This window comes from Bidens hawaiensis, unplaced genomic scaffold (genome assembly GCF_021521415.1).
Source record: "Bidens hawaiensis isolate Kalapana, Puna unplaced genomic scaffold, B.hawaiensis_p1.1 tig00041133_1, whole genome shotgun sequence".
Lineage (NCBI taxonomy): Eukaryota > Viridiplantae > Streptophyta > Magnoliopsida > Asterales > Asteraceae > Bidens > Bidens hawaiensis.
In genome coordinates, this window is record NW_027497270.1 from 50325 (window position 1) to 182368 (window position 132044).

Below are 132044 nucleotides of genomic sequence, written 5' to 3' on the forward strand. Positions count from 1 at the left end.
TCGGCAGTACAGATTTTATATGCTTTGGTCGATTTTCGTATTTCGTTACCCCTGAAAAAATTGAACGTTACCCGTGTTTGTTTAAAGTCCAACAACATTAAAATCCGAAACTAATTAAAGCCCAACCAAATTTAAGCACAAACTAAACAAAACAAAACCATTTGTTTGTTTTTTCTTTATCCTTAAACATTTGTTTTAGGTCAGATATCAACATTCAATAAACAAAGTTTCATTCAGTCATGGCTTCCATCCCACACTGCCCAACCCCCTACATGCTGCAATCGAGTAACCAACGCTCGGTGCTCCTTTAGTCCCTCACTCCCTCGTCAACGATTTTAATTCTACTTGTTCAATTTATGTATTCTTCTACTTAAAATTGTAATTGTTTATTTGTTTATATAAATTGTTAATTTCGAATTGTTTATGGGCAAATTAAATGAATTTTTTAACAATGAACTTCTTTTAATTTTTGTTGTCTTTAGGATTTGATCCCAAGACCTCTCCTCTAAACCCATGTGTTTTAAAGGTTTTGCATTTGGCAATAGAGCACCACCCCATTGGTAGCAATTAAATGATTGATTATGGTTTGTTGGACGTTCGGATAATATAAATTGAAAATTTTAATTGATTAGGGATTTAGGGTTTATATGTAAATTGAAATTTATTATAGATTTATGGTTTAAATTTTATCCCTTCTAAATTTAGGGAACTTGGAAGATGAAACAACAAAGTCTTATTAGCAATCTTTTTAAACGAAAAAAAAAAGAAAATGATGTACGAAATATCGTAAAAAAAATTCGGTTATTGTATGAAATACGGTAAAAAAATTTCGTTTACATTGTATAAAATACGGTAATTTTTTTTAACGTTACCCCTGAGATTATGGTCTAAATCCGCCACTGCCACTAGTTTATCAAAATTAATCAAACCGACCATTTATATATTTCTATATTTTTATTTTTCCGTTCTATTATTTTGATATTTTTCATGTTTTACTTCTATACCTCAATTTCACATATTTTAAGAAATAAAATTTTAGTTCCAAGAAACACTATTAAGTTTAAATTACAAAATTAGCCCTTAAAGTAGATAAAACATGGCATCAAACGCGTAAATAATAATACACCATGTGGGTCCCACTTTCCATTCCCTTTTGGGGCCCACACTGACACCTTTGTCAACTTAACAATTAACCCATTCGTTCAAACTAATCAAGTGTTCAGCTTAATCCCCTATACCCAACCCCACCTCTGTTCCACTCACCGACTCCTTCATAATATCTTTGTTTTTTCATATTATTATATTTATTATTCTTTATTCTCTATTATTTAATATTAATTTTTTTTAAACTGACTTTTTTATGTGTTAGCCCACTGAACCCCTTAATTTGGAGAGCACTGTTGCCAATTTCGGTCAAACTTTGTTGTCTAAACTGGGCCCACGTTAGCTTCAGTGACGAAGTTTGGGCGAGGGTTCGTCTGGGGTCGGATTCAAAATGTATTAAAAAATTCATAAACACGCGGGGGGGGGGGGGGGGGGGCTCAAATATTACGTCGAAAACGGGTAAATTTACACTACGTATAAAATTTTTTGGACGAAAACAGATATATTTACACCACTGTGGAAAAAGAAAACAGGGGGGGGGGTAACTAAACTTCGCCCCTGGTTAGCTTCAGAGTTTGGCTTGGACGTTCTCCCGGAAAACCATATCGCGGGCCAATGTTGTTGAGACCGGACCAGCCGGTCCAGTTCTATGTACTTCGCTTGTTTACCAGAGAACCGGCCGGTCTGAACTGGTTCAACCAGAAAACCGTTTGACGTGAAAAAATATTTAGAAAAAAATCTTTTTTTCAACCCTGATCATTGTTTTTTTAACTAAATTTGTTCTGCGGGTTCGACCTTGGTTGCCCGTCTGATTCGCTGTCCGAGCCGGTTATGAAAACATGCTGTCGGCAGAACTCTCCGACGTAATACACGGTGAGAATAAAACTTGGGTGAGCTCAGGATTCAAACTAAAAATCTCTTAAGACCTAGCTCAAATAATTCATTATCAATATTTATTTCGGGTGAGAATCGAAATTGTATCTCCTTATCCATTATTATTATTATTATTATTATTATTATTATTATTATTTAATAATAATTCCAGATTTACATCTCCATCCAACAACATATTACATACTTTCAATATTATTATTTGTGGGTCGCTCAATCTGCGCTAATCCGATCTACTTTTTCGCAACACAGTTTCAATTTAACCTAAAACAGAGTAAACAGAGTCAATTCGTGCAAATCCATCATCAGAAGCTTCATCTTTATTTGTTAAAGATTGGTTCTTTTTGCCACCTGACGCGATTGGTATGATTATTATTATTACCAAATTTGTTCACTTGTTTTGGGTTTAGTCTATGCACACCAGGTGTTTGTGATTTTTTTTTTCAAATTTTGTGTTGAAATTTTTTTTTTTAAGGTATGTTTTTAGTGGGTTAGTGCTAATCTTGATTAATATAATGTTTATGAAGTTTTAAGTCCTGGGATCTTGCTAGGGTCTATGTTTACAGAACTGTCTAAATCATGTAGATCATGGTAACAATGTGAAAGCTTTAGTTAATGAAATATTGAAATTTGTTTAAAATCATCTTTTTATTTTAGTTTTTATTTTTTATTATTTTTAAGTTCTTTTTTGTTCTAATCTGTATTTACACTTTGGATTTAGTGGGATGGTGCTAATCTTGATTAATATAATGTTTATAAAGTTTTAAGTCTTTGAATCTTGCTAGGCTTTATGTTTGCAGAACTGTGTAGATCATTCAGATCATGGTAACAATGTGAAAGCTTTAGGTATTCAAACCATATGGCATGAATTATCAAGGGAAACCTAGTGATAAACAAAAAAAAATGTCATCTTTAGCTCTTATGATCATAAATATATCCAACTTTAAGTAATATTAAATCGATCACACTTGTAGTTCTGTTCATTTTTTTGAGTTAGCAGCAACTATATGTTTTACCGGTTGACCGATTTGATCTATTATCTGTATGTTAGCGGTACTTTACAACCTCCATTACTAGTACTTTTGTAGCTACCAATAGCTCTGCTATGAGTGAGATTATACTAGCTACGTTTGCTTGTTTGTTTGCTAATGATTTTGGAAAATCATATTATCTCAGGCTGCATCATGGCAACAAAGGGAAACCCAGGAGACAATCGAACGAGGAGTTCCGTTACAATATTTATAGTTGTCGGCTTATGTTGTTTCTTCTATTTACTAGGAGCATGGCAAAGAAGTGGTTTTGGTAAAGGTGATAGCATAGCTTTAGAAGTCACCAAAACCGGTGCGGATTGCAACATAGTTCCAAATCTCAACTTTGAGACTCATCATGGTGGTGATGCCGGGATTGACCAGTCAAAGTCAAAAGTCAAAGAGTTCAAGCCGTGCAGTGCTAAATACACGGATCATACTCCTTGCCATGACCAAAAACGAGCTATGACGTTTCCAAGAAACGATATGATTTATAGAGAAAGACATTGTCCTCCTCAGGAACAAAAGCTGAAATGTTTGATTCCCGCGCCTAAAGGCTATGTGACACCGTTTTCGTGGCCTAAAAGTCGGGATTATGTTCCTTTCGCTAATGCACCGTATAAAGCATTGACGGTTGAGAAGGCTATTCAAAATTGGATTCAGTATGAAGGGAATGTGTTTAGGTTTCCGGGTGGTGGGACCCAGTTTCCTCAAGGAGCCGATGCGTATATTGATCAACTTGCTGCTGTGATCCCGATTGCTAATGGGACCGTGAGAACTGCTTTGGATACTGGTTGTGGGGTATGTTAATTTATATAATCTGGCTTTTGGTCGCATACAAACCAATTTTCTTGCTAAAATGCCAAAAAAAAGTTACAAGAATAAGCGGTTTGGACAAAAATCGTTCATTTTTGCTGTGTCGTTTTGGTCATTAATTCAAAAACATGAAAACGATTGTTTCGTTGCAAAAGTTGACCACTCTTGTTTTGAAAAATTTTAAATTTGTGTTTTATACAATACGTTGTGCACAAAAATGTTTCATTATTATTCTGACTTTTTGGTCATTAATGTATTCTGGCCATTAATGCAAAAGGATTGTTTGGTTGAAGCAACCCAAGTACCATGATTGATAAAATTGACCACTCATGTTTTGAAATATTGACGTTTCTGATTTTTTTTTCTTTTATTTGGTTCACTTATACAATACGTCTAAAGGAAAAAAGAAACATTATAAGAACAAGCGATTTTGGACAAAAATCTTTCATTTTTATTGTTACTTTTTGTTTATTAATGCAAGAACACGAAAAAGATTTGTTTTTTTGCAGCAAACCGAGTACTATGGTTTAGAAAATTGACCACTCTTGTTTTGAAATATTTAACTTTGTAATCTTTTTATCTGGCTCACTATGAGTGAGATTTTATTGTGTACGTTTGTTTGTTAAATTTGGGATTTTTCCTAATATTTTTATTGGGTAGGTTGCGAGTTGGGGAGCATATCTATGGAAAAGAAATGTAATAACAATGTCATTTGCACCTCGAGATAATCATGAAGCACAAGTTCAATTTGCTCTTGAAAGAGGCGTACCGGCTATTGTAGGTGTTCTTGGCTCAATAAAACTACCGTATCCATCTAAAGCTTTTGACATGGCCCACTGCTCTAGATGCTTGATTCCATGGGGATCAAATGGTGAGAACATTCATTCAAACATGTAAAAGTTAAAAGGAAGAACATTACCAAAATAGCCATTTTGACTATTGACTTTCACAAAATGGCCCTTTGACTTTCTAATTTACTTATAAATCATTTGATCCTGATTTTTTAGTTACGAAAATGGCATTAGAGGGAAATCTGTCGCTCTAGATGGAAATTTGTTGAACCATGTTGAATTTGTGGTGCCAATAATTGTTCGGCACGAAGTTTATATATTTTCGTTTGTTTAAAAAATAATCGAACATGAATATAAAGTTGTTGATATAGTTAAACAAACGAACATGAACACATGTCGTGCTCGTTAATTTATGTTCGCTCTTTAACATTCATTAGTTTGCGTTTGTTTAAGTTCGTTAGTTAATATACTCATTTAAATTTTTTGGCCCATTTCCACTTAGTCTGGTTTTAATAAATTTTTTGGCCCATTACCACTTAGTCTGCCTTTAATAAATATTTAGGCCCGACACATTGTTCTTCATGCTACCTTTAACTGGTTTTAGTGCACATGTCCGTTTCATCTATGCTTGGTTAGGTTCATTCGTTTACGTTCGTGAACTGTTAACGAACAAACGTAAACGAACATGCTCATTTTCCTAACGAACAAAAACGAACAAACACGAACAAACACGAACAAGAGAACCTCGTTTGTTTAATTGTTTGTGTTCAATGGTCTATTCAGTTAAAAGTTAAACAAACGCAAACATGCTGCACTCGTATTTGTTCAGTTCGTTCACAAACCTAATGCCAAGGTGGTCTGACACACTGCGCCGAGTGACATATGTCACGCTTTGGTTGATCAATAATTTTAAAAAGTCAATGCTATTTTGTTAATTATCTCGGTCAAAAATTGCTATTTTGGTGATTTCCCCAAAAATTATTAACTTTTTGAACCATCAAACTTGAATCTTTTTTAATTTGTTGACTAAACCATAATGCTGACTTTTTGGATTTTGGCATATAGATGGGAAATACATGATGGAAGTTGATAGAGTTCTTCGGCCCGGTGGTTTTTGGGTGCTATCGGGCCCACCAATTAATTGGAAAAACAATTACAAGTCATGGCAACGGGAAAAAGAGGATCTTGAACAAGAACAAAGGAATATTGAAGAGGTTGCTAAGCTGCTTTGTTGGGAAAAGATATCCGAACATGGTGAAACCGCTATTTGGCAAAAATCATTAAATCCCGAGTCGTGTCGGGGCTCAGAAGATACTTCTAAAGTTGCATATTGCTCACAAGATCCCGATGACGTTTGGTATGAACACAATTGTGTTATAGTAGTTTGTTAGTATCTATATATTGGGTGGTGTTTGATCCATTTACTTTGTATGAGTCAATTCGGGCTATCTTTTATACCTAATGGGCATATAAAAGGTTGCCTAAAAACCATTTTATTAAAAATTTGAGATAATTATTGACATAATATAAGTTATGCATTCGAACTCAACGAATAGTTTTACTTAAAAACAGTTGCATTTTTAAAAAGTTACCGAAAATTTTTCGGGCCAACCCAACCTAATCCACGCCATTTCAACTGACACAAAAAGTAGGGGTGTGCATGGGTCGGTTTTGGGCTCAAACCGAACAAAAACTGAAAATTCGCTTTTTGAGTTTTTGAAAACCGTTTGGTTTCGGTTTTCGACCATCTGGGCTTGAAATTTTTGGGTAAAAAAGGAGTTAAGTCTAAAATGATGAATCGAAAGTCAAACCGTTAATTACATGCAAAAACGGACCAAAAGTTCGGTTTTTACAAGAACATAAAGTCAACCCATGGATTTTTGTTTCGGTTCGGTTTCATGCACACCTCTAACAAAAATTACCAATTTTGACCTAAACCTATTTATAATTTTCTAGTTTCTAACGTGAGTTCATTATACTATGTATATTTGGTGATTTAGGTACAAGAAAATGGAGACATGTGTAACGCCTGCCAGCTCAAACGCTGACGTGGAATATAAACCATTCCCCGAACGGCTAAATGCGATTCCACCAAGGATTGCTTTGGGTTCAGTTCCAGGAGTTTCTGAAGAAAAATACATGGAAGATAATAGACAATGGAAAAAACACGTAAACGCGTACAAAAAAATAATTAAAATTATCGATTCCGGAAGGTATAGAAACATCATGGATATGAATGCTGGTTTTGGAGGCTTTGCTGCTGCTCTTGATTCTCCTAAATTATGGGTCATGAATGTGGTTCCCACTTTGGCTGAAAATACTCTCGGTGTTATCTACGAGCGCGGGCTTATTGGCATCTATCATGACTGGTATGATTACGTTTAGTTCGTTTAACTTTAACTAAACAAATGATCATGCGCGAATAATTAAACGAAAGAGGTTTTTTTTTTTCACGATTATTCGTTAAGATAATGAATGTGTTCGTGTTCATGTTCGTTTGTTGACAGTATAACCGAAGTCCATGAACGTAAACAAACGAATGCAAGTGAACATATATGAACTTACATAACTGAGCTAAAATCAACTAAAAGTAAATGTAAACAGCAATGCGTTATGCTTAAAAGATATTAATGTTAGACTATATTGTAATTAGGGGTTTCAAAAAAGTCTGAATTATCCGAAAACTTCGGATATCCGAATCAATTTTTCGATATTTAGGAGAATTTTTGGATATCCAAATTTTTTTTGAGCGAACACAAATGAACGAACCTTCACGAATATAAATGAGCAAACATTATATTTGTTCATGTTCGTTCGTTTATAAAGTAGACAGCCGGGGGGGGGGGGGGGGCTTGAAACAACCCATGCTAAATCGAGTCTGATGTACAAGGACTGACCAAAAAAGTTTGTATTTTGACTTATTTTGTTGTGAGCAGGTGTGAAGCATTTTCAACATACCCGCGAACATACGATCTCATTCATGCCAATGGTGTATTCAGTTTATACAAGGACAAGTAAGTCAAACATATTATCATAATATTTAAGAGGAAAAATTTTAAATCAAAATATTTAAGAGAATTAGTTTCAACTTTAGAAGATAATAGTTAAGAGGAAAAATCTAAATATTTAACTTTAAATTTTAACACATTTAGTTTCTAAAATATAAATATTAACTCTTGAACGGGTTAACAGGTCAACCCATGCATTAAACGGGTCGGGTTCGGGTTGGCACATTTTCAAACGGTTCGTGTCACACAACTCAAAACATTTTTCTTTTTTCGGGTAGTATTTTGGGTCAACCAACCTGGCCCGAAAATCCTGTTTTTATGCATGCTACTTATTATGATCATTTTATTCAAAATATTTAGAATTATACTATGATACTATTATTTCTTGATGCTATAATTAGCGTATTAGTTCTTTGTTAATAATGTAAAAAAACTGTTTTGTGTCAACCATGACCCGACCCGAAAATCCTGTTTTTATGCATATAATTTTTTAACACAATTTTATATAAATATTTAGAATTATATGTATTATCTTTTGAAATTATAACTAGCATATTAATTCTTAAAATCCACAAACACCTGTTTTGGGTCAACCAATTGACTTGGCCCGGCCCGTTTCAACCCATGGCCCAAACCACCTGATCCACCCATGACCCATGCATTAATCATTAACTGAATGCAATAAATGCAGATGCAATTTTGAAGACATTCTTTTGGAAATGGACCGAATATTACGACCCGAAGGTGCCGTTATAATCCGTGACGAAGTCGACGTGTTAATGAATGTTAAAAACATTGCTGGGGCAATGAGATGGGATACAAAATTAATGGATCATGAAGACGGTCCCTTGATCCCTGAAAAGATTCTTGTTGCGGTCAAACAATATTGGGTTGTCGGGTCAAACTCTACATCCACACGTTAATCCCTACAAACGGACTCTCGAGTCGTTAAATCATCAAAAGGTTTCATGAAATGTTTTGGTTAATCTCATCTTGTTAGTGTCTGATTAGTTAAAGTATTAATATTATTATTTGTGTTTGTTGTGTACTGTATAACAAGGAAAGACTTTTAATTTAATTTTTTTTATGATTATTGTTTAAAGGTATATTGGTTTTTAATAAAAACTTTTATCAAACCCAACAATCACTTTTTGGTTGTTGCCGGTCTCAACTAACGAATTGGTTGCTGACGGTCCCATCTTTTAACGTATATGTTTCCAACTGTCCGCGACTAACCGAATCCTAACGCCGTTACTTGCATGTTTTCTGAAAAAATGTGAGTTTTGCTGCCAAAAACGTTTTTCGGTGACTTGCATGTAATGGCGCTAGAATCCAGTTAGTCGCGGACCATTAGGAACAAATACGTTAAAAGATGGGACCGGCAGCAGTCAATTCGTTAGTTAGGAACGGCAGTGACCAATAGATTATTGTTGGGATTAATAAAACCTAGAGGTGCACATAAAAACCAGTTCCAGACCCAACCCTACCCGTGGGTATGGACCGGCTTTGGGTCCCCCCCCCTTGAAACTGTACCGGACTCGGTGGAACCAGTTACTCGGTCAAAACCCTACCCTACCTGAAACCTGATGGGACCGGTCAAATACCCGACTATACACGGAATCGGTTCCTACCCGGATCTAAGAATACCCGGTTTGTGCACCTCTAATAAAGCCAATATACCTTAGCAAGATAAAAAAAAAGTTTCATTATCACTTGCAGGGTTCAAGTTGGATTTGCATAAAGTTTTGATCTTTGGACATATTATAAGCAACTGGCATGTTCTTGTCCACATGTTAGTGACAGTGTGACACTAGATGATCTCTAATTCTCTATTAATAATTGCCAGTTTTTTTCTAGCATAAAAGTTGTACATTGGTCTAAACTTGGTGATTTTGGATGTGGAAGAATGCATATTGTTTTGGAGGTAAATAAGTTGGAAGTTTCAAGAGGCTTTTATCATCATTTAGTGGAATGGTAGGGAGTTTGGGTTTCTCAACGGAGACCTAAGTTCAATTCTTACTTACAACACTTTGGGGGGACATGGGTGGCTCAATGAAGGAAGACTGGGATCCGTGTGATATCCAGTTCGATCCTGAGGGCATCTGGGTTTTACCACCAATGGGCCTTCGGGCGGGTGGGTTTTCCCCAGAACTGGAGATAACTTGGAGACGCTTAAGGGCTTTGTACGGCTGGGTTGGGTCAGCTGGCGGTGGCCTTTAGCCATTGGGTCACCCCATACAAAATAAATAAAAAAGAAAAATCATTGGTGGAATTTATTGGTGGGGTTTGGAATAGTTTTTATTGTTGGGAGTAATGAATGCATGTCCCCTATGAACATTTATTAGCATTTCGTTGAGTAGCAAGAGGTTTGTTTGGTATGTAATGTGGTGGTTCTTGTGGCTTGTATTTGGCTTTGTGGGGTGAGGTGATTAACTAGGTTCTAAAGAGGGTTGTATAATGCAATGTTTTCATAACCGTATTGGACGGGCAACAGGTTCAACCGGTTGGATCAGCCGAACAACTTTCTCTCATAAACGAGAATTAAGGCTGGAAAAGGTTTTTTTTTTTTTAATCATTTTTTTCATAATAAACCGGTTCAACTAGTCCGGTTTCCTGGGTGGACCGGTGAACAAGTTCGAACTGGCCGGTTTTCCGGGAGTTGAACGACCTACATAGAACCGGACGGTCGGTGGACCGAATCCCAGTAGGACCGGTCTGATCCGATCTCAACAACATTGGTATAATGTATTAGGTAGAGTTAATGGTTAATGAGTCTGTCAACGTGTATGAGCCGGTTGGTTGAGGTTATTTATGGTAATGGTTGTCGTTAGTGATGTAGATGCGTCTTTCAGCTGACTCTTGGTGGAGGCAGCTTATAGACAGTGGTTGGTGTTAGTGACGTTTAGGGAGGAGATTGATACAGTACTGGAAAAAAATGAAATAAAAAACGAGTGAAGGTACAACCATAGCCCATAAAGAAATGCTGGGACCAGTGCAGAAGGCAACCGCAACGTACAAATGACATTTTGTATACGAATTTTGTATATTTAGGTTTTTTATTGTGTATATAAGGTTATTAATATTTTAAACAAGACATACTCTTTTTTTTTCTGAAAGGTTTTGATAAATGATACTAGAAATCTATAAAAAAAAATACGAATTTATATAAATAAAACATATCTTGTAGATTAAACACGGTAAGCTTTTGAACCTCGCACTTCCACTCAGGACTATTTTCTCGGGCACCTTATCACTTATTAAATCAAGTATAAAAAAATTAACAAACAATATTTAATAAAAAAAATATATTCATGTAACATCATTTTAATAGATAGGTTTTCCTCTGATACTCTTTTGAAAAGAAAAAAAAAGCTCATTTTTTAACGCATCCGTCGACTGGAGAAGTTGTTGCCTGTTGGGCGCTGTCAGATTAGCCGACTGGATTGTATTTTATAATTGTAAAAGTTGTTGGGCGCTTCCAGGTCATCAACAAGAGAGTTTTGAGTACTCGTGAATTACCCGTTAGAATACTTGACGGAGAGTACATAAGGATCACTCATCAAATATACTTAATATATAGGCGTGATTTTTACGACCACGATAAAAGGCTTGTTTCTGGCTCATAATTTCTCAGGGCCCCTAGCTTTTCATCTACATAGATTATATTAGGTTGTTCAGTGTTCATTGGCTTCTTATACATACCTTTTGTATTCACTCAAAATCGTCCAATAAGCTTTTTTTGCCTTTTTAGTTCTTCTAATATTCTTTTTTTAACTAATAATGTTTTTTTATTTGTTATATAGTTTATTATTTTTATCTGTTTAACTGTTTGTATACGCCAGAGAGTTCCCTCATGTTTTCGTCCCACTGAGTTCTGTTCTTGTGGTGGTACAAAGATTGTCAAATGGTAGTCGGCGGTATAGTTTCCTAGGGGAACGCCCAAGCCAAACTCTGAAGCTAGCATGGGCACGGTTAAGACAACATAGTCTTGCCAGAATGGGGAATCGGGGCTCTCCAAATTTGAAGAATGCGATAGCCAAATACAAGAAAATCGTCGTTCTAATAAAAAAATTGTTTCTATATATTCACCTTTTGTTTTGATCATTTGTATCTATATATCTATCTATCTAAATGTCTATCAAAAAATTCCATGTCACTTTCTAATTGCTCTCCACCTCCTCCTAAGCCACTTGATTGCTTGATTTGTTATTTGAGGCTTCTCATGCGTTTGACGTGAATTTGCAGGTATGTGTATCACAAAACCCTGCTAGTCCTTAAATAGGTTATAACATCTCATTTATAAATGAAACCCTTTTATAATCAAGCAATAACTTTCGTGGGTCATGGGTCTCACCATACCTAAATAGCCCTTAAACAGACTATAACATCTCATTATTTGTGAAATAACCCCATAATCATTAAACAATAATTTTCGCGGGTGATGAGCTCACCAATTATAACATCTCATTTATTTGTGAAGCACTTTCATCATCAAACCGCAATTTAATTTCCCTCCTTTACAAATTCTCCGTCGCCGGTTTATCCTCTACATCACCGGCTAACTTCCAACTACCACCCACCGTCGTCAACCTCCCCTCTCATGCATTAACCACCATCGTCACCTACATCAGCCACCGCTAAGACGAAAATAAATGTGTTCATGTTTGCTCGTTTAAAAAAAATCAACATGTTCGTGTTTATTTATGTTCGTTCGTTAAAAATCTAAAAAAACTTTCACATTTCAATTGAAAGAGACCAAACACTATAAAATATAACAAACATAACACACTAATATATACGTATTAAATCAAAATAAACTACGTTAAAAAAATAAAACATATCATTATAAAATATAAAATAGCAAAATGATTAAAAAAACAAAAACTTAAATAAACCCATATAACATGAGGGGTTAAAACTAGTAATATTATAATCAGATATGTGTGTTAAGGTTTATGATTGATATAAAAAAAACTTTACTTTTCTTTCTTAAATGTAAATTGACTAATGGAGTAAGATACTATGGAAATGATAATTAGTTTACGGGATAATTCTAAAAAGGGCAATTTTTTTTAGAGAGAAACATAAACGAACCCTTAAATTTTAAAAATTTTAGAAATATTATGGAGAATTTGGACGGGGCGGCATTTGGAAAGCGTTCCGACATGTTTCGTTGTCCACTATAAATGTGTCATGTGTAGGAATTCTGACAAGTCCGAACAAATATGAAGAGAACCCGTTGACTTTATCCATTTTTTAGGGAACATCAAAACTCATCAGATCTGACTGTTTTTAAATTATTGTCTTCCCCATCCAAGTTTGCACCCTATCTAAGTTTGTACCAAACTCGTCTTCCCCATCCAAATTAGCACCAAATCCGTATTCCTCGCCCAACTTCTAAAATATTCTATTTTTAAGTTTTATTTTAATATTATACGAGTATAATTAATTTCATTTATATTTGTAACTTTTGAAATACAAAGTTTTATAAAATTTTTAATATACCGTTGAGACATACTTATTTTTATCCACGTGCCGACATAAACTTTATTCAAAACCAAGCCGAGCCAAATTTATGTCGAAACGTTCAATAAAAGCTTGACCAGTAACATTTCGGATTTTTCAAACCCGTATCCATTTGCGTATAACCCGACCCGTAAACATTTTAGATCTTTAATAATAATCAAAATCAAATATTTATAAATGTTAAAGTTTCTACATGTTCACATTAGACCCTCCATGATTTGTTTAATGTTTAATCCTAATTTTTATTACAAATAGTTCATAAATTAACATTTTATCAAACATAAAGGACTAGAATTGACAAAACGTGAAACACCCACCTCCGGTGCCGGAGCGCCGCGCGGCGGCGGCCTCTTGGCTGGCCGCATAGCGCGGTGGGGGGTGCTGGGCAGTTTGCTCATCAGATTTCGTTCGTTAACTCGTTTAAGGTATAAAATCGTTTATTTTAGGCATATTATAGAGAATTAAGGGCCAAGAAACAATCCTATAACTGAAACATAAAGTATAAATTCGTTTCTTATCATCCAAGATCAAATCTCTTTGATTATTTCAGTGATTCTTTCATTAAAAATCGTATATTCTTACCTAAACGGGCCCAAAGCCCATAATTAGTTCGTTTTATGTTTTTCTATATAAACAACCATTAAACATCTGCTGTAAACTTTAATCTAACCCTAATCCACCTCCTCCAGTTGTCACTAGCCTCTGCCATCTCGTAAAACCTTCGGTTTTTGCATATTCGTTAAAGATACAAGGCTTGGTAGTTGACTTTGCATGCTTTAGGACCTTTGACTTCCGTTTCTCATCAATCCTTTCACTTTCCGGGTAAGTTGTATTGAAAAATCTTTCATAAATATTCCCTAGTCAATAACCTTCAATCAATTTCGGTGGTTGAAGGTTGTTGACTGGTCAATTGCTTTAAAACCCGATAAAGGGTAAAACAGTCAACAAGTTTGACTTTGCGTTTTCTCATGCTTCTGGTCGGATTCAACGTTCGGTCCAGAATACTTTTATTCTTGCAACGTAATTTTAAGGATACTGTCCAAAACCCGACTTCCAACTCGCTTTTCGGATTCTGGTCAGTACCAGCTCGCTTAAATCTTAAATTTAACATAACTAGAGTTCTATTCATCCGTTTGGATTGATTCCAGCGGCATTAAGTTCGTTTTTATTTATAGTTTCATATCACAAAGTTTCAGGTTCTGATCAGTTATCTCGTTTGACGCGTATTGGACGACTCGCTTATCCGTTGACTCGTTTATTCTTAATTGTAATCACTTGCCTTTAATTTAAGGTGAGTTTGATCATTCCCCTTTTTATACACTGTTTTCTAACGTTTTGGGGACATATGCGTACTTACTCATATTTTCTATTCTATATATATACTCAAAATCGCAAACATAATTATTGTGTGAATATCAGTTGAATGCTATTTGCTAATTGCTACTTGTTTACTTAACAACGTTTCGGAGAGGTCCAACATATCCCCTTTTGTATAGTGTTCTCATTAGTATGATCATACGACCGTCTTAGTAACTGGAGCCCGATTCGCTTGGCGAAGGTAAACCGACAATTTAGTCATTGTAATCAATGCCCGATTCGCTTGGCAACGATTCATTGGCACACGAATATACTTGATTTTGGTTTTTTAAGGTTTGATTGATTATTACCACCTAGATTGGTTTGCGCATTTAACACCTATCATTTATTATTTATTTATTATATATATTTGTGGTGTCAAAATTGGTGATCATCTCACTCAACATATTTGTTGACAAAACTCCATTTTCTACGTATATGCAGGTTACTTGAAGTGGAAGTATGGACACTTAGAAAGACCTTAGGGTTATATTGAAAACAAAGTTGAATTTAAATGGTTGTAAATATTTATTTGAAGTATATTGTTGTATTTGATTATTGTGTGTATTATTTGAACAAAATAATTAATTAGATATTGTCATTTATAATTATGATAGTATCTTCAAGCTGTGAGAAATCGGATCACGCCCCGACATTTCCGTCTTAGATTGGGGTGTGACATGACCCAACTTAGTTTTGAACAAACTTTATGTCGGTACGTAGATAAAAATAAGTACGTCTCAAAAATATATTCAAGATTTTATAGAACTTTATATTTCAAAAGTTAAAAAATAAAAACAAAATATAAATGAAATTAATTATACTAATATAATATTAAAACAAAAACTTAAATAGAGAATATTTTAGAAAATGGACGAGGAAGACGGATTTGGTGTAAACTTAGACAAGGAAGATGGATTTGGTGCAAACTTGAACGGGAAAGACGAATTTGGTGTAAACCTGGACGGGGAAGATGAGAACAACTAAAAAACAGTCAGATAAGACGATATTTGAAATGACTTTTTTGGAATTTTTAAAAAATAGGTTAATTTGAATTTTTCTCTTTTTAATTTGGACTATTTTAAGAATATTTCCTTAGTTTGTTCTATTTATTCAGGTAAAGCATTTTGTTTACTAAATAAATTAATTGATGTGAATCTATGTAAAATAAAAGAGTAAACTGCGGTTTTCATTCCTGTGGTTTGTTCAAATATGTGGTTTTAGTCCAATAATTTCAAATTTGCGATTTTCGTCCCTATGGTTTCATTTCATTTGCAATCAAACCCGAATTCATTAACCCCATTAAGTCTGGTTGTTAAACTTATCAGCGTGCCCCTCACGTGAGGGGCAGTTTTGTCCTTTTTCTCCCCAAATAAACCCCAGTCCTAATTCGCAAGCCCCCTCACGTGAGGGGCTGGGGTGTATTTTGGGGAAAAAAGGACAAAACTGCCCCTCACGTTAAGGGCACGCTAATGAATTTAACAACCAGACTTCACGGGCTTAGTAAATTCGGGTTTGATTGCAAGTGAAATGAAACCATAGGGACGAAAATCACAAATTTAAAACTATTGGACTAAAACCGCAGATTTAAACAAACCACAAAGACAAAAACCATATTTCCCTTTAAAATAAAATTAAGAAATGAAGGTAGTAGTTGAAGTCCAAAGATTCTTCATGCAAAAGGTTACATGGAATGATGCTCCTAAAACCATTATTTATATTATCCATGCATATTCATTATTTTACCAAATAATAATACCTAGTTTTGATGTTTAGATCATATTATATATGTAGCGTTATGAAAATCAACCACACAATTATGTGGGGAATTAGTAATCATTATATCATTATATAATAAATAGTAGAACACCAATATATAGGGGAATTACACAATCCTTTACTAAAAATACAAATATTTCTCTAATCAATACAAATATTCATCCAATACCCCCGCTTCAACAGAAAGGGTGGTGGTAGACCAAGACAAAGCATAGCACGGAATGTTTCAAACCGTGTCCTTCGGTAAATTTTTGGTGAAAATGTCAGTGATTTGAAGAATATTGGTTGGAACAAACTTGATGCAAGGTTTTTCGAACGCCACAAGTTCTTGAAAGAAATGGCAATCAAGTGGATGCGTGCTTTGTTCATTTGTGATAAAAAGGTATTCAAAGTCATAAATAGGACGCATTTAACATCACACAATAGCATTAGATGTTCTTGTGACAAAGCATGCAATTGTCGTAAAATATGTGTGACCTAAACAATTTTAGTCAGTCAAGAAGATCTTGTGCTATGTCAAAGGTACAACCTCTTTTGGTCTCACTTTTACTCGCTCTCATAAGAATCTTCTCTTGTGATATTCCGATGTTGATCGGGCACGTTGTTTTAGCGCGTACTTAACGTAATTATTTAGTGTGTGACCCTTTACATTACATATTACATATAGTTTCACATGTTTCTGGATTGAATCAAACGATTCATGCTGAAATGCAATTATTGTACTAGATAAATTTGACTAATAATCATCAATGTGTAAACATGTTGGCTCATGATATCTAAACATAGTAAAATGGTTTGAGTGCATGAAACTTTATGGGCAAGCATAATAATTAATTTGCTTAGATATTCTGTTCCCAAATTCAAAGCATTGAATAAAGACTGAAATGATTATATTATTCCATAAAGTCACCGAATTAATTAAATTTAATCAAGTTCTTATAATAAATTAATGATGATTAATTAAATAAAGAAGTAAACATTTATTGGGAAGTGATTTTTTGAGAACCATCTTGAGTTTTAAGAACTTAAGAACTCAATCCTAGGCCACACATTTAATTAAATGAAATGGAATATGTGGTTGAGATTAAATTTGGCAAAAAAGTCTAAGTAGGAGAGAGAATAAAGATATAAGTGGTTACATTAACTTTTATGTCCGTTACACATGTGTAAAAAGTCGACTCGGTGCATAAAAAACTATGTAATTTTTTTACGTGTGTATAACTTACATATATTACACATGTGTAAAAAAAATTCAAAAAAAAAACTGTTACACTAAGTTCTTTCGAGTTCTTAAAACTCAAAGAGGTTCTCATTTGAAATCTCCCCAGCATTTATTTATGTGCATCATAGTTGAACTTAGAACATGGATGGTATTTGTGTGTATGTGATTAAGGATAAGCTCAGTACAAACCAGCACCGATACTCAAATTCTGATCCTGATTTTCTCAAAAACCTCAATTCGAAATTGGTACCGAAAACAAAAATCTAGCATCGAATTTATACCGACGGTACTGAATTCGGTTCCGATATCGGTCTGGTACCAGTACCCGTGCAACCATGCCTGTTTGCATCCCTATATGATAATGATTAAATCAATGTTCATTCTATCATTTATATCTTTGGAGTAAAAAAATTGCAACTTGATGACATCTCTCCTTTCACTAAAGATTCTAAAACACGATTTTTATATGAACTTAAAAACACACACACACACAAATTGTTGGTCGGAAGGTTTAAATTGTTGCTAAAGTAGATTAAAAGAAACTAAAATTTATTGCTTTGAAACGAAGAAACTTAATCTTTAAAACAATTTTGCCCCCACCATTCAAGTGGATGGTTAATGGCAAATCATTTTCAATGTAGGATACCTAAACAACAATGCCTAACTGGTAATGAAGAGACTTTGTGTTTCATATAATCTATGTTTGAAGTCGGCCCCAGTCATTTAATTTATGGTTGTGCGACGTCTGGTGATGATGGGAGACTAGGCGAGTAGGCGACGCTCGCTAGTTGGATCCTTGAACTGAACGGGTTTTACCTCACTGCAATATCGCGCCTTCAGGCCAGTGTTCACAAACGTTGGCCTTATGTTAGGGTTTTCCCCGGTTCGAAAGACAAGTGTATCCAGATGTGATGAATTTAATCAGTAGCCTATTTAGAGGATTAGTTGGTCGTTCAATAAAAAAGTTTTAGTATTTCAAATGACTAGAAATCATTAGTAGCAACATAATTATTCTAGTGATTTGGTATAGAATAAACAAAGTTTTGTATGTAAACGACTTGTTTTCTCTTCATAAATAAAGCTATACTATGATCTATTATCGTCATCGTGGCCCTTTAGATACCTTTCGTCAACCACAAACCTCAGAAGATGTGACTAACCTGAATAATGTGTTTCAAGGAACCAGCTGACATGAAACGAACGAGTGTCGCCACTCTTGAATTAAACCACACAGGCGATCACGAGTTTTTGAACAAAAATCTAAATGTAGCTAACCAATTGTGGCTCTTTTTTTTAATTTTAAAAGTATTCTCAACAAAATCACTAAGTAATCACTAGCAATGATAAGTGATGATCTAATATAAATTTTGGAAAGTATGATAAAGAGTTAAAGTGTCGTTAGAAAAGACAAGTAGCAATATAATTAAAAGTAAGAGTGACGAAATTAAAGTGATTTTGACAAAATGTTGCGAACCTCTTCACTTGAAGTTTTTATAGATTCAACTGTTTATTTTTTCAACTTTTTCCTTTTTCTTTTGTAGATTTAGCATGAAAAATGCTCATTTTTATGTGAAGCATATTTGGGATATAAAACGAAAAACAAATATAGTATTTTTTTATTATAATATAATGCACATGTTAACATTAGCTTAATAGTTAATTACTTAATACAAATCATTTTATCACTTTACACTTTTTAGTTGAAAAGAATATTATTAATCTTCTTTTTGAGATATGATTATATATATATATATATATATATATATATATATATATATATATATATAACTATATTTATTTTTTTAACAGTAATTCACACTCTCGTTTAATCGGTAACTAGGTTTTAGGACCCTGGCCTTTGCGACGGCATCACTAAATCGAACAAAAAAATACATAAAAACGTAAATTCACGAACACGCTGCGAGTTGACGTGAAGTCAATCCGTATCAGGTTACATCAGAACTAAACAAAATAAATAAACCCATCAATGCTAAAATACAACATATTATCATATGTAGAACAAAAAAACGACACATTACAGCTGCGAACCAGCACAATTTCGGTTAGTATCAGCGATGCCAACACAAATTTGTAAACATAAATTAGTAAGCCAATAAAAAAAATATTTTAAATTCGCAGTATCAAACGTTGAAATGCGGATATAAAAGCATATGTCGATAGGATATTTTTAAATCGTGAAAAAGTTTTGGTTATTGCAAAGATGGACCGTAAAATATCCGAAAGTAAATTTGAAATCGTTTAATTGACAAAGAAAATATGTAAAGCCGACACTTGTCCAATTTTAATGTATAAAATATAGTTTATTAAATATTTTGATTAGTTGAAAGAAAAAGTAAATTAAAGAAATAAAAATCAACCATCATTTTAATTTATAGGCTAGTAATTTACTCTAATAAAATATTAAAAAATTAAATAGTAAAAATGTAATGAAAAGTAAATCTACTTTTTAATATATATAATAATTCACACACTCATTTAATCTACCACTAAATTTATTTTATAGTCCCAACAAAACTCGAACTCTCGACATCTAGAAAAAACACCATTTGAATAATTGCCATATAATTTAATTTGGGAAAAATTCTTAAAATAGTCCTTTTTAGAGAGAGGATTCCCAAAGTAGCCCTTTTTTTTCTCAAAATTTTTTAAGATTTTGATTGTCAAGACGCATTGGGTAAAGATAAAAATAATGAGAGAGCAGTCCAAATTTTGAAGGAAAGTCAGGTATGAGACGGGATTTAGGGAAATAATTAAGGTAAAGTCTAAATTATTTTGCAATCTTAGAGTAAAAGTTCATATTTTTCCAAAACTTTTTTTTTTCAAAAACCCGTCTTGGGTGACTGTTTTTTTATGTTTCCTACATTTCCCGTTCATATTTTCAAATTCTTGGAAAAAGAAATTTTGAAATCTCGCCTTGAGAGACGCATTTATGATGAATTTGTTCTTAACAGACGAGATTTCTTACTTTCCTACCTTTCACGTCCAAATTATATAATTTAATATGTGTTTTCTTTCTTATCAATTGTCACACCCCGACCAAAGGCGGTGGAACATGCCGAGGTGTAACGATTGTCCATAAGCACATGACACTAATTAAAGTGACAGTATTTAATAAACTCATTTCATTTCACAACATCGAAAATGTCACATAACAATTATCCATAAAATAACCATAAACAAGATATCACAAAATATGGCAAATTGATATTGTTCATTTTTACTAATATCCTAAGGTCTTTGATGTCGTTTTCTTCACAATCATAAATCAACCAAGATGCAAACCTGCAACATTTCATAAAATAAAGTTTGTCAACACAAAGGTCGGTGAGCAATTCATAAGTTTAATCATATTAGTATATAATAAAGATAGCCACAAAACTTGCATACGAAACGATAAATAAAAGTGGTAATTTGGATAAATAGATATCGCTAAACACATTAGCGACACCTAGCTATAAGGGGATGCCAAATAGTCTAGGATTTTATAGTTATCGTTAATTGCATTACGTTAACGACACCTTGCTATAAGGGGATGCCAAATAGTCTAGGATTTTATAGTTCCACCAACCAAAAGCGATAAACACATAGGCATATAAGCATAGAACACCAAATCGAGCAATTATTTAGGTAAAGTATACAACTACGTTTGTGGTTTAAGATTCAAATATAAAGCATTTTGTTGAATAAGTACGAAATGTCACCCCCAAAATAAAAGATGGAAAATGGGGTATGAAGTACTCACCTTCAAGTAGTAAACTTGAAAGATGATAATTTGGAGATTTGTCGGAACGAAGAGTTTAACGCACAATGCCTAAAAAGAAAAGAAGTCTTAAATTTAGAAAGGTTGTCTTGAAGGTCTTTAAACAAAATAAATGTTGAGAAATGTAAATAATTAAAGTTCAAGGTTTAAAATGTGACTATTTAAGAATTTATAATAATAACCCTTTAAAAATGTAAGTTTGCTCGAAACCGGGTTAAAGTATCTAACCTTAATATTTACTCAACCTATGTTAAGTAATAAGGTGGGTAAAATGCAAGAATGCAAATCCCTTTGGAATAAAGATACTAAAACGGGTTTTTTTTATCGAGTGTTCGGGTTGTCGGTTCGGGTCTTGATAATTGGTCAAACCCAAAGTCAACTTTCCAAAATATTGAATGTTATGAGATAACTCAATAAAATTTAATAAGACTTAACCAAGTATGTAGTTCCATTGTTTTAGAACTAACAACGCACGTTATGCGAGTGTTCGGTTTTGTCGGTCCAAACTTTGTTATGAGATCAAGTTGGATCCAACATTTCCAAGTACTTAAGAAAATATTTAAAAATCAATTTGTAACTATTTTTAAAGAAATATACAAGTCTTGATGGCTGAAAAAAAAAACACACTTGTGTGTCTTAAGTGAGCAAGAATCGGTTTGGTTCGGTTTCCATCTCACAACAAGTTCATAGATGGTTTCCACATGTCCAAACACTAAAGAACTTGTATAATAATGTACAAATAAAAAAATACCAAAAGTTAACAATAAAGTCTTTAAACAAAAGTTCGGTTTTCGGTTCGGATCGTGTTTCGGGTTAAGACCGAGGTAAGATTCTACAAACCCATAACCATAGAATTTGTAAAAATGATTTTAGAAACTTAGATCTAACACTAAGTATGTTTAAACAAACAAAAACTAGTAACAAAGTTCGGTTTACGGTTTAGAGCTATTTACGGTTAAACCGAAGTATAGACTCTTAAAAACCCATAACCATGGAACTTGTAAACATGACCAACAAACTAAAATAAGCAAGATTAATATGTATGAACAAGTTATATAGATGTATATATATCAAGGACACGAAGTCCTCCATAAAGCCTTGCCTTATGGGGTCCGAAACCTCAACGACCGGAATCGGAGAAGTAACTACCAAAGGTAAACAAGGGGTGTATATTATATATATGTTGCACAACCATAAAAAAGTATTAATAAGGTTACATAAAATAATTAAGATGAAAGACCAAAATCCTTCAAGAACACTTAAGAAGATAACCTTGAATCTTTGATGTTTGAGAGAGTTTTTTTTTTTGGAGTTGTAGCAAGGGAAAATGAAGAGGAAAGGTGGTGTATATATAGGGTAATGTTGGTGGTCAAATATGGGTGTGAGACACAAGAGTTTTCATACAAAATGGATCAAGACAAAAACACAAAACAACAAAAAATAAATAAATAAATAATAAATATAAATAAAAATAAAAATAGGATGTTTTCAAGACCCAACAAGTGTGAAACAATATTGTAACATAAATCCATCATTTTGATTATAACATAAGCTTCGGTTTACAAATCGGGTTGGTTTACATAATAAACAAATACAAAAACGAATACAAACAATACCTGAAATTGACGAATGTCACATCAATCATTAACATTTCTTCATCAATCTTCTTCATCGGATATCTTGTAGCTGGCCAAATGACGAGGTTTAAGAGGGGAGATCGTGTGGAAGTTAAGGATTTGGGTTCCAGGTTCATTGGTTCCTACTACGACGGCAAGATATCCGATGGTTCATTGGTTCCTTAACTTGGGTTCCGGGTTCATTGGTTCTTACTACGACGACAAGATATCCAATGGTTCATTGCTTCCTTAACTTGGGTTCCGGGTTCATCGTGTGGAAGTTAAGGATTTGGGTTCCAGGTTCATTGGTTCCTTAACTTCCACATGATCTCCCCTCTTAAACCTCGTCATTTGGCCTGCTACAAGATATCCGATGAAGAAAGAAAACCCATATTAAATTATATAATTTGGACGTGAAAGGTAGGAAAATAAGAAATCTCGTCTGTTAAGAACAAATTCATCCTAAATGCGTCTCTCAAGACGAGATTTCAAAATATCTTTTTCCAAGAATTTGAAAATATGGACGGGAAATGTAGGAAACATAAAAAAACAGTCTCCTAAGACGGTTTTTTGAAAAAAAAAAGTTTTGAAAAAATATGAACTTTTACTCCAAGATTACAAAATAATTTGGACTTTACCTTCATTATTTCCCCAAATCCCGTCTCCTACCTGACTTTCCTTCAAAATTTGGACTGCTCCCTCATTATTTTTATCTTTTCCCAATGTGTCTTGTCAGTCCAAATCTTAAATAATTTTGAGGAAAAAAGTGCTATTTTGAGAATCCTCTCTCTAAAAGGTGCTATTTTGAGAATTTTCCCATCCCATTAATTTGGAATCAGAGTAATAACATAATTATAGGTACATTTAATCAAGAAAAGGAGGAACAATAAATACAATTATTTAAAAAGAAAGCCATAGTCCAGATTCAAAAATGACAAATTGACTTGACAAATATATGAGTTATGAACATATGCAAGTGGACCTTCTCATAATAATACCTTCTTCCTACTATACAAATGGCTGTCATTCATCCAAGTTGCATTTCATATTCCTCTTCAAATCTCACCACTCTCTTCACCAATCTCTTCCATGGACATGTATGCTAATGGCTCATCATTTGGAGCTAGTCTCACACTCCAAAATTCAAATAGTTTTCGAGACGTTTCGTTCTCGTCCTACTTGAATCAAGCTGAGGAGAAAATGATTCAAAAGATAACAAATGATCATCATTGTCGTAAGAAGTCCGAAGACGACGATGAGCTTGATGTGTTCGGGGCCGAGAACTACTTCAAAGAGGAAGTTGAAGATGTGGAGAGCAAAATTGGTCGAAAATTCATCGATGATTATGGAATTGGAAGCAAAGTTGAAGAATTCGATCAAATAAATATGCACACACCGAGTGTTAGATCGAATGTTAGTTGCAATAGTCGCGTTGGGTTGTTGCCACGTTCGAATCAGGCTCTTGGAATAAGCGAAAGCGGACAAAAAACCAGAACCAAAACCAAAACCGGAACCAAAACTAATTTTCTTGCTAGATTTGGTTGTAATTGCATCAACAAGAAATCGACGCAAATCAGCGAGAAAAGGTTGATTCAATCAAAAGAAATCTCGATGCCACACACGAAAATGTTGGATTTCGATCAGAAAATTAAGTTAGCAGAAAGGAAGACGGGAAAAGATTACTTTGGGCTAATTCAGAATATTGAATTAGCCCAAAGAGGTGCTTCAGTGGGCCCTCACCAAAAAAGTGAAGGTCCTGTGCACTACCGTTCAAAAAAAAGTAATGATTACTTTAGCTTTCCTATATTGAATTCAAACGATCTGATTTTGAAATCGACTTTAGATCGTTCGAATTCGAAATCTAGAAATTTGGCGGGTAAAGTTGATGGAAATAATAATAATAGTAGTGGTAATAGTAATAGTAATGGCGGTCATTTAAGCCTTGGTAAGAAACTAAGTTTGTTAAACGATTGGGATGTGGATATTCCGCCCGAAGATGAATTGTACATTCCGAGAAGCGGGATGTACAACAACGATGCGGATAGCGATTCGAGCTCCGATCTGTTTGAGATCGAGAGTTTTTCCACAACGGGGAACAACTCATTTATTGCTCCCCGGGAGTCAAATTGTTACGCGCCTAGTGAGGTTAGTGTTGATTGGAGCGTTGTGACGGCGAGTGCCGCTGAATTCTCAATTATTTCTGATTACCATGAGATGAGAACCGGTAGCGGTGGCTGGAGAATTTAGGTCAAAAACGATCAAGGCGGTGGCGGAATTCTTTCCGGTTGTGTTAGTCATAAAGCGGTGAGAGTGGCAGGAGATGAGTATAAGGTTGGTCGCGGTGCGGCAGGAGGGCGGCAGAGGTTATCGGATTCTTTGGCGGTTGGAAGTTTGTTTAGAGGGGGAATGCTTTGACTCGATATGACCTGACAATGGGTCAGATGCGTGCTAAATATCTGAGTTGAAAGAATCACATACTACGTTTGTACATTCACTGTTAAAGTAAGTACGTACGTAGATATCTACATATATTTAAAATTTTAAATAATTTGTATTTTTGTTTTCTTTATTTAGTGACGTGAAATTTATACTCTCACAAATTATTCTTATATTAGAAATAAAAAAATGTAGAAAAATGTAACTGAAGTTATTTAATTTGTAGGACAGTCATGTTACATACATCATGATTAGTCTAAAGTGATACTAGGGCGACAAGTTTTACATTACATTTTTCTCTTTCGCTCAAATACTAGAAAGCTGGGATGAATAGACCAACAATTTTCGGCATGTAACATGTCGGGGAAGATAAATGACGCAAAATCGTTTTGCTATAACTTGATTTAGAGTTTTGTGAAGTCAAATGATTAGAGTTGCAAGGAAAGGTCAGGCGATGGAGCTACATGCATATTAAAGCGGACGAGTATCGTTTGATTTAAAATTTGTGAGAATAAAAATTTAAAATTAATAAAATTATCTGTTACGGATTTAACGTGTTATATTTTACATAAAGTTATTATAATAGTTTATAGATACTTTATAATAAAGTGTAAGTTCATTACCTTTTCAATAATATCGAGTTAACTTATTTACATTTCGATTGTTGACTAAATAAGGCCTTAATAATTATTACTATTAAGAAGTTTTTAGGAGCTTCAAGCTTTTAAAAAAAAGTTCATACTTAATTAAAAGTTTTGTTTGGTTGGAAGGAGCTTGAAGCTTTTAGGTCATGAGAAAAAGCTTAAAGCTCCAACTAGTAGCGTTTAGAAAGAGCTACAAGCTTTTAGTATTTTAATTACTTAAATAACCTTCCCAAATAAGTATATTTAATATTATTGTTTTTTAATTATGCCCATTTTGGTTATTTTATACGTTTATTAAAAGCTCCAGCTACTCTGTCAAACACTTAAATATATCAAAAAACTACAGCTTCCAGCTACCAGCCACCAGTCACCAGCTACCAGCCACCGGCTAGTTTTGCCAAACATACCCTATATCTAATTAACAAGTTTGGTGCTGCAAGTGGCTTATTGGGCCACTTGCGGCACCATATTGGTCAGTGATTTTATTTTAGTTCAGTTACCATAATAAACTTAATGAAAGCCGGCCAAACGTCAAATTCTTTTTAGTTTCGGAACCATAATAAATCTAAAAGGAACCGACCGAGTTCGGCAGACTCGCAGCCCCATTTAAAGCCCAGCCCATGACCGACAACGCTATCATTTGACCCCCCCCCCCCAAATTGGTCGTTGGTCCGCCTCCAGTTTTATATTTTTTTTGTTTTTTAGTTATAGTACCCTTGGTTTAAAAACGCGCGCCTGAGGCGAGCCGAGGCGACCTATGGTGAGACCCTCATCGCTTTTGCCTACTCAAGGCGACCAATGTTCAAAAGGCGAAAGGGAGACACTATTTTTAGGCAAAAAGCGACGTGAGGCGAAGCTGAGGCGAGCGCCTTTAGTACATAGGTCATTTTTATGCATTAAAATGTTGTACAACATGTTTTTTAGTTTGTACATGTAGGTAATTTATGTATTGAAGCATATATAACACTTATTTATTGCTACATTTAGAGTTGGGATGCTAAAAACCAATGATATGTATTAAAAAAATATAAATAAAAACATTACGCCTCGTATACGAAAAGCGTTCGCTTTTTGTGATTTGCCTTCGGTTTTAGACCTCATCGCTTTTGTTCGCCTCTCGCTTTTTAAAGCCAAGCCGGTACTGTAAGGTACGTAATCAAAACCGACCGAATTTGTGACAATTTACCGTCTCTATGCTCGGGACCGACAACGCTTGGGTTTTACCACTGCCCGGGTGGGTTCGCCAACCAAATAAACATCATCTTAAATATTTTGTTTTCTTATATGCTAATTTGATGAATTAATTTTTTGATTTAATCCTCAAATTTTACCAACGGTGTCTATATCGTAACACGCGCAGCAGGTACTAACCAAATTCGTGTCAACTCATCGTCGTAACGTTCGGGTTTTACCAACACGCGGGTTTCAACGATGAGGTTTTGTCAGTTGCCCCACCGCAACACGATGGGTAGAAAAACTCGTTATCAATTAAATATTGTGCTTCATAAGGCTTGTATACTTTTTTGCACTTTTATATAAGTACATATTTAATGGTACGGAAATACAATTCGGATTGATACGCTTATGAAAAATTTGGGCCGGGCCTTAACCTTAGGTATCAAGTTAATGCCGACACAAAATGGTACGGTCAGCCCACTTAAAAATTTTGGTATAAATAAAGTACATATAATATTTTAATGAACTTTTAAAGATAACTAACTACCAGCGGTGTTGTAGTAATCGCTAGTCGGCTGATGGGATGGAGACTGGTTGGATTAATTGGGATTAATCGTCGTCCGTTGGAATTTTACAACCATGAGTGCTAGTGAGGTAATAAAAATGTTCAGACGGTAAATTAAAGATGGCTCAATCACTTTAGTGGCCTAAAACAATGTTTAGAAACGAGGTCTTCTTGTAAAAAAATTATCTTGCTGTCACTCCAAAAAATCAAAGTATTGTCATTATTTTTTGCAAATACATAAGTAACACAATTCCTGATATATTCTCAGACCAAATTTAGTTTAAGCGACGCTCAAATCAAACATATTAATCCAAATCTCAAATTAAAATACATAAGTAGTAATTTTGTTTTGAAATTAAAGTCCTTAGAAAGTAGAAGCCTAAAGCCCTAGTTTTATTTCGCTGTCGTTAAAATCGGCTAAGACGGCCCTAGAGATATGAACATATGGTCATGTACCATTTTCCTAGAATTCAATATTGTTTTACTTCCTTAAAAAGGATAATGAATTTATTTCTCAAGGGTTGCGATAAGTGGTATCCGTCTTTCTCTTTTTCAAAAGCAAATACAAACATTAACATGCTTGCAAAAAGTATATAAATAGCAAATGGAGTTAAAACTATTTTTTTATTGTACCGGATTGAAGAGTAACACCCATTGGAGTTAAACATTGAAGTAATGGATTTAACGGGATAAATTCGTTTGATGAATTCTTCTTCTTTGACGTTAATTCACTCGCTCAAATCTTTTTTTTTTTTTGTTAACGCTATTTTTTTAGCATCTAATTTCGTCTTTACATTAAACTTGCAAAGATTGAAATCCACGACCTCATATATTATTACTGAAGGATATTTCGGTTCCATAAACTTCTTAAAACTTAGGATGTGTGAAAAATGCTTATAACTAATGAAGTTATATTATAACTTGTATTTTTCAATATAACTGTGAAACATAATTTGGCATCCACATTATTATAACCTTTGATAAAAAAAATGAACCTTTTATGCTCATAATTTGATCCATACAAAATGGGGGATATGAGTCACCTAAATTGACTAAATATTAGAGATTTCTACAAAAGGATATTTCCTAAAAACTTTTCAAAAGTAAAATCTGCTTTATTTGTTAAGTTGTTATTATCATTAATATGTACATAAAGTTATTATTATTGGTGTAATAGATTATAGTAGAGGTGCGCAGACCGGGTTAAAACCCAAAACCAGTTTGGGTTGAAGCTGGTTCGATATGGTCAACAAAAGTCAAACCTGGTTGTATGATCGGTTTCGGTTTGGGTTGAAACCGGTTTCTTGGCCAAGTTATGAAAAGTTTCGGTTTAGGTTTTGATCGGTTTTTGGCCGGATTTGGTTCGGTTAACTGGTTTCAGTAGAGAAAATTACAAACCGGCTACAAACCTACGGTTTCAGTTGGTTTCAAACCGGTTCAGTTAACCAGTTCTTTTGTCCATCTCTAATTATGAGTGTAAACGAATTGCAAATTTTATGTATATCTTGAGATTTTTAAAAGAAGTGTCATAATTTGTGCATTTTAAACAATTGAGATCATAAAAAATACTTAAATAACCCAACAAGAGTTTGATAGTTTGGCTTGATGCAATGTTGGCCTTATCATCACAATTACTATGATCTTGGCATTTTTAATATGTAACACATGATACATTAATAATAAAGAAGATATAAATTACACAAAGCTAATTTCTGAAGGCATATAAATAGGATGAGATCATAATTTCGTTGTTATTAGAACTAAAAATATAAGAATTTTTCAGTTTATAATATTTTAGTTTAATGATATTTACTTAATTATGTGTTTTTAAAATTTACTATAAATGTAAGTACATCTAAGTACATAAAAACATATATAGAAAGAAATATAGATATGTTATCCTGTGTGAAACTTTGTTTTATTAGGCACCAAACTCTCATAATTGATATGTTTCGTTATATATATATATATATATATATATTACAAGACTAATATATAAATTTCCGTAAGAACTGCAATAAAAATTGATTAATTTTGTAAGTGTTTAATTACATTAGTTAAAAGCAAGAGTTTTTCATAGGATAGTGAGAAATGCTTCATCAATTTGGAAGTAACTCGTATTCAAAATGAATATATAAAATAGATTTTTAGAAGATAGTAAACTTTTAGTATCATCGTCATATTGGGAAGAAATTCCTCTCCATGACGAATCTCTAACGTAAGAATAATATAAATGTAAATGAGAATCTAGGGAGGGATACACATATTTAAACTTCACATCTATTCCCCAACTATTGTGGTGCTATGTGACACATTTGGCAGGTTATGTAGAGCAAACTGTTTGTCGATGAATGTTATTGACTCGGAGCCCTAAGTCATGTAGGCTCACCACACTCCACAATGCGTTGGATACCATACCAAAAGTATGGTTTGTCATGTGACACAATGCGTTTGCAAGTTGCAGCACTACTTGCTTTCACCACTGTCGTGTCATATTCTTTGGAACTCATGCTGAAGAAGATCGAGCTTATTATTGGATTGATGCTATAAATTGGAACTCGTGTCATATTTGTGCACAATATGTTCATGCACAATGTGCTTGCAACACTATTTGCACCAGTGTCGTGATCATATTTTTTAAAACTCATCTCGAAGAAGAGTTTATTATCGTAATAGCCCTTTATATTAGGAACAGGAAATTAGGAATAGGATAAACTTTGGATTTTGTAAGTACTAAAGTATAAGTTTATGTTCTCTAAGAACCAAATCTTAAATCACAAATTAATATTAAAACATTATCGTATCTAACATAAATATAGCATGTCCAACTTAACATAAGTCAATTTTTCCGTCTATGATATGATATAACATAAATTGACAAAAAAAAGAGGAGACAAAGCACATGGAGAGTAACTCTCATATTTTGTGTTTAGCTTCTTATCTATACAACATATATGACCTTCTACCCTCCTTTCTTGCCAACTTATATTTTTCTCTCTTTTTTATTTTATAAAAAATATTATCACACACCACTAAAAAGTTCGTTAACGTGTTAACCCTCCGACCAATCAAATTTTCTAATACAGTATTATTATACACTGTCGTTTTCTTAAAGTTAGAACAATTAACTTATCACGATACAGCAGTTAACCACAAATTCTAAACCACACAAGATACCATTTTATGATCCCATTGCTTTATCAACCCAACCCAATCCTTACAAAAGCACTCTACTTATAAACACTTGATTCATTTCACTTGGTCTCATCAATGATATCCAACTTTTCTTAGTAAACATTCACAAATATATTCATATCCATTAACCATTTTCACAAATCTATTATACAAACATGACAGCATCAAATGCACGATTCTCCTACACGAACGTGCACATGACCGAAGATCGTTTCATGCTTAAAACGATGAAAAACAAGGAAGAAGATGACGAGCTCGGGATTTTTGGAGCCGAGAAGTACTTCAAAGGCGTAATAGATGAAGAACTTGCAAGAACATCCAATACCGGTGTTCATTATCGTTCAAACCGACCTCAAGAGAAGCATGAAGAGCCATGCCCGTTGCCTAAACCAAAAGCTGCATCAAGCGTTCGTTCAGAATCGAGTTGGAATAGTAGGAAAGGTTTGTTGGTTACTAATGGGCATAATGGCAACACTCATGTTAAGAGAACAAGTGTCAAAAGCTTGTTAGTGAGTCTCGGTTGCAAATGTAGTGACAAAGGGTCGGTTAAGGTTACCGAAGCCAAACAGCCCGTTAAAGGCGGTGATTTGGTCCAAAAGGCGAACTCGTTGATGCTTAAACAGGCTGATGATGATGTTAATATCTGAAGAAGCGTGGATCGACTTACTAGTATACGATCAACTTTCCTCGGGTATGAATGTGCTATATCACCGATGGTTTTCCGGTATATGAGTTCTTCCACCTACAAAACGAGCAGCACCGTGAACTTACCCCTCAGAAAGGGACAGAGGGGTCCTCTTTGGGGTAACCCTCCGGTGTGAGAATAAGATATTATAGGAGAAGATAATAATGTGAAAGTGAGTAAGGACTTAGAATATATTTTCTTGCTTACCTCCCACTGTGGAGGTGGTGTGGTATTTATAGTATTAGGGTTTCCAATGATTGGGCTCAGACCCAATTAGGGCCTTTTTAGCCTCCTCCTATTGCTTCGCGCCACGTGTCCTTAGGACACCTGGTGCTTTTTCATTGATTATTCTCTGACCAAGGTATTTCACCTGACCCATGTGCAATCACGTGGTAGCACATGGGCTTTGCTGAGTTGTCCACCCTTCATTGGCAGCTGTCAACATCAGCATATTCTTTATTCCTTAAATGATACATTCTGGAAGGTTGTCTGATGAGCACAATCATGGTTGTCCTTATCCTGATTTGGGTAAGGACGTGGTTGATTGTGTGCATGTGTGAAATGCACCTATCCTGGGGATGTGCGAGGTCTTCTCTTTATTCTCACGCGCAGATGTTTCATGCGCAGATGTGATATGCGTGAGCATGTGATACGCGCAAGCATATGTAATATGCGTGAGCATATGTGATATGCGCCACGCGCAGATGCGCCACGCGCAGATGTGATATGCGTGAGCATATATGATGCGTGAGCATATGCGATATGCGTGAGCATATGTGATATGCGCCACGCGCATAGGTTTTGGCTTTGCGTCTTCATGACATCCTGATTTCAAGCCTCTTGTCTATATCTTGTGGGTTGACCCGCCCCGCTCGATGTTAAGGCGGGTGCATACCTCTTCAATATCAAAAGAGAAGATTGTTTCACGTTCCCGGTTTTGAAGCATCCCGAGCTACTAGAAGTTAAACAAGAACATGAACATGAACATGAACATAAGAAGTCTATCAGCTTGGAGAGGAAGCTAATGATGTCGAGTTGGGACGCTGTGACTCGAAAGGCGGATATTCTAGATAGTTCTAGAAACGGTGGACACAACGATACGGGAAGTATGGAAGCTCGGATTTATTCGAAATAGAAAGCTTTTCAACTAATGAGAATAACTCGTTTCTTGCGGGACAAGCAACCAAGAACAACATGTATGCACCAAGTGAGGAGAGTGTTGATTGGAGTGTCGCGACTGCCAGCGTGGTAGACTTTCCAACTCATGAAAATTCGGTAGTAACAAGAAATATGAAAGCTAATTCGGGGATTCTTTCGGGGTGTAAAAGTCTAAAAGCAGTGAGAGTTTTAGGTGATGAACGTGGTGTTACGGATGGTGTTGGTGTCTCTCCTGCCAAGCGGGAGTGGTGCAACCGGGTGGATTTGACAACACCTGTGGCGAAAATACAAGCCGACATCAAGTTGATGTGTGCGGTGTCGGGTTTGCATATAAGCCAAAATGGATTTGGAGTTGCTAATCCAGTTGACAGGATACATTCTACATATGCATCATCACACCACTTGGACATGAAAAAATAATGCCTGGATTTATGTTTTGTAACTGAGTTGAAGTAAATTTATAAACTGATGGCTCTTTTGCAGAATCTCCAGAAACCATTAAAATCAACAGCACCACCTCAACCAAAGCAAGTTGGCCGGATTTTGGCTTTCACGATTTAACAATTTTGTCCGGTTTTGCACTTTGACGATCGTTTGAACTTTTATCATTTATATATTTCTTTACATTTTGGAATATGCAGCACACATTTTTATCATTTAAAATTGTTTACTGCAAAAAAAGTGATTTTCAAAAACAAAAGATTAAACACGATTGGTTCAAACCATCAAAAGCGAACCATTAAACGCCCAATCGATTAAACTTGTTGAAAACAATCCTAATTGAGTTCACATGTGAAAAGGAGAAGAGAAGATAGAGATAACTTAAACTTAAGAGTTTGAGTCGATTATAATTGAGTCTCTATGGTCTGTATAAATATGGGTATACGAATGTGTTCTTGGTTGTGTGTTTGCTTATCGAACTGGGCCTTCAATTCTGATCGGTTTGGTGTGTCATTTCCCAAAAAAGTATTTAGCAGTTCGGCCAAGAACTTTCATCAAAACCAGTTGAATCAGACCTTGAACACCACAAACGTCCCGAAATGCGAGATAGTCATTACTGTTTAATTAGAAAATTTGTTTTTTCACAATATCTGTTTGGGCTATTTGTCTAGTAATCTACTATATTCAGCAATCAATTTAATTGTCTACATAAGTAACAAAATCTTACTAAGTAGTATGTAGTATATACAACCCTTATTCAGCTATATGCTACTCTACACAAAATGGCATTGTAATTTTACAATTCTACCCTTGTATATCCAAATATATCTCACTTTCTCAGACAAGAGCCTAACTACCTAAGGGTAGATGCCAACATGGCCCACACTAATAGTAATATTAACCCGTTTCTACCTGAACCCGACGTGTTTCTACCCAAACCTGTTTTGACCTGCCACCCGTCCCACTTTTCACATAATACATCAATTTGGCGCTGCATATAAGTGTGAATACACACACACATGGTGCAAGCACATGTGTGTTTGTCTAGTACCAATATGGTCAAAAATCAAGTATTCCAACGAAATGAAAAGGAGAAAAAGAACAAAATATTTCTTCTCGAATGCAGGTAAGATGTCAAAATCACAAAAAAAAAAATTCTATTTTATTGTTATAATCATCTATTTTTTGAGGATAGGAAGTCGACACCAGCAGACAGACACGCATGTTGTCATATGACTCATATTAACATCAGTGACCAAAAGCTAAACCTTACGGATATCTAGATCACACGTTCATGAAGAAAACGATTGTTTTGTACCAAAACTTACAAATGCAAACCTAAATATCATCTATAAATAATTAAATCTAACATGGTCACATGCATTTCCTGGTTATAGAATTTCTTTTTTCTCTAACAGCCTTAGGTGCAAGTGTGCAACTGCTTGTCAGAGGATTTCCAAAGGCTTACAACTCGCATACGACCCACCTTACCCGAGTATGAAATATGAATCCTAGAACAGTGGTCTCCCCCCCCCCCCCCTCCAAAAAAAATAAATAAATAAATAAATCCCATTAGTGGTATAAACTTGTTGAAATTGAACGGGCCCCCCAGAAGCTTCCCACATGATTCTTGTCACGTGCGTGATTCGAACCTCGGTACATACCCTTGTCTCACACATAACCCAACTAGCATTTGCCAACTGAGCTAATATCTTATAGAAAAAACCCAAAAACATTACTAAATTGTTTCTATTTGCATAAATATTAAGGATAGCTTAATACTCTAGTGTAAGGGTGTTGATCGGGTTTATCATTTGTGTTTCATGTAGTTCAGGTCGGATTCTTGAGATTTTTATGTATGATGTTGTACTGATAACCGATCAGATTTGGAAAGTTCGGATATTCCGGTTTGGACATACTTGTTTTTCATTTATTTACTTTCTGAATGGCCATGAGATATTTGTTAATTCAAAAGTTTATTGTTTACATGCTATATTTTTTGTCCAAAAGATGTCTGGAAAGTTAATATGATCAAGACAGGAGCATAACCCTCACACTATTTCGAAAAGTTGATGTGCATTATCGAATTATGATAACATGCCAAAATAATGTAGTTCGGGTTATTTAGGTTTTTGTTGTCTAATGCCTAACCAAAACCCCACCATAATAGCAATTGGTTTGGATTCAAGTAACCAGTTTGTTCAAGTTAAGTTAATCGGGTACATGTGAAATCAGATCGGGTTAACCGAGTACAGGTAAAATCGACAAGCCTACTCTGGAATTAATTTATTCACCGTGTAACCCATGGATCTAAACGAGTTAAATAGGTTAGCGGGTGAAAACAAGATTTAAAGAATGGGTTGCAACAAATGAGTTAAATAAGTTGACAGGTGGATCTTACAAATTATACTTTTATTATTTTATTATTCTAATTTTAAACAGATTGATCAGTCACTAGTTAATGAAACAGTTAAACAAGTCAACCCGTCTAACTAAACATTTTAAACAAGTCAAGCCAAACACGGCCTGCATACTGGTTTAATAATGACAATTGACAACTTGAAACCTAATTATTCTCAGTCCATGCCAGCAGAAACACTTGGATGAGAAGTATACGAAAGGGTATGGAAGGTCTGGCATGCAGTTTAAACATGAGACAGTTTTGACAGCTCAAATATGAAGGTGCATGCATGCATGCATGCATATGTGCAGCAATAATTGTTCAAATAGAAAAACATTCAATTATGCATTTATTAAACAGAATATTTCAATGTCATAAAGAAAGGACTGTTTTTGCTGCAAATTATTATGAAAAATATACCAAACCCGCAACCTTTTCTTTTACCAGGTGAAGGCGATAAAGACAGGGTTTAAAAATTGCTATAAATGCATCTCTCAAATATGCAAATATAGTATTCAAGTATACTAAAAATTTTGCCATTTATATTTCAAAAAGACGTCTAAAATGCAAATTCTTGCAAACTAAAGTGTGCTAATAACTTTCACATAAATGACTAATCTACCCTTAATACCTCAATTTGTTTGCTTATTAAATAGTCAATCTGGGTCTAAACGATTAACAGTTTTTACAAAAGTGTGTTTTAATGTATATAAACTCGTACCTAAATCACTAAATTAAAAGTTTAGGATTATTAAGGTAACTAAACTTCACATACTCATATTTAACGATTTCATCTTTTATAAATAAAAGTCCACAGAAAAGTTGTTACCGGACAACCTGAACCCAATGCGTGCGCAATCAATGAAATAAACAAGAAGCAAAAAAAATAAAATGTACAAGAAAAAAAAAAGAGCATGAACCCAGAAATTGTAAAGTCAACATGTTACAAACATAGGTTTGGATTTAAATTTACATTACCTCAAATAACGAATACAACAAAGCTCTATTTATTGTCAACACACTATATAACATTAAACATTTATGATAACTTTAATACGCTGCAACATTTAAAGATGGTAAAAATAGAATTACATGTTTTTAATGTATACAGCGTAAGAAATAAGTGAACTTAAGTGCTTGACCGATCAATTAATCATCTTTAACAACTTTAACGGGCCTAACTTCAAAACCACCATTTTCTTGTTTTTCAAGTGTATACGGCATGTGGGTCCCGAGAATTTTATCCCAAACAACAAAAAACGGTTGCGAGTAGTTATATTTGGTACCATAAAGTTGATGGTGTACGTCATGATACGCAGAATTGTTTTTAAAAAAGACATGAAAAAGGTTCCCAGGAAGCCATAATCCACAATGATCATCAACGGTTTTAATTGTAGCAAATGAGAAAAAGAAAATAGAGGCACGAGGGGACATGCCTGAAAGAAGAAACGCAAGGGCCCCACCGATTGTATCCAACAGAAGACCTTCTATTGGATGGTTGTAAAGAGCTCCAAACGCGTATGGAACAATGAGGCGGTGATGTTGAGAGTGAATATGTCGGTAAAGAAACTTGTTTTGATGCATGTATCGGTGCATGAAGTACTGCCACGTGTCTAGAACCACCATTGCTGTGAAGAATTGACGACCCAGATCGAATAAAGAATGGGTTCCATTGGAGGTGGGATTTTCATCACTTCCTGTAACCTGAATCACAAAAATAATGATAATAAGGGTGAAAGTATATTGCTAGTTATTAGCAAGCATGTAAGTGAACCGATGGAACATGAACAATTAAACAAATGGTTCAAGAATGTAAACAAACGAACATAACGATGGAAAAGCATGACTCAGCTAAACCAATTAAATTTCATTGTGAACAAAAATGTGTTGCGGCTTGAAAAGTTGTTGAAACTAGACTAAACTGTAATAAGCCTCAAAAACTATGTGAATATATTAACGAACAAACTTAAAGGAAAGTGAACTAATGAACATAAATTAAGGTTAACGAATGAATTTTATTGAACAAACGTTCACGATCATAAAATGTCACGTTCGTTTGCATTCACTTATGCTCGTTCGTTTACGTTCATTTATATATTCATTTAGTAAACTGACACATGGCAACAGTAGGAGAGAATCTTATATCGTAAGTTTTTGTTTATGGATTTGGATTAAAGAGTTAGGAATGACTGATGAGAATTTAAAGTAATTTAAGGGTATTTAAATTTGTTCGTTTATGTTCGTGAACAATTCGTTAGGAAGAACACGAGCACATTCATTTTCTTAGTGGGGCGAACATGAACAATAAAATCCATTCATTTAAGTGTTCATGCTCGTTCTTTTGTTCGGATAAAGTCAAACGAATGAACACAAAATACGGAACAACAATACAGAGAGCAATAAACTTCTTCATTGAAAATCAACTTGAGAAATTTGTGTTTTATCTTTAGCTATATATACTGCAGTTTGTTGGTAATACTTTCAACAAACAAAAATTCAAGCATATGCTGGTTCTAAAAATCTTCTTGTTTGTTTAATGTGGCTTTGTAAAAACTTGTAGGCATCATATCTTGAAATTAAACACCTAATAACAGAATCAAGAGACTAAAAGTGATGTGTTATTAAAAAAATACATCTATCATAACCGGAAGCATATTCAGCCATAGTATAACATGTATGATTATCATAATGCCCCATTCCTACCAATTAAATCTTAGCCGATCAATCATTAAATTTTTTCACTATCAAAGGTCATAAATGCCCTAATTCTACATCAATAATCATACTGTTACACTAAACTAGGTAAATAGTACCAGAACAAGTAATACTATGAACAATTAATAAGATAAGCATACAGTTCGTTTATGTCCATAAATCATTCATTTAGATATTAGCAAATGAACATAAATGAACACGAGCATGTTAATTTTCTTAATGAACGAATATGAACAAGAAAATCTGTTCATTTAAGTGTTTGTGTGTGTGTGTGTGTTTGTTTGTTCAGATAAGCACGAACAAAAGAGCCATAAATGTCTTCAGTGAAAATCAACTTGTGAAATTTGTATTTTATTTTAAGCTACATGCAATGTAGTTTATTAGTAATAGTAATGCTTACATCTATCAAAATTTCAGGCATATATTAGCTCTAAAAATAAATTGTCTTTGCGTAACTTGCCTTTGTAAACAGTTAAATGACTCATATCTTATAATTAAGCATTTAAACTCATAAATGTCTTCAGTGAAAATCAACTTGTGAAATTTGTATTTTATTTTAAGCTACATGCAATGTAGTTTATTAGTAATAGTAATGCTTACATCTATCAAAATTTCAGGCATATATTAGCTCTAAAAATAAATTGTCTTTGCGTAACTTGCCTTTGTAAACAGTTAAATGACTCATATCTTATAATTAAGCATTTAAACTCATAATTATAGATTTATAAGAGGCTAAAAGTGGTTTGTTAACATAAACATCTATCATAACAAGCATATTCAGCTAAAATCCATTCCTACAAATTAAAATCATACCTAATCTAATCATTACATTTTTACACCAACAAAGGTCATAAAATGTCTAATTCCACATCAATAATCATACTGTTTCACCAAATTAAGTAAACAATACCAAAACAAGTAAGACTGTGATCATACTGTTGCACCAAATTAAACCACAATTATAGATTATTTTTTCTTCAGCAAAGGTCATAAAATGCGCTAATTCCACATCAATAGTCACACTGTTTCACCAAATTAAGCAGCAATAGCAAAAAAGGTAACACTACAAACAACTAACAATACTACTAATAGCAACAAACGTACAGTGAACAGGATGATTGCGACGACCGCTTGAATCGCCTGCTGAAGAAGAACACCTTTCACAACCGTCTTCTTCGACACCAGATTCTTTGTGTCCTCCTCCTTCTTCGAATGCAACCGATACTTCTCGTTCGATCCAAACAACACGTAGAATCCAGAATACACCCAGTACACCACTAACGGAGCCACCGTCCCCAAAAACGCATCCGATACATTAAACTCCATAACCTTCAGTCTCCTAATAACCGATTCTTCCAATAACAACTAATCACACGCGCACGAATTACGGCTGTGTAACGGAACCCTAACCTGAAATTAAACGTAAATACATGAAATCGGAGATTCTGGATGACGGAATTGAAACCGTTTAAATAGCGGTAAATCAGTAAAAAGTGAAAACACACACACGGTACGGATGTGTAACGAAACCTTAACCTGAAATTACACATGAATATGTGAAATCTGAGCTTGAGATTACTCGAATAATTACCAGAAATCACTAAACACACACTCGCACGCGCAGTACGACCGTGTAATGAAAAACACACACTCGCACGCGCAGTACGACCATGTAATGAAACCCTAAGCTGAAACTAAACCTAATTATACAAAATCTGAGATTCCGTGACGGAATTAGCATGTTCGTCTTCTAATAATAACCGTAAACCAGTACAAGTAATAAAAACACGCATACAGAGTCTTGTTATATAACGAAACACTAACCTGAAATTAGACGTGAATATATGAAATCTGAGATTCCGGATGACGGAATTAGCACGTTCATCTCCTAATAATAGCCGTAAATCAGTGAAAATTAATAAACATGAACAAGCACACAGTGCGGATGCATAACGAAACCCTAACCTAATATTAAACGTGAATATGCGAAAAAAGAATGTCTCAATTTCTAATAATAGCCGGAAATCAGTAAAAAGTAATAAACACAAAGTACGGAGGTGTAACGAAACCCTAACCTGATATTAAACGTAATTATATGAAATCTGAGGTTCCGATGACGGAATTAGAACATTCATCTTCTAATAATAACCGTAAATCAGTGAAAAGTAATAAACACAGAGTCCTGTTATATAACGAAACCCTAACCTGAAATTAGGCGTAATAAGTGAAATCGGAGGCTGCGATGACGGAATAAGAGCGCAATTAGGTGTTAACGATGACGAATTGAAGAAGAATTGATCGTTGAAAACGACGATGAGTTTAACAGCTAAGGAAGAACGAGAACAATGTGTGTGGGGGAGTAATATAATGCGGGAGGGTGTTTATGGGTTACGGTGGTCAATGGTAACGTGGAGTTGTGTTATTGGTTTGTTAAGAGTCTGTGTTGGCGTCGGCCATGATTGACCACATGATAACGACATAACGTGATGTAGAGGGAGTTTGATAAATATCTTGGATGATTGATTATTAAGATATTTAATATTAAAAAAATTGGTACCCAGTTTTTAAAAAAAAGTTATTATACATACCCCGGAATTTGGGTAGTTTATTCCTTTCCAATGTGGTGCAGTGATAGGGAATTTTGGTTTCTTAATAGAGATCCAAGTTCAATTCTCATTTACGACACTTTGAAGGGACATGAGGGGCTCAATGAAGGAAGACAGGACAGGGATCTTTGTGATCTCCAGTTCGATCATGAGGGCATCCGGGTTTTACCACCAGTGGGCCTTTGGGCGGGTGGGTTTTCCCCGGAACTGGAGATAACTTGGAGGCGCTTAAGGGCTCCGTACGGCTGGGTTAAGCTAGCCGGCGTTGACCTTTAGCCATTGGATCACCCCATACGAAGTACCAAGACATTTTATGTTTGTTGGCCGTTCAAAAAAAAAATACATACCCCGGACGGCATAGCAAGATACTAACCACTAAATTTTGTGAGTGGTGATTTTATAGTTTAAATAGTGGTTTAGGGTGTTGTGAATAGATAAGAGAGAAAATACAGGGATTTTTTTGTATATTTGAAAATTTACTGCTCACCTTCTATAATTTTTTAATGTTTGTTGAAAGTGGTTGTGAGAGAGAGAGAGAGGGAGGGAAAAATGTAATGATAGAGATATATAAAAGTATTATTTAATTGAAAAAATGGAGAAAATGTTGTGTTTTTAGTGTAACAGATATTTATGTTCCCGTATTGCGGCAGAACGGGTTAAATGCATCACATGTTCAAAAAGTACCGTGCAATGCGGCATTAGGCATTGGAAAGTCGATCGGAATCAGTTCGATTTGGAATACTAAAAGTATTGTGGCAAAATTTCAGTACCAAAGTCGATGGACCAAAAAGTAAAGCTTTAAGTTGTAATGATAAAAGTTATATTATTAAAGTTGAGAGATCAAAAAGTATATTATATGAAACTTTTGTGACATAACTCTAATAAACCAAAATTTGTAATTAAAGTAGAGGGGCCAGAAACCATATCTATTAAACTTACATGGTAAAAGTTTAGTGAACTAAAATTGATTAATTAAAGTAGAGGGTCAAAAAATATATTCATTAAACTTGTGTGACAAAAATAAACTAAAGTTGAAAAATCTTAATGCATGCATGTAAAGACTTGTACCATATGCAAAAGATCTGATACATTTGGTGAATATTAATGCATGTGAGAGGAAAATATTTTGGTTTTTAATATATATATATATATATATAGGGTAAGGTTAAAATAAAAACCCACTTGAGCTGTGAAAACCCTATGTAACATCGTTTTTTTTTGTTACATGTAATATATGTTGTAACATTTAATACAAAATATCGAAACATCAAAAAAAAATGTTTTGCTATTTTTTAACATTTTTTTACTAATTTTTATATATATTTTCAGGAGAGAGAAAAAGTTATATTTATATTTACATTTTTATTCACTTTAATTGTGGACCACAAGATTTAAACATTAATTAAAAACACGTGATTGAGAATGGGTTTCTAGAGTTTTCACAACTCAAGTGGGTTTTCATTTTATACTTTGCCTATATATATACACACCCGATATAGGAAAAGTATAGTTTGAAAACCCTCTTAAGTTGAGAAAACCAATGAAAACCCTATGTAACATCTTTTTTTTTTTTGTTACATGTAATATATGTTGTCACATTTAATACAAAACATCGAAAGCATAAAAAAAAATGTTTTGCTATTTTTTTTACATTTTTTAGTAATTTTTATATATGTTTTCAGGAGAGAGAAAATGTAAATAAACTTTTACATTTTTTATTAACTTTAATTGTGGACCACAAGATTTAATCTTTAAATAAAAACATGTGGTTGAGAATGAGTTTCTAGAGTTTTCACAACTCAAGTGAGTTTTTATTCAAACCTAACCCTATATATATATATATATATATAGGGGTAGGATCTAGAGAGAACTCCTCTTAAAGAGAGAACTAATGAAAATTATTTTTAACTTTTTTTAAAAAAATATTTTACGATTTTTTTTTCTTTCCTCCTAATAAGATGATATTGTTCCTAAAAAACCCGTCAATGTAATGCATATGCGCACTAATGTGTATTACATATATACAATAGTGTTTTATTGCATATAATACAACACACTTGCATTATACAATACACATTATTGAATATATGCAAATACAACACTAATAATTGTATTCAAAACACATTATCGCATATACGTAATAGAACACTAATGCACATATGCACTATATTGATTTTTTTGTATTTTTGGATATAAATATAACACTATTGCACTAATACAATATAAAAAATTACATATATGTTATTCAACACTATTGCACATATCAAAATACACACTAGTGCACATATGCAATAAAAAAAGTCGATGTGTTGCATATGTGCACTACAACGAGTTTTTTTTATTATTTTTATTTTTTTCGAGTGAATGGTAACAAAATATAAGAATAATGTCAAAAACAAAAATTTAAAAATATTTTTTTTAATTAAATTAAAAATATTTCTTTATTAGTTCTCTCTTAAAGAAGGAGTTCTCTCTTGATTCTCTCCATATATATGTATATATATATAATTTAAATTTTAGAAATGATGGAGTGGATAAGAATGCTCTAAGAGCATTCTCATCCAACCCCTCATATTATGTAAGGGGTGTTTTTATAATTTAGAAAGTGATTTAGGGTGTTGTGAGTGAAGAGTTTTTATATTTTAGAAAAAGTAGTGATTTTTCTGTATATTTGAAAAGTTACTGTTCATCCCCTATAATTTTTTAATATATTTTGAAAGTGGTTGTGAGTGAAGGAAAGAGAAAATGTAATAATAAAAGGTATAAAAAGTATTATTTAATTGAAATAGAGAGAGAAAATAAAGTGAGTTTTAGTGTAATTTTTAGTTTGAAGATAGGGGATGGGATGAGAATGCTCTAACATATATAAACCACACATAGAATACATTCATATAAAACACCAAATAAAATAACAATTACATCTTACTAATACTTAAAAATTGAAGATGTATATATGTTTTATTTAAGTAACTTTAAAATATTAATATTGATAAAAAAAATCAAGAGGAAAGTATCTGATTAAAGCTGAGTGGCTTTAAAGATAAAAAGAGGTTTAAACAACTTTTTAATGGAAGGTTTGAAAAACTTTGTTACTATTAAAATTATGTAAAGTTAATTGGATACTAGGTCGATAAGTATCTATCTTAAATTTTAAACTTTAAAATTACTAAAGGTTATATGCTAAATTGTTAACTATTTTTACATGTATAGAAGAGATACATTCAATCTACATTGTTATGTAACTTATGTATTATCTCAATCCGGGCAATGCAAAAGAATATTTGGAAAACCATACCTTTAAAAGTTTTATATGATACCTATTTAACGAACCAATAATTAAAATGTGATTGGTGTTTTTAATAGTATTACTTTACACATCAATCAATTCTAAATAAGTGAGGATGTCTGGCAATAATTCTTGTGTCTACTTATAACTTTTCTTTTTATTGATTGTATAATTAGATTCCAATTAAAGTGATTTTTTTTGTAATTGCTGAGTTTCCCTTAAGTCTCTATATCATAATTACACACCTAAATTAAGTATAGTCTATATATTAAAACCTGGCCAATAAAAGCTTCAATACTGTACATTTAACTTTCTTCATAATCCATGTATTGTTTGACAATAACAATAAATAATTAAATGGCTTAATTAAACAAAAAAGTTCAAAACTGTGTTCCTGATATATTGAGGCAATATGAGCAAAAAAGCTTACACTCCAACTTCGTTTCCTGGATCTCTCTTTAAAAAATTGAGCCGCGCTTGTTTGGTTTTTTTAACCGCAACTACAAAAAGAAATGATGTGTCAAAACAAATAAACTTTACACGTTGAAATCGGGTCGGGCCAATTTGGCACGCAAACCCTTTAAACATTAAAGGGATGCATAGGTGCAATAGCAACATAATTACAACCATACACAGTAAATCCCGCCCATAGCGAATGATTGAATGAACAAGAGCAAAACTTTTTATTCATTTAGTTAAACGGGAAAACATGAACACCTGTCACGTCCGTTTATTTATGTTCGTGAACATTCATTTATGTTCGTTAGTCTACAATCTACATTCATTTAAGCGTGTTCATTTATGAATTAAACTAAATTGTCAATCCCATTACAATCTAGTTTAGTTTTATTAAATTAAAATATCACCCATTACAACTATTCATGCTTACTTTTAATTAGTGTTCGCCCAGCTATATTCGTTCATCTATGTTCAGTTATTTTCATTCGTACATGTTCGTTTGTATTCATGAATCGTTAGTTTGCACTATTAAAGAGCAAACATGAACACGTTTATTTTCTTAACCAACCAACACGAACAAGAAGATCCCGTGTATTTAACTGTTCGTGTTCGATTGTTTGTTCAGCTAAAGTTAAACGAAAGAGCACGAAAATGCCCTGTTTGGCTGTTCGTGTTTGGTTCTTTTACAGGCCTATTCGAACATACAACTTTAGACCAGTTTGATCCATTCCACTCTTAACTATTCTTTTTTACTTTGCCTGTTTTACCCTTTAGAGATCAAACATGATTGTTTATTAGTAAATGGGTTGGAATTACCTTTATCTTTGCTTTGCTTATTAGATTCTACTACAGTAGATTTCCATTCCTCGTATTTGTGGTTTTCCTCACGCTTACGTTTCTTGTAGGCTGAAAGCTGCAATACATAACAAAATGTATATATATAAGGGACATACTCAATATACATATAATACAGAAACAATAAATAATATAAATAAAAGTTATACATCTTCGCCTTCATCAGATGAATAGCCACCATCCTCAGCTTGCCTTTTCTCAGGTAAAGCATCTAACAAGTCTACAACATAATAAAGAATAATATACAAATTTTTTAAGTTATTTGCATTCTATTATAAAAGTAATAACAAGTGAAAATATTATTACTTTGTTGAAAGTAAATGACGCAATACCTCGGTTAACTTTGACAGATTTTGGATCTTTCTTTTCCTTTGACACGCCAAAAACATCATGACAAAGGTCCTTCATGGAGGTAGATACCTGCACATTGATTCATAAATCAAGATTCTATAATTTACACAATTATAGACTAAAGTTTTGTGACACTAGAACTGATTCTTACACTTGAAAACTCATCTTCAGATGTGCCAGAAAGTTCAATTAACTTACTCTTGTCAACCTTGAGCTGTATAATGAGCCAAATTAATGTCAGAAATACAATTATGTTTCTAAATAATTACAACTTCTACATGCTAAAAAAAAAGTTTGATATACCTTATGCTTTTTGGCACACAAGTAAAACCCTGTGGCAGTGAATACAGGCCGTGAGAAGTCTGCACTAGCCCGACGTGAAAGAGGTAATGATGCAATAAACCGCTCTCTGTAACTGTAATTAAATCAAATTTAGCTACCAATTAACCAGTAAAGAAACTATAAAACTATAATTGATATGTTGATGAAATAAAGAGGGAAAATAACTTACAGTGATAGTCCTTTCTGAACAAGAGGGATAAGCCTAACACATCCAAATTGAATAGCTAATTCCCTAATGTCAAGCTTATTCCTGCAATTCATCAAGTGACAGTTCAAATTTCAATGTGTAATTGGATCATAAGTGCAGTGATGATATAGAAAACAAAGAAACAATAACATACTTGATACCGATTCCATTCTGCATCACGTTGAAGGATCTGATGTACGCCTTGTCGGACATTCCACTTAACATGATTGCAGCTTGGCGATCAAATAGCACTTGCATCCTGCAGTTATTAGGGATAGATAATCACTTTTATCATCGCGCATACATTTTCATAGTGCTGTAAATGGACCAAACATAAACCGAACAATTAGTAAACTGTTCAGCAGGAAGTCCGTTTATGTTTGTTCGTTTAATACATGAACAACCATTAAATGAACGAACACGAACAGAGACCATGTTCATTCCATTGTGTTCGTGAGCGTTCGATAATGTGTCCATTTACATTCGTTTACGTACATTTATGTTCGTTAATGTTTTGTTTGTTTGTTCATTTGTTTATGTTTATTAAAGTATTTACTACTTTTTAATATTAAAGTATTTAATACTTTTTAATAACTTTAATAAACTTATCATATAGATTTCCAAAATTATTAACTACAAAACAAAAATATATACGAGTATTATGCGATTAATCGATATGTAAAATTCAGATACAAATATGAATATTAAGAAACACGAACTTTGTTTGTGTTCATGAACTGTTCACAAACGAGTTCATTTCCTTAATGACGGAACACGAACAAGAAATCTCATTCGGTTAGGTGTTAGTGAACCGTTCACTTTTCCGATAAAAGCTTGAACAAGGCGTTGTTCATTCACAAACACAATTGAACTAACATAGTAGATGCCCGTGTTCATTCATTCATTTAGTTAATCTAACAAAACTCCTTACTCATATTCGTTCAACGAACAAACATAAACAAACTCCCTACCAAACAGTTCTCAAAGCCTTCGGTTCATTTACAGAGTGTTAATTATCAATCGAAGAAACAATAATCAGCAACTATTTAACTAGCACGTACATATTAGCAGCAATCTCTAAGCAGATGATCGATTTACAAATCTCTCCCTGTAATTAGGTCAAACAAATCAATCAACAGTAAGCAACGGAACTGTAATAACTAATAAACTAATAATAATACTTACAATTCCGGCGCTGGATGAATCGAATTGAAGATCCGAAACGCGACGGAGCTCCGCGGCTTTACGGACGACTTGTTTCGGATCCGAAAGACCTAATTTCCTTGCGTACTCAGACAGATCCATGTCCGATTATTAGAGAACACGGTTTGTTTTATGTGGTTGTGAATGTGAGGGATGAATGATGATATTGGTGAATAGCCATGGCGGGAATGTTGAATCTGGTGTGCTTGATAGTTTTCCTTTTCGCGCCATTTGAAACAAACCACAAGCACTAGCACGCCATTTTTGCCCTCTGTAGTTTTTTTTTTGCCCTATGTAGTTGCTTGCTTTTTTTCTTTTTTTTTTTCCTTTTTTGTTTCTTTTTTATTTAATATTTTCCTTTACAGTCATGTAGCAGGTGTTTTCATAACTAGATCGGATACTGCACTGGACGAGCTGCCGGTTCATAATCTTAACTATCGTCTTTGGTCACTACAGGTCCAAACTAACGAATTGGCTGCTGACGGTCCCAACTTTATATCGGACCTTTAGGAACCTTTTTCTAGTAAAAACCTCAATTATTGAGGTCACCGGAAACCACAGAACCATCGTCGGAATCGGCTGATGGTGCTCAAGTGGTAGTAGTTGGTTGACGGTGAGTCAATTGGTAGTGGTTGTGGTGTTCAGGTGGTGTTTTCCGGCAACAAATTTGAGTTTTCTGGCCAAAAACGTTTTTTCGACAACCTGAAACCAACGGTGTTAGGATTCTGTTAGTCTCGGACTATTATGAACAAATACATTAAAAGTTGGGATCGTCAATAGCCAATTCATTAGTTGGGACCGGCAGTAACCAAAAGGCAATAGTTGTCACACCCCAACATAAGGCGGAAATGTCGGGGCGTGATCTGATTGTTCACAGCTCGAAGATACTACCATATATAAAATGTGACAATATCTAATTAATTATTTTATTCAAATAATACACACATTATCCAATTATAACAAACAATTTACAAATATGAATATAAGCTCAAATAATAATCTTGATTATATCCTAAGGTCTTGTCTACGTGTCCAAACTTCAATCTTCAATACAAGCAACCTGCATATGCTTATAAAATGGAGTTTGTCAACATAAAGTTGAGTGATAATATCACCAGTTTTGACACAACAATATAAATAAGTATAACGTGATAGGTGCGGTAAATATAATCAAACCATAAACAAGTACGTAGACCGTTGCCAAGCGAATCGGGCGTTGGTCACTAGCAGGAACATCCACTATACGAATGAATGAATAGTAATCCCAATATACAAATGAATGAATAGTAACACAAGTAAGCAAGTAGTACGTATGTTTGATATGCATTTGTTTGAATATATATATATATATATAACATGAAATACGGATAGGTACGCATATGTCCCCAAAACGATTAGAAAAGTTGTAAAATAGGGGAATGATAAACTCACCTTAGATTAATGACAAATGAGTATAAATACGAATAAGCGAGCTAACGAATAAGCGAGTCGTCCGCTACACGTAAAACGATATAACCAATTCATAATTTGATATTTTAGGATATGATAATATAATTAAAAACGAACTTGTTGTCACTGGAATCAATCCAAACCGACGTTTAGAATTCAAGTTATGTTTGTTTTAAGATTTAAGCGAGCTGGTACTGACCAGAATCCGAACAGCGAGTCAAAAGTCAGGTTTTGTTCAGTTGCCTTAAAATTTCGTTACGAAAATAAAAGTTTTATGGACCGAACGTTGAATCTGACCAGAAGTATGAGAAAACGGAAAGTCAAACTTGTTGACTGTTTTGCCCTTTAACGGGTTTTAAAGCGATTGACCAGTCAACACCCTTCAATCTCATAAATTGATTAAAGGTTATTGACTAGGGAATGTATATGAATGATTTTACAGTTTACAACTTACCCGGAAAGTGAAAGAATCAATCAAGAAGTGGAGTCAAAGATCAACGTATAAGCGAAGTCAAACGTCAAGGCTTGTGTCTTCAACCAGATGAGCAAAAATCAAAGAATTTTAAGATGTGCAGAGAGGGTGACGGCTGGAGAGGCTCCTCTAGGGTTTGGTGTGAAGGTTTGTGGTAGAGATTATGAGTTGTTTATATAGAAGTAGCAAAAACGAACTAATTTTGGACTTGTCATTCGTTTAAGTAAGAATATATGATTTTAATGAGAGAATCATTGAAATAACCATAAAGATCTGATCTTGGGCAAGGGGAAACGATTTAGAACTTGTATCTTGATTATAATACGTTTACTTGGTCCTTAATTTACTCAAACGTGCCTAAAATAATCAATTTTATACAAAAAACGAGTTTAAAAACAAGATTTCACAAATCAAAAGATGCAGGTGGTCCACCACGTTGCGCGGCCGGCCACAGACCCGCCGCCGCGCGACGCTCCAGTGGTGCGGATGTCCAGATTTCACAAGTTGTCACAATTAGTCTTTGTGTTTTAGATTTTGATCATTTATTGAATTATTACTTCTATAAATCATAATTAAACATAGTATGAAACATGAAGGGCTTGAAATGAACATTAAGAAAACTTAATTACTTATTAAAGTATATTATTATTAAAGATTACGAGCCAAAAGATGTTCGTACAACGAAAATAAACAAATACGATAAAACCCGAAATGTTACAATAGTTATGATTAATAAAAACCAATATACATTCTTAAAATGACGGCTAAGGTTGAAAATATGTTAAATTAAAAAATATATATACATTTTCCCCATAGAAAACCACTGATCCGGTTTTCTAGTTGGATCGGTAGACCGCTCCAAACTAGCCGGTTTTTTAAGAAGCGAGTGAACTACATATAACCGAACATGTCATGTGGCTGATTCCCCATCCGGTCTCAAAAACACTGCCTATAACGCTTGTGGATGTGCTTTAAAGCCATGCTAAACTACCGAGTAGACAACAGTGAAGTTTTAACATTAAAGGCCCATTGTAGTTTAAAGCGTTATCACTTTACACTTGGGTCCCACCATTTGTCAACAATCATCTCTTAAAGGCTCCTTACCACCCGTTCAAATTTTGAAGCCCCACTTCTTGCCGTCTCGTCCATGCAGCCCTCGCGTGGTGTTTGGGGCGATAAAGCCTCTGTAACATCACGAAAATTTGGTCCAAATTTGACAAACTAATAAAACTTAGGGGCTACAAATATTCATGGTAAAAGTAAAGAGAAAAACAAGACAAAGAATGGAAGTAGCTTATGTTAAGGGATTGAAGTAAGGAGACTCTATCCCATATCGGAGGAAGAAAGAAATTTAAAGCACTTTATAAGGAGAGAACATTCCATGGAAATGTTCTTATGTGGCCAACCACTCTCTCTAGTCCTAGCGGAGGGTGCGAAGCACCCGACGCGCATGGGCTCGGGCGATGGACGCAATGTGGCGCTTTGATGGCGCACTTTGCACTTCGCACGCTCGCATCGCCAAGAGCCGCCTTTGTATTTTTGGATGATGAGACGAAATTAAGATATGGCTAGTTACCAAAAGATCAGGGACTAAAAATGAACAGAATTAAAGTTTTGCATCTTCGCGATACGCATGGATGCAGGACACGTGGCGATACCGTAGCGACACGTGGCAAGCCTACGCGGCGACTCAGCGAAGCTAGTGCAGCTTCGCGATAAGCGAAGTTGCAAGAAAATTTCTATAAATAGGTCGGCATGGGGTGTTCCTCATTCATCCAACTCACTCTCCCAATCACACATTACCTCGATAAGCGTGCCACGGCACCGATATGGCGATATCCCGACAAGTCTTACCTCGAAATGCACGTCATAACCCTACCTAAATACTCTCTCGACTTACCTCCAAGTAGAAGTGCGGTCCAAATAAAAGTGTGGTCCAAGTAGAGCATAGGCATTTCGAGTAATAAGCCATTTAAGGTAGGGGTTCTGCCCGATTATTATATTATAAATGGTTTAGACCCTAGTCAGGGATATAGCCCATACCTTGATCATATAATAAAGTGAAAAATAGATTTTTTATGAAATATTATGTCTTTATTTTAAAGATTTCATAAATATTTCTTATGATAAAAGAAATGTGAAATGTACCTTTCTTCTTGAAGAAGAAACGTAGTTTATAAATGATTAACAAAAGTAAGGACTAGAGGTCCTTATATTTATAAAGAGATAAAATGTCAAGGTAAAGGTTATGTAATCGGACTAAAGGTCCGAAGCTAGATCGTTGATCTAGTACTTATAAAATGTTATTCTCGTACTATAGGTCCGAGGTAACGAGACAAATTGGTGAGAAACACCAACCAAGAAGAAAGGTGAATACGTCCAACTTTTTATAAAACAAGTCTGTGAATGTTTGCATGGGATTATATCCTTAAAACTTTATAAACAAAAGTAATGCTGGCCCTCAGGCTATTGTATACGTTTGTTTGGATCCTTACATATGTGGGTAGACGGTGGGCACACCGTATCACACTTGCTAATGCCTCCGCCACGTTGGGCCGAACCTAAGTAATGTCTGAGAGGGGATTATCTCGTGTATATTGATAGTTGCTAAGACCTCGATGTTGCGGTATCACCGAGAGGTTTCAAGTATAACTGGAGGTTTATAATAGTAAATTTAACTTGGCGGTTTCCTAAGCCACGATGGGCCTGGTTATAAGATACCCGAGGGGATAACTAAGTAACTTAAATGTTTTGTGTCAGCGTATTCACCAGCATGTGTTGCTGACATATTTTATAACTGTTTTATAGGTAATGAAGAATAGGTGTTTGGAAGTTGACGAACCAGCTAAGTCCAATCCCAAGGAGGGTACCCCAAGCTGTATGTAGATTTACTCTGGCCCAAGAACTCTAGTCTATAATCCCACGGATTCTCCTCATTCTGTTTCAGGTCCATCAAGGATACCTAAGATGAGAGTGATACAACCGGAGACCATTCGGATTGAGGTGAATCAAAGTAATGTGGAAGTTGAACTAGAAGAAGACCCTGAAGAAGAAATTGAGTCAGAAGAGGAAGTGGAGGAAGAATCAGAAGAAGACCCGGAAAAAGAGCCAGATGAAGAGATTTCAAATAAGATGAACATTGATGAGAGGAACCCTGAGGTGCAAAACCACCCAGGATGTGACTGTCCACCAAGTATGGGCTGTCAGCAACCGTTGTTTTACCTGTCCCCTCATTATGATCCACAAGATCTGTATGTCCAAGCACTTACAGGTAGTTTTCCACCTTTCACTGGTGTCATTCCAACCATCTCGGAACAAGCAGAAGAAATCAGGCAGCAAGAAAAGGCTGCGGAAGTTTTTCACAACATGCCAGTTGAATCCAGTCCACCACCATCGTATCCAAGGAACCATTATGACATAGTCATGATGGGATACTGTGATCCACCGCCTCATTACGAATATCCAAGTCTCATCCCTCAGTCCCAAGAAGAGCATCTTGATCGGGGCACTTCATGAGACCGATGAGATGCGGAAAAAGTTGGCTACGGAGAGTAGCAAAAAGAAGAAGGTGGAAAAGAAGTTACTACACAAGTGTAGTAAGTTGAAGAAGATGATAAAAAAATACATGAAGGATTGAGAATCCCACTCCATTGAAGTTGCACCATCCGTTCCCCACTCCGTTGTAGTTGCATCGTTTGTTTCTTGTTCCGTTGTAGTAGTATCGGTTGTTCCTAGAATAAGTCTGTTTTACTTATGATGGTATCGTTGTTCTTAGAGTCTATGGTAATAGGAGTTGACGTTGTGTACTCCTATTTGTGATATAAATAAAAAAAACTTTTAGTTATGTATTTTCCTTAATGTCGAAACAAGATAATCCCTCCCAAAATAAGGAAGCTTCGAATGCTAAAAGTAACCAATAAAAAACCGAGCTTGCTCAAGAAAACCGTGAGCAGTTGATAACTAAAATGCAAGAAATGATCAATGCCATGAATACCTTATTACCCGCTATGAAAGAAAAATCTGTCCATCAAAGTGAAAACCGACAACACAATAAGTCTGTCAAATCCAAATCCCGTCCTAATCCTACCCCTTAAGATAAAGGAAGTGATCAGGGATCAACCAATGGTGAAAAGGTCCACCAAACCTTTAAGAAAAAGTTACGAATTGAAGGTTGTTTGTTTAAAGATTTTAAGAACTGTGGACCAAAAGAGTTTTATGGCGACAAAGGAGCCATAGCCACCATAAGATGGCTTGAAGAAATGGAATCAATTGTCATAATAAGCAAATGTACTGAGGAGGAAAAGATTCAGTACACGGCACAAATGTTTAAAGGGGAAGCCTTAGAGTGGTGGAACACTCTATTGATGACAAGAGGTAGGAGAACCATGTACCAGTTGACGTGGGAAGAGTTTAAAGATCTGGTGTTGCAGAAGTATTGTCCGATGCATGAGACCGACTTAATCCAAACCAAGTTTCTTAATCACAAAGTGACCGGGACTAATCTGAGAGACTATAATACCAAATTCCAAGAGTATTGTAGACTTGTGCCTCAATTGGTAACACCCGAATCAAACAAAGTAACCCACTACATATGGGGTTTACCGAGAGAGATAAGAGACATGGTAAGGTCTCATATTCCACAGACAGCCGAATCCGCCATGGAACTGGCTGGTTATTTGATGAATGGTCTGATCCGTAACAAAGATGAGGACAAGAAGGAATATTCCACGAATGACAAGAAAGGAAAGGGAAATAATCGTTACAAGGGAAAAGATGTGGATAGGAGGAAGGGTGGTTTCAATTCCAACTACCCATTGTGTAAGAATTGTAAGAGGCATCATTTGGGTCGATGCCGGTTCGCAGTATCTACATCCATCATCTGTGATACATGCAAGAAGCCAGGACATGCCACTGCTGATTGTTGGAAGAACAAGATGACTTGCTTCAACTACAAGGAAATGGGACATCTTAGCTTTGAATGTCCTAAGAAGAATGTTGATGGGAGTGGAGGTATTGGAGGTGCTGAGGGAAGCGGCACCAAGAATTAAGGAAAGAAGGGGAATGCTCGAGTCTTTGTACTTGCTCAGAAGGCCGCCAACATACCGGAAACCATCACCGATATGTTCTTAGTCAATAACATTTATGTGAGAGTTTTATTTGATTCTGGTGCAGATCAAAGTTTTATAGATTATAAGTTTTGTAGTCTATTAAACGAACCTTTAAGAAAATTAAATAAAACTATAAACGTCGAGACGTCCAGTGGTGAGATAGTTAAAATTTCCGAGACCTTAGAAAATGGAAAGATCTTGTTGGCAGGCTACGTCATCTCTGTAAAATTACCGCCTATGACCTTAGTGGGCTTTGATATAGTTCTAGGTATGGACTGGTTATCCGACAACCATGCTCATATCATTTGCAATAAGAAAACCATAACTTCAAGCCCCTGACAAGGGAACAATTCAAATAGAGGCAACAAAGACGTTGGTCATATTCGCATAATCTCCATGATAAAAGCTAACAAATGCTTAAACCAAGGATGTTTAGCATTTATGGCTTATGTGACAGAAGAATCAAAACCGAAGGAGATCAAAGATGTGCCCATTGTATCCGAATTTTCTGATGTCTTTCCAGATAAACTTCTAGGAATCCCACCCAATCGAGAAGTCCAATTCAAAATACACTTAATGCCGGGAACAGCTCTAACAGCCAAACCCTCCTATCGTTTGGCTCCAACGGAAATGAAGGAATTAAAGAAACAACTGGATGAGTTGTTAGAGAAAGGGTTTATTCGTCCAAGTTCATCACCTTGGGGAGCTCCGATTTTATTCGTAAAAAAGAAAGATGGTTCCATGAGGATGTGTATCGATTACAGAGCCTTGAACAAAGTAACTATTAAGAATCGATATCCGCTACCTAGAATTGACGACCTATTCGATCAATTGCAAGGAACAAGTTTCTTTTCGAAAATAGACTTACGTTCTGGATACCATCAGTTGAAAGTTCAAGAAGAAGATATTCCAAATACAGCTTTTCGAACAAGGTATGGACATTATGAGTTCACCGTAATGCCATTTGGACTCACTAATGCCCCAGCCGCTTTCATGGACATGATGAACAAAGTTTGTAAGCCATATTTAGATAAATTTGTAATCGTATTCATCGACGATATACTTATTTATTCTCAATCAGAAGAAGATCACAAAGTTCATCTCCGGATCTTACTTGAATTACTCCGAAACGAGAAATTGTACGCTAAATTTTCCAAGTGCGAGTTTTGGCTGCATGAAGTACAATTTCTTGGTCACGTTGTCAACGCCAATGGAATTCAAGTGGACCCCGCAAAGATAGGAGCAATGGCTAAATGGGAGATTCATAGATCGCCAACCGAGGTCCGAAGTTTCCTGGGTTTGGCTAGATATTATAGAAGATGCATCTAGAATTTCTCCCGTATAGCAGTTCCCTTAACTTCATTAACCCGAAAGAATGTTAAGTATGAATGGGGAACCAAGCAACAAGAAGCATTTGAATTACTTAAACAAAAGCTTACAAATGCACCAATACTGGCCTTGCCAGAGGGTACATAGGATTTCGTTGTGTTTAGTGACGCATCTCATTCAGGTTTGGGTTGCGTACTAATGCAAAGAAAGAAAGTAATAGCTTATGATTCTCGTCAATTGAAAGTGCACGAAAAGAATTATACGACTCACGATCTAGAGTTAGGTGCCATAATTTTTGCTTTAAAGTTATGGAGGCACTATCTCTATGGAGTCAAGTTTATCGTGTACACTGATCATAAGAGCTTAAAGCATATCTTTGATCAGAAGGAACTTAACATGCGCCAAAGAAGATGGATGGAAACTTTAAACGATTACGATTGTGAAATCATCTATCACGAAGGAAAAACAAATGTTGTAGCTGACGCATTGAGCTGAAAGGAACGTGAGAAACCTAAAAGGGTTCGAGCTTTGAGATTATAACTACAAATAGATCTAATCGAACAAATCAAGAAAGCCTAGAAACAAGCAATTGAAGAAAACCATATATCCGAAGAAAAGCGTAACGACACTATTGATTCTTTAGTAAAAGGAGATGATGACATACTTAGACTTGGAAACCGAATCTGGGTACCAATTGTTGGTGATTTGCGCGAAAGGATCATGAGTGAAGCTCATAAATCAAAGTATATGATGCATCCTGGTAGTGATAAAATGTATCAAAATCTTAAACCGAACTACTGGTGGAATGAGATGAAGAGAGATATTGCTTTATATATTGCTAAATGCTTAACATGTTTACAAGTTAAGGCAGAACATCAAAAGGCTTCAGGTTTACTTCAACAACCTAAACTTCCTGTATGGAAGTGGGAGATGATAACAATGGATTTCATTACGAAACTCCCTAAAACTACCCGACAACACAATGCTATTTGCGTAATCGTTGATAGGTTAACTAAATACGCTAATTTCTTACCTATCAATGAATCTTATTCTATGGATAGATTGGCACGGATTTACGTGAACAACATCGTAGCATTACATGGTGTGCCATTATCTATCATATCCGATCGAAACAGTAGATTTACGTCTCATTTCTGGAATAGTTTCCAAAAAGCGTTAGGAACTCAGTTGAATCTTAGCACTGCTTATCATCCTCACACTGATGGGCAGAGCGAAAGAACAATTCAAACGCTTGAGGACATGCTCCGAGCTTGTGTAATCGATTTAGGCGGGTGTTGGGATGATCATCTGCCTCTGATGGAATTCTCGTATAACAATAGTTATCACACAAGTATTTAAGCTGCACCATTTGAAGCTTTGTATGGGCGGAAATGTAGAACACATGTATGTTGGTCCGAAACAGGAGATAATCAAATTTCTGGACCCAAAATAGTTCAAGAAACCACGGATACAGTGTTGCAAATCCTTGAACGACTTAAGACGGCAAGAGATTGTCAAAAGAGCTATGCAGACATTCGCCGTAAGCCGTTGGAATTCCAGGTAGGCTATAAGGTTCTACTAAAAGTATCACCATGGAAAGGAGTTGTACGGTTTGGCAAGAAAGGAAAGTTAAGTCCACGTTTCGTAGGACCATTTGATGTACTAGAACGAATCGGTATTGTTGCTTATCGCTTACGATTGCCAGAAGAGATGAAAGGAATACACGATGTATTTCACGTCTCTGACTTACGTAAATGTCTGGCGGACGAAACTTTAGCCATGCCCTTAAAGGATGTCGAAGTCAGTGAAAATCTAAAATTTGTAGAACAACCCCTGCAAGTTGAAGATTTCCAAGTCAAGCAACTTAAACGTCGAAGGCTAAAGTTAGTCAAGATACGATGGAACTCCCGAAGATGACCTGAGTTTACTTGGGAGTTAGAGTCAGAGATGAGGAAGAAATACCCACATCTGTTCTAAGCGAATCTCGAGGACGAGATTCATTCTAAGGTGGGGAGGATGTAACATCACGAAAATTTGGTCCAAATTTGACAAACTAATAAAACTTAGGGACTAAAAATATTCATGGTAAAAGTAAAGAGAAAAACAAGACAAAGAATGGAAGTAGCTTATGTTAAGGGATTGAAGTAAGGAGACTCCATCCCACATCGAAGGAAGAATGAAATTTAAAGCACTTTATAAGGAGAGAACATTCCATGGAAATGTTCTTATGTGGCCAACCACTCTCTCAAGTCCTAGCGGAGAGTGCGAAGCACCCGACGCGCACGGGCACGGGCTCAGGCTCGGGTGATGGGCGCAATGTGGCGCTTTGATGGCGCACTTTGCACTTCGCACGCTCGCATCACTAAGAGCCGCCTTTGTATTTTTGGATGATGAGACGAAATCAAGATATGGCTAGTTACCAAAAGATCAGGGACTAAAAATGAACAGAATTAAAGTTTTGCATCTTCGCGATACGCATGGATGCAGGACACGTGGCGATACCGTAGCGACACGTGGCAAGCCTACGCGGCGACTCAGCGAAGCTAGTGCAGCTTCGCGATACGCGAAGTTGCAAGAAAATTTCTATAAATAGGTCGGCATGGGGTGTTCCTCATTCATCCAACTCACTCTCCCAATCACACATTACCTCGATAAGCGTGCCACGGCCCCGATATGGCGATATCCCGACAAGTCTTACCTCGAAATGCACGTCATAACCCTACCTAAATACTCTCTCGACTTACCTCCAAGTAGAAGTGCGGTCCAAGTAGAGCATAGGCATTTCGAGTAATAAGCCATTCAAGGTAGTGGTTCTGCCCGATTATTATATTATAAATGGTTTAGACCATAGTCAGGGATATAGCCCATACCTTGATCATATAATAAAGTGAAAAATATATTTTTTATGAAATATTATGTCTCTATTTTAAAGATTTTATAAATATTTCTTATGATAAAATAAATGTGAAATGTACCTTTCTTCTTGAAGAAGAAACGTAGTTTATAAATGATTAACAAAAGTAAGGACTAGAGGTCCTTATATTTATAAAGAGATAAAATGTCAATGTAAAGGTTATGTAATCGGACTAAAGGTCCGAAGCTAGATCGTTGATCTAGTACTTATAAAATGTTATTATCGTACTATAGATCCGAGGTAACGAGACAAATTGGTGAGAAACACTAACCAAGAAGAAAGGTGAATACGTCCAACTTTTTATAAAACAAGTCTGTGAATGTTTGCATGGGATTATATCCTTAAAACTTTATAAACAAAAGTAATGCTGGCCCTCGGGCTATTGTATACGTTTGTTTGGATCCTTACATATGTGGGTAGACGGTGGGCACACCGCACCACACTTGCTAATGCCTCCGCCACGTTGGGTCGGACATAAGTAATGTCTGAGAGGGGATTATCTCGTATATATTGATAGTTGCTAAGACCTCGATGTTGCGGTATAGCCGAGAGGTTTCAAGTATAACTGGAGGTTTATAATAGTAAATTTAACTTGGTTGTTTCCTAAGCCACGATGGGCCGGGTCATAAGATACCCGAGGGGATAACTATGTAACTTAAATGTTTTGTGTCAGTGTATTCACCAGCATGTGTTGCTGATGTATTTTTATAATTGTTTTACAGGTAATGAAGAATAAGTGTTTGGAGACGAAGGATAGCCGTTAGACGATCTAATGGCTCAATAGATGTTTTATTATTAAAATAATGTAAAACATGGTTTTGTAATCCAAACACTTTTTGTACAAACTAACGGGTGTTTTAAAATCCCGTCTTTTGAATATAATAATATTTTATTAAGTCTTCCGTTTTATAACCTTAAACTCTGATATATTTACAAAACAGGTGCCAACATTGGGTCACACGCCCAGGTCCTGAGTCGGGATGTGACAGCCTCACCATGTCCTTTTTTGATGCCACACGACACATAGTCTAACTAATATTTATGGCCTTTATTTCAAACTATCATGTGTGTTTGTGAAATTGACAGAATTGATATGAAACCGGGATGGTTGAAAAAAAAAGAGAACCAAACAAAAACGACGGTTTGGTTTTATGTTTTTTCTTTCTAAAAGTCGAACCGAATTTTTTTATTTTCATTTTTTATATTTTTAAGCAACTTATAGGAAGTTAATAAATATATGACTTAAATATTTATGTACAAGTATATAATTGTTAAACAGTAATTAATTAAAGAAGCAATTTAGGTCTAAATTCGTTATTTTAAGTCAAGAGTTTTTTTTTCTTAGCCCAAAAATTTTAAACCTCAAATGACCAAAAACAAAATAACAAAAATACAAAAGCTAACACAAACTAAAATGGAAAATGAAAAAATCAAAACGAGCCGAATTTCTGTTTTTAGTTTGGTTTTAGCTCGAAACCGACCCAACCAAACCAATATAAACTCGTTTCTAGGTATAAAAAGTTGTTATTATATATAGCATTTGATAACTTTGATGCCGCAGGTGCCCTATTGGGCCACTTGGCGGCACCTTAGTGGTAAATGTCTTTTTTGTTTTTTTAGTTCTGGTCCGTAATGAACATAAAAAAACCGGCCGAACGCCAGTTCTTTTTCAGTTCCGGTATTGTAACGAACATGGCAAAAACTGACCGAATTCGCTTAGGCTCACAACAGTTAGGTTTTATCAATGCTCGAGTTATACCGACCAACGTCATCCTATTGGTCAATCTCCATTTTTATAATTTTTTTGTTTTAATTACTATACAATAACACAGTTACCCGAAACCGACCGAATTCTTTGCCCTGAACGCTTGTATAAACAAAAACCCGAATCAAAACAAAGTTATTAATAACGCAGGGGAGAACTAAAAAGTGGACGGCGCTAATCGAACTGTGAAGCAAAAATGGCGAATGAAATGGAAGAATTAATCGGCTTCCTATCGACTCCTTCACCACAAGTTAGTTAACTCCCTCAATCGCTCGTTGTTTTGATTTCAATACAATAATATTATTATTTACTTCCTGCTAAAACCCTAATTTACACAATTCACTTTTTAACTCGATTCCGTTAACTGTTGCTTGCGATTACAATCCAATCACCTGATTGATTGATTGATTCATTAACACAGTAGCGCCTCTTTGAGTTTGTAATCGAAAACAATTAGTCGAACGATTTGTGTTTAATAATCAGTGTTTGAAGAAACGTGTATCGACTTACTTGTATACGATCAACGTTCCTCGGGTACGAGTGTGCTATATCACCGATGGTTTTCCGAGATACGAGTTCTTTCACCTACAAAACGAAACAGCACCGTGAGCTTACCCCTCAGAAAGGGACAGAGGGGTCCTCTTTGGGGTAACCCTCCGGTGTGAGAATAAGATATTGCAGGAGAAGATAAGAATGTGAAAATGAGTAAAGGATTCAGAATATATTTCTTGCCCTCCCTCCCAACTGTGGAGGTGGTGTGGTATTTATAGTATTAGGGTTTCCAATGATTGGGCTCAGACCCAATTAGGGCCTTTTTGGCCTCCTCATATTGCTTCGCGCCACGTGTACTTAGGACACCTGGTTCTTTTTCATTGATTATTCTCTGACCAAGGTATTTTACCTGACCCATGTGCCATCACGTGGTGGCACATGGGTTTTGCTGAGTTGTCCACCCTTCATTGGCAGCTGTCAACATCAGCACATTCTTTATTCCTTAAAAGATACCTTCTGGAAGGTTGTCTGATGAGTACAATCATGGTTGTCCTTATCCTGATTTGGATTAGACTATTGTCTCATTTGTTGTGTTGTCCTTTATGCGCCTACCCCGGGGATGCACAAGGTCTTCTCTTTATTCTCACTCGCAGATGTTTCATGCGCAGATGTGATAAGCGTGAGCATATGTGATATGCGCCACGCGCAGATGTGATATGCGTGAGCATATGTGATGCGTGAGAGCATACGTGATATGCGTGAGCATACGTGATATGCGTGAGCATATGTGATGCGTGAGCATATGTGATATGCGCGAGCATATGTGATATGCGCCACGCGCATAGGTTTTGGCTTTGTGTCTTCGTGACATCCTGATTTCAAGCCTCTTGTCTATATCTTGTGGGTTGACCCGCCCCGCTCGATGTTAAGGCGGGTGCATACCCCTTCAAGCCCCCCAGTCTAATGTGTGTCTTGTCTCGCGCGAGCGAGGTAAGATACATATTAGACTTAATAGTTTGCTCTTTTAACAGGGTTTGTCTTTTCTTTTTCATTTCTCATATGTGCGTTGCGCGAAATTCTATCCCTTTGGTTAAAACGAATCGTCAATGCACGTGGTTGGTTGATGCTGACATGCATCAGAGATGGAGACGTTATGTGTCAGACCTTTCGCGTGCTCTAGGTGCTATAGTTGCCTTTCACGTCTCCTCATACAGTGTCAGGAACACGTGTCGCGCTTATGTTGGCCTACGCCTGCGCGTGGGGGCGCGTGAGCGTAGATCTGATTATTACTTGTTTCTCTTTCTCTCCCCTGGGCCTATAAAACCAAACCTTTTGAACGGTTTTTTCTTCATCTCCATTGTCATTTTCAGAGCTTTTGCTTCTTCAATTTACATTCCGATTAAGAGCCTTTATCTTCGCTTCCAGATTTCCGTGCTTAAAGTAACCATATTTTTCGATTCGCAATTGTATGTCTGATAACCCAGACACCACAATTTCCCCTAGTAAAGGCCGTGTAAAATTAGTGGTTATGTCTACTTTGAAGAAGACCGGCAAGGGTAAACGGGTTGCCGAGGCCTCGTCGGAGGAGGGAGGGAAGAATAAGGCGGTGAAGAGATGGGATGAGATTCCCTGCAAGTTGAAACAATCTGACTTTGATAATCTCATCGCCTCTCAGGGTTTTCTCCCTGAGTATGGCTGTCTGCTCCCGGCGACCGGGCAAACGGCGGCGGATCCTCCCGCCGGCTCTATCTCTTTATACTCTCATTTTTTCACCCACTGTAATCTTCGTCTTCCAATGACGAGGTTTATAGGTGCGCTCCTCCAGTTTTACGGGATTCATATATCTCAGGTTCATCCCCGTGGACTAGTGCGCATGACTCATTTTGAGTTCATGTGCAAAGCTCAGCGCGAGGAGCCCACCCCTCGGCGCTTTCAATATTTTTATAAGCCGAAAATCCAAGATTCTTGGTTCTCATTCACACCGCGCAGTCAGAAGGTTAAGTGCTGCGCTGTTTCCTTCAAAAGCCTTCATGACTGGGCTGAAAAATTCTTTTATATCAAGGTTGGTGTGATTCCCATCCGCATGACTACGCGCGCGATTACTTCCGCGCCCACGGATGATGACGTTCTTAAGAATCCATCTGGCGCGTGGGTTAAGAAGTTATCTGCTGAACCACCCCCCACCAGGAAAATTTGCGAGGAAGCGTTGGTGGTGGTTGGCATGAGCAAGAGGTGGATTGACAGCGGGACTGAGCCTGTCATCCATGTTGATGGCTCAGGTGGGTTGTTTGTTCATTGCATTAATTTTGCGCGAGTATAATTCGTTTTGCTGATATCACTTGTCTTGTTTTATGCAGAAAGCAAGGAATACATCCACGCCGCCTATGACGAGCATACGGAAGGTGGCTCTGTCACGCTGCGCGCTGGGGAAGTTGCTTTCCCTGATCGCTTCGATGATATGTTCATCCCTGTCGATTTAGAATTTCGTTTTTACAGCGATGCGCCTGGTAAGCCTTTGTATTTGTGCTTAGGCCCTTAGAGTACCAAATTTGGTTTTAACATTTCTGTTGCGCGTATTATAGATGCGCTCGCTAATTATGAGTTGGAGCTTGTGGAAAAGGAAGTGGAGGAGGAAGAAGCTGAAGCGCAAAAACTCAAGCGCAAGGCTAAAGGCAAAACTGGCGCAGGGGCCAGTAAAAAACAGAAAAAAGATGATGCCTCTGTTGCCCAGAATCTTCCTCCTACTCAGGCGAAGGGACTTGAGGAAACCAAGGGTTTTACTTCCAAGTTTTCCTCGTCTTCTTTGCCTCAAGGTGTGGGCAGTCCTCCCGTCCACACGAGGTATGGTGCCGCCACCTCGTCTCTGCGCGCGGCGGACAAGGGAAGCGGTGCTGTGCCTGCTGTTTCGTCTTCTCCAACAGGTATACTTTGTTTATTTTTTGTGGTTTTATGAGCGTGATTCTGATATTCATTAATGAAGCTTTGTTCACTCAAATGTTTGTAGAGCCGACAACGTTGGTGGCTCAACCTCAGGCGCAGCAAGGTGCCGAGGCTACGCCGAAGGTTGCTTTGAAGTCCCCGGTTTTACCCTCGAAAAGGGGGAAAATGGACTTCATGGCGATGTTTAATTCGCGGACTGCGGTGCGCCAAGGTATTTATTGCGCTTTGATTGTCTGATTTTTTCTTTTAGTTCAAGTCATGAATCATTTCTCCTTGTTGGTTTTTTAATAGGAATTATAGCTGGCACACAAGCTGCTGGTGGCACTGCTAGCGCTGGCGCCGTTAGTTCTGCTCCTGCTCCAACAAGTACTGAATCTCCTCTCATTGGGATCACTAAGGAGCAGGAGACTATTTTACGCGCTGATCTAACAGCGTCAAGACCTCCCTCACCTCCTCCTGCGCGCAGCCCTCCTCGTGAGACTATTTTTGATTTTTCCAAGTCGCAGGAGAAGAGACCTGTTATAGAGGATGATGAGGAGGTTAATTTTGAAGATTCTGATGGTGGCCGCGTAAGCCCTATAGCACCACGAGATTTCGTGGCGCAGCCTTTTTCTCATGGGGCGGGCAGGAGCTCACCAGCTGGCGCTAACCTTTCTGCCGGTTCTCCGCAGGTATAAGTTTATTTTGCTCCGCTGTGCAGACTTCCAAATTAGTGTTTAGATAACTAAAACCTTTCTTTGCGTTACTTTGTGTTTGTAGGGAGCCGATCACATATACCGCCCGAGCTGGAATATCACTGAAGAGAGCTCGTTCCAATCCATAGGCGTATGTGAAGACTTTTGGGCTCACTCTGTTCCTCCAGCCGAAAGGAGGTTTCAAGAGGACCGCGCTCGCGTGGACTTGCTTAATGACCATCTTTTTGCTGGGTCTGCGTTCTTTGCTGCCTCCCAAGAGCTTCGCAATGATTATATAAAGGTACGTGATGCCCTTGCGGAGGCCAAACAAAAGGCTAAGATTTCTGCTTGGAATCTTTCTGATGCTCGAGAGAGGGCTGAGAAACTCCAAGCAGAACTTAGCGAGAACCGGGCAAGTGCCAACGCTGCTTTTGTGAAGCGCGGGCTTGAGCTGCAAGCTGCGTGGGAGAAGCTGCAAGCGGCAGAGGCTGACGCGGCCAAGTACGCGCGTCGAGCGCGTGACCTGGAGTTGGAAGCAGAGGCGCGTGACCAAACTATTGCGCAGGTTAATACTGACAAATCTTTATTGGATTGTGAGGTTGCGCGCCTGCAGAAAGAGCTCGATGCTGCGCGAGCGGAAAAGAATGAAGCCTTGGCGGCAGCGGCGTCTGAAAAAGAAGAGCTAAAACAAGCCAAGGAAACTGTTGAGTTGTTAAACTCTCAGATCCCTGCTCTTGAGACGTCTATTTCTTCCCTCGCGCAGGACCGTCAATGGCTGATTTCACAGGGTGTGACTCGTTGCGCTTATGCGATGAAATACTCAGACGAGTTTCAGACCCTTGTGATGGATTGTAATGCGGCGTCGCGCTTGGTGGGTCGAGCTGAAGGGTTTAAGGATGGTTATGAATATGGCATGCTAAAGAAGAATCCATCCGACTACCCTTATCAGCTCGACGTTGTCTGCGCTGACATGGCTGAGGTGGGGGAGAAGTACCTGAATACTCCAATTCCCATCCTTGAGCAGGTATTTTAACCTTAATGAGTTTACTTGACCTATTTTCATAATCTTTTGTACTCATACTGTTCCTTGTGACTTGCAGATAGCCGCGCTTGCTGACCAGCCCGATCTTGGCGCTTTAAAGAAATTACTTGATGAATGTGAAGGGACTGGTGGCCATGATGATGGCGCGGGCAACGCTACCTCTGCCAGCGGCTCTGGCTTGGCCAAAGGACCTACTCTTGACGCTATCATAATAGAAGACGACTATATTCAAGACGAACAGCTTGATTATGGTAAGTTTGGAGATGACGAGGAGCGGGCTGCGCCAGATGCTGAGGGAGGAAGTAATGATGAGGACGATGAAAAGGCTGATATTGATATAGAGACTTGAAAAGCCCTTCTTGTTTTTTTTTTGTAGTTTTTACCTCATCATTTGTAAATTTGTAAACTTCTATGTTTGTGGAATGAAATTTTGTTTTTCCCTTATTCGCATCTTGCGCATTCCCAATTCTTCTCTTTATATTGCATGTTTGTGCTCGTTGAATATAAGGTATGCTTACACATTGAAACTTGGACAAGGCTGTAAGGAAATTATTTTATTTAATCCTTAACAGTTGTCATATTTCAAGTTATTTTGCAATATTCTGAATATGCTGATACGTGCCTTAGCATTTCATTGCTCCTCTTTTGCGCGACGTTATCGTGCATTTATTATAGGGAATTATGAATGAGTTTTTTAGCCTTTACGTGTCAGTATGTGTTACTCTGCTTATATCCATTATAATCCCATGCGCGGCCCCGACCTGAGACCTTAACAACTATGCTTTGGCATGTGCTTTGCCTTAGTTGTGCTTAGGTATTTTTATGGTCCAGCTGCGCAATACGTAGGATGGATGCTATGAGTAATTTGAGCTAAGGCTCATATTATTGGGCTAAGGCCCTGAGCTAAGGCTCATATTATTGGGCTAAGGCCCTGACGTTTTAGAGTTAAAACTCGTTAACGCGTTTGAGCTTGAAGCTCGCGCATGTATGTTTTACTTCGTTTTATCTTTAGTTTGATGTCAATACAATGTTGTCATATTGCTCAAAATTAATAAAGGGAAGTGTGAAACATGTATGCAAAAGGTAATAGAACGCATATTAAGAGAAAATAGCGCGTATCATTATTCATAATGGCTTAAAAAGCCTTGATTACAAACTTGACAACTTTTACATGAAACATTTTCTAAGTTGTGCTGCGTTCCATGTGCGCGGGATCTTCTTTCCATTTAAATCTTTTAAAGCGTATGCGCTTTTTCCCAATTCTTCCGAGACTTGATAAGGTCCCTCCCAGTTGGGATACATCTTTCCCGGAGGTATTGCGCGACTAGCTTCATTGTTCCGAAGGACAAAATCATTCTTCTTGAAGTGGCATTCTTTCACGCGCTGATTGTAGTATTTTTCTAGCTTTTTCTTGTATTTGGCTTCACTGATGATAGCCGCCTCTCTGCGTCCTTCAAGTAAATTGAGATCCAACCTCCTTTCGCGCTCATTATCCGTCTTACTCATCATGAGCACTCTATAGGATGGGCATCCAATCTCTGCTGGAATCATAGCCTCCGTTCCATAGGTTAGGCTGAACAGGGACTCGCCATTGCTGGTTTTGCTTAATGTCCTGTGCGCCCACAGGACATTGGGTAACTCCTACCCATGCATGGGACTCTCCCTCCAACCTTTTCTTCAGCCCATTCAGCAAGCTTTGGTTCGCGCGTTCCACTTGGCCATTCCCTTGAGGGTGGTATACTGAAGTGAAGACTTGGTTGATGCGCAATTCCTTGAGCCAACTGGATATCTTCCTGTCAGTGAATTGTTTGCCATTGTCGCTCACGATTTCCATGGGCAGGCCAAAACGGCATACGATGTGGCTCCAAATAAATTGCTTCATTGCCTCAGCTGTGATTTTTGCCAGTAGCTTGGCTTCAACCCATTTTGTGAAATAGTCTACTGCCACTACCAAAAACTTTACTCGCCCTGGCGCTTGTGGTAAGGGACCCACAATATCGATTGCCCACTTGTGGAAAGGCCATGCAGAGGTCACCGGAATCAAGTTGTTCTTTGGCCGCATGGTGTTTGGCGCATAGCTCTGACACGCTTTGCATTTTTGGATTTCTTTTAACGCGTCCAAGTACATGCCTGGCCAATAGTAACCTGCGTTCATTGCCTTGGCAACCACCATGCGCGGGCCAGCATGTATTCCACAGATTCCTTCGTGTATCTCTCTGATCACATAGCTTGCTTCCTCAGCGTCTAGGCATTTCATGAGCGGTCCAAGATAAGAGAGTCGATATAACGTACCATCAAGCAGTTCGTAGTTCTGCGACTTGTGTCTTATCTTCCTCGCCTGTGCGCGATCGTCTGGTACCTTTCCCTCCTTCAAGAATTCCATTATTGGAGTTATCCATGATGAAGGTGTTGTATGAATTACAAGGACAGACTTCGCTCCCACTGACGGGTTGCTCATTACTTCCACCCTGACATCTTTGCCAAAATGATCGAAGCTGGTTGATGCCATCTTGCTTAGCGCGTCGGCAGACTTATTTTCACTGCGCGGAATGTGTATGATTCTGAAAGAGTCAAATTGTTCGGTGAGTTTCTTCGCCTGCTCTAGATACAGAGGCATGGTGTTCTCCTTGGCATCATAAAGGCCATTGAGTTGTGCTGCTACCAGGTATGAATCTACATGAGCCTCTAGCTTTTTAACTCCGAACTTGCGCGCGATGTGCAAACCAGCCAGCAGGGCTTCATACTCAGCTTCATTGTTGGTGCTCTTGAAATCCAACCTGATTGCGTAAGTATACTCATGATTTTCTGGATCCACCAGTTTGAGGCCTGCGCCGGACCCTTCGTTGTTTGAAGCTCCATCAGTGAATAATCTCCAAACGTTTTCTTCATTATTGGCTGGCGGAGGGTCTACTTCGCGCTGAGCCTCTTCGACTTTTCCTTCAGGAATTTCTGCGATGAAATCAGCTAAGACTTGTCCCTTGATTGCTGGACGAGGCTTATAGGTAATCGTGTGCTCCCCTAATTCCAGCGCCCATTTTGTCAGCCTTCCTGAGAGCGCGGGACATCGCAAGACTTGCTGGATGTTGTAATCAGTCAGGACTTCAATAGGATGACCATTGAAATATCTGTGAAGCTTGCGCGACGCATGCGTTAGTGATAAAACTAACTTTTCTATGATGGTGTAGCGCGTCTCAGGATCTGTCAGCACCCGACTTACATAATAAATTGGTGTTTGGATTCCCTTGCGATCCACCAATAATACTGCGTCAATGGCGCGCTCTCCTGCTGACAGGTACAACGTTAAAGTTTCACCAGGTAGTGGAGTTGTGAGCGCAGGCAGATTTATCAGACATTCCTTTATCTCATTGAAAGCTTGCTCGGCCTCAGGCGTCCACTTGAATTGGCTTTTCTTTAAGCAATTTCTCAATGTGTTAATGAATGGGGTAGATTTGCTTGCATGGTTTGCTAGAAATCTGTTAATTGATACCAATCTACCATTCAACTTTTGAACTTCCTTCATGGTGGATGGTGAGGGCATGCCGAGAATAGCCTCCACCTTTTCTGGGTTCACCTTGAAACCATCCTTGGTGACCATTACGCCGAGAAATTTCCCTTCTTCCACGCCGAATGTGCATTTGCTCGGGTTGAGCTTCATGTTTACTTCCTTTAGGCGCCGAAGGGTTTCTTCGATGTCTTTGAGCATTTGTTTTTCCTCCCTGCTTTTAATCACCAAATCATCCACGTAGACTTCTAAGTTTTTTCCAATCTGCTCGTTGAAAATTGCGTCCATGAGTCTTTGGTAAGTGGCTCCTGCATTCTTCAAACCAAAGGGCATTTTTGTGTAACAGAAAACACCCTTGTCAGTTCTGAAAGCAGTCTTGTCTTCATCCTGTGGTGCCATTTGAATTTGGTGATAGCCCTTATAGGCATCCAGGAAACATTTGAGCTTAAATGGCACCACAGAGTCCACTTTCATGTCAATGTTTGGGAGGGGGGTAACAATCTTTTGGACACGCCTTGTTGAGGTCCTTGAAATCAATACACATTCTCCATGACCCATTGCTCTTCCTTACCATCACAGGATTGGCTACCCATGTTTGGTATCGTATTGGGCGAATGATATTCGCGCGCAGTAGATCTTCTACTTGCTCATTCATGGCCTTTGCCTTCTCGTCTCCCATGACTCTTTTCTTTTGAGCAATTGGCTCTACAGACTTGAATGTGTTGAGAGAGTGCTGCGCCAGGTCTCGCGGAACCCCAGTCATATCAGAATGTTGCCACGCGAAGACTGACATATACGTTGTGAGCAATCTTTTCATTCTCACTCTTGTGTCATCTGATATCGTAGCTCCGTTTGAGATTGTCTGTTCTGGGAATTTTGGGTTGAGAATCCATTCCTCTGGCGCGTTGTTTGCCACTGGAAGCTTCATTCTCCCTTCTCGAGGTATACTTGTTACTGCGCATAAATGATCTCGATACACAAATGTTACTCCTGTTGGTGTTGGGAACCCCAACGCGCCATGCGCTGGTGACGGTATGGCGTTGAATTGGGTAATCGTTCCTCTACCCAAGATCATACTATGGCATGAAGTGGTGGGCAAGACCAGGAAGTTGACAATTTCAGCTCGCTTGTGCTTCTCATCCCCCATAGTTAGTTCGAATTGTATCTGACCTAGGGGGTGAATAATTTCGTTTGAGACACCCGAGATTGGTGCACTCACAACTTCGAGCCTTGCTTGGTCTTCTGAATCCAACTTCCTGAAACATTGCTCATACATGATGTCTGACTCACTACCGGTGTCCACCAGGACTCTTGACACCTCATAATGAGCGATGTGTGCAGTGATGACTAGAGGACTGCTGATAGACGGGCCTCCTCTGATTCTTGGAAAGATTACTTGCTGCTCGCGCCAATCCCCTTGGATTTGCGCGCTTCTCTTCCTCGATCTTTGCCCTTGCTTTCTTCCTTCAGCTACACAGATTCTTTTGAATTTTTTACTGGCTAAGGCTCCGTCTGGTTGTTCATTCTCTGGTCTTGGATTTTTTACCAGGTGAGCCAACTTGCCTGATTTCACATCCTTTTCGATTGCATCCTTCAAATGATGGCATGCATCGGTGTTGTGCCCTGTGGATTTGTGAAATTCACAATATTTGCCACTGTTCGGTGGTCCCTTATGGAGTAATGGCCTGGGGCTTTTAAACTGAACATTCTCTGTGCTTAACACTTGCGAAGGCGTTTTGGTGAGGGGAGTCCATATTCTTGGTAGAGGTCTGTTAGGCTCTCTGCCACCTTCCTTCTTGTCACCTTCTCCGCGATTAAGAATGTCTTTTTGGGGTGGGGGTGAACTTTGTTGCGCTTGCTTTTCTGCGGGAGAATAATTGGTTTGTTGCAACCTGGACCATACGGAGTTTTGTTTGCCCCTCCTTTCATTGTTGCATGGTGCTTCTGTCCGATGCCCTTTATCTCTTGCTCTGTCTTGGGCAATTTGTTTTTAATTTCGCGCGAAGACTCGCGATGCTTCCATAAGCTTAGCCCAAGTGGTTGGCATGCCTTCTCTGCTCACGAGAGCTCTGCGGAGTTGATCACTGCGCGCACCTTGTATAAAGGCCACGCGCAAGAGTTGTTCAGTGATGCCTCCAATCGCAAGAGATTCCTGATTGAAACGAGTTATGTAGTCTTCAATGGTTTCATCATTTCTGCGTACGCAGTGCATGATGTCATCGGGGTCGCGCGTGTGTCTGCGCTGCTGTATAAAGTGAGCCTGGAACTTTTCCAATAGCTATTCGAACCCATCGATTTGTCCTGTCGGCAAGCTTTCGAACCAGACACGCGCTGTACCCGTGAGGCAGCGAGCAAACATGTGACACCATGTTGGCATCGTCCAGCTTTCTAAGTTTCCAGTGTTATAAAAACCTTGTAAGAAATCATCTGGATCTGTTGTACCATCGTACTTGCCTAAACCACTTGGCATCTTGGTTTTGTGTTGAATGGGAGCCTTCGCAATGCGCTCAGTGAATTTTGAATGTTTTACCAATATGGCTGGCCTATATGGTGTGGTTACGTCCACTTGCGCTTTCGCTTGTGGGTTGTATGGTGTGTATAAATCCATATCAGCTTTGGCTCCAGGTGCTATGTGCATGTGTGCGCGAAGCTGTGAACCTCCTGTATGAGTATCTCGCGCCTTCTTCATGTTGTGCACCTTTTCCTCATCACTAATATCAGCTTGTTCGGTGTGAACAGAATGACCGTCTTCCAGCGCGCGCGTCTTTTTTGCTGTTCCCTGAATGGTTTGTTTATCAAATGCAAGCCTTTGTGTTAAATCGGCTAACTTTTTGTGTTTTACCAACTCATTGTATTTGTCCATTAGACGCCGTTGTTCGTTTATGAGCCATTCTTTAGGGTCATTGGTTTCAACTTCCGGGTCCATTGGTCCTTTTTGTTTTGTACCAGTCAGATTTTGGAACGTGAGATCGTCTGGGGGAGTTTCAGTTTGATCATGAGGTGTTGTGTTGAAGGGATGGTTACTGGTGGTGCGCGCAGTGTCACGCGGCGCCCTCAGAACCTGATGTCCCTCATTAACATCCTCAAGCTCATTATCCTCCAGAACTTGATCATTGTTTTGAACACCGGAAACCATGGTGAAGATTTTCAGAGAGAAAATTGATGAAATAGTGGTTTTGTTGCCGTTGTAACAGGTGATGGCGCCAATGAAGAAACGTGTATCGACTTACTTGTATACGATCAACGTTCCTCGGGTACGAGTGTGCTATATCACCGATGGTTTTCCGAGATACGAGTTCTTTCACCTACAAAACGAAACAGCACCGTGAGCTTACCCCTCAGAAAGGGACAGAGGGGTCCTCTTTGGGGTAACCCTCCGGTGTGAGAATAAGATATTGCAGGAGAAGATAAGAATGTGAAAATGAGTAAAGGATTCAGAATATATTTCTTGCCCTCCCTCCCAACTGTGGAGGTGGTGTGGTATTTATAGTATTAGGGTTTCCAATGATTGGGCTCAGACCCAATTAGGGCCTTTTTGGCCTCCTCCCATTGCTTCGCGCCACGTGTACTTAGGACACCTGGTGCTTTTTCATTGATTATTCTCTGACCAAGGTATTTTACCTGACCCATGTGCCATCACGTGGTGGCACATGGGTTTTGCTGAGTTGTCCACCCTTCATTGGCAGCTGTCAACATCAGCACATTCTTTATTCCTTAAAAGATACCTTCTGGAAGGTTGTCTGATTAGTACAATCATGGTTGTCCTTATCCTGATTTGGATTAGACTATTGTCTCATTTGTTGTGTTGTCCTTTATGCGCCTATCCCGGGGATGCGCAAGGTCTTCTCTTTATTCTCACGCGCAGATGTTTCATGCGCAGATGTGATATGCGTGAGCATATGTGATATGCGCCACGCGCAGATATGATATGCGTGAGCATATGTGATGCGTGAGCATATGTGATGCGTGAGCATATGTGATATGCGTGAGCATATGTGATATGCGCCACGCGCATAGGTTTTTGCTTTGTGTCTTCGTGACATCCTGATTTCAAGCCTCTTGTCTATATCTTGTGGGTTGACCCGCCCCGCTCGATGTTAAGGCGGGTGCATACCCCTTCAGTGTTGTAAGTGTAAATAGTTATAAAGGACGAGCCGAGCTCGAGTTTGACTAACCACTTACGAGCTGAGATTGAGCTTTAGAAATGCACCTCTAAATTAGCTGAGCTCGAGCTCTCTTAAATTAAAGCGAGCTGAACTCGAGCCTAAACGAGATCAGGCTCGGCTTGTTTATTCTCTCAGCAACAAAAGATGATCAAATGAGGGATCGAAATGGTGAGGTTTGTAAAAAAAAACAACCAAAAATGATCAAAAGAGGGTTTAATGTGCGCGTGTGCGCGTGTGTATACGTGTGTGTGTTTATGTTTGAAAAATCACATATAAAATTTTCAATCCGATTAATCCCCTTTAATCTTCTGACTATGTATTTATAATAAGAACCTTTATATACTAAGCAGTAAATGCGGAAAAATATCGGATATCGGTTGATGACTGATATCTGAGATATCGGTTATCGCGGTGAGATATCGGTGGGATATTGGTAATTTTAATATCATACGGAATTTATATATATATATATATATAGGATTTGGTTCATTTCAGAAGTGTTTTTAGTGCGAGAAGAGATTTTGGCCAATCATAAGTTTTCTTTCTAATTTTGGATTATTTAATTGTAGAAGTATATTAGTAAAAAGTTTAGGAGTTTCTTTTGGTAATTAATACTAATTAATGTTAAGTTACAAATGATTATACATTTATTTTTATTTTTTAATTTGATTTAATCTTTAAACAATTCATAAAACAAAACCATCATACTCATACTATAAAAATTATAAATATATTAACCATCTTAAAAACAAATAACTACACAAATCATAATATTAACCTACACATACAAAAACTAGTTCATGTTATCACCTATACAGATCACAATATTTATATACATGCACATAACTAGTTCACGTTAAACCTACACAAATCACAATAATAACCTACATATACAAATTTACTTCATGTTATAGCCTACCCATTTGAATTTACATACACATATTAGAATATTAACCTACACAAACAAACCTTGTTCATGATATCACATACAATTAATAGTATTAACCTAAACTTGTAAAATATTCGCAATAATATTCGCAATGTAGGAACACATCATATTTTTTTTATAATTTTAATTATTTTATAATCTATTTTTTATGTATAGGCAAATATGAGTTATGTGTAGATGAATATTATTTATATGTAGGTAAAAATAAAATGAACTAGCAAGCTGTGTAGGTGAATACGATATATGTGTATGTAAATATTAGTTATGTGTTGGTGAAAAATAAAAGAAACAAAATTAGTGTAGGAGAAAATAAGTTGTGTTGGTAAATACGAGTTACATTTTGATAAAAATAAAAATAACTAACAATTTGTATAACTGAATATGAGCTATGTGTAGATTATTATGTTACTTGTGTAGGTGATCAATTTAATACAATTTACCTATATATACATTTTTTGTATATGTAGGTAACAGATAATTCAAATTTGTAACCTTCTACAACAAGAATTAATGTGGAGAATATTTTAGGAGTAATTAGAGGAGTTAATGCATTGAACAAATAAGAGATAATCAATGGTGAGATCGACTTCTCGCACTTCTCGCTATAATATCACTTCTCGCATGATTAATCCCCTATATATATATATATATCACTTTAACACTAACAATTGAGTATGCCTCCTACTGTTAACAAATTAACCTTTTGCAACACTAACAATTGTAGCAAGTAGGAACTGATTAAAACTCGAAACACCAACATTAAACACTAAAAAGTTGAAAATTAAGACTTAAAACACTGATATCGGTAATATCGGTGAAATATCGGTCAATATTGCCGATATTATCGGTACCGATATTTTGACCGGTATTTCACATGAGGACCGATGACCGAGATACCACCGAGATTGACTGCATAGTTTATATATATTGTTTAGTTATATTTATCATATGCATATGTATTTATATACATATAATACTAGTTATTGTATAAGTATATTAAATCAAATTGAAATAAATAAAAAATTCCTTTAAGCTCGCGGGCCGGTTTGAGCTCGATATGTGAAGCTTGTGCTCGAGCTCATTTATTCAATGAGTCTCAGTAAAAGTTTGAGCTTGTGTAAGTTCAGCTCTATTCGAGTAGCTTGCGAGCTGCTCGGCTCGTTAACACCCCTATTTGTTGCTTAAAACTTGAACGGAATGCTTATAACTCGGGCTAACGGGTTAAAACAAATTGATCAATTTTGACAGCCTACCGTTTTTTGGGTCCGATTGCATGAATTGCATCAGTAGAGTACTGATTAGCGAATAATCACGGATTAATTTGTGATTAATCCTGATTTTTACAACACTGATAAAAATTATTGAGTAGGTGAAGAAAGCAGCTGCTGATATTGTTCGTGGATTAACCGGATCAGAAGAAGGGTTACAATCGCTTGCTAGTTACTCTGAAACCGTGCTTCCACAATTGTCTCGGTTATTAGCTGAAAACAAGGTGAATAATTGTTAGTGTTTTTAAGTTTGCAGTCCCTCCCCACACACACACCCTTCTGATTTTTTCGCATTATTGATTCTTTATGATAATCATATTTAGGAAGTATCTGAATTAGCTCTTGTAAACCTGTCACAAAACACTGATGTGGCAGCAAAGATGATTGAAATTGGTTTAATTAAAATAACAATGGACGTGTTATACAAACAAGGATGCGAAATCACGGGACCCTTAGTTATGCTTCTTGTTAATTTCACACAATTGGATGCTGGTGTTGAATCATTACTTCAGGTTATTTCATTTCTCTTCATTTAAAGTTTTAAATCACTCTTCATAAACGAATTATTAAATATTAACTATTTATGTTGAACGCGTAATTAGGTGGGAGACGATAAGGTACACGGGTTGTATGTCATGAAACTCGTGAGATCATTTTGTACTTCATCCAGTGATAAAAAAGGTAGTTTTATTTATATATTTATTTTTTTGAAATTATTGGCTCTGATACCATGTTGATGATGCTCAACAAGTGTAATTATTTGCAGATGATCCATTTGGACATGTTGGTTCCATACTCGTTAATGTTTCTAAAAACAAAGCGGGGAGAACGCTTCTTTTAGATCCTAAGCGCGGGCTCTTGAAACAAATTATTAGACAATTTGATTCCACAAGCATCTTGAGGAAGAAAGGGGTATGCTTAATAATATTCTTATCCTCTTAGGTGATCATATTATGCGTATTGTAAAGCATATAGGACAGGCAGTTCATAAACAAACGCTTGAATGATATTGATTATATGAACCAATAAATGTCGCTTTAAAGGAATAGAAAATGTTAAAAAAAAGTATCTTTATACTTTTGGGTTTTGCCCGTTGTTTTTCTAGTTATAAATTATAATCTTTTCGAACCATTTCAGCGATTACAAGTTGTTTGAAGGCTTGTGTTGTAGAGCCGGCTCGTTTATTAAATGTTTATCGATTACTTTTGTAATCTGAAACTATACTTGTGTAGGTCTCTGGGACTATTAGGAACTGTTGTTTTGAAGCGGATAATCAGTTACAAAATCTGCTTTTGATATCTGAGTTTCTTTGGCCTGCTTTGCTTCTACGTGTTGCTGGAAACAAGGTGATTTTTATATCTTTGACGACATATTTATATTTTTAATTTCATTTTTCTAAAAGGTGGAATTTTTATTGCATGTTTAGGTGTATAATGAACAGGATACTTCAAAAACGCCACTTGAACTCGGAAGTGCACTCTCGATCGAGCGTGAACCAGTTACTGATCCTGAAATCCGCATTCAAGTGTTGGAAGCCATTTACTTGATCACATTACAGGTCATATTAATCAAATTTCCTTTTTAATTGTGTGGTACTTTTGTATTATAAACGGGACTTACAGTTTCTTATCTTTTAGGGGGCGGGTCGAAGGGCATTTTGGTCAGTGAATGGACCACGGATACTTCAAGTCGGGTATGAAGAGGAAGAAGACCCGAAAGTGATGGGTGCTTATGAGCAAATTGGCTCTTTGGTATATTTCCTATATTATCTTCATAACATAATAACTAACTTATTGGCATGTCAGCCATTGCCTATTTTTTGTTACTTATAGTATGGCGGTTTTTGCCTATTTTTCACAAATTGCTGACATGGCATCTTATTTGTCATTTACATCTAATAATTAGTTTTAATGACAAAATTTTATCTATCCTCAAAACTGTAGAGGTGGCAATATGAGTGGGTTGGATTTGGGTGATGGGTTAGGATGGGTTTGGGTCAGGATGGATTTTTAAAATAGAGGGTTAGGATGGGTATGTGTCAAGATGGGTAAAGTTAATCCATCTTGACCCAAGTAAAGGTTAAAATGCAAAGGGTTTCAAAAACCCCTCAAAAAAATATTCAAAAATTTTAATAAAAAAATAATAACTCAAAATATAAATCAAAAACGCAAAAACTAAAATAACAAAAATGTCTCTCACGTCGTCCTCGTTCATTAAAAAAAAAAAAAAAACTCGGTTTCGTGTCGGTTCAGGTTCGGTTTTTTTTGTTCATTTTTGCTTTTTTTTCATTTCAGTATCTATTCGGTTTCATTGTTTTCGGTTTCGATTTCTCGGTTTTATTCGGTTTAGGATGGGTATGGGTCAAGAGGGATAAAGTTAACCCATCTTGAACCAAGTAAAGGTTAAAATATAAAGGGTTTCAAAAACCCCTCAAAAAAATTAATAAAAAAATAATAACTCAAAATATAAATAGAAAACGCAAAAAGTAAAATAACTAAAACGTTTCCCCGGTCTTTCTCGTTCATAAAAAAAAAAAAAAATCGGTTTTTTCTCGGTTCAGGTTCTTGTTCAGTTTTTTTTCGCTTCGGTTTTGCTTTTTTTTCATTTCGGTCGGTTTCGGTATATGTTTGGTTTCGATTTCTCGGTTTCTATTCGGTTCCGTGGGTTTTGTTTGAAATAAAATTGGATAAAGCTTGTTTTAGTCCATTCTAACCCATAAGCAAACCCATTCTAACCTATAACCAAAAGTCACTAGTATTTTCCCAACCCATCTTGACCCTCTTGCAAAATTCTTTTGATCCATCCTGACCCATCTCAATTTTAAAAGTTATCCAAATTGACCCAAAACAACCCATTTGGGTTTGTTTTGCCACCCTTACTCAAAAGTTATATCACATGCATTTGCAAAGTATGTTGAATTAAATAATTTAAAAAGTATGTTGCAAATGTGCGTAACTAAACGTAACTTGATGCACTGGTTCTGCAGCTAGTTGAGGGTAATGACACCGAGGAAGGATCCGCACAGACATCTTCATAGTATGCATCCCATGTTTTTTGTTAAATGGCTTCTAAATGTTTTTGTGGTTTGCAACAAGATTAGATGTTATGTTTGTATGAGGCTGCCATAGCTCAAAATTTATGATTCATCAGTACCCATTAGCATGTAATGTAGCATAGAGATGTGCTTAAACTCTTGATTTTTTAACTTTATATCTTTTTATAGAACAAATGTCTTACTGTGTTATATTTTATGATTGGATTATTACTGGGTTTGTTTAGATGTAGTATTGTGGTTTTAGTTTTTTAAAGGGGTCTAATACTCATATCTTTTATCCCAACACAATATTAATATACAGCTAAAACCAAAAAGAAAATAATAATATACTTTATTACTTTATATGTTAGAAATAATATATACTACATCTATATGTTTATATTTTTGTGTATCGAAGGAGGAATGCTAAAAGACCGTTGAAACTGATCAGAACAGCCAAACCAAGATAAATACGACGGCTTGGTCGGGATAGGAGTAATATGGTTTGGTTACGGTTTAAAAAAGGGCTTCACGGTTTGTTTTCAACCCTTTTGCTTCTTTGAAGCTCGAAGCTTAGGTTACTTTGAGGAGACCGGTTTAAGAAGTTACAAATCGATTCATCAATTGTGTTCTCTCTAGATCAAGATTCATAAGATGATATCTTTGGGAACATTCCAAAGAGATGACTCTAATAGTCTAATGCCAAAAGTCAAACATTATTGTGTTTCTCTAGAGAGACATAGATACCAAAACCAGTAAGATGATTGTCAAAATAACTTTGAATAAGACAAAATGCTAAGCAGTGAGATAAAATGTTGAATGAAGTGAGTGTGAATTTAAATATTCAAATTGACACATTACGATTCGACAGACATGGGGATGTAGCTCAAATGGTAGAGCGCTCGCTTTGCTTGCGAGAGGCACGGGGTTCGATCCCCCGCATCTCCAAACGTTTTTAACATACGTTTTGTCACATGAATTGTATCCACATTAATTCTTTCTTGTAACAAGATTAATAAACGAAGGCTTATGCACAAAAACCCGACCCAAAACCACCCAAAACTTGATTAAACAAGACCAACCCACCGATTGCATGTAAATAAATGGGTTGGTATATTGTTAGAATTTAGAAAAGCCCCCGATCGAGTTCAACCGATTAACCCAAATTCCTCATAACATAATTCCCGAATTTTATTACAACCATTTACAACCCAACTTTACTACCGTCTTTTTTTTATTTTTATTTTTTTTTATTTTTAATATTCGTTTCGGGACGGTACCGGTATTGAAGGTAAAAATTCGGGAAATACCGGTACCGTGCATATCGGTACCTGTATCTTACCGATCCCGAAACTCAAAACTTTGATACCGCCAAATCGGTACTGGTACCGAATTTGCTCATCCTTAATTTATAATGGTACGGGTTTTTACTTATCATTGTTTTTTCCACTACCAATGACATTAAAACCATAATATTTACTCACTATTTACGACCATTCTCAGCTTCTTTAAAGGCCAATCGTTTTTTGACACTTCACACTTTAGTGACTCATTTATGTAATAAGAATCCCAATTACACCCGACCTGTCCTAGATCAATTAACCCATTATATATCTCCAACAAAAAAAAACCCGAATAACCAATGTTTGAAAACCCGGTTTTGAACCTTACCGGGCGGTTCAACTAGATTGTTAGTTAACCATATAATTTCATAAAAAATAATCCAAAAGAACAATGATTTCATGTTATGGGAAAGACCACTAGGTTAAATCTTATTGATTCGATGGTTTAGGAACTAATCGCTAGGCTAAAACTTTGAATCAAAGGTAAATATGAGCCGCAAAAGGTTTTTTTTTTGTCTTAAGCTAAACAATAAAATTTACCTTAGGCTTAAACCGGTATTACCAGAATACAGTAATAGCAATGATTTTGCTGGTTTAAATTACAAACCATTTGTCTAAGTTAACAGACTAAGGTGTTGTTTGTTTTTTTAAAGGTAAAATGCTTACAGTCTGCGGACACATATGCTGACATCTGCAGAAGAAGAGGTGGACCAAACCTCTGCAGTCTGCAAGAAAAAGACTGTTTTGTTTTTTAACGTCTGTAGACTGCTAAAATAAAATGGTGGTGGTGTACGAACGATGATAGTGGACAGTTGTGGTGGTGTACGATGGTGGAGAAGAGTGGTGGTGGACGATGGTGGTGGCGCACAGTGGGTGGTGGTTGTGACAGACGGCGGTGGCGGATCATGGGTTGTGGTTATGGTGGATGGTGGTGGTAGACGGCGGTGACGGTGGTGGACGGTGGGTGGTGGTAGACTGTGGGTGTTGGTAGGTGGTGGTGTTTAACCCTTTATAGATCTTAGAAGATCTTATAAGTGGATGGACCCAGTCTGCATCAAGAAGAGTTCGCGCATACGTTTTTAATGAAACGTCATCGAAAAAACAAACAGTCTGTATATGCCAATGTCTGTACATGGTGTACGCGACGCAAACAAAATAGTCCGCCCAAACTCCTTTAGAAAAACAAACACCACCTAAAAGATGCCAACCACTTACCCGACATCCAATTTAAACAACACCCGGAAACCCCAAACCGAATTAAATAAAAAATATCTATCGACATCATGCCATTTATTTAAATCCACATTTACGGTTATGCTAAATCCACATCAGTTGAATACAATCAATCTAGCATAAAAAGTAAACTAGGAAAAGGCGCTTTCGACTTTCGTCTTCTTTCTCATTCATTCACCGACAATGCTCCTCAAATATTCCATTCTCTCTATCATAACCACAAATTCAAACCTGTAATTACAGATCCGAATAACATCCGCACTCATATCCGTAAACCGTTTTCTACATGAAACAGGTAAATTAGATCTTATTCGTAAGTATTTGTTTATTTTTAAGTGAAATGAGTGTGATAATCCGATACGATGCATGATAATCTCCTAGATCTTATGAGTTTGCAGCAAATTAGGCTTTATTTGAACGTATATGCTTATTTTTGAAGTGAAGCTAGTATGATAATATAATAGGATGCATGATACTATTCTAGATCTTAGAAATTTGAAGAATCATGTTGATTTTGTACGGATGAATTTGCAGCAAATTAGGTTTAGGAAAAACTGTAGTGTTACCTGTTTATTTTGAATCTAAGTTAGTATAATAATGTGATACGTTGCATAATATTATTCTAGATCTTATGAATTTGAAGAATTATTATATACAGATGAAATTGAAGCAAATTAGGTTTTATTCGGACGTATCTGTTTATTTTGAGGTGAAATTAGTAGAGTATAATCTGATATGATGCATAATATCCTGCCAGAGCTTATGAACTAAGGTATATGTTAAATATATACAGATGAATTTGCAGCAGATTAGGTTTTATTTGGCCTAATCTGTTTATTCTGATGTGAAATTAGTAGTATATTCTGATACGATGCTAATATTATTCTATATATTATGAATTTGAAGAACGATGTTGATTTTATATAGATGAATTTGCAGCAAGTTAGGTTTTATTTGGACGTATATGTTTATTTTGAAGTGAAGTTAGTATAATAATCTGATAGGGTGCATTATAGAGTCCTAGATCTTATGAATTTGAAGAATGATGTGCATATTATGCATATGAATTTGCAGCAAAAGTGGGGTTGCGGAGCAGCTTGTTGCCCACTTGCCTGCCACTTTATTGTAATTTTTTTGAGTTTAATGAGAAATAAGAGTACAATTGATCTTAAAAGAAAATCGAAGTTAGTATAATATATGTGCCGATGCATAATATTATTCTAGATCTTATCGTTCTTATGAATTTGAAGAATGATGTTAATTTTATACGGATGAATTTGCAGAAAATTAGGTTAGGGAACGACTTAAATGCTACATGTTTTTTTTTTGGATTGAAGTTAGTATAATACTCTGAAATGATGCATAATATTCTCCTAAGTCTTATGAATATGACGAATTATTTCATACCGATGAATTTGCAGCAAATTAGGTTTAGGCAAAACTGAAATGTTACCGGAGAGGAGGGGAGTTTATGGTGGTTCGGATCTGGTTAAAGCTGCTGATCATGGATTACCGGCTGTTCGACGTAGCAGGAGGTCTGGACGCAGGAGATTATTGTTTTGGATATTCTCATTTGCCGCTCTCTTCTCCATTTGTATTGCGACCTTCGGATTTTAAGATGTTCTTCCATGGTAATTTATTAGCATAGCTGCTACAATTTTTTTACTAAGTTAGCATGAATTTGCATGGTTAATTGCATAAAACAGATGAGATCTAGCATTCGAATGCGTTATTTTTGACCTAGAATTGTTTTATGGACCTTCGACCATGTGATCCAGTTTCTAAAATCTAGAAAGATTAAGGAAATACCTTACTGTGAGCTTGGTCTAAAATGCGTGTTACAATCCGATGCGTTTTTACTCCAAAAGCCAGTGCGTGATGCTATATGTGTTAGGCGAGTGCATCAAGTATGAAAGGCGTTCTAAATAAAAAAAAATGATAAGTTATTTATAGATAATGTTTGAACTTGTTAACTTTTAAACACTAAAAGTAAGATATTCTCTGTTTAATAAATGGTTTAATACGTTCACATACTGTTCAATTGTATAAGGTGCCACATCACACATAAGATCACATCAGACCACATCATCTGATGCACACAGAATGAAACTGCATCGCGCGATGCGATTTTATCACTGCATCATGTGATGCGCGCATTATGCGCTCCTGATATTTTAAAACCTAAGACTGTGGGTGGTAAATTTGAGGATATTGTATCATTTTGCACTGGTCTGGTAATAGGTAGAAAATTTTATGTAAATCCATATCCTGATTTTATGCCAATGATTTCAAATTTTCAAGCTAAATAAGTGGATAAGTTTTGATATCTGAGGTGATACGTTAGCTGAAAGAAGCCATTTTTATTCCTCTAGAACTTGAAGGCTAGAGTAGATAGTCAGTTTTAGAATCACATGACCAAATACGTTGTTTTGTAACTTTTGTTCTATTATATCTAGGACCCTGCAATCTTGGTATTCCTAAACAATATGGATGTACACATCATTCTTATGTTATATTGATTTGAGATTCCCACGAGACATAATCCCATTTTGTCTGTAGATTGCATACACTTATATTGCTTTCTTGTATTTCTTTGCAGGTGTAGAAGAGCATCAAGGCTTTTCATCATCAACATTTGTAAAAGATGTATCAGTAGAATCTAATACCACAGAACAACCAAAAAAGAAGCCTCACAGGGCACGTAAGAATTCTATATACTCTACTCTTGTTGAGTTGACATTGTAATCTATTTCAGTTCCATATTTCCATCTAATAACCACTTTTTTTTGCTTAAAATACATCATTGCTGCTATAAGAATTCAACATATAAAGCATATTTTTATTAACAAATAACAATATAATCTATCTACTAAAGTTTGGGATATCTGCTTCATCTTTCATTTGACACAGCCATTAGTTTCTTAACTCATTCCTTCGCATTTCATGTTTTAGGTTTTTACCCTTGTAAAGTTGACTTAAAGGACTTGGTTGAACCACTTGTTGAAACCAAAACCTTTTGGAACTTTGTAAAATTTTCATTACAGTATGTTATGAGGGAGAACATACAATCACATGCAAATCAAATTACTCCCAGATTTGGAGGTCATCAAACCCTTGAAGAAAGAGAACAGTCTTTCCATGCAGTCAATCAAACAATTCACTGTGGTTTTGTAGAAGGGCTTACAAGCACTGGGTTTGATTTGGACAAAGAGGACAAAATGTACATGAATACTTGTACTGTTGTTGTATCATCCTGTATTTTTGGAAGCTCGGACTTTTTGCGAAGGCCAACTAGCAAAATGGTATTCATAATTATTATTTTATAATATTTTATTTTTACCACTTAATGAGCTAGTAATTGAAATATGGGTTGTGATATTATGTGATGTTGCAGATCAGCGGACACTCAAAGGAAAACGTTTGTTTTGTCATGTTTGTTGACAAAGAAACACTTGTAAAACTATCAAATGAAGGAAGTATTCCTGATGAAAAAGGGTTTATTGGATTATGGAGGATGGTTGTTGTAAGCAATCTACCGTATGATGACATGAGGAAAACCGGAAAAGTGCCAAAATTTTTGTCACACCGTCTCTTCCCATCAGCCAGGTGATCCTCAAACTATGTACATATCTTATGGGGTGTTTGGATGTGTCTTCAAACCGATGATATTATATTGAATAGTCAGAATCAGATAATCAAGTATAGTAAAACGTGTTGTGGTTATAGTCACATAATATAGTGTGGCAAATTCTGATTATTTGATGAAATAATAGATAAATCACCAAAGAGGTACTTTTTCATGTTTTTATGAAGCAATTTACTCTATAAATGAACCAAGCTTTCAGTTAACTGTTTGTGAACCGTTCAGCGGAAAGTTTGTTTATTTAATAAACGAAGGAACAAGAAGAAATCCTTTTCTTTTGTTCGTCCATTTATATTCATGACCATTTCTTTGTGTTTGTTCAGTTATGTTAATTTATATTCGTTAGTATACGCTTGTTTGAGTTTGTTAAGTTTTGTTTGCCAGTGTATTAGTTTATATTTTTTAGGCCTTTTACATTTTAGTCTAGTTTTAATAACTTTTTAGGCCCAATACATTGCTGTTTATATTTAGTTTTAATCGGTTTTAGCTAAGTTATGTTCGTTCATTTATGTTTAGTTATGCTTGTTCATTTATGAATGTGCTTATGGTGTTTGAAGTTGTAATAGGGAGAGATAAATTGTAGAGTGTTTGGAAACATTCCCTTAGTAAATTGTATACGGTTTTAATATCTAGTAATAATTGTTTTCAGGTATTCAATTTGGCTCGATAGCAAGTTGAGGCTTCATACAGACCCGATGCAGCTAATTGAATATTTTCTGTGGCGGAATAAGGCAGAATATGCAATTTCCAACCATTACACGCGTCATTGCGTGTGGGACGAAGTACAACAAAATAAACGTTTAAATAAATACAATCACACAGTGATCGACCGACAGTTTTTGTTTTATCAGTCTGATGGTCTGCATAAGTTTGACCCTTTTGACCCGTATAAACCACTTCCAAGTTGTGCGTATCGCTGGTATTTTATTTTATTTCATATTTTGAAGACTGTTTGTTAATAGTTGGATTTAAGATGCTAATTCTATCTTTTTTCTTTTGGGTTTGTGATTGCAGATGTTCCAGAAGGTTCTGTTATTATTAGAGCTCATACACCAATGTCAAACTTATTTTCGTGTCTTTGGTTTAATGAAGTCGATCGGTTTACTTCACGTGATCAGTTGAGTTTTGGATATACTTTCTTGAAGTTGAAAAAGACGAACCCGGATAAACTGTTTGTGCTTCATATGTTTAAGGTAATTTTTTGTCTCTACAAGGTTTAAAAATGTTTTTATACATGTTTATCTAGCAAATATCAATAAAACCAACATACTTTCTATTATTATTATTATTATTATTGCTATTATTATATCATCATAATTGTTGTAGTTTTTACGTTTTATCACATGTAGGATTGTGAACGCAGAGCAATCACAAAGCTATTTCATCATAGGAATCCCTGACTGATGGCCCACAAATATTTAGGGGTTCGTCGCCCTGTGCTATGAAATGCTCCAAGGTTTGTTCATTGTTATTTTGTATAAATAGTTATTGTGTCAAGAATGATTACAGAAGTTATATTATTTCATTAAGAACCCAATTTTTGAATAAAATGACTTGACTGCATATACATATAATCAGCTTTTGTCTGATTTCTATTTTGGGTGACTATCGGTGTATAACTGAAGTAATTTTATTTTATTATTATCATTCAGTTGAGAAATAAGCTGGTTTTGTTGAACATAATTTTGAAGCTTTTGTTGTATTCCCGCTCAAAAGTGAAGGGACTTCTCACTTCTGCAGATATAGTGAGGTGTCGAATGAAGACCCGTCGGTTAGTTTAGGATCCATTTATGTTGTAGATGTGGTCGCCTTAGATTCTGCGCATAAGTTGAAAAGGTATAGATGATGGCTGTAATTGGAGTACCATAAAAACTTCATACTAGGAATATTGTTATTGTAGATTAGCACTCTTATTTTTTCGGGTTTGGGAATAAACTAAACAGTTTATGGAACTCGTAATTATTTAAGATTACAAAAAAGCTATTTTTAATTGTTGTGTGATAATTTATTTGTAACATTATAGATGATCCATTACCGACAAGGACAGATTGAGATTACATTTGTCTAACATGATATGTGTAGCAGCTCTAGTAATCACACGTCATCTGGAGTGTGATGTGCAAACTACAAAGTGCGCGTGAATGCTCTAACTTGAAATTTGACCGAATCGTTTGAAGCTCCTATTCGAAGCCAACGGCGGCTGAAATGTTGTGTACGTCAACCTTTATGATCAGAGTCTGCTAAGAGCTGTATTTGCTAATTTCATGATTTGACTAACTATTGTTTTGTTCAATATAAGTGTTGCTTTCTTTCTTTCTTTCTCGGCCTCAATTCAGTTTAATTAATATATGATGTTTGACGCTAAATTGTTACAAAACTACAAAACATCTTATGATTTGGCTAGCTATCCGTTGATACCATAAAGTTGCTCTCTTGGTAACAACGAGAAGACAGGCGCAATACGTTGTCCTACCAACACCACAACCGCAATACGTTGTCCTACCAACACCACAACCAGAAACACTCACGGACAGACACCATAATACATAATCTGTGGGCCTCTTGTCCGTCGCCGTCCAGTTAACGTTTGTAGAACCCGCACAAGATTCGGCTATACTAAAGAAAAGTAAGTTCGCACATGGCTAGATGCTTGGGTTGTCATTAGCGGTATCAATATGTGTAGGAAAAACGTTGCTCCTCAGTTGGTCAAGAAGTCTAATTTTATAACGGGCATCGGTGTAATTTTTTTTAACACCGTTTGAACCTACCTCCAATACCCGAGTGAATCTTTCTGATATCAAATGTCTACCAATTCATACTGATTTTTACATGATGCTAAAGTAATTTGAACATAAGCACTTTTGTGTAAAGAAGTTAATTTATTACAAATAAATTGCATTAGTATACAATAATTGCATTATAATATTTAAAAAAAAAACTATTAGTTGACTAGAAGAAACTAGAAAAACCCATAATTGCAGGACAGATTGCATGGTTCTAGTTTGAAGCTATAATCAAAGGTAAACTCTCATATTATTTATTCTTTTAACTTGTTTGTTTCTTGCTAGATAATAGGTAGATTGATGCCTTGATCAGAATCAACACAATCTAGTGTTGTCACTGATATAAACTCATAATCTTACTGATTGATTGATATAGTTAATACATACTTACAGGATTAAAATATGAAATTGATATCCAGTATTATTATCTATTTTGTACAACATTTGAATTGTCAATTCTTTATGAATGTATTAGTCACTGATTGCAGTAGTGTTACTAATTTTTATATAAGATTCTTTCAGTTATTCATTGAAATGGAACAATTCCCACAAAGACAGTTATTTGGTGGAGCAATTTCCACTACTTTCCCACTTAGGTTTCAGGTTGGTTTATAAATTATAATTTATCTTTTCAATCTTTATTCGTTACACTCGCATATTGTTTGTTTACGACAATCTGTCATTTGCAGGATGTGAGTAATATTCGTGAAGTTCCCGATCACCAGGTTCGCTTATTTCATCGGTTTATAACTTTATATCCATTATTATTATGATTATTTGTTATTATTATTATGCAAATATTTTGTCTTTAGGAGGTGTTTGTGGACCCCGAACGCGACGAGAGCCTGATAATCGAGCTATTAGAAATGAAGCATGACGTGGCAGACGATGGAAGTGCTATTTGGTTTCTACAAGACCTTGCTAACGAACAACGCGCCGAGGGCACTATTGTAAATTCACTTTCTTTGAGATCTGTTGAAAGTTGAAACCATAGTTGAAATGAATCATGGAACTATAGACTGTTATTTTAACATCTAAAACACCACTAAAATTAATGACATATGTTTTTTTTTTCCAAATATTTAATTATATATATTTATAAGACCGAACAGTCAGCAGTATTCGAGGCTCGGGAATTGGGATACAGAAACACACCTTCTGTCATAACAACTGCAACTGCCCAAATGGTAAACAAGAAACCGATTTGACTTTGGTTATTGTTTGGGGAAAATGTTTATGACTATTTGTCAACTCATAAAGTCAATATTGAGACATGTTTGATTCTCTTAATTCGCGTAGGCTATTTCCAAGGGACGCCAAGAAGAGAAGCTCAAAATCTTGTAAGGGTATAATCTTTAACTCAATTAACTTTAACCAAACAAATGAACGGACACGATTCACGAACACGTAAACGAACATATTTTCGTGTTTGTATGTGTTCATTCACTAATGTTCTAAGCAAACGAACTACGAAATAAACAAACAAAACTTAAACGTAAACCGACAACAATTAAATGTGAATATACAAATTGAAGTTTAAAATGCCATTATTATTACATCCAACATTTTTAAAAGTTAAAAAGGGGTCCGAAAATATGAAAATTAAATTGAATTTAAAGCAATATTAGTAATAAACAAATTTGATAAGCGAACGAACGTAAATGAAGGGACATAAATGAATGCACATTCACTTACGAGACATGTGTTCATGTTCGTTTGTTTATTAAATTAACAAACATAAACGAACTTCCCACCGAACGGTTCTATGAATGTTCGGCTCGTTTACAAGCCAGGCCTAGCTTTCTTTAAATCTTTAACATAGTTAATTCGCAAAAAAAATAATTCATTTTAATATTAGTTATGTTAAATTTTAATATTAGTTATGGTAAAAAAAAAAATCTCTAATTGAGTATTTTTTTCAGGTTTATTTGGCAAATTTTCGACTTAAAGGAGTTCAAACAGATGTACTCATCACCGCATACGAGCCTGTTTTCATAAAGTATGTATAATCAATGTATAAACCAGTAACATCTTTTATCTTTCTTTTGGTATTACTATGGTTTCATGAATCTAATAACCGACCTGCGGTCTGTTTGTGTTGTGGTTGCAGCCCCTCAAGCGAAAGTGCACGATCGGTGGGACCCGGTCTAACCGTGCCTGCTGCAGAGTCGGGACGGACCCCAATAGCCGATGTTTTTAAACAGGTGGTTGCTACATTTAGAATTAATGATTGGAACCTATTTGATGTTAGTGTTTAAGAAACTAGTTTTGCTGGTTGTTGAATGAACGATAAACAAATAATCTGGTGTCGGGTCATTTTCTAACACGTTATACACTCACGAGTCACGACACATTTTATATCTATCGGTATGATATTTAAAGTTCATTACATCAAATATAAATCTTATAGTTTATTAAATACAATAACAATAAGCGTTAAACGTCACGGTCGCTTTTGCACTCTCGAGGCATAACTGGGAAGCGTTTACGGTCAGTGCAATAGTTATAAATCGTGAACTTCCTACGAAGCCGACGCCATTGGTAATCATCAAGATCGCGGTACTTCTTCTGGTCCCACCAGTGTTTGCCTCAGTATTTGGCATTAACTGATGACTGGCATCCGTCGATGTGGAAGTCTTTGTAATCAGCCACGAATGGCGCCTTTGACCAGTCCGTCTTCTCTAAACCGCCCCTTGTGACCCAGTCGTCCGCGTTCCATAGGCTTGAGTATACCTTCATGGGTTGGTTGAAGGGGAACCTGACTCCCAAATGCTTATTGTTCTTGAACACTCTTATGAACAAAAAACCTTCATAATATTATCAAGCTTTGTTTATTAATACTTTCTTTTTCAAATTATCAAAGATTTCTAATTTTATAGAAATCATGACTAGGTGACACTGCGTGCCCATACACCGACAAAATTTATTTTACGCTGACAAGCCATGTCGCCTCGCCTATCATGACATGTGGCATACTTTTGGCTGACAGGACATGTATGATGCAAAATTTACATCGCTTGATGCCAAAGCTAAGCAGCTAATGCGGAAAAATATCGAATATCGGCCGAGGACCGATATTTGAGATATCGGTTATCGCGGTGAGATATCGGTGGGATATCGGTAATTTTAACATCATGCGGAATTTATATATATATATATATAGAGCACTTTAACGCTAACAATTCAATATATTCTCCTACTGTTAACAAGTTAACCTTTTGCAACACTAACAATTGTAGCATGTAGGAACTGATTAAGACTCGTAACACCGACATTAGACACTAAAAATTGAAAATTAAGAATTAAAACACTGATATCGGGAATATTAGTGAAATATCTGTGAAATATGGCTGAAATATCGGTCACCATCGTCGATATTATCGGTACCGATATTCTGACCGATATCCTAGATATCACTAATATACTACCAAGATTGACTGCATAGGGTCAAAGTCCTGATTTTGAAAGAAAAAAAGGTGATTATTTCATTTAAAATTGTTGATAACTAACAAACTCTTATTGTGATTTTTAATGTGTAGATTTATGAGTAGGATTAGTGGTACGTTAGCTAACCGTCTAAGTCTAATACTTACACTATTTGATAGAGATTCCACAAGATGGAGTAGGAGTGGAAATCTTTAGTAGGATCGAACCATAGGTATATACGTTGCTCCCGGACACCTTTGCCGCCTGTGAACACGTTTGTTTGTAAAATATACGGTTGGCCTGTCCTATTTCCTAAGAACTCGAAATCAATCTCATCATGCTCGGAGTTTTGGGATGCCAACTGCATTTCCAACCACATTAACAAACGTCATTCACAAAGCATATACGCATTTATAGATAAGTACAAACGCTACATACATAAAAGGCAGTGACAGTGCCAGCTGAATCTCCGGGGACCATTTTAATTCTCATACTGAAATGACCGAAGAGGTAGGAGCCCTTTGACTGGAAGCCAGTGACGGTGTACTTGTCAAGTAATAACTGGATATGTGAATCGCCGTTGAAGTACTTAATGTGGTCAAACGCCCAAGTAGGTACATAGTTCTTACCAAAAGACACCGGGACCGGCTTCTTTGGGACGGCTCCAGCCACAACACCTATGAGAAGAACAACTGCCATCATATAAGCATATGTCCATACTCCTTGGCATTTTCTTTGAACCATATTCTTCCCTACAAGATAATATTAACAATAAAACTTGTACATATAGATAGACATATAATCGCATATAATTAACAAAAGGTAAAAAAGAGGGTCGTGTTTGTGTATTTTCAAAACATTAATAATGATACGTGAATATAAAGTATGTATACTTCAAATAATTCACGTATTTTAGAACTATGCAGTTATAATTTAACTTCATATGCATTTAAACATGTACGACTGAACCTAAAAAAATGTTTTTATTGTGAATTTTTTCATACATGTAGCTTTTTAACACCACAAGAAAATTATAATGATACCAATTTTTATTTGAACATAAATCATCCATATTTATAAGTACAACTAAACAAGGAATTATGGATTAAACCCTTACCTCAAATACTAGGAAAAACACAAGGTGTTCTCCCTTTGTAAGAGCTATCTTTAGTTGTTTCTTGTTTGATTGGAGACTAGAATCTCTCTAGTTAAATAATAAATACTCATCCAATGTTGCCTTCTTTTGAGGCAATGTCACATCTAGCCACTATCCACCCCAACACAACTTTTTGAATGATTATTTTTTAATACGTTGGTGTAGTTTTTAAGTTTTATACTTTGATTAAACATTTAAACCATCTCCAAATGCTCCTCTAAAATCACTTAGTTTTTTTTTTTTTTTTTAATTCACATCAGTTCCTCTTATTTAAAGAGATGCTAGAGGGAATGTATTGAAGTTATCCTATAAAAACTTCATTTATTTATTTATGTATGTTGGTTTTTATTAATCTCAACTATCGTTTTTTGATCACTATCGGTTCCAACTAACGAATTGGCTGCTGATGGTCCCAACTTTTAACGTATTTTTTGCTAACGATTAGCGATTAACAGAATCCTAACATCGTTAGTTTCAGGTCGCCTGAAAAAAGTATTTGCCCGGAAAACTCAATTTTTTTCCCGAAAACTCAATATTTTCGTCCCAAACATCTTGGTAACTTTGTATCGGACCTTTAGGAACTTTTTTCTAATAAATCCCCAATTATTGAGGTAGCCGGAAACCCTAGAACCATCGTCGGAATCGGTTTATGGTGCTCAAGTGGTGGTAGCTGATTGACGGTGAGTCAATTGGTGGTGGTTGCGGTGTTCAGGTGGTGTTTTCCGGCAACAAATTTGACTTTTCTGGCAAAAAAACGTTTTCCGACTACCTGAAACTAACGGCGTTAGGATTCTGTTAGTTGCGGACCATTAGGAACAAATACGTTAAAAGTTAGGACCGTCAGTAGTCAATTCGTTAATTGAGACCGACATTGACCAAAAAGCAATAGTTAAGATTAATAAAACCAATATACCTTATTTATTTATGTTTTATAATATTTCTGATAATTGTTATAAGTAGGTATTACATTCTGTTAGCTATTATTAGTATTACAATGAGAGAGAGAGACATATAAAAGTGATAATAAACTATAAGATTTATTTTGAAGATTAAAATCCGCCATGCATTTAACCCGATTGTTATTCACCCTTTTTAGCATTAGACTGACATTCTCATTTCGCTTGTTAAACATTAAAACATCATGAAGTTATATGTATTTCACAAATATACTTGATGAATATTTGTTGTTGAGGATGCAATTAGGATTGAGAATTAATCGTATTCGCTTTATATATGAAATTAATGATAATTAAAACGGGTCCAAGCCATCCACTAATTCTAGGAGAAACCCATCGCCCGAAGACATGTTACAATAAACCCCTAGCTCGCGCATGACACTCTGTCGTGAATAAGACTCGAACCTGCGACCTGCTCTAGAGAAATTCACCAGGTTACCGCTAGAACACTGCTATTTTAAAATAACGTATATTAATATCATGGTGTGCACGTGACTTGCTCCCTTCCTCCCCCAGTCTTACCCAACCGTGTTTCATATATTTAAGGATTTTCAAGTTACTTGTTATCAAACGTATATGTCAAACAATGTTTGGTTTCTTTTTGTCTAGGCACACATACTTATGTTGTCACACACGTGAGTTTGAGTTTGACAACTAAATTTTGGAATATAGTATTTCACAAATATGTTAAAATGGTTTTAAGATAACTAAAGTTATGTTTTGTCTTTGGTTTTGTGTAATAATATTGAACAAGCAAATTTGAATTTTGCAACTTAAATAGTTGGTTCGGTCATAGAAGACAGTTTAATCATAATCATAACGGAATGGTCGGTTAACCGTCGTTAAGGGTCTGTTTCAGTTGAGCTCGATTAATTGCCCAATTTTTTTTTTTTGGTTCTAGTAAAATCAGTTCGGTTATCATTTTGCAAGCTCAATTATAAAGTTTAGAGGCTAAAATATGTTGATTATATATAAGCTTGGTTATGATGTTTCATGGTTATGTTATAGATAGTTGCAACATAAATATAAATGAATCTAGAAATAGATGTATAAAAAATTGAAAGATGCATAAAATTTGGAAAAACATAAACATGCAGTGGCGAAGCTTGGATATATACGTCGAGGGGGGCGGATTCAATGTGTATTAAAAGTTTCATAAATAAGAGGGGGTCGGACTCAAAATTTTGGTCAAAAACGGGTAAATTTACACTATGTTTCAAAATTTTTGACCGATAAAAGGATAAATTTACATTACCGAGCAAAAATACGGAGGGGGCCGGGGCCACTCCTTGCCCCAATAAAGCTACACCCACCCCTATAAACATACAAGGTTCAGTTCGGCTTCGGTTAAATGGTTACCAGAGACACATCAACCCTAACCATAATTGAATTGTCAGTTAACCATATTCACTTAACCACAACCGTCGGTTTTGTTCGGTTATGACTGATACTGGTTAATTTTTCAGTTAACATTTCGGTTTTCGGTTACGGTTTTGTTATTGCTCACCCCTGGACCGTAAACTATACAGGTTTTATTTAACATTAGTTATAACTATTAAAAAAGAATAAAAAAATATTCCTGGCTCCTGCAACAGGCTGTTCAAAGATACATTGACAAGCCCATCAAGTCATCAACTTTTTGGGTTCAAGTTATCTATGTTATACGCCTGTAAACTGGGATCTACCTGTAATAACTAATAACTAATCACATTTCTTAAAACTTAATTTATTATGTATTCAAATAGCTTAAACTACCGAAACTCGTACCCAAACCGTGTTGATTAACTAAATAACATTAACATAAGCTCAAACTTAACACGATAGCCCGACAACTTTACATAAAGAAAAGCTTGATGTGAACATTAAGCGTTTGAAAATCACTCGAGGTTTACATAAACGTGTGATATATTCGTCAAGTGATTAATGAGATCAGCATCTTGGTATGCAGCATCTTGGTTATTTTGAGACACATATGACTTATTAATGGGTTTATATAACTTTATATGAGATGAATACGTAGAAAGTATTCCTGGCAAATCGGGCGGTGTAAAGCATAAGAATGGGTCCAGATCAAAATGAGCTTTGGGCAAAATGTGTTCAGGTCAAAGTGTGTGTTTACAAGTCACTCAAGGTTTGCATAAACGTGTGACATATTCGTCACGCGTGATATAGAGAAGTGATTAATGAGAGGCATCATGGTATGCAATAGAGGTGCACAAATCGGGCATTTTCAGGAACCGGAACTGGCTACGGTTCCAGGTATGGTCAACAAAAAACAAAATCGGGCAGGGTAGGAACCGGTTCTGGGTATAGTCGGGTATTTGACCAGGTTTTCCGAGTTTCGAGTAGGGTGGGATTTTGACCTGGTATTTCCGGTTCCAACGGGCCCAGGTCAGTTACGGGTACTGCTTCGGTTCCAACGGGTCCAAGTCAGTTACGGGTACTGCTCTAGGAAAAAATCCTGTACTAGGTCATACCAGCGGGTCGGGTACGAATAGGAACCGGTTCCGGGTCGGGTACACCAGGTAGGGCCAATAACCGGGTATTTTGTGCACCTACAATGCAACACTTATTCATGACAACTTACAAACTTTTTTTTGAACATGGGTTACTTTGAGCCACAAATATAACTTATTAATGGGTTTATATAACCTTATGGGATGAATATGTTGAAGATATTCCTGGCAAATCCGGCGGTACAAAGCATAAGAATGAGTTCAGATCAAAATGAGCTTTGGGCAAAATATATCCAGGTCAAAACATGTTTTAAGAAGTATCTATTTGGTTTGGGTCAACACAAGTTCCAACAATAACGATCTCAGGTTGAACATGTATCAAAATATGTAGCCTGATAGGCAATGGAGGTTGAGATGGTGGTGTCGGTGATGACAAGTAGGCGATACAGACAAACAATGATCGTGGGCGTTCCTACTCATTTGCGTGAAAAAATCCACCGCAAACACCAATTTGCGATTCTAGACTGTCAACAAATAATTGAATAATAGAAAGAAACAAGTTGATAACATTTATATAAAGTAACAAAGACCATAACATCAAACAGCATTGCATAGAAACTACATATCCATAAAAAGTAAAGTAAAGACACATAAAACCATCATCGTCATCTCCATCAGTCGCCCTTTCTCCTGAAAGAGCACCCTTCAGTGAGTCTAGCCCGACCACCAGTGGGCTGACACAACACCGTCTGGCAATTACCGCACACCACAACCGTTTGTGAGTGGCTAAAAACAGTCGTTCTGTACACCCAAAATAATAAAAATAATGTTAACAACTTAATCAAATAAGAAACATAAACAAGGAGAACAAATGGTGATCAACTGAACAAGTGAGAGTCAAGCGGAACGGTTTTCTGAATAATATTAACCCATCATATCAACTAACAATAACTACTCACTAGTATAACGAAAGAAAACACTATGAACAATAATTCACTTATTCTCATCATCCTCATCGTACTCGGTATATCCCACCAATAGCAAAGATATGACAGGGTCTAAAGAAGGTAAGATGTAAACGACCTTACCTCTAGAGGCTGCTTCCGGTAAGACCCCCGGCTCGATAGTAGTTTTGCATCAAGCCTTGGACATAAGGCACGTAACACTCAACCATAGGGACACCGGCCGATTGGTGCATGTACCCTTGTCTTTCGGCTATCAACGCCACCACATGATATCCGATTAACCTTCCGCCACTTTTAACGTTATTTTCACGAGATTAATAAAATAAAGTCAAAATTAGTGCAAAATAATTCTAATCTTACACTCGTGGTGCGTATTGTGTTTGGGTATTAATGGGCCATTGTATTACACACCGACCCACCTAGCACCACACACATCGCATTAGAATTGTTTTTAGAGTATAAACGAACTATTGTATCCTAACTAGTTAGTTTTAGTTAAAATAACAAGCCAATGAATTGTGATGTAATTAGTTGTCAAAATTACTTTTCTTAAAAACATTTATTATATGGCCATCCATCCTTCGGGTTAATATTATTCTAAGTATGTTATTAGATAATATTTTCTTAATCTAAGCTTAATATTTTTTTTTAAATAAAATTAAAAATCAATACTCACATGTTGAAACAGCCTTGGCACTTGACATCCTGCACATATCAAACTAATCTTAATAACCAATAATAATAATAATAATAATAATAATAATAATAATAATAATAATACCATGAAGAAGGAATTAGGTGATTGAACAAGGCGTTTGAGTTTATGCTTCCTCTTTTCCAACTCAGCTGGTGGGTTCAGCAAGTCAACATCATTTGGTAGAACCTGCAACAAGTTTGTTAAATTTAAGGTCTGATTGTACACATGTTAAAACAGTATGTGTTTCAAAGATCTAACCATTTTGTGTCTTGGTTTGTTTGTTTGGTTGATTCAGCCGCCTCAAGAAAAAAAAAACCCTAACAAGAAGAGTGGATATAATGCATGTATGTTTGAATATATGTGTAGACGTGTAGTGTATGTATGTTTTTGGGCTTTTGTATTAAAAGGCCCATTATGAAATCCTATTATGTGTGAAAAATCTTAGTTTTGGACCCAACTTGGAACCGAACCCGGTGTACCTGGCCCGTGTATATAAGTCAGGTTTCAGTTTCTTAGAAAAGCTGTATACGAAATCCAACCGGACCCACTGGTACCGATTGCACCTTTACCCGGTCAAAACCCGGACCCGAACCCGAAATCTGTTTCTACCCGAACTGGTTCTTGGCCATACCCGGAATCAATTCTTACCCAGTTGATTTGTGCACCTTTAGACCAAAGTATTAGGATTAGTATTATGCATAAGAGCATTCTCATCCAACCCCTCATATGTGAGGGGTGTTTTTATAATTTAGAGAGTGATTCAGGGTGTTGTAAGTGAAAAGTTTTTATACTTTAGAAAAAGTAGTGATTTTTCTGTATATTTGAAAAGTTATTGTTCATCCCCTATAATTTTTTAATATATTTTGAAAGTGGTTGTGAGTGAAGGAAAGAGAAAAGATAATGATAAAAGGTATAAAAAGTATTATTTAATTGAAATGGAGAGAGAAAATAAAGTAAGTTTTAGTGTAATTTTTGGTTTGGAGATAGAGAGTGGGATGAGAATGCTCTAAGAGACGATAATTAACAACCCAATTACATGGAAAGAATAAAACAATATATGTAAATACCGGTTAACTAGTTTTTGGGTTATTGGTTATTAGTTGAATTGGTTAATGGCTTAACGGTGAAAGCCGACAAATCTGGTTAATGGTTAGTCCATTACTCACGGAAAAAAGAAACAAATTACCAAATAATTTCCGACCTCAATATTTAAGAAATTGGTGCATGGCATTGGAATGCGTCGTCCCAAGTTTCTTAACTAATAATCTTCTAGGGAAGAAAATATGTGTTGCACTTTTTTTTCTTTAGATAATACGGTTTTCCTATAAATGTTTTAACAAGGCAACAACCTCAAACATATTTAAGGAGGAGTGTTTTATAAATATTATTTTTATAGTTATCAGCAATGTGCATAAGTAGACTATTTGAATTAGGGATCACCATATTATCTTAAATGATTGTTGGAGTTATGGGATGATTAACTTAACTAGTGTACTCCAATAAATACTTCATTGTATCTCATTTACAAACACACCAAACAATAATATACTCATTCATTCTCTCATAACACATCTTTCTCAATCTTCTTTACTATTAGGCTTGTTTTACAACAAGGTGTCATAATCTTTTCATGAATACATGGAATAATATTATTCAAACTTATTATATTGAACGTTAGGTTTGTTACAATATTTTCATGGGCAGTTTTTGTTTCGACCAGGTCCACCAAAAGTAAAGGTAACTACCCCAATCATCATCAACGGCCGTCGAAATATCATAGCAACTGTTTTGATCAGTGATGGTATTCAGATCTTTAGGAATGCTTGAAACGCTAGATTCATCGAGTATTTCAATATGTCTTATATAATTAGCTTTACCGAAGCCTTGTTTAGGGAACTGACCACTGCCCATTTGTGTAGTTGTACGATGCCCGTGTGAGCCTAAGTTCACCACTTCTCCACCCCATTGTATCATCCATGCACTATCACTTAGGTACGAAAACAACGAGGATGGCCAATATCCTAGAACTAGTCCACTCCCAAGTCGCAGCCACCAGCCGCCACTCTGTCGGTCCTATAAAATGGTAAAAATAAATAAATAAATGCTAATGCAACTTGTGTAGATTTTTATAAGCCTAGTACTAGGCATGTAAATGAACTGAATGTTTGATGGACTGTTCGTGAACCGTTGTGTGGGAAGTTCGTTTATTTAATAAACGGACGAACATAAACAAAAGGTTTGTGTTCGTTTAGTTAAACGAATGAACATGAACACATGCTTCGTCGTTCATTTATGTTTGTGAACGTTCGTTTATTTATGTTCGTTTACATATTAATAGAAAATAATTAAATATTATCTTTAAGAGTCATCTACTTAATGGTTTTATATGTGTTCATTTGTGTTTATTTAAGTTTGTTCATTTATGTTTGTTTGTGTTCATTTACATTTGTTCATATATGTTCGTTTATATTTGTTTGCCTTTGTTCGGTTACGTTCATTTTGTTAGCATTAAACGCACACACGAAACTGAACACACACACGAAAGCAATAACGAACACGAGGATTTAACGTGGTTCGGTCTAAACTGACCTACGTCCACGGGTGGCAACTAGATGTTTCTTTATTGAGTGACAAATAGTTACAAGTACATAGTGTTCTTTATATAGAGAATGAACTAGGGTTTGCATCTTATTAAACAAGAAATCTAAACCGGGCCAGGCTTCGGTTTGGCCACCCTACACCCGTCTGCCATTTGGACTTCAAATAATAAACCGGGCCTAAACAAAAAAGGCCTATGAACCCAACAATCTCCCACTCGGAGGCCTTGAGTACTCTCGTCTGCACTCCTTATCGTACTTCTGTAATCTAAACATTAAACTTCTCTAGTTGCCCCCGCCTACTCATCAATGAACCTGAAGGCCCGTTGAAGCTCCCCGGAGCTCCAACACGTCAGTCACGGCTAAAACTGCCCCTGACCCGTTCTCTGTCCCTGCCGGCTCCCACTGTAACGAACTACCAGATCCTGAGATAACCTGAGAACAAACACTCTCCATATTCAGCAAGTAATTCACTGGAGAGACTTTTACAGCTGGAATACTGGTTTTCTTAATCCACTATCGACCTGGAACTGTAACTGAAGCACGGCCTGTGCTCCCACTGTCACGATGTCTTCCAACTGATTTAACCTTCCTAGCTCGTTCATCCTGAATCTTCACTTTGGCTCTGGGTTTGTTACTTGCAAAACGAACCTTCTTCTGCCAACGAGATTCTGTGAACCGGATTTTGTCTTTCACCAAAACAGGATCCACTCCTTTCGATGACATATCGACCATATACAACGAACCTATTTTCTTGCCACGAGCAACCACGAGATTCCCTTTAACTACCTTCCACCGCCCATTCCCGAACTTAAGATTGTGTCCCTGGTCATCCAACTGCCCAACTGAAATCAAATGTTTCTTCAAACTTGGAATAACCCTCATGTCTTTCAAAGTCCAAGAAGTACCTGCTGAAGTATCAAATCAACGTCTCCCATACCCGTAACCTCTAAAATATAATCGTTCGTAAGTCGAACCTTTCCAAAATCCCCAAACTTTAGATTCTTCATCGTTTCACTACAGTGAGTGGCATGAAACGATACGCCAGAATCCATCACCCAAGAATCAACGTTACTCTTAACATTGCATATCAAAGCCTCATCACTACTGACCCCGTCATCTGTGTCGTATTCTGTAACGTTCACCTCTTTCATACCATTCGGACACTGATTTCTGAAGTGTCCATTCTCTTTACAACCACAGCATTCAATATCTTTACGAGTCTTAGACTGACTCCTCTTCCTACTCCCACTGCCTCGCTGTTTTCCCCTACTTCTACCTTCTGTGACTAACATATTTTCTGATGATTCACCTGAACTTCTGCGTCTTGAATCTTCTCCCAGAATCAGGTCCCGAATCCCATCCAAAGTAATTTTTGTAGACGAACTACAAACTGCAGTCACTGTTTGCAACCAACTGTCGGGTAAAGAGGATAATAACTATAGGCCTTGAACTTCATCATCAAACCTAATGTCAACTGACACTAAGCGGGACAAAATCGAATTAAGATTATTGATATGCGTTGTAACTGACCCACCCTCTTTCATTCTTGTTATCACTAGCTCTCTAATAAGATAGACCTTATTCGCTGTCGAAGGCTTCTCATACATGTTGGATAGTGCCTCCATCATACCACGCGCTGTGGTTTATTTCATGATGTTAAACGCCACATCTTCCGACAACGACAATGTAATACAAACCCTAGCTTTCTTGTCTAACTTCTTCCAATCTGCTGCTGAAAACTTTTCTGGTTTTTCATCCTCAAGCACTACATCTAAGTCTTTCTGACAAAGTAACGCTTCAATCTGCATCTTCCACCAACCAAACTTCTGTCCATCAAACTTCTGTATCGAACCCTTTCCGTCTTCTGCCATGACAATGACTAAACGAAAAACTGGATAAAAACAGAGACAGACACAGCAATGGCACGGGCCTGAACTTAACAGCTGTTCTACTGAACTCTCTTAAACAATCAACCTATTTAAACGCAGCGGAATAACGAACTGTAAATCAGAAAACTGAAACTTTAAACTGAAACGATAAAACCTGACAAACGCGGTTGGCACTGGTTCTCTGCTTCTTTATCGCTTCTTCTGATGAAACAAAATTCTTAAAGAAAAAGAATATTGATTTAATTGTCTTTACTCAATCCAAAAAAGAAAAGAATCTCATTTCTTAAATCTTGAGTAATCTGCCCAAAAATAAATCAACCAATTGATTTGAACAAGCCCAACTCCTTTCCTTTGTTTTATGGCCCTCCAACTTAATTTTGTCAACTTTGGGCTTGCTGTCCTAAAATCTTAAATCACGAACAACTTGAAAAAAAAGAAGAGAAAAGGTTATGCCGTGTTTTTGCCTTCACGTTGACATGCACTGCTCCGCTTCTTCTGCTAGAATTTTACCGGGGATGGCGGCGGTACACGGTGGATGTTAATTACTTTCAAACAGAACCAGAATCAAACCTCCTTGGAACGACAAATCTGATCGGCCAAGAAAAAAAACTTCAATCTTGGCGCCTGACCTTCGATGAACTGCTGATAACTGATCGATGGTTGGGTATAAGAGACTTAACTGTCGTCTTTAAACCGTAATCGACCTTCTGGTGTAGCAGCAAGAATCGAACGGCGATGGCGGAACCCTAGCGACTGCTAGCGGCGATGCGGCAGCGTAAGAGGCGGTTCAACGTGTTCTTCGTGTAATCCGAACCTAAGCTCTGATACCACTTGTTAGGATTAAACGCACACACGAAACTGAACACACACACGAAAGCAATAATGAACACGAGGATTTAACGTGGTTCGGTCTAAACTGACCTACGTCCACGGGTGGCAACTATATATTTCTTTATTGAGTGACAAATAGTTACAAGTACATAGCGTTCTTTATATAGAGAATGAACTAGGCTTTGCATCTTATTAAACAAGAAATCTAAACCAGGCCGGGCTTCGGTTTGGCCACCCTACACTCGTCTGCTATTTGGACTTCAAATAATAAACCGGGCCTAAACAAAAAAGGCCTACGAACCCAACACATTTATGTTCGTGAACTGTTCATTTAGAGTTTAAACAAACGAACATAAACGAGCACAAACATGTTCATTTTTTTTAAATAAACGAACATGAACACAAAATATATGTTCGATTAAGTGTTCGTGTTCGTTTAAAGTTAAATGAACGAACACGAACATACCCTTGTTCATGTTCATTCGGTTGGTTTTTAGGCCTACCTAGAACATCCATGAATGCAACTTGAAATTAAGATTGAATAAGTTGGAATTAAAAGACATACTTTCCAGATTTCATACTGAACACCATCAATTTCTGAAGTAGAGGATAAGGTGGCTCCCATTGCTATAAGGTTGTTGGTTTGAATAAACCCAGAGCACATAAGATCATAACACCCCGTTTCTTTATATCCATCGTTCTATTCAAAATATGATCGAATAATAAAAAATTCGATATGCCGACCAACTTGTATATAATCTTCTAATAACTAAGACCAATATTATACACGAGTTTACATCAAACTTACAGTCCAAGAGATGAAGACCCTAGTATTGCTATATCCATATATCCCTGGATGCACCTGTTTCAAATACATATTTCGTTCCTTGTTATTGTTAGTAATTGATCAGAGCAACAACGCAGCGAAATCACAGTCACACACACACGAAACAATAAAACAAATAAACAAGACACGAGATTTTGCATGGTTTGGTCAAGGTGACCTACATCCACAAGTTTTCTTTCTATGCTCAGTACAAAGTACAAAGAAAATACAGCGACCTATTTGTATATAGAAATACGATTAGGTTAAGTAACTTAGGGACCAAAGTATAAAAACGGACTTCCTCAGGTAAATGGGTCGCCCTCATTTGTCTTCTAAATGTCAAACTAAAAGGCTTTCAAAAACCTAGCATTTATATCCACACAACCTTGAAAAGTTGATATGTGTTCTAACTACTTGATACAAGACTTAAATAAAAAAAACTCGCTTGCCAACCAGCTTCAATGGTATTGAGATCTGAATCAAAAAAACCTCCAACTATCCAAATTTGTGCCAAACTAAATTCATTAGATTTTTGAATCTTTGGGTTCCAAACATTTAATGTTGCTTTTGTTCCATACAATTGTCCATTGGTATATGCACTGTAAGTTTAATGTTGCTTTTGTTCCATACAATTGTCCATACGTTAGACCTAGAAAATCATTAAAACATGTCATAGAATTGATAAGACACCAAAAAGACTAACTTGGTGCTTAGGAAAGTTCTTCCTAGTAGCTTTGATAGAAAATTAAGCACATCCTCTTTTTTTGTTCTTCTAACGGGGATAGTTCCCTTTGGGCATTTTCCATTTGAATGCCACAATTGAGTAATCGAAGATGAAGCTCCGTCATCTATGTTTATCCCGTTTGGATAATAATTTGGCTTCATCTACAAACATCCATCATAAATTGTTTACCAAGGCATCTATACACAAACCTTCTGACATCTAATCTCATACTTTTCAAACAGTCGTCCGAATTGAGGTCAGAAGGCCGTTTTAACTAGAAAATTTCAAACTTTGACCATCTATAGCCAGAACGGTCATCCAAATATTGGTCAAATGGCCATTCTGACAAGCAATTTTCAAAATTTGACTTTTTTGAACAAAGCAAACGGACGGTCTGAGTGTTTTGTGAATAACGTCTGATGGTGTTAAATCATATGCATGGGATGGTGTAGCTATATCATGATATGTTATTCTTTACAACATGTGTATAAATGCATATGTTGATTTATCATGATATGTTGTTCTTTACAACACGTGTATAAATGCATATGCTGATTAGGAAGCGAACCTTAATGGTGTGATTTTTGAGTAGGGGGTGATCAAAAGCCGGTTGATGAGAGATATGAACACAATCGATGATATCACCATCAGGACTCTGTTCATAATAAAAGACACATAGACACCAATCAATTAACTAACATATGGCAAGAATAAGTAATTAAGAAAGACACGAATGATAACATATTAACATAATAACATTACCTTAATTGATTTGGCCGGAGGTTTACTTAAATTATAGTCTGCGTAACAGAAACGTGCCTTCGTGAAAAGATACAACACCACAAAACCGAAAGAAAACGTTCTCTCTCTCATTTAGAAAGCAAGTGGGAATGGAGGTATAGCTAATTCCAAATATACCATGTTTAAATAAGATCTCGTTATGGTGTTTTAATTCATTATTTAACTTATTTTGTTAATATTTTGTTTATGTATTGACCTGCCTCATTGACTTGAAAAACAACACAATTAGTATTACATTCGATTTTAATATGAACATTTAGAACTTTATTTAATAATCGATTTTAGAATGCTTATATTTCAAAGTGATCAATTTCGTTAATAACTTATAACATTATGATATATTTTGAATGGCTATAAGCTTTATTAAACGTATTCAAAGCTAACGGGAAAACAACCTGACATAAAAGATATATTCGGGATATATATTTAGGTACAGTCACTAGATATGACACTAAGTAAAAAAAAGAACTACTAGTTTGAGTACTAGTACGGTATTATGTGATGCCCAACAAAATTACCTAAAACAATATGAGACTATCGCCCAAATGATAGTGACGTCATTCTCATTCCGCATAGAGTTACAGGTATTCCATCCCTGTATGTGAATACTGAGTACTGACTATAGAGCTTCTAATTTAATTTTGTTTTAATTTTGTATTATTCAGTAACAGGTGACTATTTCTGGCTTCGCCTCACTTGCATGTTAACCCGGTTAGCATGTTAAACACTCATACTCATCTATATCTATACTTATATTTTTATGTATTGATATTTATTATCTCGTGTAGTATACGAGTTCTAAACTATTATTATTGTATGCATATGGTAATTTGAAAAATCGTTGACTTTAACCTTTGGGTCACCCACCCAAATCCTCTGTTTAGTGTCTTCTACGGTTCATTTTATATGTAAATACTAATTAACCTTGCATTTACGACAATTTGAACTCATATTATTATTTTTATAAAGAGTAAACACCATACCACTAATAACAAGTCGTTACGAGGGCCATGGAATATACTTGTTTAACCGATCACCTCACCCACTAACCCCCCCCCCCCCCCCCCCTCTTAGTGTTTTGCTTACTATTTGTTGAAAGTAGATTAAATTCTGATATTTTATTTGCAATTATGGTATCGTTGATTTAACCATTAGCTCACCCCACCTAAATCCACAACTTAGTGATTCTTTTTTTTACCATCATTGTGGATTCTCATGTTCCACAATGGCAGGTTTCTTGTGTTCTATCACTCTATGCGTACTTGATTAAACGCGCAATCGATAACACAATCCCATTCAAAATCATCTCTATCATACTCGGTCCAAGTGTCTTTGGAACTGAGTACATGTTGCCATGAATGTTTTGGAACTAACAAAATATTTCACTTCAGTTATGTTAAGATTTGTGAAGCCATTTGGGTTTAATTGTGGGTCTTCGGCTCGGGTGACAAGAAGGGCTATTATAGTGTTATGCCTATTTTGATTAACTAGGTTATTAACCCGTGCATTACACAGGTGGAAATTACTAAAACCGTCAAGTAAACATATATGTTTATTTATTTAAAAATAAATAAAAATTTGTATCAACATGAACAGATAAATTTACATATATATGTATATAAGTAAAATCAGTTTTTAAGTAATCATAATTTTGAAGGAATGATTAATTTATATTAATATAACTATTAGTAAAATCAGATCTTATTACACTATAAATAATGTCTTTCATAAATAGTTAATAAAAAAGAAAAGTGGTTCAGAAGTTAAAAATAATACTAATCTATAATATATATAAACGAAACCCCTAAAATCCTATGTGCCGCGATGTGGTCGTGATATAACGTTTAATATACATTAATCCCAAGTACAATTTATTTATTAATTTATTAGTTTTGTTCGGTTTTAAGTAAGATTTGTATACTACTAACTTGGTTTTATATTTTAAGTTTCGGGTTTTAATTCCGATGAAAAGAGGGCGAAAAACGAGCAAAAACAAGCCGAACTGGAGAACCAGAGCATCAGGAAACGAACCGGACCGAACCAGGAGAGAATCGGACCGGCGAGGCCGGCCAGGCCCGGAACGCGGCGTGGCGACCTTCATTCCAGAAACTTCCAGCTCGTTAACCGTCTTAATGTATTTTTGGACCCCTGTTGCCTATATAAAGACACCTTCATTCCAGAACTTCCAGCTCGTTAACCGTTAATCATATCCTGAAGTTCCAAACAAATTTGGTGAGTTCCGAGGCGTCCGAGGTCAGTTTCCGACAGCTTTGGAGTCGAGGAATCAGCCGGCGAAGTGCTTAATTGTCAAGGATGAAAACTCCGGGTTTTATCGCCTTTATTCTTCCGTTATTATTTATTTTCGCCATGATTTCGTTTATTATTGTTTTGTTTGATTTTAAGATGCTAGGCTAAACATTATAGACTGCCTAGGCTTATGATGAACCTATTTTGATGTTTGATTTTGACTTGGGATTTATTTATCGTTATGGTTTTATGAACCAGTAAAAGGTTTACTTATATTAAATTGATGCATATGGATATTTAGGATTGTTTGATTAATTATTATTATTCCATAGTTGCCTTGATTATTGTTTGTCATTATGATAGGTTGCTATTAGGTCAATTACTTTGTGTTTTTGATTATTTTATGATTGATGTGCACTAAGATCATAGAAATAATAATTGTTAATTAAATAAACCTAAGTGTGCTGCTAACCTAAATAGCTGTAAGGTGCTAGGTTATTGATAGGTCTTTGTTGATCAGGATTGCTAGATTTAGTTCTTCGTAAGAAGTCCGTCTAGGTTTGATCGGTTAACTTTGTCTATCGAGTCAATTAAATATATTAGACTGCCTTTGATTTCCGCGCTGTAAGGTATGATTTCGTATAAAGGAACTAGCTTGTAATTAATTAGGTGACCGTAAGCAAACTTGATTTTAAATACTGGTGTGTGTTAAAACTTGTTAGAAATCCATAGGTTTCTCTTGTAACACCCCGGCTTAAGCGGAAACGCCCGAGTGTGACGTACAGATTGCTCAAACACACGTGGCACTATTAAGTGACCATAATAACATTAATTCATTTAATAAGCCAAGTAACACAAGTTCGAAAGTAACAATACAAGTTCAAACCAAAACATAACCATAACAATAGTTCTTTTATTGAAATACCCTAAGTAATCTAAGTGTCTTCAATACTTCAACCTCTAATCACGGTACCTGTAACATATGTATAAAATATGGTCAGCTATAAATATAGCTAATGAGTTTCCACAGTTTAAATACGTACATAAAAACCATACAATTCATAGACATGTGATAAACGAGCAAGTAAGTCCTTTCCAGTTGGTACAACCAACGTACTTGGATAATCGCGCAAGTAAGGTCCTTTCCAATTGGTAACAACCAACGTACTTGGATAATGCGGCCCTTTTCCACTCGATACAAATGGACCAGAGTGCAAAGGGGGGCGTATGATCATACTTAATGAGGCTTCCCAATCTTGCAAGTAATATTCGTGCAAGTAATACAAGTAACACACAAGTCCATATACGAATTGTAGTTTTGTAATAGAAGAAATAATACTTGAATCTTTATAAGGATACATATGCTACCCCAAAACATTAAAAAGCGGTGGTGAAAAACTCACCTTAGTAGTTGTAGTGAAAAAGGAATAAGAATAACTTGAATGCGTCAAAGGAAACCGAAGCGGTCAATCCGTACGAACTACAAATAAGAATAAACACGACTTTTAACGGCTATTCTAACGGGATTCTAAAGTTGATTAATTGCACGAATAATTTTTAGAATTTAGTTATTATTTTATAATTTTATTACGAATCTTATGGCTCTTAGATTATTATATTATTATTTATGTTTTAACGACGACTTGGTTATTAATACAATTTAAGCACTTTAATGGCGAGAAAACAAAGTTTATATGTTCGAAAAGCTTGAACTATTGTTTACAAGTCGAAAATATAATTGTTGCTTTAACAAAACGATTTTTAGAGAATTAAAGTTTACTTTGCGATTATTAAATGATTTTTAATAGCGGCTTATGAAAACGAGAAACTTGGTTTTTAAAGGTGAGATGGTGAGTTATATTTTATAGTTAATTTACGTAATTTTTATTTAATTTAAAAAGACTTTTATGATTTATTTATGATTTTTAATTGATTAAGAATTAATTAATATTAATAAACTGAATTTAATTAATACAAAAAAAACATGACTGACCCGGGTTTCGAACCCGGGTCTTGGAGTTATAATCCTTGTTTTCAACCGGCTGCTCTAGACTGCATATTCGTTTATGGTTTAGTTCTTAATATATAAATATAATGACTGTTTCAAAGGAATTTTATTAATAATAATATTAACAGGGCCAGTTTATTAAACCAAAAAAATGAGCGTGACCTGGGTTTCAAACCCGGGTCTCATGGTTGCGAGGAATTGAGTTTAACCAGTTGAACTAGAAGGATATTCGTTTAAGAGTTAAGAATCATTATATATATATATATATAATACTTCAGGTTCATCTTCTTCACATGAAGAACATAAACCCTAATAATTCAATCTCAGTTTCTGTTTCAAGTGTGTTTAAATTAGTATAGGGTTTTTGTTTATTGGATCAAAACTAATCAAAAACATGTTACAATTACCTCAAAAGGTGTTGATTTGGTGAAGAACAAGAACTTGCCGGAGCCGAAGCTTTGCCGGATTATTACGACTATTGTAGAGAGAATTAGAGGGAAAGAAGGTTATGAGCGAGTTGTAACAAGGCTTAGGTCCCTATTTATACAACTAATCGGAGCGTATACGCGTCAATGCATTAATGTGATTTACCCGGATTTTCCGGCGACGATTACGGGGCGATTTACTGATGTTAAACGCAATTAAATAGTTGGTTAATGTTTTATATTGACGGAGAAACGCGTTTACATATTTATTTGGTTAAAACGACGAAGTTTGGTGGTGTTTGGGTCACCTCCGGAGCCGCTTCCGGCGGACGGAGGGTGGCCGGAAAAACGGGGGTGGGGGGGGGGGAGGCGGGTAGGGTTTTATTTTAATATAAATTGAATTAAAAATGTTACACTATTAGCCCCTGAAGTTTAAAGAACCTTTAAATGATAATATAAATATCTTTTAAGTTAAATAAAGTTTTCAAGTTTACATTTTTTAACCCTAAACTTTATAGTTAAATTAAATAGTTTTCGGTTTTACGTGTTTAACTCTTACGGCTTGATTACTTTAAGGCTCCGGAATTTATAAATACTTGAATGACAACGAACATCGAATAATGAATATTAAATGTCGCGAATCACTTTATTAAAATATTTAGTACATCGAAACGACCCAACGGGTCGGGTTTACAAATACGAAAACGAATCGAAAAACTGACGAATGTCACATCTCTTGAGAAGGGTCAGGGGTCCTGTTCGGGTTTTCTTATAAGTGTCTATTTTACGATCCCAGTTCCATAACTAAGTATTATTCCGGGTTAATTGATAACTGAAATATTGGGGATTCTAGCCTAGGTAGTTATCTTATCATCATTTGAATTAAGTCCAGGGTTAAGTCGTTTTTAAGTCTTAGTGATTGAGTTAATATTAGTTTTAAGTAAAACCCCCCAATAATAAATAGTCGTGTCTGTAGTTGAGTCTAATTTAGCTGGTTTACATAATTTAAAGAGTCTCGTGGGTTCGATATCCGGACTTACTTAGCTGTACTAGAGTCGATCGGTTCATAGTTTTAGTTAGTTAAGAGTCTAGAATTTATTACTTAGTGTCTAGATTAGCGTGTTTTTATTAGACTGCTTTTAGCACATCTAGTTTTTCGCCCTGTTGCCGCGGACTCTTGGCAATTGCGTTGTTAGCTTTGATTAGACTTACTTGCTACATACGTGCTATTTGTATTTTCTTTTGAGACGTAGGAGTCAGGTTAATATAGTTTAGTTTAATTGTTAGTTTTATTTAGTAGTCTTTTAGTAGAGTCTACATGCGTATTTTATTTTTTTGAAACCTTTTCCTTTTATTTTAAATCAAAATTTATATTTTTTGAAACCTTTTCCATTTATTTTAAATCAAAATTTATATATTAAAAATCATAAGAAACCAAATAAAATTATTTTTAAGTAAATAAAAATAGTTATAAATTATATGCATCATTTTCACTTAAAAATAAAACTCGTCGAGTCTCGTCTAAATTCGTTTAACATGTATCTTGTTCATAAAATTTTAAAATCCGTTAACACCAAAATCCTGTAAGCGTTATAATATTAAACTTTAGTATTAACCTTGCAATTTAAATAATATTAAGATATTAATAAACCTTTAACCATTATTATAAATTCTCATTAATAAATTTATAGTTAAAATAGCATTCAAATAATATTGTAGTATAATTCCTTTTCGTTAACCATAATCAGTTTGTTAGTTTATAATTAGTTAACTTTTATTTCGTTAACTTTAATGCGTTATCATAATTATAATTATTCGAGAATAAATTTTCCATTTAAATTCATACTTAGTAAATACAATTCTCTTGTTAATAATAAATTATTATTTAAATGGTATTAAAATAATTCAATACGTTAAACTTAGTTTATAAATCGTTAACTTATTTCATTAAACTTATTAATCAGTTAGCATAATCATTTTAAGTTAAAACTATCGTTATAATTCCGTTAAAGATAAATATAATATTTCCATAAAAAGAATGCAAATTCCCTTAAACTAAATTATCCTCTTTAACTTTAAATAATCCCGTTAGCTAGTCCTTAAATATTTTTATTTATTTTATTTATAGTTTGAGAAGTTCAATCGTTTCGGATTCTTTAACGCATTTACTGTTGCTTCGGTTGCATTATCGTACGTTCGGCTTTTATTGCATGTTTATCTTCGATTTCAAGGTGAGATTCTCACAACCCCTTTTTAAACATTTTCATATTTTGGGGTAGCATATGTATCCTATAAAACTTCAAGTATTTATGATTTCGATTACAAACTACAATTCATAACATGGACTTGTGTGCTTACTTGCTTATTTGTTTGATACGTGGATTTCAAGTGGTTGCCTCAATAATTATGATCATACGCCCCCATTTGCACTCAGGTCCATTTGCATCGAGTGGAAAAGGGACCTCATATCCGAATACGTTGGTAGCCCCAACTGGAAATGACCTTCGTTTGTTCTTTACACTCAGGTCCATTACATCGAGTGTAAAGAACCCTTTTTATGTGCTCATTTCACAAGTTTCTTGGAATTGTATGATTTTTACGTATTATATCAAACCGTGGGAATCTCACCATCTATGTTCGTAGCTGACTTTATTTTATACATATGTTACAGGTGTAAAGATACGAGGATGAAAGTTAGAAGACACATAGTATGCTTATAGGATATTCAAAGAACAACTTATCATTTATTTATTTATTGTTTCAACTTGTATTATTTGATCAACTTGTGTTACATGATGATTTAAATGAAATAATGTTATTATGGTCACCTAATAGTGTCACGTGCGTTTGAGCAATCTGTACGTCACACTCAGGCGTTTCTGCTTTAGCCGGGGTGTTACAGTGGGTATGGGTCTTACCAAAATCAAATAGCTCTTAAACGGGTTATAACATCTCATTAAATTAAAAATTAATCTTACCAATTATTTGATATGAAAATCCTATAAAAATAGGGATATACTAAAATTTAATATCCAATTTAAAAAGAAAAAAATATTATTTATTATTAAAATAAACAATTTTATAGTAAAAAACATAAGCGAAGCATGGGTCACCAAATCCATATAGCTTTTAAACGGGTTATAACATATCATTTATTTATGAAGCCCTTTCATCATCAAACCCTAAGTATATTATTAACTTTCTTACAATAAAGAAAATTAAAATCCAAAAAATAAATATTAAAAAACAAAAAATGTAAACAACCATTCTCTCTAGCCATCAGATTGCTTTATTTGTAAATGAAGGTTTCTCACGCATTTGACCCGAATTCACGGGTAAAGGTCTCACTAAACCCAGATAGCTCTTAAACGGGTGGGTTATAGCATCTCATTATATTAAAAACTAATCTCATAAAATATTTGATATGAAAATCCTATAAAATAGGGATATACTAAAAATTAATATCCTATTTTATTTAAAAAATATATTATTTATAATTAAGAAACAATTTTATAATAAAGAAAATAAATGGGTAATGGGTATTACCAAACCCAGATAGCTTTTAAACCGGATTATAACATATTATTTATTTGTGAAATCATTTTATCATCGAACCTCAAGTATATTAATTATTAACTTTCTTACAATAAATAAAATTAAAATCCAATCCAAATATACGTATATAAATATTAAAAACGAATAATTTAAAACAACCCCCGTAATACGGGGGATAAAATCTAGTATATATATATATATATATATATATATATATATATATATATATAAGATTAGGTTCATTTCAGAAGTTTTCTTATTGCGAGAAGTGCGAGAAGTCCTTCTAGCCAATCATATAATTTTCTTTTTATTTTATGTTTAATTAATTACTAGGGCATATTAGTAAAATATTTCATGCTTTGTTTTTTGGTAACTAATAAATAAGTTAGGAGTTTCACACATTATTTTCTTTTTATCCTTTTTTATATTATATTGATTATTAATTTTTCATTATTTTGAAAGTCTTTTTACAATTCCAGATTTTTATATTAAAATAAGAAAAACTCATTTCGAATAATTATCCCTGCACATTAAAAATGCATGCTACAAATCAATGTTAATAGCATATCCTATACACATCATACAACATATTCTACACATTAAAAATATATGCTACACATCATTATTACCAACATATCCTACACATAATACAATGCATCAGACAATATATCCTACACACTAAAAATATGCTACACATCAATTTCAACAATATGTCATACACATCATATAACATATCCTACACATGAATTAATCAACATATCCACAACCCATATATGAACCTACATAACACATAATGATCCTACATGTTATAAAATTTACACGTACAAAGTTCGAAATATCACCTACACAGTACATATATGAACTTACGCATGACGAAATTTACACGTACACAATTCGAAATACCACCTCCACAGCACATACATGAAGCTACACACAATAAAGTTTACACATACACAATTTAAAATACCACTTACATAGTACAAAATAAACTCTTTTTTTTATATTAAACTACATATAATAAATAGCGGATCATGCTAATAACCTACAATTATAAAATTTTCACATACATTAATGTCTAGCTTAATGAAAGAAATAAAATAGTAAAAATTATATATGACAATTAATTAAACATAAAAAAATGAAACCGCTAAATATCACTTATACAGTACAAATAAACTCATTTTTTATATTAAACTACATATAATAAATAGCGGATCATGCTAATAATTTACAATTATAAAATTTTCACATACATTAATGTCTATCTTAATGAAAGAAATAAAATAATAAAAATTATATATGACACTATGCCATTGATTAAGCATAAAAAATAGGAAATCGCTAAATGCATTAATGTCAAGCTTAACAAGGGCTACATCACAAAAGACATATGCATCCTTTTTAGTTAAAAATATGTCATAAACATGTATTTGTATTTACGAATTTGCCATTTCATTTGTTGACCATTGATTAAACACAATCAATGGTTCAGATTCTCTTCTCGCACTTCTCGCTATAATATCATTTTTCGCAAGATCCATCCCCTATATATATGTGTGTGTGTTGCAATTAAATTCAATATTTCAAGACACTTTATTTTATAAATGACACAATTATAAAATATAGACTTATTATACCAACATGTCACAAACATGAAATTTAATTATATTACCTGGAAATAAGGTATTCCAAATATATTACAAGTCTAGGGTATCACAATCTTTTCGTCAGTTATTTAATTTATTTATATTACATGGCATAAACTGTTCCAAATATATTACACCGAAAATCTAAGATTTTATGGGCAGTTTGTGTTTCGACCCGGTCCACCAAAGTAAAAGTGTGCGCCCCAGTAGTTGTCATTATTGTAGCGCGACAAAATTTCATAGCAACCCTTGTTTTGGGCACTTTCGAGATTTGGAGTCACGTAAGTGTTTGATCCATCCACTGTTTGAATATTTCTTATGTAACTAGCTTTCCGAAACCCTTGTTGAGGAAACTGACCACTGCCCATTTGCGTAGTTGTATGACTCCCGTTTAATCCCTCGTCTGCCACCACACCACCCCACTCTATCAATGATGCACCATCTTGTAAGTGTGGAAACAAGTCTGATGGCCAATATCCTACAGTCTCCATTAAGTTCCATCCACCAGTTGCCAGTTTTTGGACTCTATAAAAAATGATACAAAAATTAATGTTGAAAATAACTTATCTTTGTCTTTATCGACTTTATATCCAAATATGTTCCTTGGTGGTTTAATGTTTTCTACATATGTTTTGGGTTGGATTATATTCTGCATTGTGAGAGCTCAGAGTGACTTGCGTGTATCTCATGTCTTAATATAAGAAGAGAAAGCAGAGTTTACGCTCTAGGTTGATGATCGAATTCTATTACTTGCTCTCAATTTTAATCATTCGAACTGCTAGGGTTTTGTTAGTTCTTGATGAACCTATGTTCATAGCGTATTATTGTTTTCCTAGAGATCCATCTTTGTGATGTATGACAATGTTTACATCTTTGAGAAAGCTGTTGATCTTTTAGTATCTTTATGTTTGAAGATCTAGTTTTGTTCAGATTCCTTCTTGATTCATAATATCTTTGAGTTTGTGTGTGGTTCGATTATAATTTTGTGACAAAAAAAGTATTAAATCTGTTGCCTATGCAACTTGTACATATCATGACTCAAGAGTTGTACACCTAGGACAATAAAGCTATAATTGGTAAGCATTAGTAGTTGTATTTGTACTATTAAAGTTTGATTTTTTTAGTTTTTGTAATCGTGATTAGCTTATTAAATCACCTGCGATGAATGAGCGAGATGTTAAAAATGTTAGTCGTTAATGGTCAGTTAAACCCCTGACGTCGTGTTTCATGACTACGTCCTTTGGATGTTTGTAGCTTCACATTTGTATCAACGAGCGTCCAGATATTAATCCCCATACATCAACACGGGTCCTCACTGAAATATGGTGCGCGTGTGTGTGTATTTAAAGGTAAGGTTAAACGTACCCCGTTCTCTATTTATTATACCATCTCTCCTATATTTTCAATTCATTTAACAATTTTATTTGATATATTATCTTTTCCACCGTAACACTCTCTTCATTTTATAGTTTCCTTTAAAATATTAGATCAAAAACTATAAAGTTTTTATTTTTATTTAAAAAACAAAAATGTTTAAAACTAAATAAAAAATTAATTATAAAATATATTTAAAGAATAAAGGTAGAACAATGTATTTATAAAAAATGATTAAAAAATATTATATATTTTCTCTTATCATATGCATGAAATTAATGGCACCTAAGAAAAGAAGCAAACTTGTTGATCAAGACGTATGCTATTTAATATTTTTTATTTATTTATTAAAATCTAATTTAATGTAAACTATCTTTATAGTTAATATTTAAAAACACTTTATACAAAAATTAAAAGAAAAAAATGGTTTAAAGAAGAAAAAACGTTTTTAGTTATTTTAAAACAATTTAAAAAAATTATAATATATTAAAAAAACTTTCTTTAAAAAGGTAGAAAAAATGTTTTTAAACTAATGATAATAAAATATAACAAAACAAAAAAAAAGTAAAAAAAAAATTAATTATATTAATGTGAAACTTGAAGGAGTATACTACAAGAATTTGAGCTTTAGCGGCGACATGGTCAGGCGTTGCCGGTAATGCCTCTTGTCGCCGCAATACCTTTAGCGGTGATAAACTCCTTTTTCTTGTAGTGGTGGTACGTTAGTGAAAATCGAGGAAATGAGCACATTTAGGGGGTGTTTGGGATTGTTTATTTTCCTCAATTTATAACTTAATAACTTTTTGAAAAGTAATAAGGTGTTTGAGATTACTTATATTGTGAGAGAAAAAGTTCCATAAGTTATAATGTTGTAACTTATTAACTTAATGAAAAGTTATAAAAAGGTGAAATAAGGAATCCCAAACACCCCCTTAGCAACACTCATTTACAAAGTTTATATAAGAAGTTATAAATCTCTGCAATTGCCATCATTTTGGTTCAAATGCGTATAATAGAAACTTTTATTCTTCTGATTTTTTTCTATTTTAGGGCATATATATAATTTAAAATAATTTAGTATAAAAATAGCATTTATATAAATTTTTATCTGCCTAAAACATCGATGATTAAAGACACCTGGTTATTTTTTTATCGACTAATGTCTTTTTTTTACTACTATTTTAGTCCATGTATCAAGTAAGAGAAAAACCCACAATCTTTTGGTTAAAGCTTGAAGATATACCTTCCAAATAGTATGGTGACTGCAGTTTGAGAACCATCGATTTCTGAAATCGAAGATAGGCTACCCCCAAGCGCAATCTTATTGTTGGTTTGAACAAACCCATGGCAATCATGATTGCAACATCCAGTAGTTTGATATCCGTCCGCCTGTCCAAAATATCATAAAATTACATATAGTTAAGATTATATTAGTTCAAACTCTTAGACTCATAGTTGAATTAAGACATTAATCCACTATAAATATGTTTACATAAACTTACAGTCCAGTAAATAAAAAGCCTGGTGTTGGTGTCTCCATACATTTGTGGATAGACCTGTTTCAAGACGTTGCAAGAACATTAAATTTAGATATTTTGTTTGTTTTGATCATTTAATATATTTATTTAAGAAAAATTGGATTTAAATAATCCTAACTATTGACTATTGTCAGATAACAGTCTCAACTAACGAAATGTTTGCTGGCGGAGTGGTGGTCTCACGCTTTAACATATTTTCCTCAACGGACCCTATCTAATAGAATCCTAACGTTGTTAAGTCACTAGAAAACTTAACATTTTTTACAGGAAAACTCGATCTAAGCATCATCACCACCACAACCACCACCGTTGACCACCATCAAATGAACACCACCACCACGTTGCCGACAACCACAACCTAAACACTATCATACCACCTGACTCACCACCAACCACACCAACTGACTCTGATGGTGGTTTTAGGGTTCCGACAACCTTAATAACTGGAGGCTTTTACTAAAAAGAAAGGTTTTCTAAATGTCCAATCTAATGTTACAAAGAGATTGGGATGAAAAGGCTGAGTTTCCAGCCAAAAACTTTTTTCCGACGATTAACAGCGTTAGAATTCTGTTAGTCATGTTTCATTGGTGGAAAATATGTTAAAAGATAAGACCACCAACAAATATTTCATTAGTTGGGCAGGACTATTAGAGAACCGTTAATTGTTAGGATTATTTAAATCTAATTTTCCTTTATTTTTAGGTCTTTGTACGCTTGGAAGATACAATAAATTAGATTATATGTTTTGTGTGTTTGATATATTTAATGAAGAAATAACTCACTTGCCAACCAGCTTCAATGGTATTAATATCTTCAAGAGCATTGTTATCATCTGGCATGCATCCTACTATCCAGATTTTAGCCATACTATATTCATGACTTTCTCCAATTTTTGGGTTCCATATATTCAATGTAGCTTTTGTTCCATATAACTTCCCACGGACATATGCAGTTGCAAACTAAAAATGCTCAAGTTAACATAAAGTTACCAACACTAAAAATCAAGAAAACAAGCTGTATAGGACACCATGTCAACAGAGGCTTACTCCAAAATCATTGAAGTCATCGTCGAGGTCGGTATCAATCAAGCTTTGTCGTCGATGAATAGAATAACCCTTTTTCTTACCATAATTCTTAATGGAATCGGCTCTAAGTACATCCTCTTTCGTCGTTCTTCTAATAGGGACAGTCCCTTTTGGGCATGCTCCACTTGAATGCCACAATTGAGTGATCGATGACGATGAACGTTCATCATTTGAAACGTTCATCGTGAACGACGTTTTGATGTCATCTACGCTTGACATTGGATAATTATCTGGCTCCATCTATTATACATTAATACTAAATTATTATTACTCTTTAAATTAATACACATATAAATGTATATGTAGAGAATAAGCAAATAAGCATACCTTAATGGTATGATTTTTTAGTAATGGATTATCAAAAGCTGGTTGATGATAGATATGAACACAATCGATTATATCACCATCAGGGCTCTGTTCACAATGAAATGCATATGAAATTAATTAACTAACACACGAAAAGAAGCATGATTTCATTAAGAAAGCGAAGAAGGCCAACATACCTTAATCGATTTAACATAAGGTTTATTTAAACGCTTCAGAACCTCATCTACTTCCTCTTGAGAAGTAGGTAACTCGCTATTGTCCCCATAACATAAACGCGTAGCTGGAAACATATACAACACTACCACGAAATGAATAAATAGTTTTATCACCGTCATCTGAAAAGGAAGTGAAAATGAAAGAACATATGGAAGTGTAGTTCATTCCAAAAATCCATGTTTAAATAGACTCGTGTAGTGAAATCTTACCTAGAGTATCACTATAGATTATTATTAATAATAACTCAAGATATTTAACCATGATTGGATTTTTAATAATTTTCAGTTAATGCAACATGTTGATCTTAATAAAAGAGAAATGACTTCATACATTTGCGGATCCTTTTGATCCTTATAATTAGCAACTATAGAGTTAAAAGGAAATAATCATTCATTCAGTGTATTTTTATCAGTCTTTATAACAGCGTTTGGTTTCTTAGACAGGATATCAACTGTCCATACTGATTTTATGTTCCTAGGTTAACTCACCTAAGCCTTAACCATCATTCACATGTCATTAAGCCAAATAATGAACTCTTCGACTTAATCAATTAGCTCACTCATCCAAAAAACTCCATTTATTATTTAAAAAAACTATTTATCAAAATAATACATATATAAACATACTGGAAACTAGATTATTGACCCGTATAGAATGTTTTAGTTTATATAATTAAATTTGAAACAAACATGAATGTATTTTATGTGCTATATGGTTATGTGGATTTGAATTAGCTAATCCCAAGCAGTTAATGCGGAAAAATATCGGATATATCTGAGATATCGGTGGGTATCGGTAATTTTAATATCATGTAAAATTCATATATATATATATAGCAATTTAACACAAATGTTTTTGCAAATTGCAAAACACTAACAACCATAGTAAGTAAGAATTAATTAAGACTTAAAACAATAACATTGAACACTAAAAGTTGATAATTAAGACTTAAAACACTGATATCGGGAATCAATGGCGGATCCAGGAATATTTTTTAGGTGGTGCACTACTTTTGTCTGCTTCAATTTTATAGAATCGGGTATAAAAAATTCCGGGTTGGTTCGATGGTTCGGGCAAAGTTCATTACAAACTAATAAATTAAAACTAAAATTTAACAAATAACTTAACAATTAACAACATCAAGAACAATTAAATATTTAACAAATGAATCAAGTGTGTGTTTTATAAAACCTTAAATTGATATAAGGCTTACTTTAGAAAAATGTAAAAATTCTATTGCTACATGGAATCAAACCCATGACCTTCCATTTACAAAACAAGCAACTTACCATCTAGTCCAGTACTTGTAGTGCAAATAGAGTGGTTTCTTTCTAATTTATAAGGTTATTCCTCTAATATCTTATATCTTATATATATATATATATATATATATATATATATATATATATATATTAATTAATATATTAAAAGCAACACAATGGTACACATGTCACTTTTCTAGGGTGTCCACCTATGCTTCCACATAATACAATTTTCATATATATAATTGCCACATCAATCACTAATTAATTTAAATCAAAAATCAATTATAAATCCATAACTTCTAATTGAATGCACAAGCCCGTTTTTTTATAAAACATTAATTCCATTTCTCATACCATTAATTTCATTGATTTTTCTAATTAATATCAAATTATAATTGTTTCTAAACTTAAGAGTTTTTACAAAAATAAACGTCTACGGGTTCACTATATAACATATATTCCAGGATGCATTTTCCACATTCTATCCATCGTTTGCCTTTGAAGCTTCTGTATACAATCAATGTAACTTTTTCATCCGGTATTTATAAATTTCACATTCAAATGTACTTATAAATCTGATGGTTGTTATTATTTTATTATTTACAGCTTTCAATGGAGGTTCAAAGTTTTACAATGCTTAATGAAATTGATGTTCCTAAAACCTCTCTATCCGGTAACGAAATAGTGATTTAAGATTCAAACTATTACACATAGATGATTAATCGCCCGGGTGATTCTATAATAATGCTATACATCATTGAGGTTTTTTTTTTTAATTATGATGTTTTATCCAACTAATTTAAATTGGAAAATGGAACTTGCACTTCTTGTAATACAGCCTCCTCCTGCTACATATGATGAAGTATTCAAGTCAATATTTGACTACGTTGACCATCTTTTCTCATTGGTTCACTCAAGTAAAATTCTTTACATGGAAATTGGTAAAGCCTTCAAGTTTCCCTTTCCAAATAGGTATTAAAATTAGTTGTATACACATTCACTTTGCTTGAGATTTAGATAAAATCCAAATTGTCAGGTGTTACCTCATTGAGATATCGAAAGTAGTCGGGATGAATCTTGAAGGAGGTCAGGTAGAGCTTTTATGGTCTTATGAGAAAATTAATTATCTCCCACACGAATATTGGTCAATTGTTATAGACATTGCTAAAAGAAACAAGCTTCCTAGGACAACAAGGTAAATCATTACAATTCTATATTTTTATTTTACATTCGCGCAATATTAATGCTAACAAAAAGCTTTTGTATCTTGACATCATCAAAGATTGTAGGTGTTGTTAAATTATAGCCGGAAAGGAGGAGGAGGGGTTGATAGCTGCCCAAATTTTTAACTCGTGCGTGCAATGTATGTTTTTGTATCTGAATTAAAATAACAATTTAATGTCTCATAATTTATGTAAAAGTATTTTTTTTATATAAATGACATTTACATTTTACTAAATTCATAATATATATATATATGTGTGTGTGTGTGACGTTTTAAATATATTCCACCCGTGTGTAATACGGGTATTATCCTAGCTTTCTATATATCAATACACTATTATTTCGAAACTCGGGTGGTTCCGGGGGTGGTTCCCCTTTGCACTCTAAACCCCCCCCTGTCGGGAATATTGGTGATATATCGGTCAAATATTAGTCCAATATCGGTCAAATATCGGTCAATATCGGTGATATTATCGGTGCCGATATTCTAAACCGATATTATGACTTATGTATCGCCAAGGGACAGATAACCGATATATCACTAATATATTGGTGATATATTGATGATATCGACTGCATACACCTAAGTCCTCCATTTGGTGTTTCTTTTTGGTTGGAAAATAAACAAATATTAACATTTAATTGACAGTGAAACAAATATGAAATATTATATATGCAAATGGGATTATGTGAATTTTAATTAATCCACTAGCTCACCCTACCCAAATCCTCCATTTACTGTTCTTTACCATTGGTTGGGAGTGGAATAATAGAGACAATACTTTATTTGCATATACGGTTAAATATAAAAAAATAAAAATATCTGAAGTGGAACAAATAAAAAAGGGCTAATAATCTTTGTCTGCAATCTTCTACTGCAACTTTTACCATTCATGGATGCCAATGGCAGATACTATAATTCAATTTTCTAAAGAAAAAAATGTTACGTAACATTAACGTGACACTAGCCGGACGATCACGTTGCCTCCATTTAGATAAGGGTGTCAAGTATGACGTGTTGGCAGGTTAAAGGATTTTAAGTCGGGGTCAGATAGGTGAATCCAAGCCCAAACCCAAACCCAAACCCAAACCCAACCTGTTGTTACTGTCAATCAATCTTAACTCAGTCACACTTGAAATCATGTCATGTTCTTGTTCCAGTTAACGAGCTTAATGTTCATTTATGAATAACGAGTGATACCTCAGTAAGACACAATTTTCATCATTAATTTATTAGTTATATTTTTGTATTGGACTCTAGGTACTAGCATGAGACATGACTAATTTTTGGTGGCAACTGGCAAGTCATGTTGCTAAAGTACTGGGCTAAGGATTTACATATTACGGGCCCACCTGCTAAAGTACTGGGCTAATAATCACTTATTATGAATTGATTTTCAATTCTTTGTTCGACTTATGGTTTTGATTTGTGTTTTGGGTGTAACATTTCACATATATTGTGAACAAATACTATGGAATTTGTGGATTTATTATAGATAGCCAAAAAAAAGATGTTAGTATAATATTAGTAATTTTTACTGTATTAAAATCGTGTTGGGGTGGGACAATGGGGTTTAGGTTCAAATCCACATGGTTGGCCCGTCTATGATAGTAGGATTATATGAGTGTTTACGGCGCTTTGGCTCGTGAAACTGCTAGCGGTTCGTTTCATGGTTTTACAACTTCTATTCCTACTCAAGAAGACTTTATACAACTCACCATCCCTTATTCTATTTGAAACTAATTGATCAAAAAAACAAAACTGAAACCGATTTAAACTGAACCAAATTATAAACACGGTTTTAGGTTAGGTTTTAAACCAACATTGAAGTGAATTACTTGGTAAATAAGGTACTTGATCATCACCTTTGTAAGATCTAAATTTATAAAAATAAAAGTATAATATAGTTAATACAAAATTTTAAGAAACAAAGGTGGACCCCACATATAACCTGGCCATCAATCGACCCGTGAAACAAAGACTATGGGTATGTTTGGTACAGGGTAATGGAATAGATGAGGGAATAGAATGGACGTGGTAATGGAATAGAGAAACGAATGAAATGGATCATTACCATTTCATTGTCATGTTTGGTTACCATGTAAGAATGGAATGATTAATTACTTTATCATTATTAATATTTTTATTAGTAATAATAATAATAATAAATAAATAAATATATTAATAATAAATAAATATTCATAATAAGTATTTTTAGGACCTCGTGCTGCAACGAGATCGTTAAACTGTATATGCGTTGTGAAATATTAACTCATCTAATTTAAAAATAAAATATATTGATAATATAGTAATAGTTCTAACATAATAATAGTTATATTATAATATACAAAACGACAATGATAATATAATAACTATAATTAGAAAATAATAATAATATAATTATAATTTTATAATAGTAATTATGATGTTGACTTTTTGACTTTTTCATTCCTCGAAGGAATGAAAAAAAAATACCCATACCCAAAGGAATGAAAATCCTAAAAATAGAAGGAGTTTCATTCTATTTGGAATTATCCATTCCATTTATGCATGGTAACCAAACATGTTTTTTTTTATTTCTTTGGAATAGCTTATTACATTTCATTTTCCATAACAAACACTACCTATGTTATGAAGCTTCATGGGCCCTTGTTTTGTTTGGATTTGGGCTTCATATTTGCTATTGCCCATGAATGTATTATGTATGTTAGTAAAATTATAATTTAAGAGTTCGAAATCATCTTTATTATTACTACTAGCTGGGTGCTTGCGGGGTGGGTGCGCAATCTGACATCAAACGCATAATTAGTGTCGGTACATGCGTTACCTGATGACAGCGTGCACATATCCCAAATGTAGATGTGTAATTCGTGCAAAGCTAGTACACGTGCGAAGATTGAACACGCATAGATGATGATGATGATTATTATTATTATTATTATTATTATTATTATTATTATATAAACAAAACAGTTATAATAGTACGATTTTTAAAATTAATTGTGTGGCATCATTTTATCAATATCATAGCGTATCCTAACATGGTTGAGGCCGTGGCATCAGGTGACTAGAAGTATAATAGACCAGAGCCCAAGCCAAAGATGGATGTGCTAGATAGCTAGAGTTTGGCTTTACTATCGATGCAGCTCGGAGCTTTAGCTTGTAGAGTGAATCGTTTTGATATGTAGTACATGTGTCGAAGTGTGTGGATGCTACTTGCTCAATTGAAATATACATATGATATTAACATTGTCATAATTTCATGATACATGCAAAGAGTTCAGTCTTGATGTAGAACCGAACAGGAACTATGACGCCACCAATGCCTAAAATAATTTTCAAATAACTTATAATAAAACAATATAATTAAAAGCGGATACAGAGGTTTGTAAAGTTACATTAACTTCTTATTTGAACCGCAACAATATGCTGATTAATTAATTATAATTTGTTTTGATAACCGGGATTATTCCATTCTATTGTTTTTAATTAAACGATGTTAGAATAACCCTTATTGTATTAATAAATCTGATCACGAATTACAGTTTGCATAAGAACGTGCGAAGCATATTAGTGTTTAAAATATTAAAGAACCAAAAAGAAGCCAGAAAGTTGCAACCCTTTTTATTATGGTAAACAATATAATATGTAACTTTTTTTATATATGATTTAGGCCTTTAATCAAACAATGTGCATGGTACATGATTCCATGTTATTTTCTTCTCAACTCTTGAAATCACAATTTGTTTAGATTCTTTAAATCCAAAATAAATTATTAGCATAGTGTTGATAAGAAAAAAAAATAGCCTAGATCTTATTTTCTTATCAACATCTTTTCAATCACAATTTTATATAACCCGAAATCAACGAAATTGAACTGAAATAACCAAAAGTGGTTATCGGTTATTTTGTATCTCACTTAAACCTAAATTAACCGAATTGAACCATTCATATGTTCATGTTTTATACATCAATTTCATATATTTCGTGTTTTATACGACCAATTCATAAACTTATACTCACTTCATTTATTTGTATCTTTATTTCATCTATTTATGCATCCATTTATATATGTATTTATAAGCAAAGCATTAGCCCAAGTTTGACTTTGGCTATTTACTGAAATCAACTAAACCGAAAGCTGATAAGCTAAACTAATTAACCAAAAACCGATTGATTAATTCGGTTGAGGCTAAGAATCGAACCGAACCGTGCATTTAATCACTAGCATGTCCCCTTGAAAAAATCTGTATTTATGAGGCCATGGCGTGCGGCACTTTTTGTTAACTAATTCTCTTCGACCGACTGACATTTTGGTGTTTGGATGGATAGGAGGGAAACACGTGTGTGTGGATTTAACAGGGGTTTCTCCTTTGGTGGGCTTAGGGAGTAGTGGTTTCGCGGTCGGTCAAGCCGCATTAAAAGCTGCTTCAGGTAAGGTGGCAAAACATGAAAAGGCGTGTCTTGACAACCAACATGTATTTATTCTTTTTGCTTTTGACACTTTTGGTTTCCTCGCGCCTGAAGCTGTGGAGCTACTTACCCGTGTTCAGCGGGTCATGCATAGTAATGTTATGACTCCAAGATCAGCAAATATAGTTTTTAAAAGATTGGGTTTTGCGATTCAAAAAGGGGGTAGCGGCGCAGCTTGTTGCCCGCTTGCCTTCTGTTTCGATGTAATCCAATAAACAATTAATACGGCAATTATTGTTTTTAGATTTAAAAAAAAAAATTAAATAGCATATAAAAAACTTTAGCTATGAAAACATAATGATTTTATTTATGAACTATAGTAGCAAAAAAAGTTGAAACCTAAGAATATGATCAGCCATGCATGGTTACATTTTAGTAACTAGAGATTGAAAGTGTGTTATGATTTTGTTCATTTCTATACTCCTCTATATGTAATTGAAGATCAGCATGATTGCCTTTTATTTTGTTTTTATTTGGGGTCCCTATGGGCTATGTATACATTGACCCATATATGATACGATCATCATTGTAACATTGTTTGCTTTGAATGAGAGTTTTGTTGTCGTGTGCGTTATGCTCTCCTTTATGACAATGTTAAGTAACCAAACTACATCACAAAATACGTGTAATTAACTAGTAATTATATGTTATTAATATTATCAATCCATGTTAGTCTGCTTCTATTTATTATCTACATATTCTAATAAAGTAAAATAAATATAGACACTTGTCATGTTTTGGTTAATTCTCACAATTGTTTTCCTTCAAAACTAATATACCCTAATATACGTAATAAATCAATAATTATTCACTTTTATTTTACACTATATTTATATAATATCTATATTTTTATAAATATAAATATTAACATATTATTTTATTATATATTTCAAAATACTTGGTAAATTCCAAAAATCAACAACAAATCATGTTTCTTAAATGAAAATTGTTTCGGGTTTTTTGTGGAAGTTAAATTTGATTTTATGGGTCAAAAGTTGGTAAATAGATTGTTTGGTACAAGTTAACTATATTTTGGTCAAAATTTGTTACGGGTCAAAAATGAAAATTTTGAGTATTTTATAAGTTTGAGAATGCAAAATAGATTTATCGTCAAATTTGTTATGGGTTCAAAGTGTTGGGCTTTAAAATGTCAAAAGTATGAAAGCTAGAATTTTAAACATAATTCGAGTTTCAAGTTTATTTTTAAGGGCATTTTTTGAAATAATCAAAAGGTTCGGGATTTTGCAAATTGGCTATTTTTCCATCAGCTATTAAAATTTAAGAAAAGATTGCGAACACTTTCGACATGCCACCCCCATGTCTATCAATGATTCTAGCTTTTATCAAATTTGAAATATTTATGTCATTATTAATTTTTCCTTCAATGGTGATTAGAACGTTGTACAGAAAGCATGTCATGTAAAACTATGCTCAAATGAAACAAAATATACACAAAATTGAATGGGTTAACATGTTATTTTTATGTTGTCATTATGACAAAGTCGAGAAGTTCTCTGAAACTTATCAAAATATTTTTTATGGTGTGACTCAGAAAAACATAGTTCTTGAAGAACATCTATTGCTAAAATTTAATATCCTACTTTCCTTTGATAGGTGGTAAATTGATAAATATATCATAAAGGTAACGCCTCTTTTGTGCTGAGTGGTTAGAGCTACTATCGTATGAGAAGTCTATTTTTGAAATTGGTTCATAACCAAAATTCTTTCAATTATACATATATGACACCGAGAATGAATTCTTCAATAGAAAGAAGCATTCTCGGGTACGTTTTTGCATGGGCATTTTTTTATTAAGTTCATTTAAAAAAAATCATTTTGTGATATAAATAAAATCAATTTATGTACACATTATATAAATACAAGAACAGATGTAATACATTTTTTATCATATAAGCTATGTAATTATTTGTTTTACTTATAATTTTATAATTTGAATTATTCCGTATATAACACGGGCTCTAAAACTAGTTATACTATTAAAAAAAATAATGATACTGTGTCCTAACCACATTTGTTATAAACTTTAATTTTCTTCATATTTTCTAATCTTCACTCACTTTAATCCATGCTATCCATGGGTCATGTGTTTAATTGGGATGACTCATTAGACGTAACTCATATGAAAAAAAGGGTATTTAATATAATTTAAACCAGAATAACTTTTTCTAACTTGTTACATCTAATTTTACTATTAGATATAGAAAGTTTAATCATGATTAAAAAAATATATACAAACTATTAAATATCTATAATAAGTTTAAAATCAAACAGTGAATTATGTCGTGTCAGCTAGAGACACGTTACCAGCGATGAGAGTTGCTTCTGAGGACAAATCACGAATCTCTTAGACTACACGCTATTGGCGGTAAAGAGGTAAAGGGCGCATTTTTGGGGGGTTAAGGGGGGGGGGGGGTTGGGGGCACCGCAGAGGGCGCTAAAAGGGAGGGTGGGGGGCTTCGGACGACCAGCGGTATGGTGGTTTTGGTGGGGCTCTCCCTCTCTCTTATACACACACATGTATATATATAATGTGTGTGTGTGTATAGGATTAAGTTCATTTCAGAAGTGTTTCTTATTGCGAGAAGAGATTCTGACCAATCACATGATTTCTTTTTTACATTCTGATTATTTATATACTAGGGTATATTAGTAAAATATAAATTGTTTTGTTTTGTAACTCATGCTCATTAATGGTTTAATGATTAATGATAACTTACTAGCAAATGATGAGTTAAAATTATTATTATTTTTTATTTCATCTAAAATTTGGACTAATAGAATCTATTTAATATAAAATCATTTTATTCTAAAACATGGTTTATTATTATTATTATCTCAAATGTAAAGTATTTTTTTTTCCTTTGATTTTAGTCAACTAATGTAGTGTAAGCTTATCTTATGTAATGCAGATATAGCTATGTAATTTGGTGTAAGCACACTTTAAAACGTTGTGTAGTCATAATTAATGAAGTGTAGGCAAAACTAATTTAGTGTAGTGTATACATACTTTCAAATGTTGTGTAGTCATAACTAATGTAGTGTAGGCATACTTTCAAATGGTGTATAGTCATAATTAATGTAGTGTAGTGTAGGCACACTTTCAAATGTGTAATCATAACTAATGTAGTGTAAGAACACTTTAAAATGTTATGTAATCATAACTAATATAGTGTAGATATGTCTAGTGTAGTATAGGCAAAATTAATATAGTGTAGACATACTTTCAAATGATGTGTTATCATAACAAATGTAGTGTAGACATATTTAATGTTGTGTGGGCAAAACTAATGTTGTGTAATCACTCAAGACCTGGTGTACGTTTTTAAGTACCATGTGTATGAATTAAACCAATATATGAACAAATCAATAGTTCTCAAATGATGAAGATCATGGAAGTCAAAAATGTTATTGGAAGTTTCTAGTTAAGGAAATATTGAGATAAAATTTGAAGTAAAATGGGATATTTGTAGGGGTGTTCACTGTCCGGTTTTCGCGGGTTTTGGATTAAACCGTAAACCAAACCATTATTAACGGTTTTTTATTCTTGTAAACCAAAACCAAACCATAGAACTCTCAAACCAAACCGAACCAAACCATTAGTTACGGTTTGGTTTCATGGTTTGAACACGTTGGGTTTTTATACAAAATGTTCAAAATAAGATATGATAAATTTATAGTGAAGCGTGAATAATTTGCAAAAGTTAACATATTTAGATACAATTCGTTCAGTTGAAAATCACATTTAGTAATTTAATAGGATGAAGGCCAATTAATATTTTGTTAAAATAATGTAATATTCTTATTATATATACACTAACAGTTTATATTAAAACAAATATTGATACATATATATCAAATGAACTATTTAAAAAAATAAATATAATTAAATTATACGGTCCGGTTTATACGGTTGGTTTTTGGTACAAACCGTAAACCAAACCGTTCTCTACGGTTTGAAAATTTTGAATCCGACCGATAGAAACTTAAAAAAAGAAACCAACAGTGAAACCGAACCGATGACCGGTTTTGACGGTTTCACGGTTTGAAACCGAACCGTAAACACCCCTAGATATGGTTATAATGAATAAACGTTTCATATTAAATGCCTAAACATTGAAGACCATATTACCCTTTTTATTAAAATTCTTTGAATTTATCTTTCATATTAATTACAAGTTTGCCACTTGTATTATAAACCATTGATTTTTATATTGAATGACCAAGATCTATTTCTCGCACTTCTCGCTATAATATTACTTCTCGCATGATTCATCCCCTATGTATGTATATATATATATATATGTATGTTTATATATATATAGATATATATAATGGGGCTGTAAATGAGGTATAAACCATAACGGGACGATATAGAGAAAGGCTTTGAAGCCTCGTTGCCTACGTTACGCTGACGTGATGACAATGTGGATGAGCTTTAAAGTCCTTTAAAGCCCCTACATAATGAATAGCCCTACTAAAAAGAAAACTTATGAATTTTTCATGTAATCTTTTATACATGCATTGCCTTTATGTGTTAAGATTTTAAAAAGACACGATGGTGGATTGGATATTGGGGGATAGAACAGAACAGAACATCCCCTGTCCTACATTCACGTCTGACAAAACTCCATAAACATGTACACGCCATGCGTCAACAGATTCATATTAATTAATTACTTATTTATTTTTTATGACCGACATGTCATGGAAAATCATTACACCCCACTCCCACATGCCATGCATTTTATTCAAATATTGTTACAAAATTACATAATTTTACGGCTCTATTTTAATCATCACAAATATTATAAAAATACATAGTTTTACGGCTCTATGTTATTAAAAAAAAGAAAAAAAAACAACTCACAGGCCATCCGCCCATATAAACAAAGGAACGTAAACAAATAAAATGAAAATGCATATGGAGTGATATTAGAGAATCACTATTCAGTCATTGTATAGTCTTCTTTGGAAACTAGTATACAAAATTCAGAAAACCACAAGCTTTTTATACTATACAATATTTAAATTATCTCTATTTAAATTATAAAGATAATGAATAGTGAATCTTTATATTTAAAAAGGGAAAAAATTCATAAAATAAGCATTTTATGAAAACAAATTTCTAGTTTTAGGTATCATTTATAAAAAATTTCAGAAATAGGTATTATAAACTAGTCGTGACGAGTAGTTTGTATAAACCAATTAGAACTTGTCACGCGTCCTTAAACTAACCGATAAAGCACGTTCACTAATCATTTACTCGTCACGACTAAATAAGTTTTATGCTTCGTAATCAACGCCCACAAGTAATTCATAAGTCATTTAATCGTGACGAGTAGATTATAAGGTTAAACTAGTCATGACGAGTTAACTACTAATAAACTACTCATGTAAGGTATGTAAACCGGGTAAACTAGTCGTCGCGACTAGTTTAACCTTATAATCTACTTGTCGCGATTAAGGGACCTATGAATTACTCGTGGGCATTGATTACGAGGTATGAAACTTATTTAGTCGTGACGAGTAAATGATTAGTGAACATGCTCTTTACAGTTAGTTTAAGGACATGTGGCAAGTTCT

At 35.1% G+C, this 132044-nt stretch overlaps 6 protein-coding genes, 1 non-coding gene and 5 pseudogenes across 9 annotated transcripts; 7 read left to right on the forward strand and 5 right to left on the reverse strand.

Annotated features, from left to right (window-relative positions):
- Positions 1–3159: 3159 nt before the first annotated feature.
- LOC143592638 (putative methyltransferase PMT2) lies at positions 3160–8593 on the forward strand. The gene is made up of 6 exons (XM_077072513.1): positions 3160–3824; positions 4500–4710; positions 5696–5987; positions 6631–6999; positions 7567–7644; positions 8330–8593. The coding sequence occupies exons 1-6, from the start codon at positions 3180–3182 to the stop codon at positions 8559–8561; spliced, it is 1827 nt and encodes a 608-aa protein (XP_076928628.1). The 5' UTR covers positions 3160–3179; the 3' UTR covers positions 8562–8593.
- Positions 8594–23773: 15180 nt separating this feature from the next.
- Positions 23774–25412, forward strand: LOC143592645 (protein PHYTOCHROME KINASE SUBSTRATE 2-like). The gene has a single exon (XM_077072517.1). The coding sequence runs from the start codon at positions 24008–24010 to the stop codon at positions 25163–25165; it is 1158 nt and encodes a 385-aa protein (XP_076928632.1). The 5' UTR covers positions 23774–24007; the 3' UTR covers positions 25166–25412.
- A 5677-nt stretch (positions 25413–31089) lies between these two features.
- Positions 31090–33197, forward strand: LOC143592641 (protein PHYTOCHROME KINASE SUBSTRATE 1-like; annotated as a pseudogene).
- Positions 33198–36553: 3356 nt separating this feature from the next.
- Positions 36554–39687, reverse strand: LOC143592646 (sphinganine C4-monooxygenase 1-like). The gene is made up of 2 exons (XM_077072518.1): positions 39439–39687; positions 36554–37323 (listed from the first exon to the last, which is right to left on the reverse strand). The coding sequence occupies exons 1-2, from the start codon at positions 39658–39660 to the stop codon at positions 36769–36771; spliced, it is 777 nt and encodes a 258-aa protein (XP_076928633.1). The 5' UTR covers positions 39661–39687; the 3' UTR covers positions 36554–36768.
- Positions 39688–44604: 4917 nt separating this feature from the next.
- On the reverse strand, positions 44605–47725 carry LOC143592647 (origin of replication complex subunit 6-like). Its single transcript, XM_077072519.1, has 10 exons — positions 47606–47725; positions 47482–47528; positions 46575–46679; positions 46403–46483; positions 46195–46306; positions 46043–46105; positions 45873–45960; positions 45690–45760; positions 45502–45598; positions 44605–44726 (listed from the first exon to the last, which is right to left on the reverse strand). The coding sequence occupies exons 1-10, from the start codon at positions 47723–47725 to the stop codon at positions 44653–44655; spliced, it is 858 nt and encodes a 285-aa protein (XP_076928634.1). The 3' UTR covers positions 44605–44652.
- Positions 47726–60842: 13117 nt separating this feature from the next.
- On the forward strand, positions 60843–78820 carry LOC143592648 (uncharacterized). Its single transcript, XM_077072520.1, has 9 exons — positions 60843–60910; positions 75795–75917; positions 76017–76205; positions 76296–76374; positions 76460–76605; positions 76926–77039; positions 77120–77251; positions 77331–77444; positions 78680–78820. Exons 1-9 carry the CDS (start codon positions 60857–60859, stop codon positions 78728–78730), a joined length of 1002 nt encoding a protein of 333 aa, XP_076928635.1. The 5' UTR covers positions 60843–60856; the 3' UTR covers positions 78731–78820.
- A 782-nt stretch (positions 78821–79602) lies between these two features.
- TRNAA-UGC (transfer RNA alanine (anticodon UGC)) lies at positions 79603–79675 on the forward strand. Its single transcript has one exon. It is a non-coding gene; the product is annotated as a tRNA-Ala (tRNA).
- Positions 79676–82722: 3047 nt separating this feature from the next.
- Positions 82723–86490, forward strand: LOC143592649 (putative hexosyltransferase MUCI70; annotated as a pseudogene). Its single transcript, XR_013145956.1, has 7 exons — positions 82723–82934; positions 83903–84004; positions 84256–84605; positions 84698–84909; positions 85596–85852; positions 85961–86139; positions 86296–86490. The product of XR_013145956.1 is annotated as a putative hexosyltransferase MUCI70 (transcript).
- Positions 86491–88247: 1757 nt separating this feature from the next.
- LOC143592642 (uncharacterized) lies at positions 88248–89987 on the forward strand (annotated as a pseudogene). The gene is made up of 7 exons (XR_013145955.1): positions 88248–88332; positions 88419–88454; positions 88542–88679; positions 88833–88916; positions 89029–89075; positions 89652–89728; positions 89840–89987. The product of XR_013145955.1 is annotated as an uncharacterized LOC143592642 (transcript).
- A 178-nt stretch (positions 89988–90165) lies between these two features.
- On the reverse strand, positions 90166–91899 carry LOC143592650 (xyloglucan endotransglucosylase protein 2-like; annotated as a pseudogene).
- A 4466-nt stretch (positions 91900–96365) lies between these two features.
- LOC143592652 (small ribosomal subunit protein eS27y-like) lies at positions 96366–97708 on the reverse strand. Its single transcript, XM_077072521.1, has 4 exons — positions 97644–97708; positions 97470–97571; positions 97365–97393; positions 96366–96524 (listed from the first exon to the last, which is right to left on the reverse strand). Exons 1-4 carry the CDS (start codon positions 97644–97646, stop codon positions 96398–96400), a joined length of 261 nt encoding a protein of 86 aa, XP_076928636.1. The 5' UTR covers positions 97647–97708; the 3' UTR covers positions 96366–96397.
- A 1371-nt stretch (positions 97709–99079) lies between these two features.
- Positions 99080–119008, reverse strand: LOC143592643 (protein neprosin-like; annotated as a pseudogene).
- Between the last annotated feature and the right edge of the window lie 13036 nt (positions 119009–132044).

Coding starts and splice junctions, on each gene's coding strand:
- LOC143592646 (XM_077072518.1), bottom strand. CDS start 39,660: ATGGAGTTTAATGTATCGGATGCGTTTTTGGGGACGGTGGCTCCGTTA. Junction 37,324..39,438: donor TCGCAATCATCCTGTTCACT/GTACGTTTGTTG, acceptor TTTGTGATTCAG/GTTACAGGAAGTGATGAAAA.
- LOC143592648 (XM_077072520.1), top strand. CDS start 60,857: ATGGCGAATGAAATGGAAGAATTAATCGGCTTCCTATCGACTCCTTCA. Junction 60,911..75,794: donor TATCGACTCCTTCACCACAA/GTTAGTTAACTC, acceptor ATTATTGAGTAG/GTGAAGAAAGCAGCTGCTGA. Junction 76,206..76,295: donor GTGTTGAATCATTACTTCAG/GTTATTTCATTT, acceptor ACGCGTAATTAG/GTGGGAGACGATAAGGTACA.
- LOC143592645 (XM_077072517.1), top strand. CDS start 24,008: ATGGACATGTATGCTAATGGCTCATCATTTGGAGCTAGTCTCACACTC.
- LOC143592652 (XM_077072521.1), bottom strand. Junction 97,394..97,469: donor CACCTAATTCCTTCTTCATG/GTATTATTATTA, acceptor TGATATGTGCAG/GATGTCAAGTGCCAAGGCTG. Junction 96,525..97,364: donor TGCCAAGGCTGTTTCAACAT/GTGAGTATTGAT, acceptor TTGGGTGTACAG/AACGACTGTTTTTAGCCACT.
- LOC143592647 (XM_077072519.1), bottom strand. CDS start 47,725: ATGGATCTGTCTGAGTACGCAAGGAAATTAGGTCTTTCGGATCCGAAA. Junction 47,529..47,605: donor ATTCATCCAGCGCCGGAATT/GTAAGTATTATT, acceptor ACCTAATTACAG/GGAGAGATTTGTAAATCGAT. Junction 46,106..46,194: donor TGTGTGCCAAAAAGCATAAG/GTATATCAAACT, acceptor CTCATTATACAG/CTCAAGGTTGACAAGAGTAA.
- LOC143592638 (XM_077072513.1), top strand. CDS start 3,180: ATGGCAACAAAGGGAAACCCAGGAGACAATCGAACGAGGAGTTCCGTT. Junction 5,988..6,630: donor CAAGATCCCGATGACGTTTG/GTATGAACACAA, acceptor TTGGTGATTTAG/GTACAAGAAAATGGAGACAT. Junction 7,645..8,329: donor TTCAGTTTATACAAGGACAA/GTAAGTCAAACA, acceptor CAATAAATGCAG/ATGCAATTTTGAAGACATTC.